Genomic DNA, 130,220 nt, shown 5'->3' with positions numbered 1-130,220 from the left:
GTGTGTGTGTGTGTGTGTGTGTGTGTGTGTGTGTGTGTTTCTAGACAGGGTTTCTTTAAGGTTTTGGAGCCTGTCCTGGAACTAGCTCTTGTAGACCAGGCTGCCCTCGAACTCACAGAAATCCGCCTGCCTCTGCCTCCCGAGTGCTGGATTAAAGGCGTGCGCCACCACCGTCCAGTTGCCAGCTGTCTGTAGTATATCAAAGGCTGCAAGAAATCCCTAAAAGAAAAATATTAGTATCTGGAGAGATGGTTCAGCAGCAAGGGCTCATTCCACTATCATGGAGACTGGGTTTTAGATCCCAGAACTTGTGTAGCAAGTCAGGGAGCACTACAAACCCCTGTAATCTCAGCCCTGCCAGAGGTGGAGACAGGAAGATGGCTGGGGTTTGCTGGCTTCCAGCCTAGCAGAGAAAATGCAAGCTCCATGATTCAAGGAGAGACCCTGACACAAAGAAACAGGTGGAGAGAGATAACGAACAAACACATCAGTTTAAAAAAATGTTATTTCCCCAGGACAGACTGTCCCTCCATTGCTGTGATAAAAACACCATGGCCAAAAACTGACTTGGGGAGGAAAGGGTTTATTTCCTTGCGGTCCACTACTGAGGGAAGCTAGCTAAGGTGGGAACTCCAGACAGGAGCTGATGCCAAAGAGGCCATTGAGGATGCTGCTTGCTGGCCTGCTTCCCCTGGCTTGCTCAGCTGGTTTCTTTTTTTTTTTTTTTTTTTTTTTTTTTTTTTTAAGATTTATTTATTTATTATGTATACAACATTCTGCCTCAATGTATGCCTGCACGCCAGAGGAGGGCACCAGATCTCAGTATAGATGGTTATGAGCCACCATGTGGTTGCTGGGAATTGAACTCAGGACCTCTGGAAGAGCAGCCAGTGCTCTTAACCTCTGAGCCATCTCTCCAGCCCCTCAGCTGGTTTCTTTTATATGACCCAGGACCACCTGCCCAGGGGTGGACCTGCCGCCCACATCAATCATTAATCAAGGAAATGCCCCACAGACATGCCCTACAAGCCCAGAGGCCAAGCGGGTGGAGGCATTTTTCTCAGTGGAGGCTCCCTCTCCCCAGGTGACTCTGGTTTGTGGAACCAACCAGCGCGGCAGGAAAAGACACATCAGTAGATCTGCCTTAGCCTGGTTGGTGTCGGTAGCTTGTTTCATCTCAGAAAGCAAAGAAAGAGCAGCGATCTCTCTCTGTCTCCTTTCTCTCTCTCCTCTCTCTCCCTTCTCTCCTCTCTCTCTCTCTCTCTCTTTCTTTCTCTCTCTCTCTTCTCTCTCTCTCCCCCACTACCCTCCTGCTGCCAACTTTCTGCCAACCTATGCAGATTTTGCAGGACCCGAATCTGAGGCCCTGAAAGAATGGGGCACTACAGTCTGATGCTGTAGACAGCCTCACTCAGTTTCAGGGTACTTTATACACAAATACAGCAAAGAAAGCAGTGATCCAAGGGAGGTTGTTTGAGTTCAGAAAAACATGATCAGAAATACATGACCAGAAAAACATGTAAATAAACGTCAGGAAGCACATGCTGAATCAACAGAGCTGCCTTTTCCCAGAACTCACTCAGGACAGACCAATTTAAACACAATTGCCTGGCACGTACTATAGAGTATATCTGGGAAAGGACGAAAGCAAGGCAGAAGGCCATATCCAGATTCAGGGCACACTGACCAGATGGGGTTCTATAGCTATGTTCTATCGACATCCAACAAGAACAAACATGTCTTATAAATTGAATGCAAATGGTTAACACAGGAGGCATAAAATCACACCCAAGAAAAATCCAGGGAAGCAAATGCACCTGGGTAAAAGGCCCTCTGCCTTTTTTCCTGGAGCCTCTCTACAGTCTCCCAAGGTAAACAATACCTTGGGCCATTCTTCTAACCATGTTCTTAGCAGCTCCCTCTCTCCGTCCCTCCCTCCCTCCCTCTTTCTTTCTGAGATAGTCCCACTTTGGAGCCCTGACTGGAACTAGCTATGTGAAACAGGCTGGCCTCGAACTCACAGAGATCTGCCTGCCTCTGCCTCCCTAGTGCTGGGATTAAAGGCTTGCGCCACGACCACCAGCCTCAACTAAACTTTTTAGAAGCCATAGTCTGACTCAGCGACCAAGGGACAAGCACCACCTGCATCCCACCAGCGGATGCTCAGTCTACACATTCAGATGTCAGTTTGCGGCTAGGAATGAGGGGGCCTTGTTCAGACTGCTCTGATGATGAGCAAACACCAGGACAGGAAGCACATTTTACAGGATGCTAGGCAAGGACCCTGTATCCGCTCGGAAGTCCAGAAGGACCACACGAGATCAGGCATAGAGCCCGGACTGAAAGAGATAAAGGACAATCAGTGCAACACGGGCCTCCAGATTGACGCTTGGGTTTAGAAAAGAAAAAAAACTGCAGCTGGGTGATGGTGGTACACGACTTTGATCCCAAAACAATAAAAAGAGAATAAATAAACAAAGAGGTGTGGCCTTATGGGAGGGGTGTGCCACTGGGGATGGGCTTGAGGTTTCAAAAGCCCATGCCATTCCAATGTCTCTGCCTCAAGCTTGTGAATCACGAGGTGAGCTCTTAGCTGCTGCCCCAGAGCATCCTGCCTGCCCACCTGTTGCCAAGCTCCCTGCCATGATGGTCGTGGACTCTAATCCTCTGGAACTGTGAACTCCAAATGGATTGGTTTCTTTTTCTTCTTCTCTTTTATTGTTTTTTCAAGACAAGGGTTTCTCTGTGTAACAGCCCTAGCTGTCCTGGAACTCACTATGTAGACCAGGCTGGCCTCGAACTCACAGAGATTCACCTATCTCTGCCTCTTGAGTGCTGGAATTAAAGGTGTGCACCAACACTGCCCGGAAAATGGTTTTTTAAAAAATTATCTTGGCCTGGATGTTTTGTCACGGCATTAGAGATAGATGTATCTAAGACAGTCATGGTGTCTGCAACCATGCCTCTCAGCGACCTGAATTCAGAGATGTCCATGGCTGAGTACATAGATCCAATCACCTGCCACTCAAATATTCAGAGAAAAGTTCTTTCAGAGAAAAGACTGTGGCAGGGAGAGGGGGCGTAGTCGATGAGACAAAAATGCTTGATATGCAAATCTACAGCCAGTCTTTGTTCCTCAGAACCCTTGGTGGAAGGAAAGAAAACCAACTCCTAAAAGTTGCCTTCTGACCTCCAACTGATGCCCTGGGACATCTGTGCCTGCATTCTCGTTCACACACACACACACACACACACACACACACATCAGCAGTAAATACATAATTAAACAAAAAAAGGTGAAAGGGCCAGGGGTGTGGCTCAGTGGTGGAGTACCCAACATTACCAAGGTCCTGGGTTCCATCCCCAGTTTTTATCTGCGCTGAACAAGCCCAGGCCTTTCCAGGTTGGGTCTGAGACAGTGTAGCAGCTATGCATACAGTATTTACATTGTATCAGCGACTGGCTAGAGTTCGTACAGAGATGACTGAGGGTGTTCTGAAGGCTGTGCACAGTTAATTGGCAAAATCACGTCATTGTGTATGGGGGCTCGGCATTCCTGACGGTGATTCCTTGAGGGATGTTCTGTCCCCAAGGATTCTGAGGGCCAGTGGCACATGTGGACGTAGGCGTGTCCGCAGAGAGCACAGAGAAAGTGGTAAGATGGCAGAACCCTGGAGGCTGGTGACCCCAGGTACCAGATAGATATTATGCCATCCACTCATGCAGCTCTTCTATAGTTCTGAGAGTTCACAGGGTCAGTTAGAGGAAAAGTGTACAACGCTGAGTGAATCTGATAGCCAGGCTCACTCGGGCCCACGACAGGACCGCTCGGGTCCTTACCAGCTCAAAAAGGCTATCCCAAGTCCGGCCCTAAATGCCACTATCCCTGCTCCTGCTCTCCCCTATCCTGAGAACAGCACCTCTTGAACCTCTGGACTGGGAACTTCTGCAGACCATTCTCTTGGAGCTCTTAATCCATTTTTTTTAGTACTTATTTTTTTATTGATTTTATTGAGCTCTACATTTTTTTCTGCTCCCCTCCATTTGCCTGCTAATTTCAAGATGTCATTACTTTTTTCTGCTGTGTAGTGCTCCATTGTATAAATGTACCACATTTTTCTTATCCATCCTTTGGTTGAGGAGCATTTAGGTTGCTCGAGCTTCTTTACAAACGTCCAGGGCACTTTCCCTGCTGGCCTTGAAGGCACCAGAATGAACCTGAGGGTGTAACACAGGGCCATGGAAGGCACTCTGTATTTGCTGTGAGGTCTGAGGCAGTTGACTCAACCTCTCTGGGCCCACCTGCTCTCCCGTATATAGTCTGGGGGTAGGGATGGACTTCCTGTGCAAAGTCACGCTGTTTCCAGTCAAATCTCAGCCCCGATAGTTTGAGCTAGGGAGGTGTTAGCCACTTTCTGGGCCTCAGTTTCTCCTCCTTGGAATTAATCATTATGGATATTGATGGGACCTTACAGATACAGTTTTTATGAGGTCTAAGTGTATTTGGGTTTTAAAATAGAAATATACACCAGGTGTGGTGGCGCAGGCCTTTAATCCCAGCACTTGGGAGGCAGAGGCAGGTGGATCTCTGTGATTCCAAGTCCGGCCCTAGTCTACAGAGCAAGTTCCAGGACAGCCAAAGAAACACAGAGAAACGCTGTCTTGAAACAAAACAAAATATATATATATATATATATATATATATATATATATATTCCAATAAGGGGTCCAGAGCACATATCCTGGATGACTTGAGACAGAAGAGGAGTAGGGCTTTTTTTTTTTTTAATGGTCTTCACTGCTGGCGTTTCTGACTCCTGGACAGGGACTGTGTTTACCTGATAGGCAACCAGACCCTGCACTGCCACCCTCAGTACTTTACAGGTACTGTCTCAGGTATGCCACACCCCTGTACAGATGGCATGCTGTGCCCTGCTAGAGGCAGCAGAGCCAATCCCAGAGAGGTGAGACTTTTTACCTGGGGTCAGCAGGGCAGCCGAAGGCGCCCTGGAGGTATGGTCATGGCCACATATGAGCAGGTGAGCATAGGACGGGGCAGGTATAGGCAGGATGTCGCTACCACCCTGTTCCTGGGATGTGGGCAGGGGTGTATCCAGCAAGGGTCTCCCAGCACCTCACTCGCGACTTGTTACCCTTCTTGTAGGCACTTCTTGAGTCTCCTCTCTTCAGCTCTGGTTTGTCTGTGAAGAGACTGGACGTCACTGTTGCCAGGCAGCCTGCCCTGGTTCTTCTGGGTGAGTGGGTGCCACCATCAGCTCTCCAGTTCTTATCTTGTTATTTTATCTTGTTATCATCTCTCCTTTCACCCCTGCGGGGTGAGGGCAGGGTACAGGACACATCTCTTCACAGCTGTGTCATCCTGATTCTGGAGCAGTCTTGAGAGGGACATTAGAGCAGGCCTATGTACCACAACCCACCCCTCTCTTACAAATAAATATTTAAAAATCTGAGAAATAGGGGCTGGAGAGATGGCTCAGAGGTTAAGAGCATTGCCTGCTCTTCCAAAGGTCCTGAGTTCAATTCCCAGCAACCACATGGTGGCTCACAACCATCTGTAATGAGGTCTGGTGCCCTCTTCTGGCCTGCAGACATACACACAGACAGAATATTGTATACATAATAAATAAATAAATATAAAAAAAATCTGAGAAATATGTGATAGGCACACACACACACATACACACGGCTGGCGCTGCCATGATGTATGTGGTGACGCCACACTGCCAGGGCCAGCAGTAACATGGCACCTGGTGCCCCCTCATGCTCTTCTAGAGGACCCCAACCTTCCTAGCCCTTTGACAGGAAACGCACCTTGGGAAGCAAGAAGTACCCCAAACCTCCCCCATGTGCTCCTCCCAAGTGGGGGGATCCAAGGCTCCTGGTCTCCAATGAAAAACCCTTGGTCAGTCCTGGAGATCGGCTGGACTGTGAGACGGACAGGTCTGTGACCAGGTGAGTCTCTGTCCTTTCTGAGTCCTGGCCCCTCCCCTGCCAACGGGGCGAGTGTGCCCCTCACTCACAGGCTTGCTAGGGGTCAGAGTGTCTGATGGCTGTGAATTGCTTCTTACAGGGCCTGCCTCTGTCCATGACCAGCTCCAGGAGTTGTCTAAGCAGGACAGGATCTGGGAGCTGTGGTGGCTGAGGTGTGAGTTACTGTGCCCCTCATTGTCCTCAGGTGAGTCATGGCTGTTCTCTGATCACAGTTCCTCCTCTGTAAAATGAGAGCTCAGGCACAGAAGGCGTATGGCGAGCGTTAGGAGAGAAGCTGCCTGTGAAGTCTGCTTGGGGCGGATGCCCATCAAAGTGAACCCCTCCCTCCCAGGGCCTCTGAACCCACCAGCCCTTGTTAGGCCCAGATGGGAAGCCAGGATGGCTGAAATGAGTCACAGTTACAGCTGGGCCCTTTTATGTCCAGAAACTGTGATTAGCCCACAGCCCTTCAGGTTAGCTTCTGGGATTCCCAGGGTTGGGGTTTGGGGTATGGGGACAAACAGTCTCCTGCTGCTTGGCATGAGGCTGAAGCTATGCCTGTGATCTGCTTATAGGGTGCTTGGCTCTCGATCATTCATTTCCAGTCAATCTGTCAGTCAATCAACAAATGCCCAGCTGAGACCTCAGGTGCTGGTGAATTAGCAAAGAGAATGGATCTGGCTCCCTGGCCAGGGGCTTGCTGCCTGGGAGGGGCACACGGAAGGAACATACCACACGGAGGGACAGTGGGGACCAGAGTGTCGGGGTCCAGCCTCGACGGTTCACATGTTCCAGGGTAGGGGCGTGTGGATTAGAAATTCCAGGCAGAAGAAACAGAGATATGAAAGGAAAAGACACAGAATAGAATCAGGAGGGCAAGCCAGTGAATACTGAATCTGCCCATCTTTCTTTTTCTTTCTTTCTTTCTTTTTTTTTTTTTTTTTTGATTTTTCGAGACAGGGTTTCTCCGTAGCTTTTTGGTTCCTGTCCTGGAACTAGCTCTTGTAGACCAGGCTGGCCTCGAACTCACAGAAATCCGCCTGCCTCTGCCTCCCGAGTGCTGGGTGTAAAGGCACGCGCCACCACCACCCGGCTGCAAAAGACTTTTTTTTTTTTTTTTTTTTTTTGGTTTTTCGAGACAGGGTTTCTCTGTGGCTTTGGAGCCTGTCCTGGAACTAGCTCTGTAGACCAGGCTGGTCTTGAACTCACAGAGATCCACCTGCCTCTGCCTCCTGAGTGCTGGGATTAAAGGCGTGCACCACCATCGCCCGGCTCTTTTTTTTTTTTTTTTTTTTTAACCACAGTGCAAGGAACAATAAAGTGATTACCTTCTTAATACCAAAAACACCAAGAAACCACACCCTAGGTCAAGATATCCTATTAGTAGCCACACCTTAAGTCAAACCTCTTATCAATGACCTTGAAGGAGCAATAGGCCTGAACTCTCTGACCTTTCATCAAGGTGGAAGGGATCCTCTTCTGTGGGCTCCCACGTCACAGCATAACTCTGGGACCTCTGCATCTGGGAGGGGCTCCTAGAGATGGCAGGTGGTAGGTAGCTGGGCCTAAAGGTTGCACGAAGAGGATCTACCATTGGAGAGGACGTGGGATAGGGAGGGGAGGGGAGGGCAGGGCAGTAGGAACAGGCAGGGCTGCTCCCCGTGAGAACTGCACGCAACTGCCTGTTGTGGTCAAGGGCTGGAAGGGAGTGAAGGCAGGCAAGGGATTCCTGTGCCAAGAGTCAGCCAAAGGCAATGGAGGGCAGAGCAGGGCTTCGTGAGAAGAAACAGCGCGGACATCATTGCTTTGAAAATCCAGCGTGCCCAAGCCTGACACCTGAGTGCAGTTCCAGAACCCACAGCAGGAGGAGAGAACCAACTGCATAAACTTGTTCTCTAACCTACACACATGCCATGCACGCACGCACGCACGCCATGGCATGCATGCACCAGTACATACAAACTCGCCCCACTTCCCTGTCAGGGCGCCCTCATGACCCGAGGCTGACTGAGGACTGTGCTTTCCTATGCAGACAGCGCCGGTCGCAATCATCCTGCCCGGACAGAGATCTGAAGTCACAGCTTTACCACTGAGCATGAGCCACGTCAGCATTGTAAACTCGAAGCACCCCAAGTTCAGTCATCACAATTAGGGACCATTTGGCTTTGTGCCTAATGTGCCTTTGTGCAGTTGTTGGTACCAACGTTAGTGGAGCCCCAGGAATCCCTGAAGAGTGATTCATGGGCATCTGCCCAGATGGAAGGGCGGGTCTGGAGTTTCAGAGGCCGCTTGGCTTTAAAGCTGACCTGGGGCTGACTCGTGAGCCACAGCCCCTACTGGTGTGATGAGCCACAGCTACCTCAGTCACAACAACTCATGTTTGCCTTGTGTTTTATGAGGCACCAGGCACTCTCCTCAGCAGGTCCTGCCTGTCATTAGCTGTCTTCACCTTCACAACACTTAGCAAGGTGGCCACTAGCGTACAGTTGAGGAAACAGGCTCGGAGAAGCTGTATATAACCTGCCCAGGGTTGCAGAGCTGGGAACAAGATGGAGGGCTACTTGTTTCTCAGACCTCCCACAGCATCTGTGCTGGGTGAGGGGAGAGATTGAAGGGTAGTAAGTATGCCCAGGAGGAGTGGAACCTGCTTCCTGAGGGAATATTGCTATTGAACTTGGGGGTCACAGCCTTTGCCCTAGGCCAGGTTCAGACCCCCATCTTCAATAAGACAATTAAAAGAGCCAAATGAATAGTGGAAAACAGAACAAAATTTGTTTAATGTGGCCTCGACGGGAAGAGGCACAGACCCATTTTCTGGGTACTGAAGTGAGATAAGTTGACAGAGAGGGCCAAGGATTTGCATCTTTAGGCAGTCCTGGGGTGGCCCCTCCACACTGACACATAGCTGCCTGACCTCCCTTCTGTCAGTGGCTCTGGCAAGACGTTAGAGTTGAAATACCCCTGGCTGTGCCTTCTTCCTCCTAGCATGCGATTCCTGGGGAAGTCCCCATTTCTCTGGGGTCTGTGGTTTCAGCAGTCTGAGAGTCGGATTAGAAGACACAAGTGTCTCTTTAGAACATCTTCATTTTGTGAGTTTGAGGCCAGCCTGGTCTACAGAGCTAGTTCCAGGACAGCTAAGGGTGTTACACAGAGAAACTGTCTTGAAAAAAGAAAAAACAAAAACGAAACACCAGGCTTCATTTCTGCCAGGCCAAGTGCAACATTCTTCCTACCCTGCAGGTCCCCAGAGCCAAGAGTGGGGTCACGGAGTCTCCTTGGTAGGGAAGAGGACTTGAGTGCTCCCGTGAAACATGGAGAGGGACAGGCCAGCCTCTGGTAATAGGAAGTGTCACTACAAGGAGCGGCTGGAGCTTGACAAGAACCTCCAGGAATCAATGAGAGTGTGGGGAACCAGGGACATTGAGGGACAGGCGGGATCAGAGTAGTACTACTAGGTCATCAACCTTCCTTCCCCACCTCACAGGCCCTGGGAAGTTCAGCATCCTCTGTGGCCTTTTGGTCCCAGCACTGCTGGCCACCTGTTCCCCACTGCAGGGCGCCCATGTGTCCCACTTCCTTGTGCCCTTGACTGCCCCTGGGATCTACTGTACCTGGCACCTCTCTCGGCCCGCCTCCTTGGCTAGGCTCTTAAGTAGCTTATCAGTGCACCAGGCTCCGCCTGAGCCGGGATGTTTTTGCACCCCAGAAGCTCCCCAAATCCTAGAGCCCCTTCAGGACCCAGGCCCCACTCTCCCTGCTGCAGTCTGCTGACCCTCCCCTCTGCAGAATGAGCTCCAGGCTGTAGCAGCAGCACATTCCTGGAATGAGAATCTCTCTAGACTCAAACACCATGCTCAGAGACAGACCCATTTCCAAGCCCTGGCCTGGCTAATGCCTGCTTAGCTCCAGCACCTCTTCCTCCAGGAGGCCTCCCCTGATCTCCCCGTCTGGGTCTGTGCTGATTGTGGCTTCTTGGAAGAGCTGCCTGCCTCCAACTTCCCAACCTCCTCCATAGGCCAAGGCAGCCCCAGAATGGGGGGCTGGTTCCTCGGGCCTCATCCAGAAGCTGCACCCAGGTCCGGGAGGAGCTACTAAGGCACAGATTAGATGGAAGATCCATTCCGTGTCGATCTTGGGATGGAGGTTCCCCAGCTGAGTTTCTGAGAACAGGCTGGATGTTGAGAAGCCAAGGACAAGTGGCCAAGATCAGCACAAACACAGAGGAGCTGAGGGCAGACCCCAAAGAGGACCCTACAGAGGATCCCATCTCAGGAACAGGAGGCTGGGAAGAGAGCTGGCCTGAAGAGCCACCTCTGCTGACCAGGCCCTGCTACTACCCTTGCGCCTGGGCTGGCCCTGATTTGTTTTTGACCAACAAGAAGTGACGTCATAGCATTTCCAAACGCTGCTCATATGCAGCTTGGATTCCACAGCCCTTTCTAAAGGAGTCAGCCATCCACTGTCCCGAGACCACCATGCATCCAGGAAGTAGAGGGAGAGCCACAGCGAAGCAGGCATCCCGCTAAGGTAGAGCACCTAGAAGGGAGAGGCTATGACGGACACCTACGGGGAACCTCGTGGCTTGCACTCTGACCACCTGATGTAGCTGAGGAAGGACACAAGAGACTGGCCCAGGCCTCCTGTAAGTCCCGGAGAGTGATCAGAACATTGCCATTCTCAGCTGTCAAGTTACAAAGGCACAGACACCTGAAGGTTAGTAGTTTAACACCCACACCCTCCTGGGATGAGCATTATTGCCCCATTTAACAGGTGAAGAAACTAAGCCCAGAAGCCGAGATGACTTCAGGAGGCAGTAGTGAAGTATGAGTCAGTGAGGCTGGTCTAGGTTGTTTCTAGAAAGCTTGATGCCTGAGGTCATAACCAGACTGAACAGCCAGACGTCTGTTTCAGGCTAAATTGTCCAGTGACGGAAAGGGCTGAGCTCTTCTCCCACGTGGCCTGGCTAACCTGATACCTGCTGGAAACCTAGTTTGTTCCTTTAAAAGCCAGTTTACTGGGCTGGAGACATTGCTCAGAGCATCGGCTGCTCTCCCTAGGTTTGACTGCCAGCATCCACATGGCAGCAAACCACTGTCTGTTACTCCAGTTCCAGGGGATCCGATTCCCTCTTCTGTGAGGACCAGGCACTGCATGGTGCACAGACATACATGCAGGCAAAACACGCATACACGTAAAATTAAAAAATATTTTTTAAAAGCTAACCAACTAAGAAGATCAGAAGTTCAAAGTCACCCTCAGCTATATTGCAAGCTCCAGGACAACCTGGACTACATGTGACCCAATTTCCCATCCCCCCAAAAGAACAATTGTGGTCTATTTGTACATGCTGATATAGTGTGGCATAACACCTGCCACCCCACAGAACCCTGTGCCTACTGTTGGGCAGTATCTCTTCTTCCCCCATTCAGGGCCCCACTGTTTTGCTACTTTTGAACTTCATGTGATCTTCACGGCTTCTGCTTAACCATTAAGTCTGGAAGATTCACCCATGTTTTTTGTATGTAGCAGTTATGGTTTCTTGCCACACTATATCAGCATGTACAAATAGACCACAATTGTTCTTTTGGGGGGATGGGAAATTGGGTCACATGTAGTCCATGTTGTCCTGGAGCTTGCAATATAGCTGAGGGTGACTTTGAACTTCTGATTTTCCTGCCTCCATAACCCAAGTGCTGGTATTAATAGGTGTGTACCACCACCACCCCAGCTTACGCAGAGCTATGGACTGAACCCAGGGCTTCACTTTGCTGGGATGGCACTCTACCAACTAAGCCACATTCCCAGCCATTTACGCTACCATGGAGGGGCAGCTGAGGTTTGAACGACCTTGAACGCCACTGTCTAGTGGTGCAGGGGGCTGGCCCTTGATGCTCCTAGTGCCTATATAGGGAGGGAAGCGCTGAATCGGAGGGGAGAAGAAAGTTTATCCCAGGAAGAAACTGCCCCAAAGCTGCCACGGTGTGCCAAGTATGCTCCTGATAGCAGAGCGTGACAATCCTTGGTATCCCAGTCTTGGCCACCTGACACTTGGTAATGTTGGGTCTTTTGAGCTATTCTAGAGCTGGGGAGTGAAGACTTTGTTTGCCACAACTACTCTGCCTGGTGACTTGTGACCCTAACCACAGGAGCAAGAGCTTTCAAGGAAGGCGGTGAGGGATGATGAGAGAGTGGGCTTGGGCTCTCAACCCTGTGTGTGGATGCCGGGAGCTGCTAGCCACAGACGGCCATCATCTCTAGGAAACCCTGGGAGAATAGGAATAAAGGAAGCCCGTGCAGAATCACACCTCACAGACCTCCCTTGCATCTCATCAGTGGAACTGCCTGTCATCCGTGGATTCTGAACCAATCACAGGGAAGGTTAGAGACAGACACAGAGATACTCTTTAACAATGGTTCTCAACCTTCCTAATGCTGTGACCCTTTACTACAGTTCCTTACGTTGTGGTGACCCCCAACCATAAAGTTATTTTTATTGCTACTGTTATGAATCATAATGTAAATATCCAATATGCAGGATGTTTAATGTGCAACCCCTGTTGAGGGTTGTTTGACGAACTCCACCCAGAAGGTTGTGTGACCCACAGGTTGAGAATCATCGCCCTATGAGGGTCCCTAGTGGCTGTGTCCTTTCCAAAATACACCAGGGATGTTCAAAGAACAATTCTTCCTGCTGACGGCTCTTCTTGGAATACCCTTCTTGAATTTTCCATTTGGGAAAACTGATCCTGAAGCTGTTCTTGAACCAGCATTAGATCAAGCCAGTGTCTCCTGTGGGATCCCAGGCTCCTGGGACTCAACCCAATGTGGTTTCCAGATCTTGGTGACCGTGGGTACAGACTACCATGAGGGTCACATTCACTGTTCCCACTCCACCTCTGTCCAGGGCGGGGGAACCTCTGGGTAGAACCCCCAGCCCAGTGTAGGGAATGACAGAAAACACCCATTTTTCTGGAGCAGCAAACTGAGCCTCGGAAGAGGATGTTACAGTGTGTGGGTCAGCACAATCTCGGCACCTGCCCTCTTTTTGCAACTCCACAGATTCTCAAATAATGAGTTGATAAGTAAGCCTGAAATGAGCCGTTGGTGATCCACCAGCAAGCCAGGCTACCACCAGCAAGCCAGGCTAGAGAGCAACTTCTGTTGTTGTCAGGGTAGAGACTGGTCCCACTACCACTGCTGGCTTACTGCCCCTCAAACCACTCAAATGTCCAAGGCCCAGGGGATGAACTGGACTCAGCTCTATCCTCAGAAACCCACAGACCCCTGCTTCAGGTAAGGTGGAATGCAGAAGCCATTCAGAACCTGGTTGTTACTTCCTACCCTGCCCAGCCATCCACAAAGCCAGAGTTGCTGGAAGGTTTTATTAAGTTAGGGTGACTCATGGAACAGGAGAGAAACGTCTTCATGGGTAGCGCTAGTAGGCCACACCCAGCGCCCCTCAGAGGAGTGGAGCTATGGAGACAGCTACGGGCTCCTCTCTCTGTCCACTCGTTCCCCAGTCCAGAGGCCATGGTGTGGACCTGGCCAGGGCAGAAGTAGTTAGCAGAGGTAGGGCAGGAAGAGAGGGCTGCTCCCGGTCTTTTCCCTCTGGGCAACTCACCCTGGCCCTGCTTGGGCCTTTGCAAGATGCCCAGGGTAGGAAGGAGGCCCAAGCAGGGGACTGGAAGGGACAGGAGCCAGTGCTAGAGGCACACGCCACCAAGAGATATGCCTTTTAAAAAAGTTTAAAGTGTTTTAGGAAAAAAAAAAAGGGCAAAGTTCTATATAAAAATCTCTTCACATATAAAATCCTGAAGAAGGTGCAAGGTAAGACCCAGTGCGAGGGACGAGCTCAGATCCGCAGTGTGTGTGTGTGTGTGTGTGTACATGTGTGTGTATGTGCATGTGTGTGTGTGCATGCGTGTGTATGTGCACGTGTGTGTACATGTGTGTGTGCATGTGTGTGTGCATGTGTGTGTACATGTGTGTGTGTGGCAGGTGATGCACATGTGACTCAGGGTGGGGAGAAAGCTTGGCTTCTGACTTCTGTAGAGGAGGAGGGTGGCTGGTCCCCTGGGGCCGGAGGGTTCTCAGCTGAGCTGAACCACAGGGACCTGGAAGGCAAGAGCGATTCCTGAGCACTGGGAAGGCGGACCTCAGGCTCTGGCCTGCCAGCGTGGGCCAAACCGAAGTACAGGCAAAACTGCCCATGGTTGCTGGCCCTGAAGCTGCTCTGCACATGGCTTGGGGTGGCCTGACTGATGAGCCTTAGGAAGTCTAGTCTGGTCAGGATGAAGAGACAGACAGGCCATGTCATGTCACATCATATCACACATCATATATAATATCATATCCTATAATATCTATCACATGGCAGCATTTCAAGCCCCCTAGAGGAGGGCATCTCTAGGGCCCTATGGTCAGTGCTGGCTGTAGTGCGGAGCACGGAATGCACCCAGGGTCCCCACTAGCCCATGGAAAGGCAGACTGAGGGCGGTGAACATGACAGTGGCTAAGATGCAGGGCTGTGGGGTCCTGACCCAGCCATGTGTCATCACCTGGGGACGAACATGCACAGGTTGACATAACAGACTCTGAACTGTCGTAGGGCCACAACAACCCTTTGTAGCCAGTACCACAATGTGCCACTTTCAGCATTTCCTTTCCCTGGCCCGTTAAGCTGCATGGAAGTGACCACGCATTTAACTGCAGGTCCCTACTCACCTCTACTCAGCCAAGCTGTTTCTCACAGCCTCCTTCTCCTGCAGGGCAGCCATGGCCAGGCGCAGGTGCTCCTTCAGCTGCTCGATCTCGCGCTCTGAGCGCGTCTTGATGTGGTTCAGCTCCACGTACACATCCTGGTACTTCCCCGTGAAGCGCTTGTCCTAGGGCCACCAAGCAAGCACCGAGGGTTGGAGCTGCAGGTCCTGAGCCCTGCTACACACCCACCTTGCCCCCTGCTGGTAGCACAGAAGGCCAGGTTCCCCCAGTGATGGGGACTTCATTGTCCTTCCTTGTCCCATTAGAGGAGTAGCAGTTAGGGCCCTGAGAGGTGTAGCCTTTGCCCACGGTCACAATGAGTGGCAGGATGAGCCCTAGAAGGGCGTGGCCAGGGGTTCTGGTCTTTCAATGACTTTTCTCTGCCGATTCTCCAAGCACAGCCAGGGTACTGCTGGCTCATACATACATCCATGACTCGATGAGGGCAGGAATGAGCCAATGGCTGTACAGAACTGGATGAGCATCCCAATTTCTAGCAACACTTGGGGTGAACCCACAGGCAGGCTGGGGTAGTGACCTGCTTATTCCTGGCACCCAGCAGGTGTTCAATAATAATAAAGTCAAACAACCCTGAACGCCCAAAAGCGTGTGACCTTGGGTGAGTCACACCCTTCTCCCTTCTCCTGCTAGTCTGTAATGGGATGGTGAGACCTATGTGGCAGGCCCAAGGGGAGGAAAAGGCCCAGAGTGGACGGTGCGGGCAGGCACCTGGAGCACCCCCAGCCCCCACTCCCGCCGCTGCCTACCTTGTGCATCACCTGGAGCTCATCCCGGAGGCACTGCACCTCCTTTTTCAGGTACTGGAGTTCATTCTCCTTGACTCGCAGTAGCACCTAGGGACACATGTGCCAGGCTGAGCCAGGGACCTCGGCCAAGGCGACCAGATCCACACTGCCCTGCAGCCTGGCACCTCGGTGACTCAAGGTTCCCTGTGCAGCCTGCACCCTCACTGAGAGCCCCTGCATCCTACAGCCTACTGCCCCAGAAGGTCCTGTGCCTCTGCTGTCCTTTTCCTCACTCTTAACCCATGTATAATGTGAGTGGGACTCTCCCTGCAACTCAGCGGCAGCTGGACACAGTGCTGGGCTTGGGTGCTAGGGTCGAGGGGGTGGACAGGAGACTGTGGCCCAGCTACAAACTGTAGCCATATATCTACCACAGGAGCACCCCCACTGAACTCTGAGGGGCCGTGCTATTGACATGTGGGGTACATAAGCTCAGCGGGGCAGGAAAGCCTTAAACGTCAGACTGGTGATCTACTGCCTGGCTCCAGACCCAGCTTTCACACCAATAGCCGTGTGACCTTCAGGAAGGTCATTAATTCCTGTTCCTCCATCAATTTAATGCAGATAGTAACAGGGCTTGACTAATGAGCTTGACAGAAGGGAACACTCAAAGGGCTTAGACCTTCTAGGCACAGAGACAAACCTCATAGCATTGGCTCTCAACCTGTGGGTCACGACCCCTTTGAGGGTTGAATGACCCTATCACGGGGCCGCCTAAGACTGTCCTACATAGCAGATATTTGCATTACAATTCCTAACAGTAGCAAAATTATAGTTATGAAGTAGCAACGAAAATAATTTTATGGTTAAGGGGTCCCCACAACATTAGGTACTGTTCTGGGTTTTGTTTCGTTTTTTTTTTTTTTCAAGACATTGTTTCTCTGACTTCTCTGGAACTCGATTAACCACCAAGCCCAGCATGAGGAGCTGTGTTAAAGGGTCGCAGCAGTAGGAAGGCTGGGAACCACTGCCTTACATGTTTGCTAAGAAATGAAACGAAAAGCTGGGTGATCCTGGGATCCCTCACTTTTTCCTTTCAACTCCCCCTATAAGCAGAGTGCTGCCCTTGCCACCTTAGATTTTTTTTTTTAAATTTTCTAATTTATTTTTGGTCTTTTGAGACAGAGTTCCTCTGTGTATCCCTGGCTGTCCTGAAATTATCTTTGTAGACCATGCTGGCCTTGAACTCACAGAGACCTGCCTGTCTCTGCTCCTGGAGTCCTGGGATTACAGGTGTGCACCACTATGCCCAACATGTTCACTGTTTTATATTTAAGTCACTGGGACTCACAAAAGCAGGGTGAGCATGGTCACATAGCAGGTAGATGACAGGATCAGATCAGAGTCTAGAATTCTGACTTAGCCTGGAAGACCCAGGAATTTTGAGTGATACCTGCAGGTGACACCCAGCCTGCTAGGGAGCTTCCACACAGGTCCCAGAGCCAGGGTTGCCTGGCACAAGGCAAAAGAAGGGAGGGGAGGACGTCTACCTCCAGCTCACAGGAGCTCCTGGCATTGCTGCGTCCACAGCTGTTGCCCGTGCCCTGTGAAGCGATGAAGCTGCGCAGACGGTCGATCTCCTCTGACAGGTGGGCGTGTAGTTCCTGAGAGAACGGAATGGTCAGGGGGGGTACCAGCCCCTCACTGCCTACTCATGGCCTCCCAGGGGCCAGCCTACCTGGTTGTGGCGCAGCAGCTCCTGGCCCTCTTGCTGGCAGCGCCTCAGGGTGTGCTCGCGCTCCTCCGCCTGCTGTGTCAGGGCCCCGATCTCTAGGCACTTCTGGGAGTACCTCTCAGACAGCACCTGCAGCTCCTGCTTCAGTGCCTCCATGTCCAACCTAGCCAGCATAGGATGGGACAGAGATGGACCTTGCGGGCTCCCTTGCCGCTGCTTGGCCTGGAATCATGTCTCAGCATTGTTGGTTCTAGGTACCTTGTGGTTTTGAACTCAGCCCACTGTGGCTGTGGGCTAGTAACATTTCCCTCCTCTCTCTGTGAGAGGGTGAGTTCTGGAGACTACCTCTCACACCACCATAGCCCAGGCACCTGGACTGTGCTGAGGCAGGGAGGCACCCTAGCGGCCAAGGGCAACACTGCAACCCAGCTCTAGGAGACACACTAAAGGGGCACAGAGGCCAGGACCTGGGCACCAACAACCCACGCACCCTCTGCCCAGGGCCCTGAGCAAATCCCCAGTCACATTTATCAGGGCGAGTGGTGCTCCTGGTGCAGAGGCAGACCCACCCCAGACCCTGCTGCCGTCTTACTGGTGTTGCTTCCGAAGGCCATCTGGACCCTGCTGGAGACTCCGTGTTTTGCTCAGCTCCCGACTCAGCTCTTCTTGATATGCCTTCTTCATGGCTTCAATGGCTAGGAGCAGAACAGACAGGCAAAGGAAAGGTTGGAAGGGGATCCATACAATTCCATTTGTACTGGTGCAGACAGGGCCGAAGCTGTGTCCTGAACCCAGTGGCTTTGGGTGAGTGGGTCAACCCTCTGGGTCCTGCTTGAACTAATCCTGTGGGAGGGGCTCCCCTGGGGTGACATGTCGGTATCTAACCACTGACACCTTCTACCAGCATTCTCTGGCTAGCCTTGCACAGTGCTTCGCACCACCCCCATAGGCTGGAGGCCATCCTTCAAGGCCTATCTGCCCTGCCTGGCCGGTGGTCACTACAAAGCTGTGTAACTCTGACTCAATCCTCTGCCTCAGGACCCTTTCTGGAAGGTGCTTAACCATGGTTTTTCCTTCTCTAGAGGTGACTAGAGCAAGGCCAGCCAAGGAGAGTAAGGCCCAAGTGCTGGCTCCTGCTGGCTGCTTCTAACGGGGAGCTGCCGAGAACCCAGCATTTTCCCATACTGCACAGGGTGGGGTAAGGAGTATGCAAGCCTCCAGCCTTAAGTTTATCCACAATTCCAAAATGCAACACCTGTGAACATTGGGAGGATCTCATTCCTCCTCAATGGCAGTCCCTGCTGTGCAGGGACACAAGGCTGGTGGTCTGCTATTCAACACAGCATCACTTGCATCAAGTTCAAGTTCACTGTGGAAACTTTGGGGCTGGATCACTGGGCAATGCCTGCATCCTGGTGGGGAGGGGTGGCTACTCTAGGCTGCCTGCCCTAAAACATGAACATGGCCCAAGGCTTGCAGAAATGACCATGTAGACTTGACTGCAGGAAACACTTGGCCAGTATCGGCAGGATGCAAGCTCCAGGTCACATGACCTCACTCATGACTCTACAAAGTCAGAGGGGCTGCCCAGGATATGCCATGCACACACAGCAGGTGTGCAGTAGACAGAGGAGGGGATGGAATTTGTCCATCTCTGGTGTTTCCTGTTTTTGGTTTGGGAGGAGTGAGGCTGTTTAGAGCCCAGCTTTGCAATCAGAGTCGCTACTCTAGGCTCAAAGCACTGCCCTGTCATTTCCAAGCTGGGCCATCTGGACAAGTCACTAACCTCTCTGAGGTCCAGCTTCCCTACTCCCTGGATACCATAAACACGCAGGGTGCTCCCGTGAGGAATGTGTGGGCATAGAGAGGTACACACTGCCAGTACAGCAAAGGTCACGACCATTCTTTGAACATCCCAGGGTCTGACCCAAGTACCTAGGCAGGTGACACTGCCAGAACTGACTGTAGCGGATCAGTGTCGATCCCCTACATGGAAGTAGTATGTGGCTTGAGGTACCCCTCAATGTCTATAGAACTCAAGGAAGCAAAGTCCCAACCCATGGGAGAGGAGGTCTTTTATTGCCTCACTTTCCCCGGTTCAAGCTGGACCACAGATCACTCCTGGGGCTTCCAACCCCTACTGACTTCTTATCCCAAATCCTTCCTCAAGGGGCTTCCCAGCTCAATGTGGAAGCACAGGCCCTGCCCATGGTGCATCCTTGGTCCTCACCTGAGGCTGTGGCCGCCGTCTCCTCGGCTAGTAGCCACTCCTTCTCTTGCTGCAGCCGCTGCAGCTCTCTCTCATGGTGCCGCTGCAGCTGCTCCATCACCTGCTGGTGTGAGGACTCCATCTCTGCCAGGCTGCGCTCACAGGCTTCCTATGGGCCAGAGGCCAGGGAGGTCACGAGGCTGTCCCCAGTACCTGGGTTAGAAGTCCTTCCAGGCTCCAAGCCTCAGTGCACGCCTGCCCAGGGCCAGGCTCATGACCCTGCTCTGGAATGCAGCACTACGTGTCCACACGGTTCCCACTGCCATCCACCCCTCTGGGATGCAGCACCACGTGTCCACACGGTTCCCACTGCCATCCACCCCTCTGGGATGCAGCACCACGTGTCCACACGGTTCCCACTGCCATCCACCCCTCTGGGATGCAGCACCAAGTGTCCACACGGTTCCCACTGCCATCCACCCCTCTGGGATCAGCACCACGTGTCCACACGGTTCCCACTGCCATCCACCCCTCTGGGATGATGCCCTATGCATCCACACCGTTCCCACTGCCATCCACTCCTCACCCACAGACTTCACTCACCCCCTTTCTGCTTCGAGTCTTGCAATGATTCCCCAGCTGCAAGACAAAGTCTGGTTTCCCTGGCTCCATCTCTGTCCAGCCCACAGCTAAGCAACCTCACAGCTATAAAACCAGTTCTTGGGAGGGTGAAAAGGCTCTGTGGGCAAAGGCACTTGCTGGGTAAGTCTGAGAATGCAAGGAGAACTGACTCCATGAAGTTGTGTTCTGATTTCCACATGCCGTGGCATGCATGTGTCCACCCCCCTGCAATAATAACAACTTAGAAAAAGCAACGCTGTCTGCCTGCAGTGGGAATTGCTCTCCTTCCTGGATATCTCATATTCCCCACAGCCATCTTTTTTTTTTTTTTTTTGGTTTCTGATACAGGGTTTCTCTGTAGCTTTGGAGCCTGTCCTGGAACTAGCTCTGTAGACCAGACTGGCCTTGAACAAACAGAGATACAGAGAGATCTGCCTGCTGGGACTAAAGGTGCATGCCACCACCACCTGGCTCCCCACAGCCTATCTTAAACATCTTTACTAGTTCTGCCTCTGGGCAGCCTCTCCCCTGCCTCCCAAGGTCCTGCTTCTCCAAGAACATAATAGTCTGGTGACAAGGAACACCTGACCTAGCTTAGGCCTGGGGTGCAGGCCAGGGTAAGTCACATGGCAGGGGCTGAGTAAGTGAGCTGGAACTGTTGATGCCATAAAAAATGGCTTTGTAGACAAGATGTAGGTAGACCCATGTGTACTGCTGGAGTACCCACTGCGGCCGGCTGATGGGTATGGGCAGATTGCTGTCATCACTGTCCTTCTGAGAGAAGGTCTGGCTACATAGCCAGGCTGGCCTTGAACTCACAACATTCCTGCCTCAGCCCCTTAAGTGCTTAGGATTACAGGCATCCTTGCGTTTTTTTTTTTTTTTTTTTTGCAACTCTAGCCCTTGCCTGGGCAGGTCCACTCCTAGGGACACGCCACAGGAAGTTACCTGCATACAAAGACCAGGGGACAGCGGTGGGGTCTAAACCTGCAAAGGGCAATCGGCAGCTGCTGGAAGATGCCATGCGGACTGCTGTGGAATGAAAGCTGACTCCGGACAAAATTCACGGGTGCAGAACAGGCCACGGCCTGCCCTAGTCCAGGTATGTGAAAACAGAAAATGCTGAAAGGATATTATGGCAGGCTAAATAACAGCTCTCCAAGGATATCCATATATGACCTGGGACTGCCTTGGTCCGTGAGGAAAGGAACTAAGGCCTCTAGCCAGCTGACCCTAGAAGCAGAAGACTGTCCTAGACAATCTGGTGGCCCGAGGAACAGACGACGGATGGGGGCAGGGAATGCACAGAAGATAAGCATCTAGAGACCAGGAGAGGACACAGGCTGTGAGTGAAAAGTTTTGAAATGAAGGAAGGGAACACAGGCAAGGCTGCAGAGCCCACGTCCCACCTGCAGCCTAGGAGAGGAGCATGATCCAGGCCCCCACCCCCACTCCACTTAGCCTGCGTTGGGCTTTAGCAAGAGAACTAGCAAGTCTGTGTCCCTGACCCAGCTGTCGGTGGGGTTTGTCGCCTTGGCCACAGGAAGCTGATCTAGACACGTACAATGGTGGACAGAGGTACACATGGGGCTGGGGGCAGCTTCAAGGTCCATTTCTTCTTACATTTTTTTTAGGGGTGGGGTCCCGAATGCCACAGTATACTGGTGGTCAAAGATTCTTTCCTTCCTTCTATTGTGTGGGTGCCTGGGATGGAACTCAGGTCTTCAGACTTGGAGGCAAGTATCTTTACCCAGAGTCATCTTGACGGCCCTTGAGGGCTCATTTCTAACCTTTTAATTTATATAAATTTTGCAGTGAAACCCAAACCCTTGAGCGTGCTAGCTCTACCACTGAGCTACAGTCCCAGACCTTCACTTGATTTTTTATTTTATTTTATTTTATTTTATTTATTTTATTTATTTTTTTTTGGCTTTTCGAGACAGGGTTTCTCTGTAGCTTTGGAGCCTGTCTTGGGACTCCCTTTGTAGACCAGGCTGGCCTCGAACTCACAGAGATCCACCTGCCTCTGCCTCCCGAGTGCTGGGATTACAGGCCTGCGCCACCACCGCCCGGCTGATTTTTTTTTTTTTTAAAGACAAAGTCTTGGTCTAAGACTGTAGCCTCCAGTTAAGGCTGGCCTTGTGTTTACTATCTGGCCCTAGCTTCCCAAATGCTGGGATTCTGCACCATCAATGCCTGGCATCTGCATTACTTTAAAAAATGTAAATGTGGTTCTTGTATAATTTATTTTTAATTATTTTTTGTTTTGTTTTGTTGAGACAGGGTTTCTCTGTATATCTCTGGCTGTTCTGGAACTTAATCTGTAGACCAGGTTGGCCTTGAACTCATGGAGATCCACTTGCCTCTACCTCCTGAGTGCTTGGGATTAAAAGCGCGCACCACCACCACCAGGCAAATTTTTGGTTTTCTGAATCAGGGTCTCACTATGTAGCTCTGGCTACCCTGAAACTCACTATGTAGACCAGGCTGTCTTTGAACTCATAGAGATCCGCCTGCTTCTGCCTGAGTGCTCGGATTAAAGGTGCACACCATCATGCTAGGCTATGCTTCACGTATAATTACAAAAATGCCTGGGAGGTGAAGAGATAGCTGGATGGGCAAGCTACTTTCTGTGCGTAAGAACCTGAGTTCAGAGCCTAGCACCCACATAAAAACACACTCGTAACCCCAGTGCTGGCTGAGAAACAGACAGATCCCCAGCCATACAGCCAGCTCTAGCTTCAGTGAGAGACTCTGTCTGAAAAACATAAGTCAGGCATGGTGGCACACACTTTTTATCCCAATACTTGGGAGACAGAAGCAAGCAAATCTCTGAGAATCTGAGGTTTAGTCTGTCTACATACCAAGTTGCAGGCCAGACAAGGCTATGTAGTGAAACTTGGGTCTCAAAAAGGAAGAGGAGGGAATGTCTAGAGAGATGGATCAGTGGTTAATATTTCCTGCTCTTCCAGGGGACCCAGGTCAGGTGGCCCAGTCCCCCGGAACTTCAGCTCCAGGGGTTCTGAAACTCTTTTCTGACCTTGAATCCACACATACAAAACACACACAAAATCAAAAAAAAAAAAAGTAAAGAGACAAGGCAGGTGTAGTGCTGCATGCTTTTAATCCTAGCACTCAGGAGGTAAGGCAGGTAGATCTCTGTGAGTTCCAGGACAGCCAGGGCTACATAGAGACCCTGTCTCAAAAATAAAAACTAAAACAATGCAACAGCAGCAGCAGTTCACTTCCATTCTCCACATTTCCACATTAGCATGGCGCCACATGCAGAAACACAAAGGAAAATAAACACATTTAAGATCACTAAAAAGGGCTGGGACAGGGAAGAAACCAAGGCATAGAAAGCCACATGAAGGAATATAGTTTTTCCCCCACCCATGTCTTCTGCAGCTACTCCTGGGACCACAGTAGGTTTACAGCAGAGAGAGGCTGAATTCAGATATTCTGAGTATGTGTGTGTGTGTGTGGTGGCAGGGGATACCTGTCCTGCTGAGCCTTTGCTCCTGTCCTCTGACTGCCCCTTACAGACCAGACCACCTCGGGAGTAGAGATGAGCCAACTATACTCCATGCTTCACCTGTGAGCCTCAGGCTCCATCATAGAAGACTCACAAGGGCCTCCTGTGAAGAGCACTCCAAATTTGTGGAGAACTCAGCAGCACGGGGCTGAGAGTCAGCCAGGTGCCAACTGTGACCTACCTTCCTTAGTGCCCAAGACACTGGCCTGTCTCTGCCATGACATCACGGTAGAGAAGTGCTGGTGACCCCATTGCATTAGCTAGAGTGTCCTACAGCTACTGCATGCTGCAGCAGGCTCACTGCTGAAGTCCCACCCCTGCCCAGCTGTTTGCAGTGGGTCCCCATTGCTTAGCTAGAGTGTCCTACAGCTACTGCATGCTGCAGCAGGCACACTGCCGAAGTCCCACCCCTGCCCAGCTGTTTGCAGTGGGTCCCCATTGCTTAGCTAGAGTGTCCTACACCTACTGCATGCTGCAGCAGGCACACTGCCGAAGTCCCAGCCCTGCCCAGCTGTTTGCAGTGGGTCCCCATTGCTTAGCTAGAGTGTCCTACAGCTACTGCATGCTGCAGCAGGCACACTGCCGAAGTCCCACCCCTGCCCAGCTGTTTGCAGTGGGTCCCCATTGCTTAGCTAGAGTGTCCTACAGCTACTGCATGCTGCAGCAGGCTCGCTGCTGCAGTCCCATCCCTGCCCAGCTGTTTGCAGTGGTGAGCCCATCCCCAGCCCTTTGAGAGGGGCATCCACTCAGCCTGAGAGAACAGACCGTGGGATCACTCCTGGAAGTCACCTCTCCAGGATCAGCTAAGCTTCTAACCACCTCCTCCTGCACTCCTGCACCTGGGAGGGATGAGTGACTCCGCCCTTCTTTTCTCCAGCGGCTGCCATTCCAGCCACCACTGTTTCCTGAGCGTTTCTGTCTCACCTCTTACCACCTCAGCTCTACTGCCCTACGCCATGCCCTGACTTACTGAGATGGAGTGCTGGCAGCGCCAATGGGGCAGGAGAAAACCAGAAAGCAAGGGCTCCAGGCCTGCCTACAGTTCAAAGGTCACACCACACTTCTGAGCCCCAGTTTTCTCACTGAGATGCTTAGGCGCCACAGCTGCGCTTTGAAGTTTTCAGCTGAGTAAAGCAAGCTTGTTCTCAGGTGAAATCTGCAGCTCACTTTCACTGCAAACAGCGCACACAGCTGCTCTGATCCCAGCGAGTGGACCCTCCCAGAGAGGAGTCCCCAGTTCCACTCAGTAACCCCAGATTGTAGTACTGACTCAGCCTGCATGCCAGGCCCCACCCAGGGCAGGACCTGACAACACTGGGCTGGGCCACTTCCACCCTCCCTTAGCCCAGGTAGCCCAGGATAGCCTCCTCAACAGTTTCCCAAACCTTGGCTTCTTCAGCTGATCTCCCCACTCACAAACCAGTGGTAGCCAGCCCCCACTAGTGTGGTGGTCCAGCCTGGGACCCCAAGGGTGCCCTCCCAGACCCTAGGCACCAGGGCCCCAGATCTTCCTTCAGACCTCTGCCAGCACTGTCCTGGTCCTTTAGGCTTGGGCCTTGTCCTCTCCTTATCCGCAGCACCCCAAGATCACCCATGTGTCACTGTAGAACTCTTGGCCTCTGCAGGGAACCGGCTCTTCAGCTTGCCCTTGGGGCTCTACTGTAGGCACCAACTGGCCTTCTACCCTCACCACAGCCAATATCCCCACCCACTCACCACTAGAGCTCTGATCGGTTGTGACCCTCAGGGTACTTTCCAAGAACCTCCTCGCGTCTCACACACACACACACACACACACACACACACATACACACACACACACCCGGGACCCCAGCGTTCTCTTCTCCACCTGGCAGCGGTATGTATGGTATAGACTACAGACAGCTGACTGCCAAATTATTCAGATTCTGTGACTCGGCGTTTAAGCAAAAGTACTTTTAAAGAATTAAACACATATGCTTACAATGAATTACACACACACACACACACACAAAAGGAGGTTGTGAAGGTTGGTGTTAATTATTAACTAGACGAATCTAGAGTCACCTAGGCAACAAGCCTCCAGACACACAGAGGGATTATTTACGGCTAGCCTCTGGCCGTGCCTGTGCAAAACTGTCTCGAATTCACCTGAGGTGGAGAGGCCACTGTAAAGGAGACCCGTCATGGGCTGGGGGCCCAGGCTGCACAAAACGTAGAACAGTGTCTGAGCACAAGCACTCATCTCTCCTGGCTATGGAGGCGATGGGACGGCTACCTCAGACTCCTGCTGCCCCGGCTTCCTGCTGACGGACCCTTTCTCCCTCAGGTCACTTTGGCCAGGATATTTTATCGCAGAAATAGAAAGCAACAAGACAGAAAATGCCATGGCTGGTACCCAACATGTGTCCACCCCCCTGCTACCATACGTTTATGTTGTGTGTGCACCCTGACCCTCACCTGACAGCTGCGGAGTGCTCAGGGCCTACTCAGGGGGAGGCGCAGTGTGGACACTGCTCAAGGCCACACACTGGGACTCAGTTTATTGTTTCTACACTGTCAGGAGCTAAGCCAGCGCTGAGAAAATGCTAGGAATGCAGATTCATCTAAAATTACATTTATACAGGCGGAAAAGGTGAACTCTTCTGACTAGAATATTCTCAGTTTCCACATAAAGCAGTCAATGCAGTTCAGCAAAGAATATGCTTACAACACTGATCTTGAGAAGTTCTGACGTCTTTTCATCTTACTCATTAGTATAAAACATCAATCAAGACACAGAGAACCACCCGTGTTTGTTAATCAACTGTGGCCACAAGGATAAGGAGAAATCATTAAAGCAGCCTGAGAAATACCCATCTCTATATGGAATTCACAATAACAAGGATTGTACACTTTATTTGCACATTACATACATTATATACTAAACAACCTTTTATAATTTATAATAAATATATGCACACACACAGTTTATTTCTGCTGAACTAGCTGTCCAGTTGTGAGAACCAAAATCATTCCCAGACAGAGACAAATGTCCCCAGGGGACAAAGCCATTTCCCAGGGAGGACAAAGTTGCCCTAGAGGGAGAAAGTCACCCTCCCTTGTTGAGAACTGCTGTCCCAAGCAAACTCCAGAGGACACAAAAGAGGCTCCCAAGTCCCACAGACCTCCTTGTAGGCAGGGAAAGCTCCTCCCTGCACGTAGAGAGTGACACCCAGGGCCACTGGCTCCCCGCTTCCCCAGTGGGGCGGGAAGAGATCCAAGTGCAGTGTTGCACGGGAACTCACACACAGGCTCTGCAGTCAGCCGGACCCATGCTCAAATCCCACCTCTGACACCTGCAGGCTGGGGGACCTCGGGCAGGTCACATACCCTCTCAGAGCTCAGTGGCCTTGTCTGTAAAATGGGCACAGTGATCATGCCCACCAGCTGTGGGGAGATTAAATGACACGCTGTGTAGCAAATGGCTGGCACGATTCTCACACACAGAGAGGGTTCCCCAAACACAGCTGCTCTCTGACAACACAGCAGCCAGAAACCTGCCCCCACCCCACAGAGTACCTCCTCAGCTTACCTGTGAGATGTAGCCTGGAGGGACATGGCTGTCGTCCTGGGGTCTGGGGGCATTCTGAGGCGCTTCTCCTCGGAGACGCCATGCCTCCAGCTGGGCACGGAGAGACTGGACCTGAACACAGGAAGACTAGGTCAACAGGCATCCTAAAATGGGGAAGGGTGCTGGTGGGAGGCAGGGAGCCCAGTTTCCCCGGTGTGCTTAGTAACAGCTCTGGTTTGCAGAAGGGGCAGCAGCCCCAGCAAACGGTGCAGACAAAGGGACTTCGTGGCTGGGTCCAGGATGGCTAGGTCAATGACCCGGGTGAGCTTTGACCCAGACAAGGCTGGGAACAGCACACAATCATGGATGTAGCTATCACCCATGATTGTAATGGGGGGACATCCCTGTGCCTCACTTTCCATGTGTGAGAAAGGAGTGGGGCCTAGCAGGACAGATGTCACGGAGGGCAAAGAGGCACCTCGCAAAGCAAAGGGCCTGTTCTTTGCCTCTCCTCTGGTGTCTTCCCCGTAGTTAAGGACAGAACAAAGACAAAGCCATACAAAACAAAGTCAGCTCTAAGGGCTGGGGGAAATAGCGCCTGTGAGGTGCCTAAGATGTCAGTTGGCAGGTCAGATATGGGGTGAGATCCTAGACACTGTAGGGCTGCAAGGCCAATATCAGGTCATGCACACTGGTACCAGAGGAGTCCTGATGGGGAGGGAGGCCTACCTCCTTTTCCAGGGCTTCATGGCTGTCACTTGGGGACCCCCGTCGCTCGCTGTGTCCTTGGTTGAGCAGGGCAGTGAGTGGCACTCTCTTGTTCTCCCGCAGGGGCAGCTTTTCCAATTCCTGCCACTTCTTTTCAATCTCTTCACTGAGGCGGCTCTGCTGGTCATCAGTCAGGGGGGCTCCCAGGCCCCTCCGAGGCCCATCACCACTGGGCGTCTCTGGGGTCCTGCTGTCCGTGGACTCAAACCACTTGCGTCTTTCCTCAGAACGTTGAGCCAGGTCCCGCTCCAGATCCTCATGTTTGGTCGGGCGCTCAGGAGTAGAGCGGGACAGAGTGCGCACGCGCTGTGGGGAGCTTGGCGTTAATGGAGAGAGCTCCACGTAGTCCAGCGACTGTCGTGGTCCATCCACTTTGCGAGGGCCACCGCGGCCGAAAACTTCAGAGCCTGTCCGCTGCTCGCCTATCTTCAGGGAGCCCTTCTGGGTGCCATAGCCACGCAGCGTGTTTTCCTTATTGCAATCTGAGAGCCTAGGACATCAGTGGAGCTGCATCAGGGGGCAATCTTTGCCCACTCCAGCTCATAGAGCACTTTGAGAGGGGTCCAGGCCAGGGACTGGGCAGGGACTCCAGGGAGCAGGCAGTTCTGACTAGAGGTGGAGACCTTCCGCCTCATTATCAGACCCTGGGAGGACCCTAGCAAGAGCATCTGCCAGCAGATTCCCTCTCATAGTCTCATCGACCGTATCTGGGACACGGGGCAGCAAGCCCTCACACGGCACAGGTGTGGGGGCTCAGTGTGCAAAGTAAACGGGAGAGTCTTTACAAGTGCCAACGCCTGTGTTATTACAGGCATAAAACAGTAACACGGCTTCACGAGGAGCTGAGGAGATGGCTCCGCAGTTAAGAGGTTTGGTTCCTGGAGTTCACATGGTGGTTCACAACCCAGGGGACCTGACACCTGCTTCTGACCTCCAAGGGCCCTGCACGACATGATGCATATACAGGCAACACACACACACAAAGTGCATAAGGCTAGGCCCTGGGTTTCGGGTCAGGCTCAGGGTAGGGGATGCTGATGAGGGGAGACACTGACACCTGAGTGAACAGAGCACAGGCGGCTGAGACACCGGGTGACAGCTGCAGCTCAGTCCAGCAGTGTTCATTGCCATTCAGCTTCAAACTATACTTTCCAGCATCCTCTGCAGCACTGTAATCATGTGACCACATTCTGGCGTGGGGTAAAAGCGACTCCCTCTAAAGGGCCTCCTCAGCACTTCAGCTGTGCCCTCTGACCTGACGACCAAGCAGTAAGCTAGGGGGGGCTGAGCTGTGCACTGGGTTTGTACTAAACATCTGAGCCAGTCCTGCAGAGCACTCCAGCCTGCACACTAAACAGTCCAACAGCACGCTTCTGCAGAATTCACCAAGGCCCCAGGATACATGCCTACACGGATGCAGACCAGATACCTAACGTGCCAGGTGAGGAAGCTGAAGTGCAGATGGGAAAGCCTCTGGCCTAGGGCTGAAAAACCACGGTGCAGCCAGGCTTGGGGACTCAAACGGCCTACCTTCTGTCCTGCAGCCACCTCAGCTCCTCACACACTGTAACAGACAGACCCCTGCCCTCTACCACAGCAGCCAGAGGGGGCCATGTGCAGAAGCCACAGTACCTAGCACACAGAAGAGCCCACTTTGCCTCCTGAGCCTCCTCTCTAAATCACCAAAACCTTCTCCAGCTTTTAGAATGTAAGGGGACCTAATGAGACAGGGCATCACACCTAAGTTCTCAATGGATTCCGGATGGCCAAGAGCATGTGCTGCTCTTTCACAGTTAGTTGCTGGAGGAACTGAGCCCCAGAAGGTAGAGCCACAGGGCCCTTAGGTGAGTATGCAAAGCCCCACACAGGAACACGGCATCATCCCTCCCCCAGGGCCCAGCCCAACACATACTTGGTGACATCTGGGGCTGAAGTTGGGCGCACAGTCTTCCTGAGAGCCTCAATCCAGTTCCTCCGGATGCCCGAGGTCATGGCCGACAAGGTATAAATGGCGTCTTTGGTCTGCAAGGGCATTCTACATGTAGTTTGCCACATGGCCAGCCCCGTGTCCCCTCCCCTTGTGGAGGTGGTCCTTCTTTCCCAGGAGGGTGTATGAGGTCAGGTAGGTAGAAGGTACAAAACCCTCTGCCAGCCTTGCTCCAAGTCTCCCTAAATATGCTAAATACGGGCATCAGCACTGCTGACCGGCGGAGGAAGGTCTGACGGGAAATGAGCGAGTGAGTCAGACTGACACCTGCCCAGGCCTGGGTTACACACTCCACCTCCCGGATCTGCATGCGGCCTTACATGGATCTGGAAGCCATAGTTGCGCTGTACCGCATACTCCGTGACGTCTGTGCAGGAGCGCAGGTCGATCTCACCATCCAGTTCATCCGCCTAAAGCAAGAGGATCCACCGCGGTCTACATGGGCCCTGTGGAGCCACACTCCACAGACCCTAACCATGAGGACCCACCCACCCAGGCACCTCACCTCCTCGGCGGTGGAGTCCCTGTAATATTTGAGGCTTGAATCCGTCAGCACAAACCAATGCTTTTTCCACTGTGAAGGAGGAGATGGTGAGGGAAAGGCAGGGGCAAGGAAGACTGCGTGCACTTGTCCCATCCCTTACTCCCATCCTTACAGCTGAGGGGTGTGACGGGAGTCACAGCTTAGAAAGGCAGATCTGAACAAGCAGACAGTGGCTGTGAACCGGCCCGTCTCGGTAACTATGTCTTCTGTGGCCTCAGTGAACAGCCTTTCTTTGGCCTGCTCACCCCCATGTTACTGTTTTTTGAGACAGGGTCCCATGTAGCTCAGGCTGGCTTTCAGTCTTTGATGTAGCCAGCATGACTAGGATGTGTATGGATACATGTACACAGTGTGTGTGTGTGTATCAGAAGACAACCGTGGAGAGGCTTCCCTTTCCTTTACCGCTACCCGTCCTGGATTCTAGAAATCAACTTAGGTCACTAGGCTTGCCGTGGCAAGTGCTTTACCAGCTAAACTGTCTTGTTGGCCTGACCCTGAACTTATCATCCAGCCTTCACCTCCCGAGTCCTAGAATTACAGGCATGAGCCGTCATGCCTGGACTGTGTGAGGCTGGGGATTGAATCCAACGATCATGCCTGGTAGGCAACCATTCTGCCAACTGAAGGATTCTCAGGCCACTCCAGACCCCTCAGAAGACATCAAAGCTCAGCATGTGCCTTCCTCCAGCCAGACGAGGGAAGGGGCAGGGCTCTGAGAGGTTAAATGCTTAGCAAGTCAGTGACTAAGTTGGGCCAGACCTCTGCCAGTCTTTTTCCACATGCCCACTGGATTGACACAGGGTCAAGAACAAAGATCTCTTAGACAGGACTAGAAAGAGGCCTGGGGCAAGCAACTAAGTTCTGCTTCCCCATCTGTGCTGTGGGCCGATTATGCACAGATTCCACTGTGAGAGCGCATTGGTGAACCCTAACATTTGTGAGCTGCAGTTTGAGTGTCCCTGCTCTGCCTCTTAGGAGGCCAAGGTTAGGCCACCAAGTGAGGCGGGCAAGGGACAGGCATACAAACCTGGCATTCCACGCGCCAACCTCAGCCTCCCTCTGGGCTCTTGCCACTTTATTGGAATGTCAGTTGGGATCAGCCCACTGCCAGGATGGGTGTTTCCCTGTCCAGCCCTCCTGGGGCTCCCGACACCCCATCCCTGTTGGTGCTGTTTCTTGCTTTTGTTCCCTAAAGACAGGATACGGTTTCTAGCATTTGAGGGTGAGTCTTTCTATTTCTTTCTATGTGCTCTCCCCGGAGAAATAGGATTTAGCACCAAAAACCCAGAGTATGAGTGTTGCCTTGCTGTGTGCCCATCAGTCAGTGTTCCACTTCCCCAGTCTTTAGTGTTCCGATGTACAGTGGGGATGATAAGAAGTCCCCAGGCTTTGAGTCAGGTTGGAGGCATCCATCCCTCATGTGTCTCTCATGGCATGTGGTACTTGATCTTGGGAACAGTTCAAAGAGGTCAGCCTCTTAGAACAATCTTGCCCCTGGAGTGGACTCAGGTAACACTTGGGACCGCAACTGTCTCTGCAAAGTAGGTGGGTTCTGTGGAAAATGGTGTCTCGGCCCTCTAGGCCTACTCTGTCACTGTTTGCAATAGAAGCTGGATGGAGCTCTGAGGACCTAAGGTTCCAAGGTCTAGGCTTGGGCTGCCCAAGACATCACTTTGCCCGAAAGAGGTCTCACTCTTGGGGGCCTGATTCCCATCTGTGCACAAGGAGCCGGGCTGGCCACACTCCCAAAGCCCTTCCAGTTTGGACATTCCAAAATCCTATGAACGAGCATGAGTAACAGCCAGTTCTGGGTGGGGCCCTTAATCCCTCTGCCCTCCAGGGACCTTGGGTAAGGAGGCCAGGAAGGGGTCACTGGCAGGGTGCCAGGGCTTGTGTGAGCCTGGAGAGCAGCCACTAAGGGACGTTGAGCAGGCAGCAGGGACAGAAGGCTGCTGGCTGCGGGGAATAAAGCGCGTGGGCAGGAAACACAATGCGATTCCCCTTGGCTCGGAGCCCTGCCCGGCATGCGGCCGCACGCAGATCTGAGCCACAGGCACATGCAGGCGGAGTAGGCAGGGGGCCAGCTTAGCTCCCAGCCTCCAGCCTGCCTGGCAGCTGACAGAGCAGAGCAAGTGACCAGTGCTGCTCCAGACACTTCCAAGGACAGATACATTAGACTAGATAGATGGAGGGTGATAAGTTGAGCTCCCAGCAGGCAGTAGAGGCTTCTGGCCCCTCACACAGCAACCTCTGTGACTCTGTTCTCCACTTTGTCCGTCATTTGCACGTCATAGACCTCATGACTGAGGCTGTGATTTCACCAACAGAGCCCCAGATTTGAGAGTGCCCCACTCTATACCCCAGTGTCTGGCAATCTGTAAAACTCAGGCTTCTGTGACGCCTCCGCCCAAGACCCTCGGATTCCTAGCTGATGTTGTCACAAGGAAGGAGAGCCAAGATGCTCCTGGTGAGAACTGGGGCTAGCACCCGGAGTGTGCATAGCAGGGAGGCTCCACCCTGCAACTTGTGTGTTAAAACTGATGAGGAAGCTCATAGCTGGCCTCCCTTTCCCTGGACCAGAAGTTCGACTCCTTTAGGGTTTTCACCTGGCCCTCACCTTGGACCCCCATGCCTACTCCAAGGGCCTTTCCACAGAAGCCCTGCATCAGTCAGCCAACCTCTCCCCTCCAGCCCAGACTCCTACCTCTCCAGGCTCATCCAAGATCGACATCCATCCCTTCTTGAAGTTGAGCAGGTCGGGCTGCAGGGAGATGGAAAGGCAAATGGTCAGACTCAGGAGGAAAGCCAAGCAGGCTGCTAGGAGGGACTATGACAGTCATCTTGCCCTGGTCCTGTGACACTGAGGTCCTGAGAGACCAATGAAGAGGGCAAGGGACTCAGGGAACTTTCCCCCAAACCAAGCAGAACCAAGCAGGCTCCCAGCCACAGAGACAGCCTTGGCTCTTTTCCTCAGCATTCTCTGAGAGCCAAGAGGTTGGGCTGAGTGGCTAAGACACACACCCCAGATGTCCAAGCTCCCTGGCCCCACCCAAGATGGAGAGAGAGGAGACAGAAGAAGTTTGCCTATGAAGAGAGCTCTAGGAAGTCCAGAGCGTAACCTTGAGAAACAGCCTAGCAGAAGTCCATGACCTCTTCAACAGGATCCAGGCAGACCATGCAGAACACAACCCAATGCTCTACCCAAGCCTCTGTTCATCCTCCCACCAAGCCTGCGACCCTAAGGGTCAAGCCAGGCCCAGGCTGAGGACCAGATGGCCTCTTTCCCCTAGGTCTCCTTGGACAGGCCATGGCACCTCAATCCTGGCAAGCCTTACCTGGCAGGTCCTACCCAGGGAGGCAGAGCCCTGGAGTTGGGGGCTCCCAGCTGCAGCATGTCCCAGAGGGAGGCTGTGAGCTAGCTCTCTCTGCCCAGGCCTACATGAAGCTGCTCTTCCTGAACTGCCCATCTGGAGAGCATCATCCCCCAGACCCTCCCTGACCACTGGTGCCCTCACCAATCTAGGTCCCTGTCCTTCAGTAGCCTCAGCTCCTGCCCACTGGCAGGGAAGAGAACTGGGCTGGCCAAACAGGCTGGCAGGGAGGAGGTGGCCACCTGTTGCCATGGCTCTGAGCCCACCTATCAGAGTCTACAGCAAGTGAGCCTCACCGGGCCAAGGTGTCTGGTTGCATGAAGGGAGTCAGTGACATAGTGCAGAAGGGTGGCAGCAGCTGGGAACCAGAGCCACCTGACCTGGCCATCTCTGTGGGCTTGCTCTCTGCTAGAGAACCCCATTTTCCTCAGGTAGAGTAAGCGTGATGAGAAAGCCCCAGGCCAGCAGTCTGAACACCTAGAACCATCCACAGCCGAGGTTGGGGCTCCCTCACTCTGCATACCTGTCTGAGGGAGGAGGCGGGCTATGCTCCAAACCCGGAAACCCTGGGGCTGTGCTCGCCCTGTTTGTTCCCTATTCTGTCAGTCTCCCATCTGTGACAAGGCAACCCAGGATGACCCCCAACTAAGACTGAAGACAGTGACCAACCGTAGCTGGCTCCACTTCCCTTCAGCATGGTCCGCCCACCCCCACAGCCCCAGGACCTGGAAGAGAGGCCTAGTCACAACAGGTCTCAGGAGAAACAGTGTATAAATATCGTCCACCTTCCTGTCATAAATTCCTGTGCTTTGGGGTAGATCCCGACCCCAAACTGGCCCCAAGGAGTCAAAAGTCAGGGCTCGGTCTATAGAGCTGGCACTCTCAGTGAGGCTGACCCAAAAAGGAAGGCCCCCAGGCACAGTGACAGACAGGGACCCAGAGTGCTGCATTAGAAGCAAAGCGGCGGTGACCACCACCTCCCCTCGCCACGTGCGCAGCCCCCTCCAGGCTCTGGCTCATATGTGTGGCAGTGACTAGGGGTTCTGAACATACTGTAGTCAGAACAGCTCCCAGATGACTCCCAAGACCAGTACCAACAGAGGCACGGCAGGTCTGGTGTGACCTAGCATGGCAACTTCAAGGAGCCAAGAGCAGCAGAGTGAGCGTTTAATCCTGGGAGGGGGACCTTGCTGACAAGAGCAAGGAAGGCTCAGTCAGAGAAGTATGTGCCACACAAACATGAGGACCTGAGGCTAGACCCCAGCACCCACATAAAAGCCTGGGTGCGATGGTACATGCCTATAATCCTAGTTCGGGAAGGTGGAGGAGGAGCTCTGGGGTTTGCTGTCAGCCAATCTAGCTAAACTAGAAAGTTCCAGATTCACTGAGAGATCCTGTCTGAAAAATAAAGTGGAATGAAACATACCCAAAGTCACCCTTTAGCTTCTGCCAGAGTTAGGTGTGTGCACACACGCATGCATGTGTGCACATACACGTACGCACACACAAATAAAACTGAATCTGACAAGCTGCATCTAGAAAGCCGCCATCTCCCCAGCTCCTCAGGCTCAGCTGCCCATTCTCTACCAGCAAGGCAGGAACACCCAGAGGCTCTCATGCCCTCCTCCCCAACCAGTACCACAAGTCATTCCTGCCCATCACCTCAGCCACAGCTGCAGCCCCTTCAAAGTACACACCTTCAAGGGGTCATCTAATGCCTTAATCTCCCATGCCAGCCTGGTCTGCCCCCACATATTTATCCCAACGATTCCACCAGTGAGCACAGATCCCAACACACGGCGACAATCCCCCAAGTCCTTTACATACGCTATGTCCTCAACCTGAAATACTAAATGTCCTTCTCCACTGACCAAACCTTCAGACCTGCCTAACTGCGTCATCTGAGGCCTCTTTCTTAGGGCTTAATCCATGCCACCCACCTGCTGCCCACAGCCACCTCCCATAACCCCAAGAGGCCTCTGCTGCATTAAGATTACTGTAAGCACTTTGGTTTTCCCTCCAGGTGGGCTGGTTAAGATGGGAGGGGGGGAGCAGCAGTGCACACACCTTTAATCCCAGCACTCAGGAGGCAGAGACAGGTGGATCTCTGTGAACTTGAGGCCATCCTAGTCTACAGAGCGAGTTCCAGGACAGCCAGGGCTACACAGAAAAACCCTGTCTCAAAAAACCAAAACCAAAACCAAACCAACCAAACAAAAAGCACAACAAAACTCTTTCAAAGGCACCAGGTACTGTTCTAGGGCAAGCTATCAGCTGTGAACAGGAGCCATGGTCCCTGCCCTGGCGGGGAGTTTAGGAGACAGACTGTAAACACGCAGAACAAGTATATAATTTGATGCCCAGCGGTGACTGCAGACTGAGGCTCCTTCATAAAGCTTCCCCGGCGAAGGAGAAATGAGAAAGAGCTCTGGAGTCCAGGTCAGCCCGGATCTACCAGCTCCCTGAAGCCTTCCTTGGTCACTTGCTCTGTACAGAACACTCAGCTGGTAGCAAGGTGTGTATGTCAGGGGGATGGGCTCCATGAACAAGGAGGCTCAAGTCTGAATGGTGCCCAGGACGAGCCCGGGGAGCACTGTGGACGGTGACCACAAGCCTGTTCCTGGCTCCAAACCACTCGTGTCTCCCCACTGCTCCTGGCTCAAGCTAGGGCCCTTTCTCAGATCCCTTCCCTAAGTTTCCAGCATCCCTGAGATGGTCATTAGCCACGCCCCTTTATTGGCACGCCCCTTTATCGACACGCCCCTTCCTCCACAGTCCATCGCCATCTGACAGAGTCACATAATCAGAGAACAACTCCTGCAGGAAGCCCTGACCTCCCACCAGCAGGGATGCGTTTCCCTGCCCCCTGGCATCCCTCTTTCAGGATACAGGCACACATGTGGCGCTTAGCAGACTCACCCTGCTTAGCACGTGCTTCCTGGGAGTGGCAACTGTGTACATTTCTTATCTCTCCCCAGAAAGCAAACTGAGACAGACCAGGGTATAAATTTTGGTCCAGTAAAAGGCCAAACTGCATCACCAGGGCTATACTTCTCTGGTGCACCTCAGTTTCCCTAACTAAATGACGGAGATGCTATCATCAACCTTGAGAGGATCAATCTGGTACTATCAAAGTATCTGGCAGGCACCCAGTGGGCCAGGCAACCACCTCCCCCTAACCCAGGACACTGACTCAACTCCTCCCCCAACATCCCTCCGTTCAGTAACAGGGAAGGGGAGGCTGCTGACGCCAGGAAAGGCCAGTAGGGAGGTGGCAGGATGTGCGGAGGCCGAGGAAATCCAGGCAACAGAGCCAGGTCATCACACACACACACACACACACACACACACACACACACACACACACACGGCAGGGACCCCACAGGCCACACCCCCAGCAGCACAGCCCACCCCTCACCAGGCCTACCCTTGCGCATGTGCATACACACCCTGTTCATCCTCCTCCCAACCCCAGGAGGGCCAGTCTGGGTCACCAGGCAGAAATCAAAAGCAGCCCCACCCCTCCTTTCCAGAACACCATGGCCAGGTGGTCAAACCGTCCTGAAAACAGGCTGTTTCTTCTTTTACACCTCACCAGCGCCCCTCCCCAAGTCTCAACTCACTTGGCTGTGAAATGGGGAGAACAGCGCTCTCAGCTGTGAAATTCGATAGAATTATCAGAGCATAGCCATTGATTGACAAATCTTGGTAGAGCCCACCTCCAAGAGAAACTGAAACTTCTGACCCCGCCCAAGGTCCCCAGCGCCCAACGCCTAGAGGACTCAAGTTTCAGCCGCCCCAGGAGGGGGCTCCCAACCGTGGGAGTGGGAGGGGCCGGACCCCCCAAACTCTGGCTAGAGCCCACATGGGCTGGACATATCACACGACGCATCAAGGCCAGGAGCACCTCTTCCCAGGCCCAAGCCAAGCAGCCTGGGGGAGTGGTACTTCCACCAGGGGGCTGGCAGGCGGGGCAAGTGTCTCCCTGAGTCTGTCAGTGACTAGTACCCTCCACCGCACGGGCTCCACGGCGGGGAGAAGGGCAGGGGACCAGGGAGAAAAGTCTGGATCGAGCTGCCCCACACTCAGCTCCCGGCCTCGCCGGGTCCGGGCTGGGGCCACTCACCGTCATGGCGGCGCCCCGGGACGCTGCTCCGGACTCTCGGGCCGGGCTCCGCGGCGCACCCAGCCCGCCGCCCCTCTCGGCCGCCGGCCGCCTCAGCTCCAGCCCTTCCCTTCCCCGGAGCTGCCCCGGCCCCTTCCATCCGCCCATAAAACTTTTTTTTTTTTCAAACTTCCTGGGAGGACCCGGGTGGTCCAATGGGAGGCGTGGAAGCCGCGGCAAACAGCGGCGGGGGCGATGAGAGAACCAATGGGGGTGAGGGCCGGGCCGGGGGGCGGGGCCTGCGCGACGGGGCGGGCGGATGGGGCGGCGGGCAGGGAGGGCCGGGCTCCGGCTGGCGGCCTGCAGGAAGGAAGGGCCAACACGCAGGTGACTGCCGGCGACGGCGCAGGGGCGGGGCAGTTTGGTCTCCACGGCTGGGGCGAGAGTCAGAGTCCCCCAACCCCGTCCGAATGATGGATGCACCCGGCCCTGGCGCCTGGGTCGCAAGACGGAGTACAACACCCGATACTAACGACTCAGCGAGCTCCACTCATTATCTACGGAGTCGGCATTCGTGCTTCCCACGGACCTGGGGCTCATTTGTTTGTGTTTTACCCACGAGAACGCAGTGGTTCAAAGATGGATCTACTTGCCCGAGTTCTCACGGGGTGGGGGTGAGAGAAATGGGGCAGAGAGGATCCTAACAAGTAAATTGCGCACAAAACGAGCGCAGCTTATTTATCAGAAGTTGGAAGATAGAAAGCTTTCTCGAAATCTCCCAAGTGGGACTTTCCATTAAGAAGTGCGGGGTTACCGGGTGTGGGTGTGCACCTGTTGCCCGTGTTCCCAGCTCCCTTGTCAATATGTTGTGTTCTCTTTGCCTATGGAAGGAAGCTCATCGTGGTCCTTTAGGTGAGGAGGGACGTCGGTGGAATTTGTTGCTGATTGCACCGGAAGTTTGTGTGACAGTAGCCATTTAACCCTGTTAGCTTAAGCAAGCAAGGTACTGGAGTGCTCTAAGCCTCAATCTCACCCTGGGTAAATGAGTTGATGCAATGACCCATGGGTGTTAACCAAGTCAAGCAACTAAAATAACTTCTCCATCTCTAGTTAGCCACCCTTAGGTGTGGGCCAGGGAGCCTGGGTTACTTGCAGTTTAGGATACTCTGCCAACTTGATTTGGAGCTCAAAAGCATTGCTCTTGCTGGGCATACTGGTATAGGCTGAGGAAGAGGGTGAGACAGGGAGCTCAAGAGTTCCAATCCAGCCTGAGCAAAGTATGTAATTCTAGGCTAACCTGAGCCTGCGCTAAATAGGAAGACCCCAAACAAAGAAAGAAACAAACATGGGAGTATACCGCTATAATCCCAGCACTTGGAGACAGAGGCAGGAGGATCACCACAAGAAGTGAGTTGAAGGCTACATATCAAACCCTGTCTCAAAAATAAAGAAATACATAAAAGTGTATTGTATACTGCAATTACTATGGCGCTCTGATTCTCTGCCCATTTTACAGATAAGGAGCCGGAGGTCCAGGGAGTGAGTTTTTTCCTAGCGTCTCTGTTGAAGTCTCCTTGCAACAACACACATGTTAAGTTTACTTCCTCTAGACGCTAGTCTTTTGATGCCCATCTGCTTCCCACCCTCCCTCTGCACTCCTTAAAGGTTGTCAGCCCTTGGAAAGTGAGTAAGAAGAGAAACCGCCTCCCACCGGGTGCCTGGGAACAGAAAGCACCAGCTTCCTGGCTCTTGGCCCTGAGAGTCAGTCGCCTACTGGTAAGTTCAACCCAAGGACCAGAGTGACGGTGACCAACTCAGTACACTGGATTCTGCACAGTCAGCTTCCTTTATAACCTGCCTGGGACTGCACTAAATTTTCTACATGCCTCTTCCATATGACGGACACAATGCGGAACTCCCAGAGCCCTGTGGAAGGGCAGACCTTTGGACTCTAGACTGCTGCCTTCTGTATGCATGTGTGTGTGTGTGCGCGCGCACACACACACACACACACACACAGAGAGAGAGAGAGAGAGAGAGAGAGAGAGTTTCCTTTCCTACTACCTCACAAAAAGATGCATGGAAAATTCCCTTCACCCTTGGAGTCCCAGTATAACAGAGCCACATACCCCAGCCAGACATAGCCCTCACTGCTTAGTGCTCCTATTCCTCCCCTAGCGCTCCTTTCATCCAAGCACCTTTCCCAGCAGGGCCAGAGGCATAGCTACATGATATAGCCTGGCACCCACAAAGTTCTGGGTTCCATCTCCAACACTGGGGGGAAATGTTTTGCCTTGTACTCCCTGCATCTGGCCCCGCATCCTGTGTCCCTGAATCTGATTCCTTGCCCATATCTCCTATGCCCGTTGCTTTGCCTAATACTCCCTATTTCTGTCTCCCTTTTTCCTTGTCTTCCTCTTGCTCCTCACTCGGTGCTCCCAATATGTTGCTCCATGCCCCATGCTCCCTGTATCTGACCCCTTGTTAATGTTCCCGACTTCTGCCTGTCCCTCTGCTACAGTGTCACTGACCCAGGAGCCTGTCGTGGTATTCGCCTCTATGTGCTCTCTTGTGGGCAATAATGGAGCATGTCTTTCTCTATCTTGGAGGCCAGCCCAGGGCCTTAGCCTACGGTATACCCTAAGTAAACACTGGCTAACTGAATGAGTACACAAAGGAAAGGATCACAGATCACCCTAGCACAAGAGAGATGCGGGACCTCAGAGGCCCGGAAGTGACTTATGCTGGCAAAGACTGGAGCGACCAGACTTCAGCAATATTCAGCGTGGAGCCACATCTCTCCTGAGGACTCTAAGGTATGACTCAGGGAAGGGGAGTGGACCAGAGCACACAGCCCGGTATGGACAGAGATAGAATTCCTGCTAGTTTTCTGGCTCTTCAGCAATCCTCAGAGAGACCCCAGACAGTTCCATCTCTGGTACTTTACAATTCTAGTCCCCAGAGAAAAAGATTATTACCCCGACTCACCAAGCCTTGGCTGCCACACGGCCGGTAGGGAACAGGATGGTAACTAAGAGCTGCCAGGCGGCTCTGGGAGGCCAGCAACGCAGGGGTGGGTTTGTAAGTATTCAATGCTCAGATCGGCCAGAGCAGGGTTTGCATTTCAGATGCACCCATGTGTGACATGGAACAAGAGACTTCACTTCCTCCTTAGTATGTGGACAACATGAATCTAATCATCCTTAAGAAGAGGACCAAACATAGTCAGGCACGTCCTGCATGGGCTATGGAACCGGGGGATATAGTAGACAGTAACGGCTGGTAGTGTAGACACTGCGCACAGATGTGGGAGTCTAGACTACAACGATCTGTCCTTCCAGGGGGTTCCAGAAGTCCAGAAGCAAATCTATTATCATAATCCCCACTTCTCTTATCCTCTCTCCACCAAGGCCTTCCCTGCAGCTCCTCCCAGCCCTGCTGTGTGTTGGTGACCTTTAGTTAGTTTGATAAGGCAAATCCTGCCCAAGGCTTGAAGGACCACTGCACCCAGAGAGCCAAGTTTGCTTGACTGCCTTGGGTGCCCCTGCCTGTAGGGAATGGCAGGGAGGAACCATAACACAGACAGGAAGCAGTACTAGGGCAGCCCTGGTCCCCAAGCCTCTAGGCATTCTAAGCTTCTGGGACCTTCCCCTTAGCCCTGGGCAGCTCAGCAGTTACCCTAGTCATGTGATAGGCATGACATTCAGTGCTCTGACTTTCTCTGAAACACTCTCTCTTGGGACTGTGCAAAATCCAGCCCTGTGATATCCTGGCTGTCGGCTCAAGTCTGTGCCCACCCTCTGTAAAATAGACATGCGCCACCAAGGGCCCTGCAGTGTCAGGGCTCAGCACCAACAGGAAAGTCTAAGAGTCACCCAGTCGCCAACAGTTAACCCCCAAAGTCAGCCCTTGGTTGTTTCTTGCTTGCTGTGAAGGGGCAGAAGGGGTCAAGTCGTAGCTACCTCTTCGCCCCGCCCTGGAGGAAGCCCCAACCAGAGGCCCCAGTGTTTACAGGCCTCTCTGGGCAGGGGATGGGTTACGTAAGGCCAGATGTTTGTGAAACTGGCCCAGGCCCAAGTCTGAGACACTCTGTAATCCAGAACCCCTTCTGGCCCTCCTCCTCCTTCCCTCCCACCACCTGGCTCCCTGGCTCAGGCCAACAGTTGCTGATTGGATAGTACCCAAACATCCTTCATCTTAAAAGCTTTCAGGATCTGTGTCCTGCACCGGAGGCAGAAAAGCCCACTGTCCAGAGCCTGACAGAGCTTTGTAGCGTCCTCTCCTTCCATGAGGTTCTCCCACTCCTCCCTTTCAGCTCCCATTTTTTCTTGGCTAGGACCAGCCTCCTCCCCGCTTCCCTTGTCTATCCACCCTCTCCCCTCCAACCCCTCAGGAGCCAGCCTACCCTTTGCCACCTGAGGACCCCCAGAGACAGCAGGTATGGATTGAACAGCGCGGGCCGGTCCCCGGGCATCCGCCATGAAGTCACCAGTCGGCCCTTGAGTGGGCTCTCAGCCTTGCCCTCTGCTGGCCTCTTGGCTGCCTGTCAAACAGGGTCCAGTGTTGGCTGTAGGTCCCTGATGGGATGGAGTATCCCTGGTCACAGCCTCCCCTGACCATTCTGGTACTGCAAAGGCCCAGGGCTCCCACCTACCTCCCCCGTTCAGAGCTACAAAGGAAAAAAAACTGGTTATCTCGCTCGCACTGCATAGTGTTTGACCAACAGGGTCTCTAGGACTCCATGCATCCTTGGGACTTGTGTCCAAAAGCCTAGGTCAAACTGCAGGCTGCAAAGGAGAAAATTACAGATCACGTATGTTTAGCTCACATGGCATGCATCCATCATCTTGCATTTGTTTCTAACATTAATAACCAAGAAGTCTGGGCCAGGTGTGGTGGTGCACACTTGTAATCCCAGCACTTCAGAGGTGGAGGCAGGAGGATCAGGAGTTCAGCTTCAGCAACAGAGAAAGCTTGAGGCCTGCCTAAGCTACATGAAGCCCAAATTAAAACCATATTTTAAAAAATTAAAAAAAAGAAAAGGGGGACAGTAGTGTCCCACGCCTTTAATCCCAGCACTCGAGAGGAAGAGGCAGGCAGATCTCTGAGTTCAAAGCCAGCCTGGTCTACAGAGAGTTCCAGGGCAGCCAGAGCATTACAGAGACAGTGTGTCTCAAAAAACAAAACAAAACAAAAAATCTGATTTCTCTTGAAATGTGGGAAAAATGTGGAGACTCTAGGTCCATTGTATCTCAGCAGCAACCACCTGGAGACAAGGGGTCATGCATGTGACCCCAGCTCCTGTTCCTATCAGCTTGGTTACCTGCCTGGCCTTCGGGGCATTAACATGAAGGAATGGACACAGACTTACACAAATGCCTGTCTCAGAGCCCTAGTGCTTCCATTTTGAAGTCACCTTTGTTGGGGCAAATGAGTCACTAGCAAAGCAGAGGCCCTAAGCCACACTGCAGGCTCCAGGCTGAGAAAGGGGACAGAACCTCCTGTCCTCTGGCTGGAATCTGCAAGCTCTGGAAGCGGAGTCTGAAACCCAGGAACCTGAGAGAACCGAGGAAAGGAGAGCGTCCCAAGATCACAACCCATCACAGCCCACAGCCCTGACCACCACACGGCCCCACTGTGGCTCACCTCAACTCATACCACCACACAGAAGGTGTTCACTAAGTGCTGTGAGTGGGAATGAATGAATGAATGGATGAATGAGTAGTTAATACTCTGTCCAGTAGAGGTGGCAGGGGTGTGTGTCGGGAGAGGCTTTCCACATTGCTAATTTCCTCTTTGCTCACAAAGCCCAGGCTTCAGGAAGCATGAAGAAATCAGCCCGAAAGAGGAAGAGTGAAGTTGTCAGTGCCCTGTTAGCAATGGGAGACCTCTGTCCCCTCCCCACTTCACAGGAGGGAAGACCAGCCACCAAGTAGATTGAGGCGCATAGATGGGACAGAGCCAGGAAGTAGCGTGGACAAGGGTGGGAATGGGGAGCCCAGGGATGCTTGTTGCAGAACGTTGTTTTAACTAGGCAAAGATGTGTTACATTTGTCTATGCTGCAGACTACTATGCTACAGAATATATAAAGGTGAGCTACTTTTGTTTATGCTGAATGTGTCTAATGATGTAAAGATGTGCTGCTTTTTTTTTTTTTTTTTTTACCTTGACTGCCTAAGGCGCCTGATTGGTCTAATAAAGAGCTGAACAGACAATGGCTAGGCAGAGGAGGGACAGGTGAGGCTGGCGGGCAGAGAGAATAAATAGGAGAAGAAATCCAGGCTCTAGAGAGGAACGAACAAGAGAAGAAGGAGGAGAGAACGAGGCACACACCTGGGGCAAGAAGTCAGACAGCCACCATCCAGTCAGACATAGAGAAGCAGGGGAAGTAAGATCTACAGAAGTAAGAAGGGTAATAAGCCCAGAGGCAAGCAGTAGATAAAGAGAAACAGGTTAATTTAAGCTAAAAGAGCTAGCCAGAAAAATACCTAAACTAGGTGGAGCATTGAAAGCTAATAATAAGTCTCTGTGTCATGATTTGGGAGCTGGTTGGTGGCCCAACAGAAAAATCCTGGTACAGAGCCAGGTAGGGGGACCAGAGTCTTGGGTTCTATTTGGGTCCAACCACACATTGGCTGTTTCCTTGTCTGTACAAATGGGTTGGACAGCATACGGCTGTGTACGACTCTGACCAGTGGCAGGGCCAGACTCAGGAGGCAGCACAGGGGAAGAGAAAAACATAGCCAGAGTCTCCGGCTCATGCTGTCTGCCACCTGCCACCTGCTGTCTGCCTCTGCCTTCACCCCTCCAGAGGCTTCTGGTGAGAAAGCTCTGTTTGCAAGTTGCAGAGAGGATCAGGGCACAGCCATGCTGTTACAGCCGGGCCCCAGGCAGCCTCCCTGGTCCACCCCGTGCATAAAGCTCCAGCCTCCAGGGCCCTCCAGGTTGCTGCAGCACCTCCTTTAGCCCACTTTACCGCTCCTGACCCCTGCTCCAGGAAGCATGGCCCAGCCCCACCCAGGAAGCCTGGCCCAGCCCTCTAAACCCAAAAGAACATTGCCCTCAGGAACTATTGGGGCCAAGCTGCCACTTGCTCAGGGAAAGACAGTGTGCCAGTAAGTGGGAAGCTGTGCCCTGGGCTTCTGACTCCAGGACCATCCCCCACCAAGTCCCCACGCGATGGGTAACACTACTGACCACCTCCCCCAAAGTTTCTCTTCTTAAGGCCTCAGCAGAGCCAGCCTGGGTCTGGATGGCTTCAGGACTCTTTGGAGGAGCTCATCCCACCTCCAGCCTGATTTCCCGTCCTTTTCCCTCCCCATGTGTCCAAGCCTAGGACCCAACTACCGAGTCAGCCTGCTTCTGGTCAGTCAGTGAGTCTTCACCTCTGCTTGGTTCTGATGCCTCAGGCTCCTCTGCCTGGAACCGAAGAAAAGAAAGAACACAGTTTAGCCTGTATCCCTCACGATTTACCCATCCATCTACCTTCTAAATTGTCCGTTTATTTTCTGTACATCCAATGTCACTAAATCCATGTTGCCAACCCAGCCATCCCTCCTCTGTCCTCCATACCCTCCTGGCACCCTGCACATCCATCACCCAGTCTGCACCCTGCCTTTGTTTAGGCACCATCTAGCTGTCCATTGACCGTCATGTGTCCACTTATCCATCCACCCATCCCTCCATCCTCCCAGCAGTCACTCACTGTTATTGACTGACCATGTATTCATCCCTGCTACATCCACCCATCATATTCCACCTAATAACCATATACTCAGCCATCACGGAACAACCACCGCTATCCATCACCCCACCATCTACCTAACACCACCATCTGACCATCCTCCACTCACTCCCCACCTGCCACCTAACTACTGTCCCACCCAATCTCCCTCTTGTGTGCAATGGAGCAGCTGTGGATTCTACTGGTCTGCCATCCACTGAGATGAATTCCTCTTGTCTATCAGGCCTTGGGCTGTGAGGCAGAGGTCCTCGCCCCCATGGAACTCATGTTTGCTTGTTTGATGATGCTGGAGGTTGAACCCAGGGCTTTGGGCAATGCTGTGCAAGTGCTCTACCACTGAGCTGTATGCCTAGCCTGTGCCCATGGTTCTAAGAGGAAGTGGGTATCCGATGTGACGGATGGAAGCAAAACCGTGAGGCCCACGAGGGGACCGTCACCAGCCCCAGGATGGGGTTAGTATTGGAGGACAGGACATTAGACAATGAGCAGACATTTGGCAGGTGACAAGGGAAGGTAGCGTCATCCTCGGCAACAGGAATAGCGTGTACAAAACCGCATGCAGAGTCCTCCAGCCAGCACAGTGAGAGGGAGATATGGAGAGGAGGGAAGAGGAAGGGGCTTTGAATGACACACAAGGATCACTAGAGAAGTACCCGGAACCCCAGCAGGACCTGGGGAACTCTCTGCTTTGCCATCCAGGAGATGTCCCTCATGCCGGATTGACACACGTACAACGCATGTGGTGTTTCTATAGAGCTAGAGCCTGAGGGCAGCCCCGCCCTGCCCCCATCTATGCTCTGGGATTGGAGGCATCACCAGGTACAGCACCGGACCCATCCTGGCTACTAGGCTTACTTACCCAGTGAGCACTCTGCAGCCTCTTCTCCCCGCCCAAGCTACTGAAGTGGCCAGAGGTTCTCCATCCTTCATGTCACCATCCCCTAGTCTCCAAGGGATGCTGAGCCTCAAGTAGAGGAACCCCAATCTTTGTGACCTCCCACCTCCCCTTTGACAGCGGCCACTGGGCCACAGCACTGCACACACATACTCTCCTCTGAGCATCAGGCGATGGCCCTGCCTCCACATTGCCTGATGGCAACTTGAGGGTAGGGCTGTGTCATCTGACCCTGCACCCCTGGTGTCTTAGTGCTGAATTAGATCGTTAACTGAGAACAGCCACAAGGTGGTGGGAGACAGAGTCTCCTAGTGCTGTAAGCACAGGCTTCGAAGTGGGTACTTTAATATCACTTATCAAAACTCCGGCAGGTATGGCCCCTAAGAAATTCTACTGAGTACGGGTCTTAGTTTTATCATCTATAGGCTGAGAACAGTGGCAGCTGCCTCTTCACTGCGCATGGCACCTATGACCTAACACAATGCCTGTGAGCTGGTGACACCACTGCCAGATACTGTCGGGGAACAGGGTGCACACAGTTTGGAACAGCACCTTTGCTGGACCCCCTCCCGATGTGGGACAGACTTACCGCCAGGTTAGGTGGGCTGTGGCTCTCTAGGTGATCTGTTTGCTCCAGAGCAGCCAGAGTTGAAGTTTCTGGTCCACTTGTCACTTTGGTTGTTGGCCACTGGGTGGAGGTACAGGCAGAGCTGGGTAGCTGTGCTGGGCTCTCCAACTGCTGCCCAGGGCTATGTCCATTGGCTTGGGCGACCTTGGCCCATCCATCAGGCTGGGTCGGTGGCTCTGTCTTCAGGGTGTCCTCTGTTCCCAGGGAACCCAACTCTGGTCCTGAAGCCCTGGCTGAGTCCTTTTGGGGCAGCCGAGCCTGCAAGAGCTCCAACAGGCCTTCCCAGTCCAGACTTGGGAGCCGGGTCCAGGCTCCATCCTCAGGTGCCCGGAGAAGGCCCAGCAGGTCCCTCCAGTCTAGGTCGGGTGGCTTCTCAGGGCTATACTGATGTGGGGATGCTCCCTCAGCCCGCCAGCCTGTGGCGGTGGTGGCCTCAGGCTGCCGGGCACACAAGCATTCTGCTGGGCCTGCCCAGGAGCTGTCTGTGGGGGTTGTAGGCTGGTGAGGCCTGGACAACTCCTGAAGGCTACCTTGGCCCCTTGAGGAACCCCTCTGTCGCCCATTACTGGGAGGTTGCTCCCAGGCCTCTGACTGCCCCCACCTTTCCCTGTGCTCCTGGGCAGGACCCCTCCATATCCCCTCCAGGCTGGGACTCTCAAGTTCTGGCCAGCCCCCCAGGCCTGGACCCTCCTGGCTGCCCCAGATCTTCTCTGGGTGTCTGTTAGGACTCTGGGGTCTTGACAGCTCCTCCTGACTCTGCCACCCTCCCAGAGGCTGCCTTAGGCCAGTGCAACCACTCTCTAGATGTCTCTCTGTCTGAGCCTTCCTCTCAGGGGACTGGGCTGATGTCCTGGCAGGTGCTGAGGACCTCTGGAGTCGCCGGTCTACCTCAGGTCGCTTCTCAGGGCTCTTAGGATGTGGGGACTCTGTTCGGCTCCGCCGGGCTGGCTCTGCCTGCTTGGCAGAGGGCTTGATCACCTGTGGATGAGGTGAAGGGGTGGGTGAGGCTCCGGACTGCACGGGATAGTCGCTGTCTGTCTTAGCAAAGCCCCAGAAGAAAGGGGGACTGTGAGGTGAGGCTGGATCTTCCTAGAAGCCTAGACCAAAGCAGGTGGAGAGCTGCGGCTTCTCTCTTCTCACCCAATTTTCTCGGTTCCAGAAAGAGAACAGCTCACTTTCTGGGCTCCCCCTCCGTAAGATAGTCTTTCCGAGCTAAGCTATCAGGTGCCAAATTTCCACCATGGGTAACTGTGCCCTTGGGGTGTGCATCACACTCTGAGTCTCATTTGAGATCCAATCCCTATGCTGGACAAGGCAGCCCCTGAGGCCCCTGAGGCCCCTGAGGCCCCTGAGACTCCCTGAGCTCTCAAGATAGTAGACACCTCCATGGGGACAGCTCTGAGGGGCTGTCTTCATGGGTTTGTATGGAGTCCTTCACACCTTGCCAAGAGCTTCCTGCCCTTGGAGAAAGTGGAGTCTGATCCCATGCTGTGGCCCTGGCTTTCCCACAGAGGACCTCCCTGCCCAGGACACCCGCCAGGAACCGAGGGTGTAGAGAGAGGCAGTATGACCACTCATGAGGGCTGGTGGTGGCTGGTAGTGCTCACCTGCCTGCTGGGGGTGGGGCTGGACTGTCTTCGAAGTTGGCTCTGACCTTGGCCGGGCCGCTGTGACCGTCCCTCATCCCGAGCCTGGAAGGCCCCTGGTGCTTCCGACTTCCTAAGAGCAAATGCACCTGTTCCAGAGGGCCTTTGGGACTTCATGCCAGCACCCAGCATTCCCATCCCACCCCAGAAAAGAGACTCATTGAAAGTCTAAAGTGAGGATAACCCTCTCGGGGCCTCAGTTTCCTCTTCTGGAAAATGGGGACAGTCAGCACCATCTAATCTGACTCATAAGGCCATAAAGATGGCACAGGAGAATGAATGGAGAGGGCAGCTCTTGGCCATGGCTCCCTGCCGCCTCATTTGGCACTTCCTATTACTCACCAGCCATCAGCCAGCCACCCCTGACAAAGGTTAGACTGGTCCTTGTAGGAATTCAGATTTATTGAGCATCTATTGTGTACCAGGCACTGAGCCAAAAAATAATGACAATCTTTAAGAAAGCATTTATTGAGCGCTTCCTATGTTCTGGATGACAAGTATCTGTGTGCTGAGTCCCACAGCCTTGCACAACCTACTTCAGGGACAAGAGCGGTGGCTGTTAGGTGCCTCGTTTTCCCATTCTTTCTCCCCTTCTCCATCCATCTGCAAACTGAGGATTTCTCAAGCCTCTGGGAGCTAACGGAACCCCGGCACTCAGCTTTGAAAACCCTGGCCCTTCTAGCCATGGGCAAAAGAGCTCCTAGCCAGGTGACTGTGAAGAGACACTCTCTCGATCTTGACAGTCACAGAAAGGTCACCAGCAAAGGTCACCATACCCAACAGAGATCACCTTTAGCCTGTGCCAAAATCCTCGCTTCCAGATATGTGTGTGGGTTAACAATGAGTGGCTATGGTTATATTCAACATAGCATCACCGTTACTGAGCTAACAGACTCTGGGCACAGTCTGCCCCTTCTCCTAGTAAGAGACAAAAGACTCAGCCTCCGTGAGCAGGTACCTCCTGTGGGGTCTGACTATCGGACTTCATCTCAACTGGCCATGGAGAGAGGCTTGTGGAAGACCCTAAGGTCCATCCCCTGCACAGCAAAAATAAGCCAAACTCACGAATCAGTGGGGCCATGACCGCTGGCTGAGCAGAACCAGGAAGGAGAGATGCTTTCAGGCAGCCCAGGGTGAGTCCCCAAAGGAGACAAGAGGGAGGCTGTGCAGGTGTCTGTGAGGACTGTCTTTCTAAAGTTTGCCCACAGTTGAAGAACCACGCAGAACACTGTAGAGGTTTGCAGAAGGAATGGACCTTGGGTGGTGATGACCCCTGTGATCCCAGTGCTCGGGAGGTAGGGCAGGGAAGCCGGGTGTTCGGGGGCATCACTGGCTATGCGGAGAGTGGGAGACCAGCCTCTCAAACTGAAGCGTGATATCGGGCTTTGTTGTCCTGTGGTCTTTGCTGATGTTCTTAGAATTCGAACTGGAAGCTGTTGGGTTCCTCAGAAGCCGTAAGGTCCCTGGATTTTAAGCTTGAGGACTCCCTGATGAGGCTCCAACCCCTCTCCAAGACAGGGTTTCTCTGTGTAGCTCTGGCTGTCCTGGAACTTGCTCTGTGGACCACGGTGGCCTTGAATGCAGAGGTCTGCCTGCCTCTGCCTCCCGAGTCCTAGGTATGCACCACTACTGCTATTTTTAGTAGGCTCCATTTTTAGTCAAATTTGAGACCTTTGAACAAGTTTCCCCAGCATTGAGGTCTAGGAACTTCAATGAAAGTACCAAAATCCAAAGTCCCAAACATGATGGGGACCCAGTAGGGAAGTGCAAAATTTTTGGTCTCTTTCGAACGCCCATTTTCCAGCTTGTTCAGTGGTCATTCCTTCCAATAAGTCTTCCCTCACCCCTCATAAGCTTTGAAAGATAGGGCTAAAGAACCCTAGAAGATTCGGAGCCGCCCTCATGGGAACCCAGCTCTTTGGCAATAGGACCCACGCAGAGCCACCTGTTCCCAGAGGTTGATGTGACTGTATCGTGGATGACAAGGAAATGAATTTCCTCTGGATACTCAGATGGGTATATGGGCCTCCAAACAGTGTCAAAGAAGCAACAGGACAGATGGTGCACACTTTTAATCCCAGCACTGGGAAACAGAGGCAAGTGGATCTCTATGAGTTCCAGGCCAACCAGGGCTACATAGTGTGAGACCCTGCTTAAAAACAAAACAAAGACACTGTGTTCAGCAGATCCAAGGAAGACTCTTTCAAAATTCAGACATTTAAGGGAGTTGGGTGGGAGGAAGGGCTTAAACACCAGTCAAATGCCTAAGTCTTTGACATGATCCTTCTAGAAAAATGTTCCAGGCTTGGGCAAAGTAGATGCTCAATAAATGTACACATCAGAGGAGTAACTAGGAGATAATGAAAATACAGCCCTGCACAGCCCCATCCCCCAGTCTCATAAATTCTGCCTCTTATGCAAATGCACGCTGTCCTCAGAGGGCAAATGGAATTCCACCTGGGAAAGTACTAGATAGAGAAAATACCCTAACTGAGGTGGGAAGACAATGTACTAGGATGGGGAATGAAGTGGACAGAGGTAACTGTGTGAGCCCAGTGTGGTGCTGTATGCTCGTAATCCCAGCACTCAGGAACCTGGAGCAGAAGGACCTAGAGTCCAAGGCTAGTCTGGGCTACACTGCAAAATCCTATTTCAGTCGGGTGGTGGTGGCACACGCCTTTAATCTCAGCCCTCAGGAGGCAGAGGCAGGAGGGTATCTATGAGTTCAAGGCCAGCCTGGTCTACAAGAGCTAGTGTCAGGACAGGCTCCAAAGCAACACAGAGAAACCCTGTCTCGAAAAAAAAACAAAAACAAAACAAACAAACAAACAAACAAACAAAAAAGCCGGGCAATGGTGGCGTGCGCCTTTAATCCCAGCACTAGGGAGGCAGAGGCAGGCAGATCTCTGTGAGTTCGAGACCAGTCTGGTCTACAGAGCTAGTTCCAGGACAGGCTCCAAAGCCACAAGAAACCCTTTCTCGAAAAAAACAAAAAAAGAAAAAAGAAAAAAAAACAAAAACAAAGAAAAGAAAAAGAAAGAAACCAATGTGCTTTTAGTCTTCCCCATTTGACAGATGAAGAAACCAAGGCCCAAGTAGATTGAATTGCTTTAAGCAGATATCACAGGATACAGGGTAGCTTTGAACCCAGGTTTAAACCCAGTTTTGCTTGTTTGCTTGCTCGTTTGGTTTTGATTACATGGTTACACATAGTGTTACTTCAACCTCAGAAAAAATACCCTAATATACAGAAAGATACAGTGGCTTGCCCAAGACCACACAGCAGGGCTTGAACTCTTGCTTTGGAAACTTTCCAACTGTTCTCCTCCCCAGCCCACCTGACTGCCCCTGCCCTGGCTCACCTGCGCTCTTGCCCGAAGAGGCGCTCCACCTCTGCCCGGCCAGGGCTGCGGGTACGGCCCTCGTTGCTGCCCTGTGTCTGGGGCTCTGGCCCCCTCTGGGCCAGCCTCCTAGGTGGGGGCAGGTCAGCCAGCTTGGTGTACTCCTCCCTTTCCAGGTTGTGTCTGGTTTCCCCCGGAGGTGCTGAGCCCCGAGAACCTGAGCTACCTGGGGGAGGTGAGGGGGCCAGGAGACCTAAATCACTGGGCGGGTGACGGGGAGGAGAGGAAGCTCTGGGTGCATCCCGATAACCGATGCATACTTGGGGGGGCAGCAGCGGGGAACCATGCAGAGAGTCAATAGAAGGGGCAAGGCTCTCCATACTGGTCCCAGGAGGATCCTGGAAAAAGAGGGAAGGCTCAGGGGCCTGGCGTGGTGGGGAGGAAAAGGAGGGGGCATCTCTGTGTCCAATACATACAGGAGTGGGGATGTGGGGAGGCTCATGCAGAGAGTCTGTGGAAGGGACTAGGCTCTCTGTGCTGGCCCTGGGGAGATCCTGGAAGAAGGAGGGCTCTGGGAACTGGCGTGGTGGGGAAGAGGCCCGGGGGGCATCACGGTACCCAATACACACTGGTGGGGGAAATTGTGGGGGATCATGCTGAGGGGACTCGTTCTCAGCATCTGACGTGTCTGGGAGGAAGGGGAAGGGATCGAACTGGGCATGACGAGGTGGTGAAGTGGCCCAGGGGGCATCACGGTGCCCAATACACACTGCAGGTGGCATGTAGGGGGGTTCGTGGTGGGGCAATTCGCTCTCAGAGGAGCGGGGATCTGGAAAAAAGGGGAAAGGGTCATACTGAAAATAGCGAGGGGGCGAAGAGGCGCGAGGTGCATCCCTGTGCCCAATGCACACAGCACACGACGGCTGGAAGGGCTCTGAAGCGGTTTGGGGAGCCCCTCGTGCTGGGTGCAGAGGTGATGAAGTCCGAGAGGCACTGGGATGGCCTGGGTTATGAGAGGAGGAGGCTAAGGATGGGGAATAGTGTTGGGGAGGGTTGTGGTCGGCTAGTTTGGTAGGAGCTGAAGTCTGAGACCTGTCCACTTGGGTTGGTCGGAGAGAAATGGATGCCCAAGGCACCTGATTTTGTTTGGTGCGAGGTGGAGATGAGGTTCGAGGACCACCACTCTGGGTCGGCCGAAGGGGAAAGGAGGCCCAAGGGATATCTTTGTTGGTACGGTGGGGAGAAGGGTTCCTGGAGCTATTGCCCTGAGTGGCACGGCGGGGAGATGATGGTCCTGGGTTGTCCTTTTGGGTACAGGCACTTCGGAGATGTTCCCATCTACTGCAGGAGGCTGTAGTCTTGTCTCCTTGGGTAGAAGGGGTCCTGGGGGTGTTCTGTGGTATGTAGGAAGTCCTGGGGTTGTCCCACTGGGTAGTTCTGTTGGGAGAAGAGCTTCTGGGGTTGTCCCTCTGGGCACAGGGAGTCCTGGGGTTGTCCCGCTGGGTGATTCTGTTGGGAGAAGAGCTTCTGAGATTGTCCCTCTGGGCACAGGGAGTCCTGGGGTTGTCCCGCTGGGTGATTCTGTTGGGAGAAGAGGTTCTGGGTTTGTCCCTCTGGGCACAGGGAGTCCTGGGGTTGTCCCGCTGGGTGGTTCTGTTGGGAGAAGAGCTTCTGGGATTGTCCCTCTGTGCACAGGTAGTCCTGGGGTTGTCCCGCTGGGTGATTCTGTTGGGAGAAGAGCTTCTGGGGTTGTCCCTCTGGGCACAGGGAGTCCTGGGGTTGTCCCGCTGGGTGGTTCTGTTGGGAGAAGAGCTTCTGGGGTTGTCCCTCTGGGCACAGGGAGTCCTGGGGTTGTCCCGCTGGGTGGTTCTATTGGGAGAGGAGGTTCTGGAGTTGTCCCTCTGGGCACAGGTAGTCCTGGGGTTGTCCCACTGGGTGGTTCTGTTGGGAGAGGAGGTTCTGGGGTTGTCCCTCTGGACACAGGGAGTCCTGGGGTTGTCCCACTGGGTGGTTCTGTTGGGAGAAGAGCTTCTGGGGTTGTCCCTCTGGGCACAGGGAGTCCTGAGGTTGTCTCGTTGGGTGGTTCTGTTGGGAGAGGAGGTTCTGGGGTTGTCCCGCTGGGCACAGGGAGTCCTGGGGTTGTCCCGTTGGGTGGTTCTGTTAACAGAGGAGGCTTGGGCACAAGGAGATGATGCGATGTGGGGGCCATCTTTGGGTGTAGAGGTCTTGAGGCTCTCTGAAGTGGCTCTGAGAGCAGAGGAAAGTGGAGTGCTGCTTTGCTGGGTGGACATGGTTCTATGAATGTCCCTTTGGGAAACTCTTGAAGGAGAGGATGTTCCGGGGCTATTCCGCTGTGTGACTAAGCTCCTAGGGGTGTCTCTTTGGGTGTTACGGGATAGAGAGGGAACTTGGGAGGTTTCTGGTGCAGAAACATCCTGGAAGACATCCCTTTGAGCAGAAGCAGCCTGGGTGGTGGTCCGAGGCCCACTCAGTGGTGTCCCAGAAGAGGCCTGGGTTTGCCCTGCACGACGTCGCTCCAAGGAGAAGTAGCCGCTTTCTGCCCGCAGCTTTGCCCAGTGCTGGCCAGCACCCTGTCCCCCACTGCCGGAATCTGGAGAGAAATTAGGAAGTTTAAGGTGAGGAGAGGGATCCAGGAAGGAAAGAAAAATCAAGGCAGCCCCCAATCTGATTCTAATAGGTATCAGTGTCTGGTCTAAGAGACACACCCTTGCCATTCAGGCTGAGACCGACCAAGCTTAGACACCAGTCTGCTGCCAGGCCAGGAATTCACAATCACTCATGGAAAGGTACCAGGGCAAGAAGGTCATGGATATGTCAAAGGAGACCAAAACTATGGAGAGCAACAACCCCAGAGAGGGAGAGGTAGACCAGGAGCACTTGTCTGATGACCTTGACTCCTGGCTTCTACTTCCCAGATGGGATGCCCACAAATCACCCCAACTTCTTATTTTTTTTTTTTTTTGGTTTTTCGAGACAGGGTTTCTCTGTGGTTTTGGAGCCTGTCCTGGAACTAGCTCTTGTAGACCAGGCTGGTCTCGAACTCACAGAGATCCGCCTGCCTCTGCCTCCCGAGTGCTGGGATTAAAGGTGTGCGCCACCACGGCCCGGCCTCACCCCAACTTCTAAGGAACCCCTTTTTTGGGTACCAGAGCATAGGGCCCATGCCTATACCTACACCTGAGGACTCTTGCTACCCCTCCTGCCCCAGAGGCTCATCCCAGACACTGGAAGTGTGCACAGCTAAGGCCGCCCTTGATGAATGGGCACCTGTGTGTCTGCAAAGAGCAGAATCGGTACCTGACAGAGCTATCACATGTGACAGTTAATATTGTCAGCAGGATGTACTCGCCCAGGAGACAAACCCCTGGGCATGTCCTTGAGAGAGTTTCTAGACTGGGTTAATTAAAGAAGGCCTGGCCGAAATATGGGGAGCATCCTCCCATGTGCTTGGGTCCCAGAGTGGATAAGAGGGAGAAAACCAGCGAGGGTCAGTGAGAGGGCTCAGCGGGTGAATGTGCTGTGTCTAAGCCTGATACTGTGAGTCCGACCCCAAGACCCACGTGGTGGGGAGAACTGACTCCAGGAGGCTCTCTCCTGATCCTCACGCAAGCTCCTCGGCACATGTGCACACGCATGTGTGTAAACTCACACCCACGCACGAATAAATGAATGAATCTTTGTTTGTTTTTGTTTTGTTTTTCGAGACAGGGTTTCTCTGTAGCTTTGGAGCCTGTCCTAGAGTTCACTCTGTAGACCAGGCTGGCCTCTAACTCACAGAGATCCACCTGCCTCTGCCTCCCGAGTGCTGGGGTTAAAGGCATGCGCCACCACTGTCCAGCAATACATTTTTAAAAAGAGAGGACACACAGGGGCAGGAGAGCCTGCACTGGGTGCCAGCATTCAGCTAGGCCAGTGGTTCTCAACCTATGGATCGTGACCCCTGGAAAGTTGAATGACCCTTTCACAGGGGTCACCTAAGGTTATAGGAAAACACAGATATTTACACTATGATTCATAACAGTAGCAGAATTACAGTTATGAAGTAGCAACAAAAATAATGTCATGGTTGGGGGTCACTGCATGAGGAAAGTTGAGAACCAATGCTCTAGAGGCCTCCTGACTGCAGATCCATGGTGACCAGCCGCCATGCCTCCCCTGCCATGCTGGACTGTAGCCTTGTCTTTATGTCTTTAAATTTCTTTTGCCAGGTATAAAGTAACTAACACTTTAGGCACCTCAAGGGCTTCACAGGGGTGCTGGCCTCAGGGGTGAATGTGCTGCCCTCAACAGTGACCATGTCACGGCTCCTGGCTGCCATAAACTGGGGGTCAACCACCACCCTTTCAATCCCTGAACCACCAGCTGTGCGTGCTCCTGTCCCTCTTCTTGAAGTAGCAAGCCATGAGTGCCTTCACCAGGACACACCTCCTTTTACATACCTCCCCTTCCTTTCAATCTTGCTACACTGGTAGCTGGTGTCCCTGAAGTCTGAACTCTCAACACTGGAGTGTCCCTGAGGCCCCCTAAGATGTCCCCTAAATCCACTTGCTTCTGTCATCTCCAGTCCACAGCCCCACACCCAAGGTCACTGTCATTTTTGCTCAGATAATCCCAGTAGCTCCCCCAAAGCATGAATGCCCTTTTCCCACAGTCATCGTCCCCCCAACAAAGCACGGTGAGTAAGTATGCCCTGCTCACAACCCTTGAGGGGCAGGCAGGTAAGGAACAGCCAGGAACCTCTCACAGGAGGAAGGACCAGAGGAGACCAGGTGACTAAATGCCGTGAGAGATCCAGCATGAAGTCCCAGGACAGAAGAGGATTTGGGACTGGTGGTGACCATAATCTTAGCACTAGCCTTGAGAGATGGAGAGTGCAGGAGGATTGATTGCTGCAAGGTTGAGGCTGCCTAGGGCTCCAGAGTTTGAAGCCAGCTAGGGCTGCATAACAAGATCTTGTAACAAAGAAACCCAAAGGGACCATAGAAGGAAAAGCGGTGGATCTGATTAGCCTGCAGTTTACAGTTGTCTTAATGTTCTTTATGAGTATGGGCCTAGGGTTTCACTGCTAGGCAAGTGCTGAGACACATCCCATGCTATGTATGTATGTATGCATGCATGCATGTATGTATGTATGTATGTATGTATGTATTTTTGAGACAGGGTTTCTCTGCATAATAGCCCTGGCTGTCTTAGAACTCACTCTGTAGACCAGGCTGGCCTCGAACTCACAGAGTGCTAGGATAATGTTTCTTATCTCCAGCCTCTGCATGCAATTGTTCATGAAGCTAACATCCAGGGACCTGGAAAAAGAGTCCAATAGTCACTATAGCTACCATCTTGGCAAATCTAAGATTATTTCAAAACGAAAAATAAGAAAATGCCCTCTAGGGGCTTCCTGCCGGATTTGGAATGAGACCCAGGCTGTGCAGGGGTTGCCTTCTTTCTCCATCCCATCCTCGCCCACCTGCCAGGGTCCAGCACTCACTCTTTGAGGTCCTCCAACACAACACAGGATCCTCACCATCAAGGGCCATTGCTCTTGCTGCTCCCTCTGTCTGGAGTGGACAGGGTTCCTCTAGTGCATCTGTTTCCTGGCCAAGGGCTGCCATCCATGGACCTTCCTTGTGCCTATCTCCTTGATAACCTGCGCTTCCCCTAGCAGTGCTGTGCGACAGGGCCTGGCGATCCCATAGTGCCTCTGGAACTTGCAGAGGTGAGCAGCACACAGTAGGTTTGCAGTTCACACGCACAGTATGTTTGCGGCACACAGTAGGTTTGCAGTTCACACAATCCCCCCCACCCCCCGTTTTGTTTCTCCCTCGCCTAAAGTGGGCCTAGTCTTTGTGCCATTTACTGGCTTAGCTGTCTCCTGCCACCCCACCCATCAGATGCCCCAGGAGCCTGTCTCACAGGATGAGGCCTTCATGCAAGACAGGTACACAGCTATGCTTGGGTAACCTGTGTCCTATGTCCCCCTCTTCCCCAGTGAGCAGTGCCAACCAGGATGTGCCTAGCAGAGGCTCAGTCCCTGACTGCAATGCTGCAAGTGGCCACCAGGTGGACAGTGGCCACCGAGTCTGGCTAAGTAGGTCACAGGGAGGACACCACCCACTGCCTAGGGACTTTCAAGAGCCAGGAAGCAAAACCTGGCTGTGTGGGGCCTGTCTGTAATCCCAGCACGGAGGAGGCAGACACAAGAGGGTCAGGAATTCCAGAGCAGCGGCAGCTACAGAAAAAAAGCTCATTTTTACCAGGATCACAGGCATGTACCCCCCACACCCAATCGGAGCATTTTAGCGTCAGGATTTGAAAGGGAAGGGATGAGGTGCTGTGTGCTATCCTGTCCCCTATCATCCAATGGGGACACTGAGTGGCCTCTTGGCTGCTGCAGCATCTGCAAAGCTCCCCAGCCTCAGAGAGCCTTTTCCCTGCAGGTCGAGTGTGGTCTGAGGGACACTGTGAGCATCCTCGATCATCCTGTTGGCATGGAACCTCTTGCCCTGGCATTCAGCATTGGCATTAGCCAGTGACAACTCCGGGCTGAACTGGGAATTACTAGGAGGCTCACCTGACTTCTCATCCTGCTCCAATGCATTCTGATTTTGCACTCAGAACCATCCCAAGCCATAGGTTTGATAACGTCACTCCTCACCCCCTGCCCTAACTGTGCTTAGAGAAAAGAACTCCAACTTCTTGGCAAGGCTGAGGAGGCCCAGCACAGCCTACTCCGGTGTGCACCCCATCCACATTTAAACTGCAGCTGCTGATGGGCCACATAGCCCTGCCTTCTTGCCCTGCTTTCCTGTGCCAACCCTGTACCCATCTGTGGTGGCACACATCTTTAATCCTAGCACTCAGGAGGCAGAGGCAGGTGGATCTCTGTGAGTTCAAGGCCAGCCTGCTCTACAGAGTAAGTTCCAGGACAGTCTGGGCTACACAGAGAAACCCTGACTCAAAAAGCAAAAACAAACCAAAACAAAAGATCTCTTTTTTCTTCCCCCATGCCTGTGTCTGTTCCTCCTCTGTTCTGGACCACTAGAGCTGGTCCCTGTCTGCCTGCTTTGCCAGATGCTGAGCTTTCTAGGGCAAGGGTCCATGCTAACTCAACCTGAGACCCCTAGCATCTTCACCCAAACATCACATGTATTGATAAGACTCCTGCGAGGACCATGGAAAGCCAGGACTGCCATCAGGGAAGGAGGTGGGGCTTCTGGCATTCTAGCTCCAACTCCTGGCCACACTGAAGTGAGATACCTGATCAGAATTAGGTGCCCACCATACTGAACTCACATCCCAGCAAGATGCTGGCCAAACTCTCCAACCTCCATGGACTTGGCATAACAGTAGTCCCCTCCCCCATCTCTCTCTGTCTCTCTCTTTCTCTTTCTCAGTACAGCACTCTGACTACCTCTGGGGACCCTCCCCTCCTCCTAGCTCAGACTATGGGGTTTGCATAGGAGGCCAAACTGGGTGATGAAGATGACCCCCAGTGGTCCCCATGAGAACCTTCCTGAGGCTGTAGTCACAGGAAAGATGTGCCCTTCTTCTGTGGGACACAGGAGGGCCCCTCTGGTGGTCAGCATGCTATTTCTAGAGAAGTGTCTGACTAAGAATGGGGCCACGCCGGGCAGTGGTGGCGAACGCCTTTAATCCCAGCACTGGAGAGGCAGAGGCAGGTGAAGCTCTGGGAGTTCCAGGACAGCCAGGGCTACACAGTGAAACACTGACTCAAAACACAACAAACAAACAAACAAGAATGGAGCCACTTCAGCAGAAGTTCAGAATGGAGAGGAGATTTGGGCACTGTCTGAACACCTGGCCCAGCCACACCTGAAGTCCCTTTCCATTCTATTAATGCGGGCACCCCACTTGTGGTCAGCCAGCTTCAGTCTCTTAGAATTTAGAGGCCCTAATCTTTCAACTGAGGGAAATCATCCTTAAGCTAGGCAGCATGGCACATGAAATAAGAACTTCTATTATTAAGATTTGGACCCTCAGGGCTAAAAAGACGACTCAGTGATTTGAGCACTGGCTGCTCTTCCAGAGGACATGGGTTCAATTCCCATCACCTCCACGGCAGCTCACAACTGTCTGTAGCTCCGTTTCCAGGGGATCTGACACTCTCACATAGACATACATGCAGCTAAAACACCAATGAACATAAAATACAAATAAATAAATTCAAAAAGAGAGAGATCCTGCCCCTTGAAGGAAGCCGAGCCAGTGAGATGGCTGTGTAGGGGCCCCAGGCCATCACCACGTTGTGGTCGTTGAGACTCACCTTCCTTTCTCTGGCCCACTGTGTCCCCTCTGGCAGGGGACTTGGTGACCCTCCGAGCACTGTCAGCTCTCAACCCCTCCTGAGGCCTCCTCGGAATCATCACGTTGAGTCTGTACGCGTTGGAGACCACCCCTGGCCTCTCAACAGTATCCCAATCCTGCTGGGGGAGGAAAGAGCTTGCTGGGGAGGAGAAGAGGGCCCTAGGCCTGCATCCCAGCACGAAGGGTAGAAAAACGGGTTCTTAAGGACACCTGCCACCTAAGTGGGGCTCTCAGTGGACCCTCTGTCAGCTTTGAGAAAGAGGTACGGCCATTGAAACCAAAATCTGGGCCAAAGTCACAAAAATGGAAGAAATGGGTTCAAATCCTAGGTCCACGGCTTCCTGGCTGTGTGGTCTCAAGTGAGTGACTTCCCTGCTCTTGGCCTCAGCCCCTAGCAGGGGCACAGTGGTCTGTAGCATAGAGGGTGCTGGAGAGCCTTGCTTGAGCTCAGACCCATTGAGACCTTTGCACGGCCCTCACACATGCGTGAACAGGCAAGGCTGTTTATGCGGAGCCCATTCTTGTCGTTTCCTTTTGTGGGGTGGGGGTATGATCTAATGGGACAGGTCTGAAAGCATGAAGGCGAAGGGGCAGCCTCTTGGCTTCTCTCTCCTGCCAGCTCCCAAGCCTGTTCCCTTCCCTCTGCCTTTGGACCTTAACATCAGGACCAGCTATGGGCTCATTCTCAGCAGCATGTGGCCAGGGCAGAGCTGGGTCAGCCTCACGCTTGCTCTGGACACCATGCCTAATTCCCAGTCCTGAGACCTGAGCCAGCTGGTGAGTCATCCCAAGTCCCCATTGAACTGGAAAGCCTCCCTCCACCTGCCCACACTGCCACTGCCCAGCAGGAGCCCCACCCTCCCATCAGGGAAGGCAATGGCCAAGCCTGGCCCAGAGTTCTCTGTAAGAAGGAAGCTCAGCCCTCTGGAGTTTAGAGCTCTTATCTCCAGGACTGAGGACACTGGCTGATCCTGTTCTTGCTCCCAGATCCTGGCCCTCAGCTCACCACAGAGGAAGAATTACTGGTCTCATGAGGGGTACTGCTGTACTGGCTGGAGCTGGTGTCAGAGTTGGCACCCTCGTTGTCACAGCTACTATAGGCCAGGCCCTCCAGATAGGGTAATGCCTCAGGGTCCTGGTGCCTGTTCCTTGGGGCCGTTGCAGGGCCCTCCGCAGGGAGAGTTTCTGTTGGGGACCAGCCCCTGGGAGAAGAGAGAAACCAGTTATTTTCCCCTAAGGGGTAACAGAGTCAGGGACTGAGTCCCACCTGCCCGCTGCCCTCCCCTGTACATGTGGGCCTACTCACATGGTGCAGGGGTCTGCAGCTACGGATCAAGAAGCCAGTGCCAAGGGCATTTGGTCTGGGCACTCTGTGGGTCACCAAGAGCTCTAGCTGCCTCCCAAGGGAGAGGGTTCCACCACATAGATGAAGAAACCCAGGATCTGAGGGGTCAAGAGCCTGGCCAAGGCCGCAGCCCTGGGAAACGGCTTGAGTGAGGAGGTGTGGGTTCACTGAGCCTGGCTGGCAGATGAGGGCTGTTTAGCGGTGTGAGGGGAAGTGAATTCCAAGGGCAGGAGCTACAGAAATAGGGTACTTTACAGATGCAATCCCTGCGGCCCCCGCTCCAGAGGCTTACAGCTCACGGCATTCTCAGAGTGGCCCACCACAGGCCTATAAACCAGCAAGACGTGACAACGCTAGAAAAGGGATCTCTAGCTAAGGAACTGCAGAACATCTGCACATGTCCCAACCTTCACGCCTAAAGCCTAAACCCTGCAGTGCAGGTTAGCAAATCAAATGCTCTGTCCAGTTCTGCAGGAAAGAGTCCTCATAATTTTTCCTAGATGTCTGAAACGCATTGGCTGTCAGAGCCCCCTTTTCTTTGTTCTTTTTCGCTTAAACGCGCACCTGATGGGAACACAAGCCCTCAAACAAGGGCTTGGTCCAGCCTCTCTTTTTCAAATGTATTTCTGCAGTATTGGAAGTCAAACCCAGGATCTTAGGCACGCTGCCTGCCACAGAGCTACTCTCTCGGCCCTTGTTCTGCAGACAGGAAAAGTGAGACATAAAAGATGGCCTAGCAGGTCAAAGGCCCCACAGCCCATCACAGCAGATGGGAAACTGGGACCCAGCTCTCTGGACCCTCAAGCCGTGGCCTCCTAAGGTCTCATGACCCAAGCAGGGAACTTTGGGTCTGTTCAGGCCTGGACTGGAGGGAATCTCAAGCAGGGGTAACATCAGGTGCCCTGGCTGAGAGGCCCATTCAATCTTTTGGGGGACTGGAGGACAGAGTCTAGCTATGTAACCCATCGAGTTTTGAGCTCCAAATCCTCTTGTCTCCACTTCCTGGGTGCTGGTATTACATCCATCTGCCACCACACCCAGCTCCTCCAATCCCTTAAAACCGTACACAGGAACCAGAAGTACATAACTGTCCCCTACCCCATGGAATTATGGGATGGTCAGGGCTATCAGGAAAGATACCCAGGGTCAGGATCAGAGACTCAGATAAAACAAGGACAGATCAATGTGAGCTTTTCAGGGTTTCCCTGTCAGAGCCCTCTCTGCCCACTTTGTGCGCTGACCACGTGACCCATGCCAGCTGTTGTAGATGGACACTTCCACCATGAAGAGTTGCATGTAGGGAAGGTATGGGCATTCTTCCCCAAGGGAGCCGGTCCCTGGAGCCTGGGGCTTTACCCACCTCTGAGGGCCCTGCCTGAGGTCAAGGCCTTCCACAGAGTGGCCAGCACAGGTGGTGGTTCCAAGTGGGTCCTGAGGGGCCGGCGGGCAGCAGGGCAGGTCGCAGTAAGGTGCCTCGGCACTGGAAGGACTGTGAAGCTCCTGGGCCCGCATCGGAGAGAGGAGACAGCTCAGGCCCACGTGGGACTCCCCTTCCCCCTCCCCCAGACAGCCCCTCCCAGCTCAGACTGGTGGGTGTCTCCAGAAGTCATCTCCTGGGAATCTCCCTGCTCAAGGAGACCAGCCATTCCATCAGCTGGACTACCCTGGGGACTCTGGTCAGAGGCAGCAGGGTGCCTGGAGGGCATATGCACACGTGTACATGCATGAGTCTGGCGACAGGTACATATGCATGTGTGTGTGTATAAACACCTGTGGTTTGGGGCACCCATGTGTATATTATTGTTGAGGGATATGTGCCCAATTGCATGTGTACAGGCCTGTCAGCTACACCAATGCATATGTGTGTGCAGGATCATGCAAACACAAATGTACGTGTGCACTCCCGAGAATGGGAACTGCACCGAAGGCCCCAGAGCACCCTTGCATCCAGAAAGCAAGAGGGAAGGAGAGGCTTGGCCTGGTCTGGAAGAAGGGGTCTGAAGGTGGAGGGACGAGCATGATCTTCTAGCAAGATCTAGAAGAAACAAAGGGCCCTGTTCCACTACACGAAAGGCCCCCAAGTAGAGGGTCACAGCCCCAAACTAGAGGTGCGCCCTTGGCACTGCCCACAGCAAGGCCACCCCTGGAAAGACTGATATTGGGCTCAGCCAGAAGGAACGGCTGCTCCCCTCAAAGAAGGCTCCCCCCCTATTCCCTCCACCTCCCAGAATGGCAGGGCCCTCCTCTGGTGGTGGGAGACAGGGCCATGGCACCTTGTGCCCCGCCTCCTCTCGGGTTACCTGGGCAGCGGGCTCCGGCAGTGGCAGCTGGCGGCTGTCAGCACCCTCGTTACCGGGGGGCTCCGGCTCAGGCCCCCACACTGCCGCCCTCCCAGGCCCTGACTCTGGGCCGTGGTGGCTGCAGTACTCCAGGCTGCCGAAACCTTAGAGGGGCCAGCCTCGGGAGCAGGGCCCCTCATTACTGTTTCATAAGCCGGGGCCCAGCCAAGAACAATGCAGGACATAAAACCGGAGGAACCCGATCCTGGCGGCTCACCTGAGAGCAGGCCTGGTGGGAGTCTCCCTGGGGACCCTGGAGCCCGGCGCTTGGGACAGTGGCTGTAGCCCCGGCAGCGCCCTGGGTGGGCAGAAGTGCTCTAGAATTCAAGAAAGCCACCATGAGTAAGGCCAGGCTGTGTGAAGGAAGACCTAGGGGTCTGCAGTCACATCCAGGCCAAAAAGGGCGAATTAGGATTCAGTTTCACACCTGCCCCATAGCCAGATTCTGATCAAAGCCAGGCAGCCCGAGGTGTCAGATCCACAGCCGGGCTTGGCGCCGTGGCTACCCAGGGGACAGCATGGCATGAAGGAGGGAGCCGACTCTCAACCCAACCCCGGCACTTCCAAAGGCCCCACCCAGCATGAACCCCAGGCTGACATGGCACCCGATTCTTGCTTTCACCCTTAGCCCCATCCCCTCCCCCTGTTCACATGACCGCGTCCTGTGGTCAGTCTCCGGCTCTGATTTCCTGCCTAGTCAGTGTCGTAGTCTCTGCCTATGACAGACCTGAGTCCCACCCCAGCTGGATGACCTCACTCAGTGGCTTCACCCCGCTCTGGGCCTAACTATCTATGAAAAGGAGGTGTGTGACCAAGACCTTGGCTAGGTGACTTGGCCTCAATTGCCTTACCTATCAAACGGTCATGATAACCACATCCGCCCCCTAGGGGACATGAGGAGAATTACATGACGTGACATAAGGTCAAAAAAAAAAAAAAACCCCCGAGAGAACATTAAGTAGAATCTTATAAATGTTAAATTAGTAGAATAATATTAAATACAATTAAGAATAAATAAATTATCCAGAACTAGTGATGTACACTTGCAATTGGCAGCACGAAGATGGGAGGATTGTGAGTTCAAGGACAGCCTGGGCTATGTAGAGAGACTCTGTCTGAAGAGGGTGGGGGAGTGCTGACGATAGCAAATAAATTATAAAGATCTGTGTGGCCCTCCCACCCAAACTATCCCCCCCTCTCCAAACCTGGCCATAGCCTGCTCAATACCACGTGACTTCAAGGGCTCCACTTCCACCAGCCTCCGAGCCTGTGGACTCAGGTGTGTCTGGAGCCCAGGGGGTTCAGAAGCTGGGGATGCCCAAGAAACTAATCATTTCCACTTTGTGACCAGAGCCATTTTTACATATCCTAGAACAGCTGAAGGCATGAGCCGGGAAGCCTAGGCCATCTCCTGTGGCAGATGTGGCAGGGACCTAGCTAGGGGTGGCACTACCCCACTTCGGCCGGTGAGGCTTTTAAATATAGACCTCTTTGTGCTCCATGTGTCTGGATTGAAAGGTAGAAGCAAATGGGGCCAAGATTTCAGAGTCCTTTGGGGCAAGGTGGCTGCCTCTGGTTCCTTGGAGATGCGCCATAATAACGATCTGGAGAGATAGCAGGCAGTATAGACAGAGCGAGCTGGGGATAGCGGGCACCCCACAGCCGCACTTGGGCAGATGCTGGCTCCCTGGGAAGCAGTAGAGATTCTCCATCCTCAGAGCGTCACGGAATGGAGTTCAGGGAGGCAGTCAGAAAGGTCCAGAAGAGGTGATTGATAAGGGTCAGATAAAAACCTGGCTTGTTAGCAGAGCGGAGTGGCACACGCCTTGAACCCAGCACTCGGGAGGCAGAGGCAGATCTCTGAGTTCGAGGTCAGCCTGGTCTATAGAATGAGTTCCAGAACAGCCTGGGCTCCACAGAGAAACCATGTCTCAAACAAACAAACAAGCAAACAAAACCCAACAACAACAAAATCCCAATAAAAAACAAAACCTTGACTTGCTTTATGTAACATTGGGAACGCAAGTCATGGACTCAATCGTTTATGTTAGGAAAGTATCCTACTTCTGAGTTACACTCCTACACTAAGGTCAGGTGTGCATGCGTGTGTGCGTGCGTGTGCATGTGTTAGGTACACATGAACATATGTGTATATGGAGACTGGGAATTGACACCGCACAGGTGTCCTTCCTCTATCACTTTTCACCTTTTATTTATTTATTGAAGCAAAGTCTCTGTAGCCTTGGCTGGCTTGAAACTCACTCTGTAGCCCAGGCTGGACTTGAAACTTACTCACTCTGTAGCCCAGGCTGGACTTGAATTCTTCAAAAAGATCCACCTGCTTCTGCCTCCCAGGTTCTGAGATTTAAAGGTGTGCACCACCACAGCTTTAAAACTTATTTTATGTCTGTGTGTGTGGTTGCTGTGTACACGTATGTCCGTGCATGTGGTGTGCACAGAGGTCAGAAAAGGTGTTGGATCCTCTGAAACTTGGGTCACAGCTTGTTCTGAGCCTCCATGTGGGTCCTGGGAACTGAGTCCTCTGCAAAGCGCATCAAAACGCTCTTATACATTGAGCCTCAGCTGCAGTTCCCACCTCTCTATTCCTTTTTCAGGGGGCGGGGGATCAAGGGTTTCTCTGAGTAGCCCTGGCTGTTGTGGCACTAGCACTCGCTCTTGTAGACCAGGCTGGTCTCAAACTCACAGAGATCCTCCCGCCTCTGCCTCCCGAGTGCTAGGAATAAAGGTGCCTGACACCACCACCCAGCTACACCCAGCTTTTTTTTTTTTAGATTTATTTATTTATATGCATACATTGTTCCTCCTGCATGTACATCTGCATGCCAGAAGAGGGCAGCAGATCTCATTACAGATGGTTGTGAGCCACCATGTAGTAGTTGCTGGGTATTGAACTCAGGATCTGGGGAAGAGCAGCCACTGCTTTTTTTTTTTTAATATTTATTTATTTATTACATATACAGCATTCCTTCCATGTATGCCTGCAGGCCAGAAGAGGGCACCAGACCCCATTACAAATGGTTGTGAGCCACCATATGGTTGCTAGGAATTGAACTCAGGACCTTTGGAAGAACAGTCAGTGCTCTTAACCTCTGAGCCATCTCTCCAGCCCAGCCACTGCTTTTTATGTAGGTGCTTGGAATAGAACTTAGGTCCTCATGCTTGCTGGTGAAATAGGAGTTGATAAGCCTGGGGATGGAGAGGTGAAGCCTGTGGCTAACTCCTAAGGGATGAGGTTGCTCAGGCACAGTGAGTGTGAGCATCCAGAGGACACAGCGGAGATGATCCAGAGCTGCAGCTCAGTGGCTGGACCACAGCAGGAACAGGGGCTTGGGGCTCTGGCAGCACGAAGTAGCCTGCGTTCACAGAGCACTGCAGAGTGAGAAAAGGCCCTTGATGGAGGCTGGAATCACTGTGCCTTTGGGTGCTGCTGGCAAAGGAGTTTTTGTGTTTTTGTTTTTGTTTTTAATTTTCAAAACAGGATATCTCTGTGCAGCTCTGACTGTACTTGCACTGTAGACCAGGTTAGCCTCAGACTCACAGAGATCCACCTGCCTCTGCTTCCTGAGCGTTGGGATTAAAGGCATGCGCCACCTCTGCCTGGCTTGGGGCTGGATCTCAGAGCATCACGTTCTAGGCCAAGGGATCTTCACTGAGCCAGCTCTTTGACAGCACCGGCAGCTGTCCAACTCTCAGTCAGCCTTTAAAATACTTACAATGTTCTACACATGGGTGTGTGCACCTGAGTGTATATATGTACACTGCCCTACGCAGGTGCCCATGGAGGTCAGAAGAGGGCATTAGATTCCCTGGAATAGAGGTCCAGGTAGTTGTAAGCTGCCTGACCTGTGGCTGGAGAACCAAACCTCAACTGCAAGGGCAGCAAGCGCTCTTAATGGCTGACTCATTTCTCAGCACCTGCTTCTTCTTTGTTTTTGTTTTTGATTTTCAAGACAGGGTTTCTCTGTGTAGTCCTGGCTGTCCTGGAACTTGCTCTGTAGACCAGGTTAGCTTCAAACTCATAGAGATGCATTTGCCTGGCTTTGTCTCCTGAGTGCTGGGGATTAAAGGCTTGTGCCTGCCACCAACACCTGGCTCCCAGCTTCTTTAAATGTGTGTGTGTGTGTGTGTGTGTGTGTGTGCGCGCGCGTGCATGCATGCATACATGCATGTATGTATCTAAGACAGGGTCAGCTCTCACCTCTTACCACGTGGGCCCAGGGACTGAACTCAGACCATCAGAACTGGCAGAACCCCTTACTTATTGAGTTACTTTGCTGGCCACGAGTTTTTAATTTCAAGTAACAGGAGGCAGAGGTGGCCCGGAAGATGGAGGTGAGCAGCCGGAGGGCTGGAGACACGTTCCCCTGTGGCCCTCCTTCCCAGGAGGTTAGGGGGATTCTTCACTGGAGTCAGACCCCATTGGCTTCAGTGGCAACCCAGCTAACCTCAGTGATAACTGCTCAGCTCTGAAGGTACAGGAAGGTCACTGAGGAAGCTCTTGCACCCAACTTCAGGAAGGACACAAGCTTCTGTGCATGGGACATGGTAGTAAAAACTGACTCTGACTCTGGGGGCTGGACAGTCCTTTGTCCTCGTCCCAAGGCTACTATCATCTCTGGAGGAAGCAGTTCCACCCCTGTCCCCGCTCCCTTCTCTCCCGCCACCCCACACTTTGCCAGCATCATAGCAACAGAGAGAATGAAGACTGGATCACCTTAGTCTCTTCTTTAAATCAAAACAACTGAAATGCAATCTAAGTTCCTCAGAGTGTCCACAGAACCAAAGCACACAGGCTGGAGAGACGGCTCAGACATTAAGAGCACTGACTGCTCTTCCTGAGGACCTTAGTTCAATTCCCAGCAACCACATGGTGGCTCACAACCATCTGTAGTGAGATCGGATGCCCTCTTCTGTGTACAGATGCACAAGTAGGTAGCGTACTCGTATACATAAAATAAATAAATCTTAAAAGAAGTAAAACAAACAAACAAAGCCAGAGGAAGCCAGGCCCCAACTGGTTATCCATCCTGTATCTGTGTGACTCTCCCTCTCAATGACCAGTCCTCAGCCCTCTGATGCGCTTCATCCTTTCTGTCTTAAAACCTTTTACATGCCATACCGTTCCTTTCCCTTTCCTTTTCTCCCTAGCGCCAGTGGCAAGCCTTCATCCTTCACCAAGCCGCTGAAAGTCCTCCCCAAGGCCTAACAACCCCTGTTCCTTCAGAGCATGGATCACAGGCATGGTGAAACAGCCATTTCTGTGGTTCCTTTCCTCCTGCCCATGGTTTTGATTAGACCACCAGTCTCCTGGAGCAGGGATGTGACAGCCTTGTTTAACATCACTGCCATAGCAACCAGTGCAACCCTGGCTCAGGTCAAGCAACTGTTCATTCCAAACGACTGCACAAGCTGACCCGAAATCTTGGCTGGCAAATGGTGGGACCGAGTCTGTATGTCAGATCTGACTGAGTCCACCATCCGCTGGTCCATGCTTCCATCTCCCCTTCAGCTGGGAGAAGATCATTTGCATAACGGCCCTGCTCAGGTAGAAAGGACTCAATCATTTGTGTAAGAGTTCAAAGTTACCGAAAGCAGATTCAACACAATGCCCATCAAAATCCCAGCACAATTCTTCAAAGACCTTGAAAGAACGGTACTTAACATCATATGGAAAAGCAAAAAAACAAAAACAAACAAACAAACAAAAACCAGGATAGCCAAAACAATCCTGTGTAATAAAAGAACTTCTGGAGGCATCACAATCCCTGACTTCAAACTCTACTACAGAGCTACAGTACTGAAAACGGCCTGGTATTGGCATAAGAACAGACAGGAGGACCAATGGAACCGAATAGAAGACCCGGATATCGACGGGCGATGGTGGCGCACGCCTTTAATCCCAGCACTTGGGAGGCAGAGGCAGGCGGATCTCTGTGAGTTCGAGACCAGCCTGGCCTACAGAGCTAGTTCCAGGACAGGCTCCAAAGCCACAGAGAAACCCTGTCTCCAAAAAAAAAACAAAAAAAACAAAAAACAAAAAACAAACAAACAAACAAAAACCCAACATTTTTAGGCTGGGCGATGGTGGCGCACGCCTTTAATCCCAGCACTCGGGAGGCAGAGGAAGGCGGATCTCTGTGAGTTCGAGACCAGCCTGGTCTACAGAGCTAGTTCCAGGACAGGCTCCAAAGCCACAGATAAACCCTGTCTCGAAAAACCACACAAAAAAAAAAAATAGACCCGGATATCAATCCACACATCTTCGAACACCTGATTTTTGACAAGGAAGCAAAAAATATCAAATGGAAAAAAATAGAGCATATTTAACAAGTGGTGATGGCATAACTGGATATCAACATGTAGAAGAATGAAAATAGACCCATATCTATCACCATGCACAAAACTCAAGTCCAAATGGATCAAAAACCTCAACATAAAGCCAGCTACACTAAGCCTTATAGAAGAGAAAGTGGGAAGTACACTCGAACGTACTGGCACAGGGAACCACTTCCTAAATATAACCCCAGCAGCACAGACACTGAGAGAAACAATTAATAAATGGGACCTCCTGAAACTGAAAAGCTTCTGTAAAGCAAAGAACACGGTCAACAAGACAAAACAACAGCCTACAGAAGGGGAAAAGATATTCACTAACCCCACATCAGACAGAGGTCTGATCTCCAAAATATACAAAAAAACTCAAGAAATTGGACACCAAAAGATCACATAATCCAATAAAAAAATGGAGTACAGACCTAAACAGAGAACTCTCAACAGAAGAATCTAAAATGGCTGAAAGACACTTATGGAAATGTTCAACATCCTTAGTCATCAAAGAAATGCAAATCAAAACAACTCCGAGATTTCATCTTACACCTGTAAGAATGGCCAAAATCAAAAACACTGATGACAACTTATGCTGGAGAGGTTGTGGGGAAAAGGGAACACTTCTGCATTGCTGGTGGGAATGCAAGCTGGTATAACCCCTTTGAATGTCAGTGTGGCAATTCCTCAGAAAATTAGGAAACAACCTTCCTCAAGACCCAGTAATAACACTTTTGGGTATATATCCAAAGGATGCTCAATCATGCCACAAGGACATGTGCTCAACTATGTTCATAGCAGCTTTGTTTGTCATAGCCAGAACCTGGAAACAACCTAAATGCCCCTCGATCGAAGAATGAATAAGGAAAATATGGTATATTTACACAATGGAAAGATCTCCTGAGTAAATTGGGAGCATGGGGACCTTAGGAGAAGGTTGAAGGGGAGAGGTAGGGAGGGGAACAGAGAAAAAAATGTAGAGCTCAATAAAATTCTTTTAAAAATTGAGACCAGCTTGGTCTACAAAGCAAGTTCCAGGACACCTGGGGCTATACACACACACACACACACACACACACACACACACACACACACAGATACACATACAAAACCAACCAACCAAACAAGCAAAAAAACCCTGTCTTTTTTTTTTTTTTAATAAGTCAGACATGGTGGTGCATGCCTTTAATCCCAGTATTCAGGGGTCTGAGATCTGAGTTAAAGGATACCCTAGTCTCCATGGTGAATTCCAGGGCAGTCAAGGTTACACAGTAAGACCTTGTCTCAAAAAAATAAATAAATAAATAAATAAATAAAATAAAATAAAGGGGACTGAAGAGATGACTCAGAAGTTAAGAGCACTGCCTGCTTTTCCAGGGGTCCTAAGTTCAATTCCCAGCAATTACACGGTGGCTCACAACCATCTGTAATGGGATCTGATGACCTCCTTTGTCTGATGCTCTCTGCTGTCATGCAGGCATACAGGCAAATAGAGCGCTCATATACATAAAAACAAACAAATACATAAATATAAGACCTCTGGAAAGTGGACAAAGTGTAGGCAACATCCTCCTTCAGATGCAAGTTTGTGGTCCAACCCGTCACTGACCCCACATTCCAAACCGCCCTACAACGGAAAGCCCGCCTACCTGCTGTCTTGCTCCATGAACCTTCTCAGGGTGGCAGCAGCTCAGACAGCGGTTCTTAGGAGATATGCTGGCTTCAAAATGTACACTGGGGACATTTATAGCCACTTCCTCCATAGCAGGGGAGTCACACCAGGCAGCTCCTGCGATCCAGTGGCTGGCTCTCTAGGTGGGGCCTGGGAAGGATTTGGGAACAAACACCTAATAACTGGTGGCCACTGTGTAGACCCTATGTCTCATTTGTCCAAGCCAGACAAAGCTGTCGTCCATTTTTCTGTTCGTGTGTTCATTGACAGTCACTAAGTTTCCAAACATACTGTCAAGCACTTACATATGATTTCTAATCCTATATATATATATATATATATATATATATATATATATATATATTGTTGGTCAAGGTTCCAAGGATCCTGAATTGCACTCTACTGTACTGCTCATAAAAATACAAGTTTCAGCCGGGCAATGGTGGTGCACCTCTTTAATCCCAGCACTCGGGAGGCAGAGGCAGGCGGATCTCTGTGAGTTCGAGACCAGCCTGGTCTACACAGCTAGTTCCAGGACAGGCTCCAAAGCCACAGAGAAACCCTGTCTCGAAAAACCAAAAAAAAAAAAAAAAAAAAAAAAAAAAAAAAAAAAAAAAAAAGCAAGTTTCCTCGAGGGGGGAAAAAACAGTTTGACAAAGTCGGGCAGTGGTGGCACACACCCCTCCGATCCCAGCACTCGAGAGGCAGGGGCAGTCGGATATCTGTGAGTTCAAAGCCAGCCTGGTCTACAAATCAAGTTCCAGTACAGCCAAGGCTACACAGAGAAACTCTGTCTGGAAAAACAGACAAACCAAACCAAATCAACAACAAAGGCAAGTTTCCGGCCATATGTGGTGATGTGCACCCCGATCCCAGCTACGCAGAACAGCGAGGCAGGAGGATCCTGGGAGTGCAAGTTTGGGGTCAGTGTAGACAACGTATACAGTCTCCATCTCTTGAAAAAGCAAACCCAAAGAGCTGCAACAAGGTGAGGATCTGCATCTGAACACCCAGAACCCAAGTACGATGTTATTACATTAGGGAGGTGCGGGGGCTGCGGGGGGGGGGGGGAGTTCCTCATGCTCACTGGCAAGCTGGTCTAGCTGAATCATTCAGCTCCAGGCTTGGTAAGACCTCATCTCCAAAAATTAGGAGAGAGTGACTGAAAAAGAAACCTAGCATCACCCACCAGCCAGTGGTGGCATGCGTGTTTAATCCCAGCAAGTGGGTCTCTGAGTTGGAGGCCACCCTCGTCTATAGCACAAGTTCAACAACATCTAGGGCTACACGGAGAAACCCTGTATTGAAAAACAAAAGAAGCTGGAGAGATGGCTCAGAGATTAAGAGCACTGGCTGCTCTTCCAGTGGTCCAGAGGTCTTGAGTTTAAATCCCAGCAACCACATAACCATCTGTGATGAGACCTCATGCCCTCTTCTGGCCTGTGGTCATACAAGCAGGCCAAACACTGTATACATGATAAATAAACAAATCTCAAAAAAAAAAAGGAAAGAAAAGAAAAAAGAAACCCCAGCATTATCCTCTTCCCTCCACATGTCTCACACACATATGCACACGCATATGTACACATACGCAAACATGTAGACACCTGTACACCCACCAAATAAAGAAGCCAACAGCCACAGAACCCCCATAAGTCTGTTTTCTCTGCTGCGCTATCCAGTCAGAATCTCCAGTGCTGAGTCCCGGGGTACACCATAAAAGAGAATCCCTAACTCATCCCAAATCTCTAGCTTTGTAAACTGAGAGTTCCCCTCTTACCCAGCTAAAGTTAACGCCAGTTTCAGAGGTGCAATCAAGGCTCTGAGAGGTTCCCTGACACCCAAGTGGCGCTGGTCCAGCTGGAGGCCCTGGTCTGTCTCCAAAAGCTCAGAGGTGACCGTGAGGGTGCTGAACCACATTGCCAAGTCCCCCAGGTCCCTTGGCAAACAGAGTGATGCAAAGGGCTGGCCAGGTATTTTCAGACTTGAGGACAAATCTTAGACAAAAGTGAACAGCCACCTAAGGTCACAAAGCACATATGTGACTGCACTTAGCCGAAAAGGAACCACTGGTATCTCCCCACACACACCTCCCCCCACCCCAGATCTGAAGATCAAACCCAAGCCCTGGCAGGTGTTAGACAACTGCTCTACCACTGAGCCACACCTCCATCCTAGCTGGTGGTCTTAAACCAAGTCCAGTCCTTTCTGTTCTAGAGGCCACAATGTCCACACCCTGGAAGTGACTCTGGGTCAGGAGACTGATACAGCCTGGAAGGGTATTGGAAGAGAGGGTATCCAGCATCCCCCAAAGCACAAGTACCTCTGGGCACCACAGGGGTCACCTCATACCTGACCTACTTGGTGAAGACAAAGTTCCCAGGAGATCAAACCTTTGTTGCCAATCTCAGCTGAGTTGAGGAATTTTGGGTCCTCCCCTGGGGCTCCAGGTCCTTCCTTTGGAGAGTGGAACTCCCACAGGAAGATCCACAGGGCTTAGTTTCCTCCTTGGGCGACCATCTATCTGCCCTACTTAGTCCCTGTTCTGTATGGTGGATGGATAGATATGCCCCACCAACCTGGGCTGTTCTTTCCTGGTTCAGCCACCAAGTGGAGCATCGTCTTGGAAGGAGAACGAGGCTCCTTTTCCAGGGGTCTAGATAAGGGCTCTTCATGTGCTCTTTGTGACTCCAGTGTCCTCTACGAATCTTCCCTAAAATGCACATTAAATGGTAAGGATGTAACCACAAAAAACTGTCACGCATTCTGCACACATGGCCCGGAGAATGGACCCTTAGTTCCCTCTTCCAGCAGCCGGTCCGGCAGCTCTTCAGGGTCCCTCATCCTCCCTCCCCTGATTTCCCCCTTCGGCTCTGGCCCTCTAGGTTTCGCTAGCGGCGGGTTTCTGACCTGGGCTCGGATTTCCACTTACCGGGCGGTGGAGGTGCTAGTGCCAGGGTCACAGCCTCTATTTTAACAATGAATCAAAACGTTGCCCGGGAGGTGCGCATAAGACCACACCCTTGCCGCGCTCCAATAGGCTCGCCCTCAGAGCCTTATTTGCATGATCAGTGTGGGATTGGACACAGCGAGGACTGGGGGCAGGGCAGAGGAGGGCGGTGCCCAGGCGCCTCGGAGCGCGGGATGCAAGGCACGTTTTGCCTGCGCTACCCAACCTCGTCCAGTCGGGTTCCCCTGGGACCTGAGTGCTGTTGCTGGCCCAGTGGCCTCTTGTCTCTTTCCCATTGGCTCGTTCTGGCTAAGGTCTTCAAAAGGGCACTAATGCATACGTGGAAAGTAGAAAGTGTGGCTAGCTGGGGGTGGTGCCACAAACTAAACTTGTCACCTAACTCTTGAAAAATCTTAAGCAAGAGGATGGATGCCCAGAGTTCGATCGGCATGGCTGCAAGAGCGAGACACTTCCAGAAAGCAAAACCAGAGGTTGGTGATCTACATCTGAAAGTCCTGCAATCGGGAGGTGGAGACAGTAGAGCAGTGATCTGGTAGTGAAGGCAAGAAGATCAGGAGGTGGGTCGGGAGGTGATGGCGCATGCCTTTAATCCCAGCACTGGGGAGGCAGAGGCAGGCGGATCTCTGTGAGTTAGCGGCCAGCCTGGTCTACAGAGTGAGTTCCAGGACAGGCTCCAAAGCTACAGAGAAACCCTGTCTTGAAAAAAGAAAGGAAGGGAGGGAGGGAGGGAGGGAGGGAGGGAGAAAGGGGGGAGGGAAGGAAGGAGGGAGGGAGAAGAAAAGATCAGATTTGGCTACAGAATCAGTTGGAGGCCCTGTCAAACAAAAGCAAAAATACCAAAAACTGAAACCAGCTAACAGAGTGGAATGTACAGCCCTACCCCAGCTTACTCGAACTCACAGAGATCCATCTCCCTTTGCCTCCCGAGTGCTGGGATTAAAGGCATACGCCACCACCGCCCAGCCCTGCCCCAGCTTTTAAAGTTAAGCTCTATTGTGCACTGGTTACACACCAGCTCCTAAGCCAGTCCTTTACACATAGCAACAAAGATCAGAGATGTCAGCTGACTTGCCAGGGTCACAAGGCTAATAAAGAGCAGAATCAGGACAAAAATCTTGGGATGTCTGACTCTGCAGACCACTGTGGGGCATCCTCATTCTCTCATTCGCCTGTGTCTGGTGAAGCGCTCAGAAAGGAAAGCATGAATAAACGGTGGCTTCTTCCCAAGTGAGGGCAGAAGTGAGGCCCGGAACAAACCATCCTGGCCCAGGACGGAGCTGGCTGACAAGCACAGTGGGCTTCCTCCGTGGCCTGGCTAGCTGTAAGACAGGCTAGTGAGACCTGGGTTCAGGGTCAGCCTTTTAGCGCTTCTTGGCTGGGTGATCTTGAGACAGTTACAGTTACTTGACCTCTCTGAGCCTGGGGTGGAATGGGTATTTCTGAGTTGGAACTGAGCAAGGTCCCAGCCCTCTGGCCTTCCCAGGCAATGCAACCTAGAGCCGACTGAGGCGGATGAGCCTGACAATTCAGCCATGAAACATTTATGGAGCCCTTTGTCAGTCAAGATTGCTGAGGGTTCATCAAAGAACAAGAGACCCGTGCGCTGCTTTTGTGTGTCTGTATGGTGGAGGAAAACCGACCCAGGCAAGAGAAACAAGCAAAGCATGACTGGGCTGACTGGTGCTCAGGAGAAAAGAGAGCAGAGCAGAGAGAGGCACGCGAGGCCTGGCCTGGCCAGCGTGTTTCCAAAGAGGTCGTCAGGAGGTCTTAGAGTAGTGGCTCGTGCACCTCAGCAAAGACCCAGAGGGAATGATTCTGAACAGGTCACAGGCTGAGGGTGGCAGGACCTGGAGTGGAAAGCAGGTGGGGGGAGCAGGTGGGCACCATGAATAAGTACTCACCTTAGCTTTGGAGTGTTTGCCCAAGAGGATGGCAGAAGGCAGGGAGCAAAGGGAACTGTGGGAAGAGGTCCCTCTTGTAGGGGTGGGTGAAGAGGATGGCGGAGCCCAAGAGTCCAGGAAATGGCAGCCAGGAGAGGAAGTCACCCCTACACGGAGATGTTTGTGCCCCCCCCCCATGCTGTCTGGAGCACAGAGACCATACAGACCTCCTCGACCTCATCCTGTCAGGGGGAAGCCAAACTCTAGCAAGCTGCACTGTGGCCCCATGAGGACGTCCCACACGACATCCCCGGCCTCTGTGAGCTGTTCAGAGGGTTCCACTAAGGGCACCATGTCACTACTCATCCTCCTGTCCCCTGCTTGAGCTCTGGACTCGCTGGCTTCATACCGATTTGATTATTTTATTGTATGACATGTGAAGGGCACGTTCGTGGAATTCAAAAGACAACTTTGTTAATCCCAGTACTCGGGAGGCAGAGGCAGGTGGATCTCTGTGAGTTCGAGACCAGCCTGGTCTACACAGCTAGTTCCAGGACAGGCTCCAAAGCCACAGAGAAACCCTGTCTCGAAAACCAAAAAAAAAAAAAAGACAACTTTGCAGAATGGTGGTTGCTAAAATTCCTTCCCAGAGGAAGGTGTAAGCAGTGTCTACCCATCTAAGGGCCCAATAACAACCTCTGCTCCCGCTGGGGAACCAATGAGTTCATTGGTCTTCCTTACAGAGCATAAGTGAGGGGTTACTTACAGAAATGTTGGTGCTCCCCCACAAAGGCTGCACTGGGAAGTCTCTACCGAGCAGGGATTATGATTTATGGCTTACCCTGAGTTGCATAGACGGAGACCCCTAGTTCCTCACCTGTAGCCTGAGGCCACAAGCTATTAGTGCAGAATTGCATATTACTGATAGGGAGGGCTGGCATGCTCAGGTGAGGGTCCCAGGATCCTCTCTGTCCCCCCCCCCACGAGGGAAGATAACAGTCAACAGGCCCTGTTGTAGTGATCTTTTATGATCTCCTATGGGCAGAGAAATGACAACAGTGAAGAGCACTTGTGCTCTTGTTTGCTTGTTTTTTGAGACAGGGTTTCTCTGTGTAGCTTTGGAACCTGTCCTGGAACTAGCTCTTGTAGACCAGGCTGGCCTCGAACTCACAGAGATCCGCCTGCCTCTGCCTCCCAAGTGCTAGGATTAAAGGCGTGCGCCACCACCACCCAACTAACACTCACATGTTTTAAAAATAATTTAAACTGGGTGGTAGTGGTACATGCCTTTAATCCCAGCACTCTGGAGCCAGAGGTAGGTGGATCTCTGTAAGTTCAAGACCAATCTGGTCTACAAATATTTCAGGACAGCCAGGGCTACTGAGAAATATTGTCTTGAGAAAATATAATAAAATAATAATAATGATGACGATAATTTTAAAGATAGCAGGAATTTGACTCAGAGGATAGTTTTGTACAACCATTGGTTCTTTCCTTCCACTGTCACATTGGTTCTGGGGATCAAACTTAGGTCTTCAGACTTGAGAGATGATGGTTAGCTTCAATTATCAATTTTTCACAATCTGCAGTCATGTTTGCAATCATGTCTCAGTGAAGAACTGCCCAGATGGGGATGGCCTGTGGATGTGTCCGGGGGTTGATTACTGAAAAGCTGAGCACAAAGAAGCATCCATGTGTTTGTTCTCTCTGCTCTTGACTGGGTGTGTTGACTGTGACTAGCTCTCCAAGTCCCTGCCTTGATGTCCCTGCTATGGTGAATTGTGACCTGAAATAAACCCTTTCTCCCATAAGTGGCTTTTTGTCAGTTTTTTTCTTTTAAGCCTCTCCAAAGTATGCAGGCTTCCTGGGTTGAGATGCTAGTAACCTAATCACTTAGGGTATCATTTTTAAGATTATTTATTTATTCTTCTTTTATGTGCATTGGTGTTTTGCCTGCATGTGTCCATGTGAGGCTGTCAGTTCCCCTGGAACTGGAGTTACACACAGCTGTGAGCTGCCATGTGGGTGCTGGGAATTGAACCTGGGTCCTCTGGAAGAGTAGACAGTGCTCTTAACTGCCGAGCCATCTCTTCAGTCCCTTGTTAGGGTATTTTATCACAGCAACAGATGACACTAAGCCACACTCTACCTGGCTTGTCACTTCATTGGGCCTTTGCTTGGCTCACGGCCCTAGCTGAGACCCCTCAGAGCTGAAGAGTGTCGTGACTTCTGTTCTAGCCCAGAACCTGTCTTCACCCGGCCAGGGGAAGGAGCACCCAGCCCTCTTCCTCCCATGGGCAATGGAGGGCCAGAGCCTGGGTGGGCAAGGTAGAGGCCTGACAGAGGGGAGCAGGATGGATGACTGCCCTGGGGTCATCAGAGCTGCAGTCAGGGCTGTTCTTGAGGACTACACACAGCCAGGCTTGTTTTCACCTGTTTACTTGCCTAGGAATACAGAGTTAAAATTAAACACTCATTGTGGCTCACAGGTACAGTCCAAGGCATGGTGGCAAAATCAGACTGTGGCGATGGAAGCTCGCTTCTATCCAAGGGAATGCAAGTGTTGCTATGACGTCAAGTTGGCTTTCTACACTGTGACTAAGGCCACTCTAAGCTGGAGGCCTCTCCTGTGCCGTATCTGAAATGGTGAACCACAGCATATTTTCACTGCCTTGTGAGGGCTCAAGTTCCCTCCAGGAAAGTCGGCTGTCTCCCCCACTAGGAGCAAGAAAGCTCAACTGAGACCCTGGGCAGGGCTGTCTTTCACCTCAGCAACCCCTGAATGGCCCCCTCTGGAGGCAAGGCCCTGAACCCTACTGCCAGCCAGCTTTGTGACTTGGTCTTTGCCACTGATGTTGGAGTTACCATCTCTCCTGGGTGCCCTCCTTGGAGTGCCCACCGCAGGTTCATGGCACTTGAGCTGCCTGGCTCGCGGCTTATCTGCAGTGTCCTGAACCTGGCTAGCAGCCTGAAAATCCTTGGAGAGTTTAGGCCTGCAGGGGGAGGCCCTCCCTTCTCTCCCGGTTCATCCAGGGTTTGTTTCAGATCTGTCTGCATACACCCTCACTGCCACCAGGGGGCCTCGCTAACATACAAAGCCCGGACTCTGATTCCATTCAGCCTGGGTGAGGGCTTCGTCCTCCCCTGACCCACAACCCCTTGCTCTCCAGGGACCTTGAACTACACAACCTTCTCTCCTGTTGCCCAGTTCTGGAAGAGCCTCTCCAAATGCGTTAATGGACTTCTCTGATCAGATGCCCGTGTCCTGTTCTGGATGCCTCAGCCGGTTGCCTCCCTGGACTGAGTCACTGCCCATTGTTGTCCCACTCTGTGCTGCTGGACAGCCTCCCGACTCTTCCTGTGTCCCAATCCTTCTTCCCTCTGCTAGCAGACCAACCCCTAGTCCTGTGGGCACTTGCCTTCCTAAAGCAGCCAGGGCTGAAGTTCCTTCCAGCAGGGAGTGCCCTCCTCCCCACCCCACGCCCCTGGCCTTTGCCTTATTTAGCCGGCAGAACACAACAAGTGTGTAGGCCATTTAAAAGGATAATTAGGTCCTTCTTCATCGCTTTCTCTTCCCTGCTAGCTGAAATGCATCTATCTTGGGCTGTGAGGCAAAGTTATTAAAAAAAGAAAGAAAAAGAAATAAAAGGATGATCTAAAAGCCTGCCACCCCAGCTTCTAGCCTTCCCAGCTCCAGGCTGGTAACTTTCTTCTTGTCAGCCTGAGAGTCCTTACTACATGATGATCCAGCTGTGAGCTTTTGATGTGTGGAGCTGAACTTCACTGTCCTAAGACATGCTATGTAGCCCAAGCTGGCCTAGAACTTGGGGTCTCCCACCTAGGCCTCTTGAGCTGCAGGAATTGCAAACGTGGCCTCATAACGTCATCATTCCTTTTCTTGTGTTTGACAAGATAGAGACACGCTGTGAGCCGTGAGGGGTGAGCCGGTGTGATGTAGAGAATCCTGTACTCCTCACACTCCAGCCTCAGGGAGGCCTGAAGGAGGTTCACACAGGGAAACACACCCAGCAGGACAGCACTGCTTGAGGCTCACATGGGGAGCAAATCCCTGCATCTCCTGGCTTGTTCTGCTCAGTGGTCTAGAGGATGAGGCCCAGGCCTACGGTAAAGTCACCACCCTCAAAGCAGAGAGGGCAGGGAAGGAGGGAAGGGGCTGAGTCCCAGGAAAGGCACTGCCGGAGCTGAGCTTTCCATCCCTGAATGTGGCCTCTGACTCAAGTCCTCAGTCTTCAGATACCACCTGGTAGCCAGCCCAAGATGGCACAGAAATCTCCATGTAGCTGAAGATGACTGTGGATTGAGTCTCCTGCCTCAGCCTCCTTGGTGCGGTATTACAGTACACAACCACAGCTGGCCACACCTCTGGAGTCTACATGGAACACACTGGTCTCCAGCTATGACTAGGGGACCCACATATGACAGGATCTTGTAATACCCTCAAGAAAATCTCGAGGTGGAAGGTGGACCCCTGGCCATTCCCACCGCCCCAGAAGGCAAAGCCAGGACAAACCACAAGCACACACATGAGGAGTTTCAAGGACTGCTGAGGCCCAGGTGATGTACATTGGTGAGGAGGCCCGGACAGTGCTCTGCAGGCTCCAGGACCTGGGCTCTAGGAAGTCCATTCCTTCTGGGCTCAACCCCGGGATGGTCCCCAAGCAGGGACAGCCCCAGGCTGGAGAAGTCCTGCTTTCCAGGCTTAGGCTGTAGTTCCTCCTCAACACAGCTGGCTTACAGGGACAGCCAGGGACTTCGGCTGGGGACCCGCAGGCTTCTCGAGCGCTCACTCCCCGCTGTGCCTGGCTTTTCCAGTCATCCTGCGGCGCTGGGTCTTGCTGGTACGAGTGGCACTAGGAGGTTTCTTGGTGGAGTCCTGGGCCCGCCGAGGGTGTTTCCTTTTGACCTTTTTCCGGCCGTGCGCATGCAGCGTAGCTGTGAGGGAGGAGATGCTACGGGGGAAGTGGAGCTGACTCAGCTAAGTAGAATGGGAGAGAAGCTGGGACAAGCTCTGCATGGTCTGGCTCCACAGAGCCGGGCAGACCCCCGCCCCTGCCCCCACAGCCCCTCTGGCTAGGGTAGTTCCACACATCTAGCCACTAGTGCAGACAGGAATGGGACCAGGAACTACAAGCCAGAGCTCACCGCTGGGATAGCAGGGGATCTTTGGACTTCTTGGGCAAGGCTTTAGTTGGCTTCTCCGTGGATGGCGCCTCCTCCTGGTCCCCTTGCTAGAGAAACAAAGGACAGACTGTTATAGGGAGTGGACCGGCGCATCGAGCAGTCCTGACTTCAGAAGGCTCTGGGTAGACTGTGGACGGCTCAACTGTCAAATGACACACCCTAAAGTCATCTGGGAGACCATCAATTGAGAAACTGCCTACATCAAGTTGGTCTATGAACAAGCCCAAGCCTACACAGGGTGGTATCATTCCTTAGGCAGGTGGTCCTGGGCTGTATAGAAAAGCTAGCTAAGTTGAGCTAGTGAGCGAGTCTGAGCGAGCAAGCAGGATTCCTCCACAGTTTCTACCTCAGGTTCCTGTGTTGAGTTTCTGACCTCACTTCCTTCTATGATGGCCTGTGACGTGGAAGTACAAGATGAAGAAACCCTTCCCTCCCTTAAGTTGTCTTGGTTATGGTGTTTGTCACACTGGCAGAAAAGAAACTAGGACACTATCTGAGAACCAGAATGACAAAGGACAGCCTGTACCCAAGCATTCACCAACAGCGACATCCGCGCAATGACAATGAGACTCTGGGTCAGGCTTTAAAGGACATGCATAAAGCAGGCAGTGGAAGTCAGTCAGGCCGCGGCTTTCCAGGATGGAGACCCTTCAACTCAGAGAATGAACTTCTCTTTGAGACAGGCCCCAGCTGGGCTCGAACTAATGATCCTCCTGCCTTCACCCTCCTTGTGTGCTTGCACGTCTGGGCCTCAGCAATGGGTGGGATTTTGCTCTGTTGTTTTTGTGATCCTGGTGACTAGACCTAGGGTCTCACATTCTGGGCAGGCTGCATCCTCAGCCCAGAAATGCACTTTATACTGAGCTCTCTGGGAAGCTGGAGTTGACCAGCTGCACAATGAAAAGAAATAAAACATCTGGAAGGAAACACAGTGTCTGTGCTGAGACCAGATTTCTTGTCTTTTTTTCTTTTTAAGTGTTTTAAATCCATTTATGTGTATAAATATATTTCTCGCACGTATATCTGTACAGCATAGGCACACCTGGTGCTTGCAGAGGTCAGAAGGTGTCACATCCCTTGGAACTGGAGTAATAGATAGTTGAGAGCCACCATGTGGGTACTAGGAATTGAAGCTGGGGCTTCTGCAAGAGCAGAAAGTGTTCTTAGCCACCGAGCCTCATCTCCAGGACCCAGACTCTCGCTATCCTTTGAACACTGCACTGTAATAACTCAGCCAGGACCTTCAGGGTATTCGGATTTTGTTCTTGTATTATTTAGTGTGTGTGTGTTGGGATGGGGGTGTGACGTGCACACCCCAGGGTGTGTGTAGGAGGTGAGAGGTGAACATGTAGGAGCCAGCTCTCTACTTCCACTATGTGGAGTTCCAGAGCTCCGGGGACTGAACTCAGACCATGGAACTCTGGTGGTGGAAGCACCTTTACTCTAAGCTATCTCGCTGGCCGGGTATTTTCTAAGTAATGAGAGGACAATTTAAAGGACAAAGGAGGACCTGTGTAGGTTCTATGTAAATAGAATAGCATTTTATTCAAAAGACTTGAACATTTGCAGAACTGAAGGACCCTGATTATAGAAATTCCTATACAAGCCACAGGCGCAGTTTTAAGTGGAGCGGAGGAATGTTTTCCTTACTGGGATGCTGTTGTTTTCCATTACTGAACAAGTCATGGAGGATGCACGACCCACATTACCAACTCACTGCCCCTGCATATATGTGCCACAGTATGTTGCTTATCACGCAAGGGTTGTAGTCTGCTGAGCACTTACCATAGCTGAACTCAGTACCAAGGACCTCACAAGGCCTCACCCCTGCATCCTCATGGTTACTCGCCCCCATATCCTGGGAGGTCTACCATGGCAACACTCAACTGACTGATGAACTGAGCTTTCAGGGGCACACTTCCTGCAGGATACCCTTGACATGGGCAGGCACTGAGCAGCCACCACAGACCAATCTACTCCTTCCTCCTCAGGGCTGTCCTGGGACCTACCTCAGGCAGGGGCAGACCTAGCAGCCGGGCCCCGGAGAGGTCCAGGTCACTGATGGTGGTCACGGTGACTGTGTGGTTGGGGTGGTCATACTGCACCGACTCCGTCTTTGCTGTCACTAGCCGCTCCAGCTCATCTGCCTCCTCTGCAAGATGGACACAGACCAGTCTTCAGCCCTGGCTCAGCCACCACACCTCTGCAGCATCCCTCTGAGCCCCAGAGGGATGAGGACTGGCATGCAGTGTGTTTTTCTAGAGCCCTGCCCACCCTTTGTTCCTGCACCTCCAGAGTGGTCCAGAGTCCCACCCACAGGTAAGTGCTGGAAATGACCCTCTCTTCCCTTTGTGCTCCAGCTTGTCCTTGCCCTGGAGAAACTGAGTGACAGCAAGAGCTGTTCCATCTCTAGGCTCTCTGTTCAGTCTCAATTTACCATGTGGTCTGGGTCTCCTGGTTTCTGATCCACGTGCACGTAGACCACCCCCCCTTGGCCCCTACGTCACCACCAAGATCTCTATGGCTAAGAAAATCACCCTCTATCCAGCTTTCTCCCCATTCTTCCTTATCCCCACCCAGGGACACACAAGCCCAGGCTCACTAGATGCTCTCCACAGAAGACCTTGGTGGGGGCTTACCTAGAGCCTCCTCTCTTTCTGCCAGCATCTTCAGGTATTCCTGGTGGCGCTGAAGTCAGACAGGAGGATGTGATGGTGTTAACTGTTAAGCTGACAGAATCTAGGAAGGCCCGGGAGATGGGCCTCTGAGCATACCTATGGGATAGTATCTTGAGGTGGGAAGACCTGCACCCTGTGGGTGGTGCTAGTCCCTGGCTGAGAAAGAGCTGAACACCAGCATGTGTTCATCACTCTGCTTCCTGACTGGGGATGTGACGGGACCAGCCAGTTCAAGCTCCTGCCACCTTCCCTTGACTGCCTTGATGGACTGTCCCCTTGACCCCAGAGCTAGAACAAGTCCTTTCTACCATAAGCTGCTTCTGTCAAGAGTATCTCATCACAGCCACAGAAAAAGACACTAAGATAGAAATGAACACAGTGAGAATGGCCTTTCAGCACATCGGGGCAACAGCCCTGCTCACTTCCACAGTGTGAGACCACAGTTCATAGGGTAAGCTCAAGAGGAGACTCACCCTTCACACACACACACACACACACACACACACACACACACACACCAGGGTCTCTACTCCTGTGACAGCTCCAGCCACGCTCACACACCATCTGCTCTGCTGCCCCTCCCCTGGTAGATGGGCCGCCACCCCTTCAACTTTCCATCCTCCTCACTGCACCTCTTCCCGGAGCTTTTTCTGCTCCTGCTTCAGCCTCTGCTTTATCTCCTCAATGGCCGCCTTCTTCCGCTCCACCTTTCGCTTGTGGAAGCCTGTCAGGTACTCCCTGCAGGAAGGAAGCAGGGGAGTGAGCAGAGTCGGGAGGAGACACGAGGAAAGAAGGGCTCTGGAGAAACCCTCCAGTGCCATAGGGCCAGGCTCTAACCTACCCACTAACCCCCTCTACCCTCTCAACAGCCTGTCCTTATTTTACAGATAAGGACACTGAGGGGAGACAAGAGTACTTATCCAGTGTCACAGAGAATGTAGTTATGGGTCATTCAATAACAAGGGTACCTTAAAAGAAATGAGTTGCTAGTCCTGCTGGACCATCACAGAGTACTTTTGTAATCCTAGGTGGTGTAACCTACCACACACCTTTGCTGGAAGCGACAGTCTTACTACACTCTATCACTGAACACATCACCACAAAATGTGTGACAGAGAATGCTGCCTCTTCCCAGGCTTCTTTCTCCTGAGTACCTACTTCACCTGCGTTTCTTGCCCCTTGGTTGGTGGGTACACACAACGCCAGGTCGTTGAGAAGAGACACAGAGCAGGTGGACGCTGCGTCCACACCGGTAGGAGTCGTCCCTAGTGGGGCTTTCCAAGAACGCCTTCACCCAGACCCCAAAACTCTTTCATTGAACCAACACCCAGTCCTCAACGACATCTGAGCCCTGAATCCACCAGTGGGATGGGACCTAGGGGTGCCCCCCACCTTCCCGACTCTTGCTTCCTCCTAGCTGGTATCTGCTGCTCCTGATTTTGTGGTTGTACTGGAGAGTTAAACCTAAACTAATTACTTTATATTGATATGGGGACAGGGGCTCTACACATCGCCCAAACGCCCAGACTGGTCTTGAACTCTCTTTGTAGCCCTTAACTTTGCAATTCTCCTGCCTCAGCATCCCGGGTGGCTTGGATTATAGGTCTTCACCACCAGGCCTGGCAACTGAGGTTTCGTTTGGTGCTCTGCACTAGGGTTTTCGCAGACCCACTACAACGTGCCATTTATCCACGGTGACACCGAAGCACAGAGGTTCAGCCTCCGGGACCCAAGCTTGGTTGGAACACAGTACGACGAGAGAATAAATGAACATAAACCTCTCTCATCCAATTCTCTCGTCGTTCGTCCACGGCAGCCGGCTGTGTGCCGCGACCATGGACCGGGCTGGACTCGAGAGGTCCAGGGCACTGCTCTACGCAGACTGGGACCTGCGAGGGTAGAGCGGGAGTCTGCATCCCGCTACGTGGGGAAAGCGGAACGAGGTCTTCAGGAACGTCCAGGGGCGGAGCCGGAAGAGCCCTCTGCGTGAACGTGCGCACCCAGGGCTTAGCTAGGCTTCTCCCGGCAGCCCGACGGGAATCGGGTTCGACCCAGCCACTCACCGCCGCTTCTCTTCATCAAAGCTGAGGACGAGCCGGGGCCGCCGGTCATCTCCATCTCGCTTCTTCTTCTTGTTGCGGCCCATTATAGCGAAGCTTCCGGCAGCCTGGCTGCCGCTAGCCTAAAACACTTCCGTGTGTAGCAGTTTCAGATTTCCGGAGAGCGCGCTTAGTGGCCTTTTTCTATAGTTCCGCCGATTTGTCTCCGCCTTTTAAAGGAGCCTCCATCCTGTCTCTCACAGTTTAGATTCAGGTCTGAGCGATTTTCCTAAAATGGCTTCAGTGAGAACTAGGCTCCCCGATTCCATCACCTAGCCTGGCCCTAACAGGCGCTTAATATAGAGTTATTCATGAATGGCTAAAAACTACTGATCTTAGATGGGCGGCGGCGGTGGTGTACACTTTTAATCCCAGCACTCGGGAGGCAGAGGCAGACGGATCTCTGTAAATAAGAGGGCAGCCTGGTCAACAGAGCAAGCTCCAGAATAGCCAAGGTTACCTGTCTCGAAAAAAACAAAAGGGGGGAGGAGGACAGATCCTAATTGAGTTCTGATGTCAATTCTTTAGTGATTTCCATAAGGAAACTACGTGGATTCAAACACTGGTACTCATCTACCAGCTGTGTGGCCCTAGAGCAATTGCCTTTTTGCTTTTAAAAGATTAAAATAGCCGGGCAGTGGTGGCACACATCCTTGATCCCAGCACCTGGCAGGCAGAGGCAGGCGGATGTCATGAGTTCAAAGCCAGCCTCGTCTCTACATAGTAAGTTCTTGAACAGCCAGAACAGAACTACGTAATAGAGAGACCCTGCCTCAAAAACAAACAAATAAATAAGATTTTTAAAAAAGAAGAAAAATGACCTGCCTGAGTGAGTTTATGTGTACCACAGGAGTAGAGCGCCTGCAAGCCCTGAAGAAGCTATCAGACCCCTGCCACTAGAGTCACTCACAGATGTTGTGAGTCATCACGTGGGTGCTGGGAATCAAGTCCGGGTCCTCTGCAAGAGAAGAGCTGCTAAGCCCTGAGCCATCTCTCCAGGGTCATCTCCCCATTGTCTTCTTTTTTGTGCCTTATTGACCCATCTATAAAGTACAGATAATTGTAGCGACTTTGTGGGGTTATTGGAAAGAAGGGGTTCTAGAACTTGGGCATGCACTAGATGTCCTAGAAGGCTTGATGAAATTTAGATCCAGAGTTTGTGGTTCAGCACATATGGACAGAATATCCATTTCTAGCACATTCTTGGATGGCCCGAACACTACTCCTGCTCGCAGCAAAGTTTGAGAGCCACGGCAGTAGCGGCACAAGTGAGCTGCATCAGGAATGTGTAACACAGTGCTCTGCCATGCTCAGGTTTGGTGCACAAACCACATCCAGCTATGTGCCTCAGTTTCCCCAACTATGGAAAGGGAGTTTACCAACACACCTTCTACTATCTACCACACGCGTTTGAATGTGGGGCACTGGGTAAAATAACAGTAGACAGGGCTTTTAGCGACTCCGTTGTGCAGTTGACTTCCCCCATTCCAAGACTATGTGCATTTGGTCCTGTCAAGTCCTGTGCTGGGTGCTGAAGACATGGCTGATGCTCTTGACTCTGTGAGGCCTGTGGCCAAGTAGGTGATCGTGATAGTGCAGGGGAGGAGGCCTCTGCAGCAAGAAGCTGAGGAGGCTGCAGGAGGTCAGGATTGCCTCCAGCAACGTGGAGGGCAGCAAGGAGTCCAGAGCAGGTGATGATACACAGGGTAACAGGCAAAACCCAGACTCTTAGGATCCAGTCCTCTTCCAGATGGAAGCCCAGAGAGCCAGTAAGCCACACATATTGAAAGCCTCCAGAATGCCAGGCACACATGTCAGTTAAGAAAGGACTGTGCTTGCAGGGTATTGGTGGTGCTCACCTTTTATCCCAGCACTCAGGAGGCAGAGGCAGGTGGAGCTCTATGAGTTCTAGGTCAGCCTGGTCTGCAGACTGAGTTCTAGGACAGCCAGAGTGAGCCAGACCGCCTGTCTTTGGTCTCCCTTCCCAGCTCCCTGGCCACTCCCACAGAAGCTGATTTGTCTGCGTTTGGAAGGCAGGATGCAGACTGTGAGGGTGGTTTTCAGAAGGAGCCTCACCTACAGGAGGCATGACACCCCATAGATGTCGGGTTCCTCCCACAAGGGTCCTCTATTTGGAGACTCCATGTTAGATGCTGAGAAGTTATCTTCAAAGTAGGGGTCCCCAAACTGGGCTGTAGTTCTAGGAAGTGGAGATATGAGGATCGGGAGTTCAAGGTCATTCTCCAATATCTAGAAAATTGAAGCCCAGCCTGGGCTACTTGAGACTTCATCTAAAGAACAAGGTTTTTTAGAACAGGGTGCTAGACAAACATGCTTCTGAGTGGTCACTTCTGCTCCCTGAGGGTCAAGCCCTCCTGCCACCCTTGGAATCTCCCCTCTGGGAAGAGGCATCGGCCAGCCACACTGTACCTCATGGAGAAGCCTTGAACTGCCTTCTGCTGTAGGGCTCCCACCTGCTGCTCCCTCGTCTCCTGTGGCTGCTGACTAAACAGACATTCTGTGTGGCCTGACTTGGTAAATCCGCTTCTCCTGAGAGCCCCTTCTCAGACTCCTCCCTCAGACTCCTCCCGATCTGTATCATTCACTTGATGCCTTCTGGGTGGAGGCTGTGGCCTGTGCTGCTCTTTTTTTCCTCTTTCTTTCTTTCTTTCTTTCTTTCTTTCTTTCTTTCTTATGTATACAACATTCTGTCTGTATATGTGCCCACATGCCAGAAGAGGACACCAGATATCATTACAGATGGTTGTGAGCCACCATATGGTTGCTGGGAATTGAACTCAGGACCTCTGGAGAGCAGCCAGTGCTCTTAACCACTGAGCCATCTCTCCAGGGTCTCTCTTTATACCCCTGTCTGTCCTGGAACTCCCTATATAGACCAGGCTGGCCTTGAACTCACAGAGCTCTAGCTGCTGAGTGAGGATTAAAGGTGTGTACCATCTAGCTGGTAGTCTGTGCACTTTTATTATTGCTATTACTTGTAATTTATTGTACTTATGTGGGTGTTTTGCCTGAGGAGATCAAATGAAAGTGTTGGGTCCTCTGTAACTGGAGTTACAGATAGTTGTAGATGGTGGTTAGCTGCCATGTAGGTGCTGGGGATTGACCCCTGGTTCTCTTAAGTGATCTTAATCACTAAGCCATCTCTCCAGCTGCAGCCCTGTGGCTATCCTTACAGGCCTTCCCGTCAGGCTAGAGCGGTTCTTATCCCTGCTGTACAGATGATAAGGCTTTTTTTTTTTTTTTTGGTTTTTCGAGACAGGGTTTCTCTGTGGTTTTGGAGCCTGTCCTGGAACTAGCTCTTGTAGACCAGGCTGGTCTCGAACTCACAGAGATCCGCCTGCCTCTGCCTCCCGAGTGCTGGGATTAAAGGCGTGCGCCACCACCGCCCGGCTCAGATGATAAGGCTTTAAGAGGAAAAGTGGCTGGATCGAAGCCACTCAGTAGGTGGTGGGACCAGAGCCCTGTGCACAGTGCGGCCCCACCCTCCCACGATTCTTGTGTGTTCCAGAGAGGGGAATGAGATGGCTGCTGGCTGGGGACCTCAGGAGAGAGCCCTGCAAGATTGCCCCTCCCTCAGTTCAGCTGTGAGTGCTGCAGGGCCTAGGGAGGCCATGGCAATTCCAAGATAGCTCCCCAGGGAGAGTGAAATGTGCTTCCCCGTGTCGGCTCTGCTGTCCCGCACTCTACTCGTACTGGCGAGATTTCTGCCTGCAATTCTTTTTACATTTACTGAGTATCTAATGAGTGCCAGAGGCAGCTGGGGATGCCACAAGGACAGGAGGAAGACAAGAGCCACGACTGTTTATTCAGCTATTTTTACATGGTGTCTGGAGGGCTGACCCCCATTCCACTGAGAAGACAGGCTCAGTCAGCTGCAGCCTGAGGCTACACAGCTGAGAGCTGGTCCAGTGGTCAGGAGGCTAAGGTAGGAGGCTCAGATGTTCAAGATCATCCTTGGCTCCTTCGGGAGCTTGAGGCCTGCTGGGCAGAGGGGTGGGTGTATGCGGAGGTAGCTGAATTTCTCTAGACTGGTTTGCTAGGCTCCTGGGAGACACTGAGCCTTAAAGGGAACCAGCATTTTCAGAGCCCCCACCAGGTGCCAGGCACCACACATCTCTGTACGTCACCTCGGGGAACCTCAGCAACCACTCTGAATATGAGCCACTATTAACTCTATTTGCCAGAAAAGGAAGCTGAGCCACAGCGATGCTGTGTAACGGGTTCAAGAATACACAGCGGTGGAGCTGGTGTTTGAACTCGGGTCTGTCTGATTTTATGCCCTGTGGTCTCTCTCTGCTCTGTGGTCATCTCTCCCACAAGGTTAGTGCTCAACTCCGATGGGGAGACTCCCGTGGTGAATTGTGAAGACGGGAAGACAGTCTAAGGGACATTTTCTTCGGAGCCCAGCAGAGGGCGCCTCTTCCACAGCCACACTTCAAAGCTTTCTCTCTAGGGGCCACTTAGGAGCCTCAGAGCAGTAGGGGAGCCCAAGGCACGTGCATTCCATTCTCTTTGAACTTTTCCTTTGGGTGACCCCCCCTTTCCTAAATCCCAGGGGACCCATCAACATGAGAACATCCTGTTATGGATGGGGAAACTGAGGATGGAAGATGCAAGAAACCCTGCCAGGTGGGTGCCAGATGTCCTCTTAGAGAGTAAGATCTGCTGCTCTTGTGTGTGCCTGCCCCAGCCGCAGGATGTTATACCCAGGATTTGAGAGTTTCAGAGAGCCTAATAAGGTTCACATTTGAAGTCTTCCAGAACCTTGGCTCATTTCCTTCAGCTGTTTCCTGAGTGAGTGAGTGTGTGTGTGTGTGTGTGTGTGTGTGTGTGTGAGGTGGACAATGGTGGCCCGCAGATCTACTGCAGTTACTTGTGCTGGTGTGGCAGGGCTCAGCTAGAGCAGCGCATCCCAAGGAAGCAGAACCTAGGCTAGTGCTGGGAAGACACCTGCCTCTGGAAGCCAAGAGGAGACCACAGTGGCAGGCATGCCTGTCAGTGAGCTATCTGCCCTCAGGAAGACCTGCTTGTGGGTCTTCCAGGCAGCCTCCTAATCCCAGTCTCTGAAGGGGCCAACCCAGAACCCCCAATCACATTAGGAGCTGACTTTAGCCAGCTCAGGTTCCCACAGTTAGGGAGGGGACCTTTCCAGGGTCACAGTGTCAACAGCTTTTAGCCTAGTTGTCTAGCTGCCTTTGGATTCCACAAGAGTGGCCATGTGGCTGAGGATCATGAAGCTAGGAAGCCTGCTTCCCTGTGTGCTCAGCTGTCGAGGAGTCGTTTTTCCCTCAGGGCCCACAGGACCCGTTTTCTCCCCTCTCATTGGTAGGAATATGAAGGCAATAAGGTGGCGCACGCCTTTAGTCCCAGCACTTGGAAAGCAGAGGCAGGCGGATCTCTGAGTTCGAGGCCAGCCTGGTCTACAAAGAGTTCCATGATATTCAGGCTTTTACATAGAGAAACCCTGTCTCAAAACCCCGCCCCCGAAAAGGTAGCATAAAAGACTACAAATTACAGGACATTGACCATGACTTGGCCTCCTCCTTAAAAATCTCATTTAACAGGGCTGGAGAGTTGGCAGCTCAGAGGTTAAAAGCACTGACTTGGTCTCCCAAGTAGTTAGTAGTATAGGGCTGCATACTAGTTCAGTCTGGTCTTTTATTAGCTCTTGTAGACAAGGCTGGCCTCGAACTTACAGAGATCTGCCTGCCTCTGCCTCCCAAGTGCTGGGATTAAAGGCATGTGCCAACACCACCCGGCCCCAGATTGGTCTTGAACACTTGGCGATCTCATAGGTTTCAAGGATGTGCCACCATGCCCAGTGGCTTTCTGGCCCTTGTGAAGGTAAATAGGGTCCCATTGTTCATTTTCCCTTCACCTTCCACTGTTCTGTCACCTTGGGACAGGTTCACACTAGGCCCCCTATGCTCTGGACTCTTCTTGAATATGGGGGAAGAAGAGAGACCACTGGGACAAAAAGGGACACATGGAGGAACGAATGGGAGTGAAGACTGATCAGGCCCAGGCAGGGCCCCTCACATAGACAGACACAAACACTTTTACATGAAGGTCTGGGTTGTGGGGAGCAGAGGCAGCTGCCTTTATTGATGGCCATGGGTTCGCTGGCTTCACTCAAAGGACACACACTTGATCTTGAAGTCGCCATCTGCTGCCATGTAGTTGATGGCCTCCATGTTGAGGCGGTTGGGGAACTTGAACTCATGCCCATCTGGCAGCTTGATGGTCAAGTCGGCCTGTTCAAAGGTGATGCACACCTGGTGGGTAGAGAAGACCAATGAGTGACACCCAGGAGCATCTCAGAGCCTGGATGACAGCCCCTATAGAGGTGAGTCCCTGTGCAGGTTCCGAATAGGATGACACCGGTAATCAGATAGTCAGGCAGGGCCAGCCTGTCTCTGAACACTAAAGCCAGCACTGCCCAGCAGCCCCCCCCCTCCCGCTCGGCTCCAGTCCTGCCCACCTCTACTATGCTTCCAGGCTGGAAGGGGAAGGCAGGCTCACGCTGCTCGGTCCCCCAAGCTCCGCCATCCTTGCTGTTGCACACGATAGTGTTGGCATCCCCATAGGCGTCGAAGCGGGGGTTGAAGTGCAGGCACAGGTTGTTGCTGTCTTTCCCCAGGTTCAGCACAAAGCTAGGGAGTGACAGGTAGGCTTGAGGCTGCGTTGGCTAGCTCTAGACCCAAAGCTCACTGAGAAAACATTAATGCACCTTGTTGAAACCCGGTCAACAGGAAGACCAGGAACCTGGACTCTAAGCCATCCAGAACCTTGGCTTGGTTCCTTCAGCTATTTCAAGAAAAGACAGAGCCCTGCAGGGCCCCCTCGTTGTGTGAGTTGAGCTAGACCCTGTCATTCCTCTCTGAGCCACAGTTTTTTCCTATCTGTACAATGGGGGGGCTTCCCTGAAGGAATCTCTCTCCCAGATATTGATTGGTGTCAGTCCCTTTGGTCAAGGGGGGTTGTGTGACTCTCTAGGTACAGTCCTGTCTGTCTTGTGTATCTGAGTCACTGCTCAGGACACACGCCACAGATGCTCCATCATTGTGGAGCAAAAGAGTATATAAACCGGGTGGTGGTGGTGCACACCTTTAATCCCAGTACTCGGGAGGCAGAGGCAGGTGGGTCTCTGTGAGTTCGAGGCCAGCCTGTTCTACAGAGTGAGTTCCAGGACTGCTAAGACGGCTACACAGAGAAACCTGTCTTGAAAAACCACCAAAAAAAAAAAAAAGTAAATAATAATATGGGATTTGATTTGTTGCATGGGGACTGGTAGCAGTACTTGCCACCAAGGTCTAGTTTCAGGAAGAAAGAGAAAAGAGGGCCAAGGGACTCACTACAAGCAGTGAGCCAGCTGCTTTGATAAATCTGGCCCGCGGCTTTCTCCACACCACAACTTGCCCTTTGGCTTTATTAGGAAACCCAGGCTCCTCCGGGTGTGGAGTGTGGCGGTGCACACTTTGAATCCCAGCGCTAGGGAAACAGAGGCGTGTGGGTCTCCGTGGAGGCTAGCCTGGTAAACATTGTAAGTTCCGTGCTAGCCAGGGCTACATAGTGAGACCCTGTCTCCTCAGAAAAAAAAGAAAAGCCGAGGCTTCCTGAGCTTGGGTGACTGGTCCAAGAACACATGGCTGCTGAGAAAATAGGCGGCGGAGCTGTACCCCTGAGAGAGCAGCATTGAAAGAAAAGACCGAGCCCCGGCGACCCCCCTCCCCGTCAGCAGGCACGTGGGTGACCCCTCCCTCATTGCCACGCCCCACATTACCCACCCCAAGCGGAAGGGGAGGGAGTAAGCCGAGGTAGCAGTTGAGGCAGCAGCTGGTTTAGTTTAACAAACTCCAACTCAGAGAGAGGGGCGGGAGGGAGAGGGAGACCACGGTGAGGTTGACCAGATCCAGCGAGGAAGTGACTCACCCAGAAAACGCAGCAACTGCAGCTGGCCATTAACCCCCTGCGGGCGGGCAGTGGAGAAGCGGCTCTGGCCGGCCACGCCCATCCGTAGCCTCGGGAGCCAAGGCCTGCGAACCGCGCCCCTGCCACCGCCACCCCATGCTGCTCCATTCTCACCTCTTGGCGTCGGGGGCCACCTCGCCCCGAACTCTGAGACACTCCCCAGGTTTGAGATTCAGATTGCTTGCGACCAGACCCTGTGTAGACCAGAACACCTAGCTGCATTTAGGGCCGAGTTAGGACATGGTCTGCACTACCTGCAATAGCCTGGGGTGTGGGCATGGGGTCACCCCACTCTCGGTGTCCTGACTAGCTGTAGGAGAAGTCTAAGGGTGGGGTGGGATGGACAGGACAAGGTGTAAGTTTTAGTCTTTTTTTGTCCCTGTGGTTAGGGACAGTCCCCATTCCCTAGGGTATGCTAGTTTGAAACTTATGGCTGTCCTATGGACAGCGTAGAAGATCCAGTCATCCTCCGCTTGGAGATTTTTTTTTTTTTTTTACTTAGAATGAAGGGGAAGATGGGGTGTCTCCGGGAGAGAGAAAGCAGCCTGGACCTTTCTAGTTCCCCTCGTTGGCCAGAGGCACACAGCCATGCCCGCGTGTTTAAGAAGCTGAGGCGCAGGGCCGCTGGGCAGGAGAGTGCAGCCAGCGGGCTAGAGAGCCCAGCAGATAAATCTGGTCATTGCTGGGCACCTGCCTGGGTGGGTAGACAGAAGTTAATTTGTCTGAGGGGTTTCTTTGGCATTTGAACCCTCTCCCTGAGGGCTTGTGGAGGATTCGGGCTTCAATCTATATCTGTCTGTTTGTGTAAATGCACTCCGCCATCTGACCAGCAACCAGGAACAGCCCCAGCCTGGCCTGCAACTTATCTAGGGCCCAGGAGGTTTTCTGGAGCAGAGGGTGATCTACTGGGCCCTGGCTCTGTGACTGGGGACAGCTGTGGGGTGTGTGTGTGTGTGTGTGTGTGTGTGTGTCAGAAGCCTCTAGAATAGAGGGAAGCAATGAGAAGTCTTGGCCAAAATGTCCCCCTTCCTTCCCCCTTCCCAGGTGGCCACACCCTTCCCACTCCCACTTCTCAGAAAACTGTAAAGTGGCAGTTTGGGACCTTGCAAGACATAAGTATGCAGCCGGAACTCAGAGAAATCCAGAATACTCTTTAGCCACAGAGGCTTAAGGTTTTAGGGGGAACTATGACACCCACCCCCATTTTACAGATGTAGCTACTGAGGGTCCTAAAAAACACCTGTCCAAGGCCGCACGGCTGGGACTAGAAGCAGCTCCCAAACTGGCCACTCTCCCATGCCCATCTGCGTCTGCTCAGTCCCCTAGACCTTGCAGTGGAGGGTCTCGCACTCACACAGGCCATGACTGAAGCGAAGATTCCGGCGATCTGCTACACCAGCTGTCTGAAGACTCCACCCGAGTGACCGGGCCCCAAGCCCTCGCCCGACCCTTTTAACTGGACCAGACCCAGTGAGTCCCGCCCGCCCCGTAGGTTAAGCCAATTGAATGTCAGGACAGGGATGGGGGGGCACCAGAGGTGGAGTCAATTGATTATAAAGCCAGTTTTAGAGCAGAGGTGACCAGTCAGAGAGGAGAGCGCCCTTTCCTTAGTCCCTCCCTCAGAGTCCAAGCGGCCGCCCCTTATTCTTCCCCCATCCCTCTCCTCCCACTAAAAAAAGATTTGTGCTGTGGCAGAGATTGGGGGGAGCCAGTGGAAAATAGTTTGAGGATGAGTTAGGCGCAAGAGTTGGCGGGAAGGGGCCTGGGGCCAGCAGGCAGAGAGCCCCTGGGGCCCAGCGCAGCGGGTGGGGGGTATGTGTGTCGAGGTCTGCAAAGAATTAGAGCAGTGCTAGAAGAAGCTGCCCCTTGGCACACCGGGGTGTGGCTTCAGCTGGGGCTCTGGCTTTGGACCTCTGTAGAGGGCTGAGAAGGACCACAAAGCCCAGGCCCCACCCGGGCTTTCCCCGGAAGAAGCAGACTGTGGCTACAGCTCAGCGCCGCGGCTCACTAGGGCTAAAGAAAGACTGGGCTGGACGCCAGGCCTGACGCTGGTGTCCTTGGCTCATACCTTGGACTTCAGCCCACTGCAGGGCCTGCAGAGAGTTCTGAGTGGCCTGACTCTGACATCCCTGGGCCTGAGAGGCAGCCTAGGGACTGCCGACTTTACACCCTTGGCCTCATTCTCCCTTTTGGATACCAGACATGGCCATCCATTTAGCGGGTATTTTCCTGAGCACCAGCTATGTGTCTAGCCCTGGGCTGGTCTCGCAGGATCCATAGGTGAGCCGCTCTCAGGCCCTGCTCTCAGAATCCTCGGTTTGGCTAGAATCTGACCGTAAGTCTAATTGAATAACGCTGCGCTGGCTCTGGGGAAGGCACAGACATGCAGTGTGGGGGGGATGGAGACCGTCGGATGTGAAGCAGGGTCTTGAAGGACCCAGCATTCCGAGTGGGCAAAGGCTTTGCTCCGTCTAGGGAGCAAGTCGATGAGCGTTAGGAGAGAGAGAGGATCAAGGATCAGGAAGGGCCTTGTGGGCCAGGTGAAGGGTTTCATTGTCATTTCGCCTGAGGGTCTTAGGGAGCTTCAGCTAGTGATGGAGTGAGGAGTGCCTTTGGGAGGCTTATGAGCAAAGTGCAGGGTTAAGTGGTAAAACAGGCACTTCGAAGCTGCTCTTGCTGGAAAGCCTGGACCCCAGAAGGCTACGGACAGGATGAGTCGTACCGTCTCCTTTACTTTGGCTCAGACTCCTGTTTGACTCAGCCTTCTTTACCTACCTCAGCCTCCTTCTAAGCTGAAGGCACAGAGACAAGTCGCTGTCCCAAATCTGCAGTCCCCTTGGATTCTGGAAAGAGCAAAGTCTTTCAGGACAGCCCCTCCCCCACGTGAGGGCAACACCCTGAAGCAGGAGTGGCCCTCTCCTGAGAACCTGCCTGTCCCCTTACACAATGGGACTTCTCTGAACCACCTTACAGGGCCCGTCTGCTCAAGTAGGCATATCTCCTGCTACCTGCCCCAGTTCTTCCAATATTTAAGGTTACAATGCATGATGGCTCATGTCTGTAATACCAGCACTTGGGAGGCTGAGGTAGTAGGATTAGGAATTCAAGGCAACCATTGGCTATAGGAGACTCTGGGGAAAAAATTAACTGGGTGGTGGTGACACATACCTTTAATTCAGCATTCAACAGGCAAATCTCTGTGAGCTCGAGGTCAGCTTGGTTTACAGAGCAAGTTCCAGGACAGTGGGACTACACAGAGAAACCCTGTCTCAAAAGAAAAAACAAAAATAAGTAAATAAAATATTAACAGATAATACAGCAGCAACAACTGACCCCCGCAAGAAACCAACACACATTAGCACCCTAAAAACAGATTTGGGGTTACTGGATTCCTGTAACTCTTCCCAGTGTGGCCACATTGAATAAATCTGTGTTTTTTACCCATTATCCTCTTAGCCTCTTTTGAGAGTCTCATGCAGTACAGCCTGGTCTCGAACTTGCTATGCCAAGGAGGACCTTAAATCTCTGATCCTCCTGCTCCTGCCTCCTAAGTACTGGGATTACAGGCCTGGAACATCATGCCTGGTCTATGTCTTGTTGGGGACTGAACCCAGGCCTTTGTATGTGTTAAGCAAGCAGTCTACCAACTACTTAACTCTTTAATTGATGTAGAGGCCAAGCCCTGCCTGGGGCTCCCAGAGCTCACTCTAGTACCCTAAAATCTCTCTAGTTAGTTAGAGGGGTTCTCAGTTCACACTGGGGAATAGGTGGGGAGAACATCAGGAGTACAGAGAGTCCATGTTGCCATTCCCCTTTTGAAGCTGCCATCTTGGAAGAGGGATGCAGATGTGGAACCCTGAGTCACGTCTGAAGGTCAGGCCAGCAATCCACCTTGCCTTCCCAGGCTCACCTATAGCTCCTTCTTCCAGGAGAGGGAAGCCCGAGAAACTGTTAGATCTGGTGAGGCTGGGCTGCCTCACCGGTCCCCAGCCCAACCCTCAGGCAGCTACCAGGGAAACTAACACAGAAGCTTCAATTTTTCCTCTGGGGCCTCCGTAGATGCCAGGCACAGAGAAGGACTGTCAGGGCCCCGCCCAGGTCCTCCATTCTTCCCAGTGTGTGCCCCTCTGCCACATCAAGAACAGGACACATCAGGCACAGTTCCAGGTAGAGGACCAGAGATGAGGCAGGCATCGCCAGGGCAACCCAGGTGCTGGGAGCTCAGGGCTCTGGGAGCTATCCCTGCCAGGTCATAGCCTGAAAGGAAGGACCCACACCAGAAAGTGTCTGAGTGGGGGGACCCTTCTCTGTAGGTGCTGTCTGCACAGGCTGACCATGAAGGAACATGATATGAGGGTTCCCATATCTGTCTGCTGACTGGGGACTGGAGACTCAGGTTCTGCTTCTAGTCCTGCTTGTTCAGGGTCTCCATTTGTGAAGCCCTGCTTTCCTGCCTGAGCGTAATGTAGGGCAGGACTCAGGCCATAGGTGACCTTTTTTTCAGTGGAGCCCATAGGGGTTTTGGGACAATCTCACTCAGTAGCCCAGGCTGGTCTGGAGTTTGAAGCAGTCCTGCCTGGGATAATGGGTGTGAGTCGCTATGCCTAGCTAAGTTTAATTTTTATTGTCCCCTCTTCCAAAGTTACCTTTCCTTGGGGTCTGGCAGAGCCTCACCCACCTGGGTTGTAGTGTGGGTTTGCCAGATGCTAAAATCTCTTGTAGCAGGTACTGTGGATTTTAAGGTAGGGTGGACAGAGATAAAGTCCCCTTTGTGCCCTTCCTGAAGTTCTCAGGGCTTCTTGGTAGTGGCACCCAGGGCACCCACTTATCTGTCAGGCTCAATGCCCGGCGCCTGGCTTTCATAGCCTATGTCATCTGAGCATATCTTCTCTGTAGTGTCTGCCCACCTGGCGAACGTCTGCCCAGGGAACAGCAGCTGTGCCCAGACCCCAAGCAGAGGCAGGAGAGCAGTGGAGAGCAAGGAGTGGGGGGCTGTAGCCCAGGACCTTGGCTACTCTCAATTATGTTCCGATCCTGGAATCAGGGATGCCGGCCATTCCTGCTGAGTTGAGGATTGCAGGTCTTGAGTTTCAGTGTTTTCTCCTCCTCCTCTCCCAAGGCCAAAGCCCAGCCCTGGGGATTCTCCCTCAGATCAAGTCCCGCGGCAGCCAGCCTAGCCCTCAGATCTGGGCTTAGCTTATCCTTACAGATCCTAGCCAGCAGGGCCCTTCCCTCCTCCTCAGCCCTGACACAGTCTGTACCTCCTTCAGTCAGCGCTGGCAGCAAGCCATGGAGCACACGGGTACCATCCACGGCACCCACCAAGCTGGCTCCCACATGGAGTCCTTGAAGACAGAGCGGGGAGGGACCCCAGAGATGCTGCACCTGACCTGCTCCCCCACATCTTATACTGCAGGTTAAGCATGTGGAAACTAGAGAGGGAGGACATTTGGCTCTGCTCTCACAGGGAGCTGGAGCTGAGAAAACAGCGTGGACCTGGGAACTTTGACTTTAAAAGCTGCTTCATGAAGGGTAGGAGGGTGTGTGTGGAGGGTGCCTCCAACTCTGCTAGCTTGTGCTGGTACCCCCTCCCCAATACACACACTGCACTTTCCTGCTACTGCCCACTGTTCCACCTTTCCAGGCTCTCATCCTTCTCATCCACCTTCTCATCCACGTAGTCACCTAGGGTCTCTGGGGTCCGTTCTCTCTGATCACGAGCTCCAACCTCCAGGGCTCAGGCCTAAGCCTTCTATATGCTTCAGCATATTGCTTTGAAATGACTGTATTCGTTACTTTTCTCATGGCTCTGACAAAGGCAACTTCAGGGAGGAGGGTCTGACTCATGGTTGAAGTCACCATCCATCATATGAAGAAAGGCATGGTGGGGCAGTGGAGGCAGCCAGTCCCATGGTGTCTGCACTCTGGGAGAGAGAGAGCGCTGATGTTCACCTCACTGTCTCCTTCCTTCCTAGCCCAGAGGATGGTGCGGGATGGGACTTGCTTCATCAGTTAAGACTTCTCTTGAAACGTCCTCACAGGTGTGCCCAGAGACGTGTCGCCTAGGTGCTTTTAAGTCCAGTCGACAGGGAAAATGAACCGGTGCAATCCATTTCTTGTCAACTTGATACTCAAATATGCTTGAATACACAATACTCCACCTCTGGCTCCAAAGTCTCTAATTTATCTCTTATCACAAAAAAAGCATTTAGTCCATCTCTAAAAGCCCAAACAGTTCTAACACTGTTTGAAAGCCCAAAGTCCAAAATCTCTCCTGAGACTCAAGGCAATCTTAGCCATGAACTCAGAAACACTGGAAAACAAGCGGCTTCCAGTATACAACACTAAACATTCTTATCCCCAAAGGGAAGAATGGGATCAGATACAAACAAGTCTGAAAGCCATCAGAGAAAATACCAGCCCTGGAGCTTCATGTCTGGCATCTGGTGCTCTCGGCGGTGTCACCTGGGCCCCACCCATTCCAATTCTGTGGCCTACAACACACGCGGAAACTCTTTTGGGTCCTACAGCCCCAGTTAATGGGAGCCTCACTTTCATAGCTTCCAGTGATCATGGCCTCTTAAGGCCTCGGACTCCAACCCTGTTGCACATTGCCTGGTAGTTTTATGGAGCCTCCATGACCTGGCAACCTGCAGTTTGTATGTTTGTAAAGCTGGCATGTGCAGATGCTCCGAGGTTCTGCTGACAGCCTGATACATGCTCTGGGCCCCTGGCTCACAGGTGTAGTGTGTTTTGTGTGCCCTGGTGGGTAGACCTAGAGAACCTTTCCCTAGGGGTGACGTTTGAGCAGGGGAGCCCTCCAGAAGTCTCTGTTAGGCTGCTTTCAAGGTCGTCGTCGTCCCCCCCCTCCAAGACAGGGCTTCTCTGTGTAGCCTTGGCTGTCCTGGAACTCCCTCTTAGACCAGGCTGGCCTCTGTGCCTCCTGGGTGCCGGGACTAAAAGCGTGGACACTACTACCAGGTTCAAGACTGCATTTTCACAAGTTGAGTCTCTTTCAGAGGTTATAGTCTTGCTATCAAGAGACGTTTCCTCTTGTAGCACACAGCTTCTCTGTCATGTTTTTTTAAATATTTTTTTAATAATATTTTTTTAAATATTTATTTACTTAGTATGTATACAATATTCTGTCTGTGTGTATGTCTGCAGGCCAGAAGAGGGCACCAGACCTCATTCCAGATGGTTGTGAGCCACCATGTGGTTGCCGGGAATTGAACTCAGGACCTTTGGAAGAGCAGGCAATGCTCTTAACCACTGAGCCATCTCTCCAGCCCCCGGCACTAATATTTTTTAACCATTATAACTGTTTTCTCCATACCCAACTTCTCTGCAACTTTCTGTGCTTTTGCTTTAGACCCAAGAACACTGAGCCACAACCATGCCACAGCTTGGATGTTGTGCTGTCTTGAAAATTCTAAACAGACTCATCCATTGCTTTTGAATACAGTCTCTTACAAGTTTTCAGGACCTATGGCTAAGTTCTTGGCTAGAATAGAACACGAATGGCCTTTAGCCCAGTTCCTGATGGAGTCCACATCCCCCTATAAACCCTATGAGCACGGTATTTACTATTCATCTTTTTCTTTGTATTTTGGTCTTCAAAGGACCAGAATGGCCCATTAAGCTGTTTACAGCATTTGAGCTTCTCTAGCCAGCAGCTCCAGACTCTTCCACATCCCCCCCCCCCCCATAAACCAGTTCCCACCTCCAACAGAGACTTTCCTGTGCCGATTCTAGCTGCTGTGACTACATGGTAAGTAACCAAGTGGAGGAAGGAAGGGTGTGCTTTGGCTCATGGTTGGGAGGGAAACGGTCCGGTCCATCATGGTGAAGAAGACATGGTGGGAGAAGTGTGAGGCAGTCGGTCACGTGTTTGCTCTCAGCAAGCAGAGAATGAATGCTGAGCTCAGCTCTCTTCTTCCTTTTCTTCAGTCTGGGTCTCCAGCCTGTGGAATGGTGCTGCCCACATTCAGGGTTGATTTTCCTTTTTTAGTTAAACGTCTGGACAGGCATACACATCCTCCAAGCTGTGTCTTCCTCCCAGCATCCACACAGTGGCTCTCAACTACCTGTAACTCCAGTTCCAGGGAGCCCGACACCTTTTTCTCACCTCTACGAGCACTAGGTACATCACACACAATATATACACTCATGCAAAATGCCTACAAACTTGTCTCCCCCTCACCCCCAGACAGGGTTTCTCTGTATAACAGCCTTGGCTGTCCTGGAACTTCCTCTGTAAACCTGCCTCTGCCTCTCAAGTGCTGGGGTTAAACACACGTAAAAAGCAAAATTACTGCACTGCTGAAATTGTTTGCTGTATTCAAACACAATGGAATATTACTGGACTAGTCTCAAACCTTCCATTACATTTGAAAGTGGCATTGCAGGTTAGGCTTTTCTTTCTCGGAATTTCCAAGTACTCCTAGGGTGAGTCAGCCCACTGGCTCCTGAGGGCCACGCTGTATCTTTTCCTTCACCCCTAAACAGCATGTAAACAAAAGTATAAAGGAGTTCTTAGTTCCCTCACATGCTGCGTCTTCACGTGTTCTACATCACTCTCCTGTTGGGCTCCATTTACCTTCAAGGATATTACCTTTTTTTTTTTTTTTTAATATGTTGTCTGTCGGAGGCCAGAACAGGGTGTTAGATCCTGTGCAGCTGGAGTTACAGGTGGCTTTGAGTTGTCAATATGAGTACAGGAACAGTCGGTGCTCTTAACTGTGCCATCTCTCCAGCTGTTTTGAGCCCCTCCACCCCCCTAAGGTCCTGCACTTTGCCTGAAAAGTTGAAGAAAGCTCTAAATCCCTGCACAGAGCTCTAGGAATGCTGGTGTCATGTGTGGTGCGTGAAATGTATCATTCATGGGAGATAGAGAAGCAAATGGATTGTGGACTCATAGCATCTGTTCTGATGAATTGCAGGGATAGAAGGGTTGAAGGCTGCAGAGCGGGGGAGAAGGAGTCAGGAATGAGTCATCCTTTCAAGAAATCGCAGTCTGACAGATTTTTAAGGAGTACATAATGCTAAACTATCTAAAAGCTAAGGAGGGGCATGGCGGGACAACCCAAGGGTGGTGATTTCATCCAGTGCCCTCTTGTTCCTACGCTCTCCAGAGGGTGCTGTGGCCTTCTGCACAAACATCAATCTAGTTCAAAGCCAACATCAGCTGTCCGCCCCAGTCTGGGTTCACATCACATTTCTTCTTTACGGTGCTGGATGGTGCTGGTACCCGAGGCACAGGAGGCCTTTGATTTCCCAGAGCCACATCCCCGCCCTCAGCATTGCATACCTGTTATTTCCCAAGAGCAATACAAGCACTGAGCTCTCTGTATGCATGTTCCTGTGTATGCACATGTGTGTGGAGGCCAGAGACCTTCCAGTATCACCCCTCCAGCAACATGCACTTTGCTTTTTGAGACAGGCTCTCACTATCCCATAGTAGTCTATAAGGGTTACGAGCTCAAGGATCCATCTGTTTCCACCTCCCATGTTGGGATTACAAGCACATGCCACCACTCCTGGCATTTTCAGTGGGTTCTGGGGAGCCAATTTTGGCCCTTGTGCTTGTAAAGTAAGCATTTTACCAACTGCATGAACCCCCCAGCCCAACACTGGGCTTTTAAAGGACTTAAATGGACACGTAAGGTCTCAGAGTTGTTAAAAGCTCAAGAGTCAAAGTACATCTGTGCTGAGAACACAAAAGTGGGAGGCGTCGGTACTTCAAGGAGGCAGGCTCAGGCTTGGGCAGGACTCCCCACTGCACAGACTGGGGTACAGACACTCCCACTTACACTTTATTAATTTCAAGGACTGTTTACAAGGGTGGAGGTGGTGGGAAGGTCCCACCCTGCCCCCATCTTCACTGGCACACAATAAATAAATAAATAAACAAACAAGTAGCTGGGAACGAGCAGCTGAAGAGGTGGCACAGCAAACACTGACTTCAAGGGGCGGGACACAAGGGCCCCTCCCAAGCTGTGGCAACCATCAATACTGGACGGTACTACAGTGCGAGCCTCTCCATCCCACCCAGGGTCACAGAGGGCCCACGGATCAGTCCTGGAGGAGGCTGACTTTCAAGTTGGTCTTTTTGAAATGAGGTCTTACTCTACAACCCAGGCCAGCAAACTCAGTAATCCTTCTGCCTCAGACTCCCAAGAGCTGTAAGTACAGGCATTCATCATCCTGTCTTGCTAGGACCTGGTCTCCTGGCTGATCCAGTCAGCCCAGGATTATCAAAAAGCCACTGTGTTGCGGACTTGCAGATTGTTCTGTTTGGGATCTAAGAGGCCAGTGGATCATTGTTGTCCTGATGGACATCCTGAGGTCAATCAATGTCCCTTAGCCTTCTGACTGGTGCTCTGGGGCTCCAGGATATGCAAGGTGATCTTTAAGCTCCTATTTGGTCCAGAGGGCCCACTGTGAGACACTACATACCAGTCACTACTGGTAGCTTTCCTTCCACAGGCCTGTGCAGGCCAGGAATAGCTGGAGTTCCCTAGGCTTGTTATTGGTCAACAAGGACCTAAGGACAGAGCATTACAGCTCCCAGGGAAGGGAAGGAGCTTAATTAAGTACTCAGGGTTGGAGAAAATTTTCATTTGGCTTTGGGGCCCATATATATATAGTTCAAGAAGGATAGGTGACAGGGCAGGAAATAAGGCTACCTGGTGGGGTCAGGCCAGGGTGAACCTTCAAGATGTGGAGGGACAGCTTCTGAACAGCAGAGTGTCCAGTCACTGCTGGGAGGGGTATGAGGGCCCACAAACCTTCCTGGATTCCAGCTTCCCTTCACTGGGGTAGACACCTGGGCCAGGCAGCTCATGTTGCCGAATGTGACTCATGGCCTGCAGCCTCCATCTATAGGAGTGGGGAATGGGGAAGGTGGGATCAGTCCTCCAGCCCCTCCATCAAGTCTGCAATGCTCTCCACGTAGTAGTGAGGCACAAGGTCATGCTGACCAGCTGCTAGGTAAGCCTGGGCTTCTTCGAGGCATGAGACCCCTGTGAGTGTGAGCACGGTGGTCATGCCACAGCGGTGGCCAAAGAGGATGTCGGTCTCCAGGCGGTCACCCACCATCAGTGTGCGGGTGGGGTCCACACTGAAGTCTTCAGTGATGCACTGGAACATGTAGGGGCTGGGTTTGCCCACCACCAGGGCCTGGCGTCCTGAGGCTGTCTCCACTGCTGCAGCCAGGCTTCCGGTACCTGTGGGGAGGGAACACTTGGTCAGCAGGAGGGAGGCAGCTGAGGCTGACCTAAAGGCTGGGTGCCACCTGTGCCAGACACCTGAATTCAGAATCCATCACCACTGCTCTGGGTACGCTGTGTGCATAGTCTCTCTGTCTAACATGAAGGTAGCAATGGCCGTCCCCTCCTGTGTATACTCTCAGCCTATGTGTGAACAGGCCTATCCCATCAGTTCTGCCTGACAGCTGTGTGTTTGGGGGCAAGCCCTTCAGTCTCCCTTGACTTTCTCTGAACTGTGGTAAGATGGGAATCAAGAAACACTTCCCCTGGAGGGATGCTGTGGGCTTCACAGGGAGGCACTTTGTAAACGGAAAAGCATTTAGAGAGCCATGGTGGTTACTGCTCTGAGAAGCCACGATCCTGGCGTGGAAAGTTGGCACAGCCCGCCTGGAATGCAGCAAGGCACAGAAACGTTCACACCTCTGACCCAGTCAACCCTGCAGGGGAAAATGATCCCCTAGAGAAAATTCCAGCTGTAGACAAAAAGCTACACGCTTGAAGATGTCTGCGACCAGTGACCATGGGAAGAAACCAAAGCTGGGGAAGGAGCCCAGGAGCCCGACAATGGGAGGTCTGTTTAGAAAAGCAGTCCTGGTACCCACACCCCCAGCACCATCCTGGTGGCACGAGCTTGCTATCCCTGCCCACAGGCATGTCCTCATGCCAGAACATCCTGCCTTTACACCAACAGCCATAATAAAGAGAAGCACCACCACTCACTCAGTGTACCCCTGAAAGCCCATTTCACGGACAAGAAAGTTGTGACATTAACCTGCCCTGAGGGCCGGGTGGTAGTGGCACACACCTTTAATCCCAGCACTTGGGAGGCAGAGGCAGAGGCAGGGGGATATCTGAGTTTGAGGCAAGCTTAGTCTACAGAATGAGCTCCAGGGCAGCAAGGGCTACACAGAGAAACCCTGTCTCAAACCCCTACCCCCACCCACTCCCAAAAAAAGGGAAAGAAAAGAACTGGCCAGAGCTGAGCTTCCTCAGTGTGGTGGTTTGGATGACATTACCCCTCAGTCTGGGTCACCTGAACTTCTCCTCAGCTGGGGGTGTCTGGACAATTTCAGAGGAGGGCTGGCTCTGCAGCCTCCCACCATCTCAGGGTGCGCTCTCAGTTTCCTGCTTGCAGTTTAAGATGTGAGCTTTCAACCTGCTGTCCTAGCCACCAAGCCTATCACCTCTGGAACTACAAGCCCAAGGAAACCTTTTCTCCTGTAAGTTGCCTTGGTCACGGTGTCTCACACAGTGACAAAAAAGGACCTAACATACTCGGGAGCAGCACAAAGACTTGTATTCTGGAGCCTGAGCAGGAGCTCAGTGAGAGGCCACGCTGGGCTATATACACAGCGAGACCCTGTCTCAAAAACAAAACAAATCAGATGAATTATTTACAAAAGAGTATCTTCTAAAAACCTGCGACCTCCACTAATTTTGTTGTGTTCTTGAGGTAACTCTGGCAATTGGCACATCAGCCAACAAGGGAGTGTTTCTTTTTTCTTTTTTTTGGTTTTTCGAGACAGGGTTTCTCTGTGGTTTTGGAGCCTGTCCTGGAACTAGCTCTTGTAGACCAAGCTGGTCTCGAACTCACAGAGATCCGCCTGCCTCTACCTCCCAAGTGCTGGGATTAAAGGTGTGAGCCACCACCGCCCAGCAAGGGAGTGTTTCTATCAGATATCATTCTGGGGATATAAATCAAGGCCCTCCCCGTGATTAAAATCTTTTATTTTACTTCAGCCTGACCCCAAACACTCAGGGCCTCCTCTCACTATTCTCACGGATACATCATGGCACTCCACCAGCCTCAGAGTGGGTAGGGACAGCAAGAGCCACAGCCCCACGGCCCTCAGACAAGGAGTTGCCCCAGCCATCAGATCAGGGAACAGGTAGAGAAAAGAATCAGGCACCTCCACCATCCCAGTCCCTGGTTAGAGGTTCCTTCTAGAATGGGAGACCTCTGTGAGTCACCTCAGATGTTTTTTTCCTCAATGCAACAGGCCCAAGCTGGTCACAGTGGCATATACTCATATTCCCACCAAACAGGAGGTTGAGGCAGGAGGATCAAGAGTTCAAAGCCAGTATGGGCAACCTTTAGATCCAGTCTTCCTGGGGGTGGTGGTTCAATACCTTTAATCCCAGCACTTGGCAGGCATGTCAAGGCTGAGACCCTGTCTCAAAAACACAAAAGTAAACAAAAAGATCGACCCCAGCTTTGTGAGTCTGTTCTTTTCCCAGCTCCCAGGACAGAGCTGGTTCCTGTTGGTCCTCATATCTCATGCCAGTCATTCAACTAAGCTTTACTGAGTCTCCCCGCAGTCACCATGATAGCCGGGCAAGCATCCCAGTAGGAAGCCCATGACGGTAACACCTCACTCAAGACTGCTGTGTACAATGGCATATTCCTGTATTTGTGGCCATTTCTACTTCCTAGCTCAAGTAAACTCGCACATAATTTCATTTGCCTGTATTGACGTTTTTGCTCTTTTTTTGATTTTTAGGGGGTGCCACCCAAATAAATCATACACGGAGGCTTATTCTTAGTTATGAATGCCCGACCTTAATTTGGCTTGTTTCTTGCCAGCTTTTCTTAAATTATCCCGACTACCTTTTGCTTCCGGGCTTTTTCCTTTTCTTATTTCTATATATATTATTTTCACTCTTTCTCTGTGGTTGGCTGGGTGGCTGACCCCTGACATCCTCCTCTCCTCGTTCTCTTGCTCCTACCCTCTTCCTTGTTTCTCCTCCTCTTTATTCTCCATGCCTGCCAACCCCATCTATCCCTCTCCTGCCTCGATGCTGGCCCTTCAGCTCTTTATTAGGACCATCAGGTGTTTTAGATAGGCAAGAATCACAGCTTCACAGAGCTAAACAAAGGCAGCACAACCAAAGTCATACACCTTACAATAATATTCTTCAAGAGGTCTGTGATGAGGGGGAGAACTGGGGTGCAGTTTCAATTATTACAAAATCTGATGCCTAATGGGGACAGTCATTCATTTTTCTGCTTGCATAGTGCCTCCTGCTCCTGGGTTACTAGCACACGACCAGCAAGGTTTTTGTTTTTCTTTTCTTTTCTTTTTTTTTTTTTTTTTGGTTTTTCGAGACAGGGTTTCTCTGTGGTTTTGGAGCCTGTCCTGGAACTAGCTCTGTAGACCAGGCTGGTCTCGAACTCACAGAGATCCACCTGCCTCTGCCTCCCAAGTGCTGGGATTAAAGGTGTACGCCACCATCGCCCGGCTTGTTTTTCTTTTCTTTCTTTCTTTTTTTTTTTTAAAGACAGGGTTTCTCTGTGTATCTCTGGCTATTCTGGAACTAGCTCTGTAGACCAGGCTGGCCTCAAACTCACAGAGATCCACCTGCCTCTGTCTCCCAAGTGCTGGGATTAAAGGCGTGTGCCATGACCAGCAGTTAAAACCCGTGATTTGGAGGCTGCATCACTCACAAGTGTGGTGGCGAATATGTGTTAATCTGTCTCCCCCTCCAGGCAGTAGGCGTGACCAGCAGGTTGGGTGAGCACAGCTAGGTAGGTATGGAGACATAAGTCAGGAAGGGTCCAGCAGAGGCTGGGGTATAGCTCCAGTCTCTCTCAGGCTCCTCACACCACTTTCTGAGACCCTGGAAAAGCCCTGTCCCACAGCCTCAACCCAAGCGGAGGGAAATCTGACTTGATGGTAGCGGGGTGGAGGAAGGAAGGCTGCAGCGGTGACCTCTCTCAGATTTATGGGAAGAAGGCGCATGTACTGGGTGGCAAGTAGGTCTCAGGGGGAGCCAGGAAAGGCCCTAGCATCCTTTTTCGGCTACACCATCCTAACAGGATGCCAATATCTCCTTGTGCACCGTCACCCTGCCCGGCAGCACAACTCCTCCAGGAAGGACCCCAGGTCCTCTCCACACACACCTGCCTCACTGCCCCATCACCAAGCTGTGCCTACCTCACTTTCTGCAATGCCACCCTGCAGAAGCCCACTGCCTCCCAGGATCTGGCATCAAGGACTATTTGGGCCAAAGGCCAGCAGAGTAGAGTGGCAGATATGCCCATGCCACATCCAGGAGTAACGAATCTGTCCTTACCCCATTCATCACTACCCAAGGGTCTCTGCTGCCTCACTCCAACCCTCACTGCTCCGGCCTAGGTGCAGGGCTGAGCATCCCCAGTAACAACAGCCAGGAATGCCCTTTGATGGACCGATGGGGAGGAGGGGCGTTCTGAGGGCCAAGTTCAGGTTCCCCTACTCTATGCTCAGTGTGTCTGCTCTGGAAGCTCACTTCCACTCTCTGAGCCTCGATATCTGTAACTGAGAAATGGGCCAACATTCTTATTTTTGGAGCAATCTGGAAAGGAAGAATTAAAAACAGCATTAAGAGGCTTCAGAAAGCGATCAAAGGGCTGGCAGGCTGGTTACATGAACCTCCAGTCAGGGGCCCTGGAATGACCGGCACGATGAGGAGCGCCCCTCGCACCCAGGCAGGGATGCTCTGAGGTTATGTAACTCCAGAGGGTTAACCGAGTGGGCTCAGAACTGGAAGTGAGGTCAAGCTCCACGACCCTCCAGGCTCCACATGGCCTCCATCCTGCCTTTGCACGCGAGGATCCAGCTCTCCACTCGGATCATCCTTCCAGAGCGGTTCTCCAAACCCACCTGCAAAGTGGGTGGGGCTAATGACAAACCGGCCCAGGAGGTCAGTTCCAGACTAGGATCCCACCTGCAATTCCCTAAGCCACAGTGAGCCTCGGCTGGCTCGTCTGTCAAACGGGTCCTCGGCCACTACCCTTCACGGGCGGCAGGTGCAGGAATTGTGAGACGCACGTCGGGCCCTGCACACACGTCCCCGCGCCCAGCCCCACGCTCACCGGGGGTCCGGCTTCCGTCGCTGAGCGGGTGCCAAGGGTCACGATCGGTGGCTACGAGCAGGCAGTCGGGGTCGCGCAGGTGCGCGCACGCCTCGCTCAGCCTGGAGAAGGAGAAGTGCTCGTCGTAGCCCACGAGCACGGCGCGCACGCGCGAGCCGTCGTCGCCGGGGTCCCCCGCCAGGCGCAGCCCCGCGGCACGCAGCTCGGCGCGCAGCCCCTCACCACCCAGCACGAATACGGTGCCGGGCGCGTCGGGCGGCCCGGGTAGACGCTGGCGCAGCAGACGCGCGGCACACAGCGCTGAGCTGAAGAGCTGCTCAGAGCGCAGCCCCGCGAAGCCCAGGCGGGCGAAGCGCAGCGCCAGCTCGGGCCGCGCGCGCCGGCTGTTGTTGCTCACGAAAAGCGTGGTCTTGCCCGCCCGCGCCAGCCGCTGCAGCAACTCGGGGGCGCCCGGAACGATGCGCTCGCCGTTCCACAGCACCCCGTCGCAGTCGAACAAGACGCCCTGCGCCTGGCCCAGCACGTCGCGCAGAGCCGCGCCGCGCAGCCGCTCGCAGCGCGCCATGCAGCTGGCTGGCCGCTCGCGCGCGCGCGCCGCGCTCCCTCCGCGGCCACGGGTCAGCTCTGCCAATTGGCGCACAGGAAGGGCCGAGGGCGGGGCTACGGCCGCACGCCTCAGCCAATGGGGACGAAAATCTAGTCGAGGGCCCGAGCCGATCCCGAAGGAGCTCGGAGAAAGGGGCGGGACATGGGGAGCCAGCCTTGGTCTGGAGCGAATCGCCGCGCGCTTCTCAGCCAATTAGAAGCATAGGCCAACTAGTTGCTAGGAGGAAAACAGGCGGAGAGAGAGACATTGCCCTCGGAACCATTGCCCCTGTGGTTCTAAGCAGAGTCCCGAGAAACGTGAGGCTGTGGTGGAGCCAGGCCACAGTACCCGTGTCTTCTTAGACTCTGGGCTCTTGGGCCAAGCCAGTGCTTCTTGGGGCCCTCTGGCTGTGCTGTAGAGTCCCCGGGGGAACTTGGTGTTTTATTTATGTGATTGTTTGTATAATTTTACATTCAGTAAGATGTGTAATCTTTAATGTACAGTTCGATGGCTTTAGATAAATGCTTTTCAAAACACGAATGCAGGGTCAGTGAGAGGGTCAGCAGGTTGACAGCTCCTCACGGTGGGAGAGAACATACTAGTGCAAGTTTTCTGGCCTCCACATGCGCATCCTCGTGTAGACACACTCAAATAAATGCTAAAGAATTGTAATACACGGCCCTAAGAAAGGAGCCCACAGGTCTGATTTTATGACTTGTCTATGTGGGACCTATCCTGGGCATTAGTTTGGTTGCCAAGGCGTTAGTTGTCTGTTCATATTGTTAATGGGGCGACCTGGCGGCCTCGATACCTATTTTGTAGATGAGACCTTTAAATCTGGTGAGCCTCTGAATTACCAGTAATTCAAAGTGTGGGACCGGGAATGACTTGGGACCTGTACTGTCACAACCTGTGGTTCTAAGCAGAGCTGTCCAACCTCCAGAGAAAACGAAGCTAAGCCCAGGGGAAATCCACCGAGTCTATCATCTCTGCCTGCCCTCTCCCAATGGTTCCTCAGGGGCAGAGCTGAATGGGCCGTTACCCAGGGTCTGGCACAGAGCGACTCAGGAAGGTCATGGGAAGGCAGATCCCTGCTCGTGGGAAAGCTGTTCGTGTGTGTGCCAACAAGTGCTTTGGTCTTCAGAACAGAGCGTGACACTTCTTGACTGTCTCAGAGGAGGAGCCCACAATCCTAAGAAGCTGAGCAAACTGTCCTGGGTGGGAGGAAGGAGTCCAGGCTTCAGAGCTAATCTCAAATATTTCATCTCAGGCCCAGGCTTTGCTAGCTGTCATCTGTGCAGTCTCTTCTCACTGGCCTCAGTAACTTCACCGGCAATGGTTCCATTACCTTGACGAGAAACTATTATATGGGAACCGTACCAGCTGCTCCAAGAAAGTGGCAAGCACATGGCCCGAGAAAGGAAGGAGGCAGAAACTATGACCCCACCCCTCCTTGTGGAAGCAGATTATTCATATATATATATATATATATATATATATATATATATATATATAATGTATACAATATTCCGTCTATGTGTATGCCTGCAGACCAGAAGAGGGCACCAGACCCCATTACAGATGGTTGTGAGCCACCATGTGGTTGCTGGGAATTGAATTCAGGACCTTTGGAAGAGCGGGCAATGCTCTTAACCTCTGAGCCATCTGAGCCCAGCAGATTATTCTTTTTCTCCAGGAGAGAAAGCTATTGCTCAGCCAGTTGCTCCAGTTTCGTTAAAAATAATTTATTTACGAGCCTTACAAAAATACATTGGCAAGAGAAAAATAAAAGTTGTGTAGGGAATGGGCAGGTCCGTCCTTCCTTTTGGTAGCTCCCTTGAGACTCCTGCCAGAGAGTGGGGAGTCAGGTGGGAGCCCCCAAGCTCAAAGTGGAAGAGGAAAAGGTCAGAAAGTAGAGGGCTGACCTGAGCCCTCTTAGCCATGGGGGCCAACCCAGCAGGCACCCAGGCACAGGGCAAGGGCTGTCCTGAGAGGACAAGGGAGGCAGGGAGAGGGAGAGAGAGAGGGAAGGAGGGCACACTGAGGCTATCTCAGGCAGGAAGGCCTGCTCAATCTGTCTCTGAGGTGAGGCCCCTGGGCCGGGGCTGGGGTGGCAGAACTGGGGGAGTGGGATGTCCACCTACAGTCTCAGGGCCTTCCCTGTCCTCTGTAGCCCCTCCCTGGTCCACCTGAGTAGGCATGTTTGAAATGACCAGACCAGGGGAAGCTGGGCTGGGGGAGCCTGGTAAACGCCGGCTCTGGCGCCGGGCAGGCTGTGGAGGAACAGGGGGTAATGGGGGAGGCACGGTGGGGGCCCGGAGGCTGGTGCCCACCAGACGGCGTGGCAGAGCTTGGGGAGTGCCAGGGCTGCCAGAGCCAGGGGGCAGGGATGGAGCTGGAGGAGATGAGCGTGCACTGGAGGGTTGGGGAGGTGGCATGGTAGGTCGCGCTGGTGCCGGGCGCTTGGCTGTGGAGGAAGGGAAATAGGAAAGTTAGGGGTTTGTGTGTCTGGGTGCATTCCTCCTGTGTGGTGGGGGTGGGGCCACTTTCCCCAGTGGGTTCTTGTCATTTATTAAGTGTCTCTTCACTCCTGTTGTCCTCAATGTCTCAGCTCACAGAAGATGCCCCAGCCCCCCACCATGGTAACGCTGTCACCATTCCCAGTTTCGCTGGTCTCTGAAACCATCTTGTCCATTTTCATCTTACTTGGCCCTTACTTGTGCCTCTCCTTCGAACATAGACCCAACATGGCCACTGGTTATCACAGTCTAGGTATCAAGCAAGCGTGGGAACACATTTGTTGAATAGATAAATGTCACCCGTCCCTGCTAACACACGGGTCCTGCGTGCCTCTCAGAAGCCTCAGGTCCTCGGGAAAGCTTCGACCTTGTGAGGCAGCTGGGGGGCTAAGTGGAGTCGAGATCAAATCTCTCCCTGGCTCTCTGCACTGGGCTGTCTGGGGTGACACATTTACTTCCTTGGGCACACTTCCTCACTGGTAAGAGGGGGTGAGAGCCCCAGTCTCCCACAGCTGCCAGGGCCAGGTCCGGTGACTCCAGCAATCCCTGTCTTCCAGGTCCCTGTGTGGTCTGCAGGCTCCTGCTGCTGTTCTCCTAGCTCTACTGAAGCAGCCAGCTCTAAACCCCCTCGTCCTCAGGGCCTGTGGTGGGGGCTCCCAGTGATCCAGCCCCCACAAGGATCCTTGTTCTCTTACCTCTCCATTCTGGACCAGGTTGACATATAAGTCAGGAGCCTCCAGGACTCCTTCCAAACCTCTCTTTCCTCTACCCTTAAATACAGTTTTGGCCCTATGCTTTGTAGTTCTTTGGGCTTCTGGAGGGCTGGAACACCCATCACGCTCACACTGGCTAGCTTTCTCTCGCCCTTTCTGTGTGCCGGAGTCTGGCACACTCCCTGAGCTCCCAGGCCATGCAATTCTTCAGGGTCAGGGCAATTACAGTTTCTACCACACCGCACAGGAGGGTGCTGAGGAAAAGCAACACCTGCCCAAGGGATAAGAGCTAGAATCTGGGTCCAGAGTGCCAGGCTGCAAACCCAGAGCATCTTACTCCACTACTGCTGGCCTTTCTGGTGGTCCAAAGACATGGGAGGACTAGGATTGCCAGCTCTCCGGCTCTTCTCTCCCACACCCAACTTACTCCTCCGAGTCATGTCCTCTGCTGAAGCAGCCGTTTCTGTGGTGCTCCTGCTGACCTTGGGGGAAGCTGGCTTGGGCAATTCAGACTCTGTCCTGTTAAGGGAAGGAGAGGGGCAACAGTCAAGCTTGGCCATCTCCTGGCAATCTTCTAGAGTCGGGCATGATTCCAAACTGGTGGGTAGAAGGACTTGCTCCCTACTGCCTATGGCCGTGTGGAGACTCTGTCCTACTCTCGGTCCCTTGGTAGACACTTCTGGGATTGGTAGGAGTCTGTGCCCTAACTTGACACAACCAAGAGTCACATGCAAAGGAGGAGTCTCTACTGAGGGACTGACCAAATCAGACGGGCCTGTGACCATGTCTGTGGGGAACTGGCTGAGTTGCTGAGTTGCTGGCTGAGGGGGAAGGCCCAGCTCACAGTGGGCTGTGCAATGCCTGGACCATTGATGGTCCTGAACTGTATAAGAAAGCTGGCTGATGGGAGGTGGCAGTGCAAGGCTTTAATCCCAGCATTCGGGAGGCAAAGGCAGGCAGAACTCTGTAAGTTCGAGGCCAGCCTGGACTATAGAGAAAGCTCCAAGACAGTCAAGGCTACACAGAGAACTAATGTCTTGAACCATGCCCCCCATAAAACAAAACAAAACAAACAAACAAAAAACCAGAAAACAAAACAGCTCCAAAGAGCAGGAGACTTTGACTTTTGGGGCTGGAGAGATGGCTCAGAAGTTAAGAGCACTGGCTGCTTTTCCAGAGGTTCTGAGTTCAATTCCCAGCAGTCACATGGTGGCTCACAACTATATAATAATAAAATATAATATAATAATAATAATATATAATATAATGAGATCTGGCGCCCTCTTCTGGCATGTGGCATACATGCAGGCAGAACACTGTATACATGATAAATAAATCTTTTTAAAAAGAAAAGAAAGGAAGGAAGGAAGGAAGGAAACAACCTGGCTGATAACCAGTCAGGGCATGCAAGACAGTGATCAGCATTCTCCTGACCCTGCTCCTGCTTGAGACCTGTCACAGACTGCTCCCTGGAGGTGCAAGCCCAATAAGCCCTGTTCTTCCCAAGTTGTTCGCCACGGCAGCAGAGAGCAAATAGGACAACACCACGACTGAGCTATAATCTGGTGGACAACCCACGGAGTGAGAGGTGGAATGCCAGGTGACCTCCCTGCCTTGGCGTCCCAGGTGGTCTTTTCCTCTTTTTGAGATTGCCTTGTGCAGCCCAGGCTGGCCTTGAACTTTCCACGTAGGAAAGATGATCCTGAGCTCCTGATCCTTCTGCCTGCACCTCTCCAGTGAGAGCTTATAGGTTAGCACCAAGTCCATGCTATGGAACGCTGGGGCTGGAACTGGGCAAGCACTCTACCAGGTAAGGTGCACCCCCAGACCTCCATGTGATCTTTAGGGGATGTTCTGCCAACAGAATTCAGAAAGCATGTGAGCTGAAGGAAATAATCCATGAGAGCCTGGATTCCAGGGCGCCCTTCCTTTCCTCCCTAACTGTTACAGCTCTTCACAGTACACATACACTGCCTCCTCCCACAGCAGAGCATGCATCCAGCCTGGCATCATCACAGGGCCACTCTCCCTGCCCCACCCATGTCAAGGGTTGAGGGTGGCATATGTCTGCCTCATCTGAGGGAGTACATGGCCATGGTGTGAGCCACTGAGGCCCTTGTCGGTACCACAAAACCCTTATAGACTTAGAGAATTGGATACAGGACAGTTATAGAGCCCAACCATCCCCTCCCAATTCCCTAAATTCCCAGGGCATGAACAATGCCTGGCACATAGTAGGTGATATAGAAATAGCCATGCTACGAGGAAGGGAACATGTTTAAGGCTAAGGGTAGGCTCCTTCCACCTACTCCAACCAGTGGGACCAGATCTGCAGAGCAAATACCGCCATTCCATCCCTAAGTCCTCAGAGACAGTGCCCCAGGCGAAAGTCCACGTGGCCAGGGAGAAGATAGCCATTCTACTTAGCCCTTACCTTTCTTTCACGGGCATCGAGGCTGGACCTGGGGTGGCAGCTGGCACAGGTACAGCAGGCGGCAATTCCTCAGAGGTCCGTTGGCTACTGACCTTTTCCTGGGGGGCCAGGGCTGAGAAGATGCCTGATACACTGAAGTTGATATCTAGAGGCAGAATGAACAGGTGTCAAGTTCAGAGATTTCGCCAGCCTGACCCAAGGCTACTCGCTTTCCCTGAAATGACGGGCTTGCTCTTGGCCTTCTCAGTCCCATGGGCCAGGCAGGACTGTTCCCATTTCACAGATGAGAAACTGAGGCCCAGTGTGAAAAAGCAGCTTCTTCTAAGCCACAAGGAGGGTTTGTGGGGGAAACAGGACTGAGACTGGGTCGGAGTCCAGGAATGGGGTGTGGGGGTGCCTAGAGATGATATGAAGAAAGGACGTCACCTCCAGGGAAGAGGGTGTCTGAACTCTGTATCAGCGCCTCGACCACACCCACCACCTGAATTGAGGACACCGAGGCTGCATCTAGCTGGGCCTGGTCCCTGGCACAAAAGAGAAGCAAGAGTTTTAGCGACCCTAGCATCGTGTGACTCCGCTGGGCACGGCTGACGGCACACGTACAGCTCCCGTTCCCCATCTCCCACTCCGTCACCTATGACAGACATCACTCATCAATTCTGGGCTCTTTCTCCACAGTTCTTGAACTGATTGCCCCCACTGAGCAACCACAGTTCAGCACACGGGATGACACCTTGTCATCTGTCTGTGGCCTGGAGCGCAATGATGATGCTCCTGAGTCACCACACCTTACAGTGTGTAAAGCATTGCCCATCTAATTCCCACAGCAACTCCCTTAGAATGCATAGAAGCTCTCCAAGGCCCATGTCTGGAGGGCTGGGAGTAAGGTTTCCATCATCCTCCATGGTTTCCAGAATCCACACCAGGTCACCACGTAGGTGCCCCATCACTACCAGGCTGGTGACTAGCTAGGGACAGGCTCCTGTGCTCATGGCCCTCACCCTTCTTTCTCAGGAGGCCACAGCAGGTTGGGCCCCAAGACAATGGCGATGTTGCTGGGTGTCATCTTGTTCACTTCTTGCTCTTCTGCCAGCAGTGCCAGAAACTTCATCAGGTACCTGGGTTGGTAGGTGGCAGAGGGTCAGAAATGCTTACCAATGCCCTTAAAGGCCTGAGAACTTCATACCCTTGAGTTTCCAGAGGGGAACAGATAACACACGGTATGGTTACGTTTTTACCAGCTAAGTTCCCTGATCTATTTTTTTGAGGGTCAACTGTACGTGAGAGGAGAAGCTAAGCTGAGAATCTTCTGGCTGCCAAAGGCAGTCGGGACTGTCTCCAGTGCTGACACCAGACTGAATGCCCAGGGTCCGAGAGTGGCAGGGGTGGGGTCTGAAGCCAGGCAACACAGCTTCACAAGTGTAAGAGGTTTGGCTTCTTTGTTTGTCTTTTAAGACAAGGTCTCCTAGCCCAGTTTGGCCTCGAACTCTCTACAGCCAAAGATGACCCTGAAGTTCTGATCCTTACGCTTTCTCTAACTGCAGGCATGCAGTTATATAGCGTGCTGAGGAGTAAACCCAGGGCTTCGTACACTGTAGGTATACTAGGTAAGCACTCCACCAACAACTACATCCCCAGCCGAATTATCTTTGCTTAAGACAGGGTCTCACTCCGTAGCCCAGGCTGGCCTCAAACTCAGCCTCCCTTGTGCCGGCATCTATAGGCACAAGCTGGCTACATTTGTGTCTTCTGGGATACAGTCTAATATAAAACAAAGGACCAGGACATCACAGGTGAGGTTCTGTGCTCAGGCACAACACAGGGTTAGAGTCGAAACCAGAGCTTTTCGGGGCTGGGTGTGCAGGGGTGGGCCAGGGCTCACCTGAGGTTGTTGAAGTTCTCTTGGGGCAGGCGGCTGCAAACACCATGAAGGGCCTCCAGGCGAGCCCCAGGCTCCTTTAGGCTGGAAAAGGGAGACTCACCAGTGAGCCAGCTCAGGGCCACATTCTTAGCGCTTTCACCTCCCCATACCCCTCAATCCCACCTCCTCACCTGGCTGCTCTCATCCACTCATCATAGAGGTCAGAGGTCATCAGGGGCTCTGGCAGCTCCCGGAGATAGGACTTGAGAGCACCTGAAACAAGGCCAGGGGAAGGTGTAAGGCAGAACCCCCAACTCCCCTTCTGTGTGCCCGAGGACCCAGCGCTCTCCACTTGGAAAGAACCTCTAGCTGTATTCTCACTAACTATTAACGTGTCTAAGTCTGATAGTTTCTGTGGGTCACAGGCCCTTTTAGCATAGTAATTAAAAGCTTGTCCTAAAAATAAATGCACATACATTTCAAGGGTTCATCACAGATCTGCATCGCGAACTCCTACGTGCCCCAAGGTGTCTCTTTGGTAGTGTATCAGACCTAAAGCCAAACTCTGATAGTGTTACCTTAGGCAGCTCTGCCCAGTCCCACCTTCTGCCTAGAGTTCCCAGTGGATCAGGTACCTGCCACAGCATGGGGGTCCGAGCAGAACTCCTCTAGGCTGTGGGGATCTGAGGCCATTGTTTGCTTGAGGCGCTTCAGCACAGAGGCCCCAGCAGCCAGACGGAAGAGGCCCTGGGGCACAAGAAGGGACATACAGTGTGTCACAGAGAGGGGGGCAGGAGCAGGCTGCTGGCCTTCAGTGTCCCACACCCCTGGTGGTCAGAGATGGCATTGTGGTGTCTATGCCACCCTCCCAATGTCAAGGCCTGGAATTCTGAGCACAAGGCAGGACTGGGAAATGGCTGTGTGTGTGTGTGTGTGTGAGAGAGAGAGAGAGAGTGTGTGTATGTGTGAGAGTGAGTGTGTGTGTGTGTATGTGTGTGTGTGCGTGAGAGTGAGTGTGTGTGTATGTGTATGTGTGTGAGTGTGTGTGTGTGTGTGAGAAGCGGGGGCTGGGAGAACAGCAAGGAACAGAAGTCTCATGGGGGGGAGAGAAGTCTCAGTATGATTGGTGGGGAGCCTGAAATCTACTTCTTGTTGGGTGGTTTTTCACCCAGCAGTCTATCTTCAGGAAAGGGCCAGCATCTAACAAGGACTGGACTGGGGACCCCTGGTTCCTCATGTGACTCTGAGCACATTTACTTTTTGCCAAACACAGCCAATGAGAAGCCCCACTCACACCCAGGGCCACTGGGATTAGTAAGTGGAGCAAGGACACCTCAGTTACCTGTGGCACGGCGCCAGGCCCCTGAAATGCCAATCAGTGAGTCAGAGTCAGTTTGGCAATGGGAGGTTACGCCTCCCCCTGAGAGGGGGAACTATGGATAGCAGTGTGGGGGAGGCACACGGCCCTGCCAAACCCCATGCCTCAGCTCTCACCTCCTCCTGCATGCCCTCTGATAGCAGCATTAGAACACAGGCTTCAATGGGCAGGGCAATGTCACGACCCAGCTCTTGCAGGTGGGTTCTCAGGGATACCCCATATACCCTGGAGATGGGGGTAGCCGTCATCAAAGGGGAGAGATCTGTGGAAATGAAACACATCAGAAGCCTGGTTCTGGCCGGGCGATGGTGGCGCACGCCTTTAATCCCAGCACTCGGGAGGCAGAGGCAGGCGGATCTCTGTGAGTTCGAGACCAGCCTGGTCTACAGAGCTAGTTCCAGGACAGGCTCCAAAGCCACAGAGAAACCCTGTCTCGAAAAAAAAAAAAAAGAAGCCTGGTTCTTCCTGCCCCAGGCAGTAGGGCCAGGGCAGACCGGGCACCTCTAGGAACCTGCCTTCCAACCTACTTCAGTGGCACACACAGCCATCTAGTCTACCTCCTGAGTCTGCCCACTTCCACTGCCCTCCCTTGTTCAGATTCCAACCTTCTAGAAGGTCTCCTGGCTCCTGTCCTCTTCCTTCCCCACAGCAGCAGAAGTGCACCTACGAAGACTGGATCCGGTCCTCTCCCAACTCCCACCTCACCCATGGCTCCCTTCTGCCCTTCTGGGTAAGGAGCAAACTATTTTTGTTTGTTTTTCCAGACAGGGTTGTCCAGGGACTCTCTGTGTAAACTAGGCTGGCTTTGAACTCAGAGATCCACCTGCCTCCACCTCCCGAGTACCAGTACTAAAGGTGTTAGCGACCATGCCTGGCTAAGGAGCAAACTTTTATAGAGCCCTAAGAATTCTATGGTAGGAGGTGTGAGGCTGGCTTACTCATGTCCCCACCTGATTGGCTGTGGTTGTCCCTCAGCTCTGCTAGGGCCGTGTCCAGTGAGGTCAGTGACCTGCGATGGTAATCAGCCTGAATTTCCAGGAGCTGTGGGGACAAAAGACGTCCCCCGGAGAAATGAGGGAAGTGGAGAATTCCCCAGGGTTCTTGGTGGGGGGGTCCCAGAAGTCCTTCCCTGTGGCATTCACCCTGATTTCAAGTAGCTGGAGCTGGGTCATGGGCTCACATGAATGAAGTAGTTGGCGTATGAGTCCTCCTTGGTGGCAAAGTGGTACAGGTCGGCCAAGTACTCATCCTTAGAGACAGAGGGGAGAGGGCAGGTGAGGCTGGGGGCTGGCAGGGAAGCTACTGGAAGATTAGCTGCCCAGAGCTGAACAGCTGCACATGGAAGGTCCCAGTCAGCTTTCTCGCTCGGCCAGGGTCTACACTTTGTTCTTTACGATTTTCAGTTCTTTACATTGGGTCCTCAGATCCTTAGCACAATCTGTTCGTATTCACCATGCAATCATTCCTTCACCCACCCACCCACCCATTCATTCATTCATTCATTCATCCACTTGGCAAGCACCACTCGCTTCGTTCACTTATCCAGCAAACGCTAACTCTCTCTAACAATCACTCATCGTACAAATGCTCTTCATTCGTTCGGCAAACACATTCATTCATTCATTCACCCGCTAGACACAGAGTCCCAACAACCACATCCCAGCTGCTAACGCACTTGATAAGGATGGCAGGGGCTCTGGGTCGTGCTCCACTACGTAGATGCTGACCCCTAACTGCCTGGAACTAAAACTCAGGGCTGCCGAGGCCAGCTTTGTCCCTTCTCTGAGTTTAATTCTCCCACCTGTCAAATGCACAGGCTACCCGCACCTGTCCCCTGTGTGGCGATCCCAAGTGACCTCACCTTGCACTGTTCCACCTTTCTCTTTAGCTCCTCCTCTTCTTCCTTCAGTGTCTCCACCTTGTTGGCAGTGGCGGTGTGGCTGTGACTGCTTGGGCCGCCACCCAGGCCTTGGCTGCTCCCTGAGTTCTTGGCTGCCTGGCTGAGCCTGGGGAAGATCCCAAGGTGGGTGGTCACTGGCCCCATTGCATGGTCAGAGCTAAGTGTCCCCTCCATACACGTAATCACACAGGACTCTAGGGTTTATAGAGGCAAAATAGAAATTCCTTGGGCCTCTGCCCAGACTAGGCCAAAGTGCTGTAGGGCTCCCTCTGGTGGTGTTCCTGGTGATCACAGCAATCCAGCTCCAGAATGCAGAATAGGAGCCCTACAACCATATAAGGATCTTGGAAACGAGTGGCTTTCTTAGTTTTGGGGTCACCTAAAGGGAGCACATGCACACCCTCACATATATATGTCTTTCCCACATGTGTTCCCAAGGACCAGCATGGCCACAAGTACCCAACGGGCCCGGCAGAGCCCTACTATGTCTTGGCCTAGGTTTAGGTACTCACCTGCTCTTGATTGTGTTCCAGTCGGACACCAGCTTCTGCAGGCTTTTCTTGTGTTTGAGGATGGCAGGCAGCTCCTCCTGAGGGTAGGCACAGGGAGGGTTCAGGGGCCTGGGTGGGTGAGACAGGGTGAGCAGGAGGTTAGGGAGGCTGGGGCTGCCCGGCAGGGTCACCTCGCTCAGCCTGTTGAGAGGCTGCAGGACATCTCTCTCCAGGGTCATCTCGAACTCAGCCAAGATTCGGGCCAGCTGGTTCTGGATGGCGCAGCTCATCTCCAAGGCCTTCCTGTGTGCAGAGAACACAATAGGTCAAGGCTTCCCTGGCCCCTCACTTTCACCTAGAAATACGTGAAGTTCCCTGTCGCTCCATTTCCTGCTTTCTCAGGTCTTACTGACCTGGACAGTGCTCCCAGCTTGGTCAGCCTTTTGAGGCAGACACTGTGGCTGATATGGTCCCCTCATTGTTTGCTGGCATCTAGTGAAGGCCAGGTCCCCATTCATGCTCACCCCATGCTAGAATCGGGACCCACAGACCCCTGTCCATGCTGACCCCATGCTAGAATCGGGACCCACAGACCCCCGTCCATGCTCACCCCATGCTAGAATCGGGGTCCAGTTCTTTGAAGCTTTCCGCCATCGTGGTGGAAAGAGCCATGAGAGGAAGCTTCTTCTGCAGGGAGGGCAGGGTGAGCCGGCTGAGTTTACCAGTCTCCTCCACCCAACCTGAGCCCAGAGCACCCGGCCACACCCACACTCCAGCAGAGGGAGGAGCCAACCAATCAAGTCCACAGTCACAGGTAAAGCGTGGAAACGGGATGGCGCGCGTGTGTTTGTGTGTGTTTGTGAAGATCTCCGGCCTACTTGGGGTCCCCCTCTCCCTTCCTCTCTCCCTTCCTCCCTCTCCAGTTACTTGACTAGGCAAGAAGGAATGATCAATCCCAGGAAAAGGGAGCTGGAAGCTGTTCCAAGGTCACACCACAGCAAAGAGAGCTGGCCTGGTGGCTGGGAGGAGGGTGGCCTGAACTCATTCCCTGCCTTGGGTTGTAGGTGGTTTAATCCGGTCACCATCTAGTTCAAGCTCTCCAAGGCTGCCTATTGCCTTACAGCCAGGCCCAAGAATGACTGATGCCTTCAGGGCATTGGACAGGTTTGTCAGAATCCCTGAGATTGGGACTAGATAGTTGGGAGAACCCAACCCAGGTCTCTTCAAGAGCGAGTGCTTTTCCTCAGCCAAGCCTCCAGCTCTAGTCACATGAATCTCTAATCATCCCCATACTTCCACCTGGAGTTATGGAGAACACGCCAGAGGGACCACAGGGTCGGTTTTGCCACTTGTTAGCTATGTGATCTCGGGTTAGTAAATTTAGGTCCTGTTCTCCCATTAAACACGAGCGACTTGTACAAGGGACTCTTGCCAGGGCTCTTGGGAGACAATGCACTGGCAGTCTTAGCAACAGTCTGGCAGGAGTCAATAAACGCAGCCTGTTGAGTAACAACAGTGAGCATCCTCCATCCAGCTCACATGGCGCTCCGCCCACCTACAACGCCTGGGGGTGTGCTGGTTTGGAGCAAACTGGAGAATCTGCAGCTGAACCAGAGGGCCTCATTGCTACCCCATCCCTCATCGCTCAGGCCCCTCCCTCCTCCTGGCGACCCCCACTTACCACCCGCTTGTCCATGTCAGCCCCGCTTTGGCCCTGTAGACAGGCCTGTAGCCGTTTGTGAACATTGTGGGCTGCTCGCTTAGCAGGTTCCAGGCGCTGCTCCACCTGGGAGGTAGAGGGGAGGGCGGAGGGGGGGACACTGTAGATTGTAAGGGGTGACTGCTCTGTTGTCTCCCCCAGAGCAAGAATCACTTTTCTCTTCCCTCCTGGAGCGCCCCTGGCCAGCAGGGAATGACTCAACCAGGCCCTCCTCTGCTGTCCCCACCTGTCAGCCTCTATACTGACAGCCTGCACGGACCTGCCTCCCAGTCCAGCCCGCCCAGGCACGTACCTGCAGCAGGTCCTCACCCAAGAACTCGGCAGTCTCTGGGGTGCTGTGGGGGAAAGAGGGCCTTCTGCTGAGTCAGTCTGGGTTAGGAAACCCACCACCTCCCTCGGTTCCCAGCATATGGCACCTGGGCCCCAGTTCCTTCCAGGACCCACCAAGCCTGGGTGGCCTGTCCCCACCGCAGTTGGAGCACATTCCGTAGGTTTTAGAGGATGCATGCCTGCTTCCTTCTCCACCCAGGGCTGTGCCCTGGGAGAGGGTGGAACCGTGACACCGAAAGGGCAGGAGGGAGCTACCCAGGGCTCAGTTTTGGGACACAGAGGAAAAGTTTCTCTTCTTCCCATCCCCCAAATCGTTTGCCTGCCCCGGAAAGAGGAGGCCTAAGCTGGCCCCCAGAACGGGAAGTGTGGAAGCTAGCCTCCGGGGTGGTCAGGCCCACAGGCACACGACATTGGACTGCAGCTGTGGGCAGGTCCCGAGACCCTGGCCAGGGACACATAGGGACATGGGTTCAGAGCATAGTGGCCTGGCTTCGTAGGTGCACACAGGTGTCTATGTCACCGGAGGACAGGATCAAGTTTCTGGATACTCCCTCCCAAGGCCCAAAGAATGGAGAACTCCCAGGCTGGGGAAGAGGAGCAGAGAGAAAAGCTCCGAGAAACTCCCCAAACTTCCGCTCCCCTAGTTCTCGGAGCTGGGGACCGAGGAGAACGGGGGTGCCTTTACCTGAGCCTGCGAAAAGCAGAAGCAAGACTTTGCTGCAGGAGGCCCCTGGGCTGGGGGAGGGGACGGACACCCAGCTCAGAGCAGGCCCCTCCTCCCCAGGCTAGAACACTGCCAGTCCCTTCCCCCAGGGTCTGGGGCCCCCAATTGGCTCTGTTCCTCCCCAACCCAGCAGTTAGAAGTGGTTAATTGTTCCCATTGTCCAGAGAGGACAAATGAGGCTCCGGGCCGCGTTCCGGCTCAGGGCGCATTCTGCTCTCAGCAGCCTTTCCAACCGAGAATGGAGGTGCCTTTTACCCCCTCAAAGGCCAGCAGTGCCTGTGCGACCACTGTGGCTTCAGACGCCAGGAAGCGAGGTAGGGGCTCTGGCATGCTAGAGGACCGCTGCCCAGATGTCCCCGACCTCTCTGACCGGTTCCCGACTCTCCTGCGCCCGCTCAAGTCCTGCGGGGAGACAGCAGAGCTAGAAGGGGGTGACACTCACCGTCCCAAGCTGCCCGTGTGGGCCAGCTGCCGCATGCGGTGCAGCTGCCTTTTCATCATCTTGGGTACGGACTGGGGGCCGAGGGGTCACCGTGGGGGGTCGAGGCTGGCAACCCCCGGCCCAGCCTGCTTCTCCGCGCGCTTCGCCCCGGATGGGTGGGCGGCGCTCTGGCTTCCTGGGCCGCCGCGCTCCTCTGGCTGGCGCTGGCGCTGGCGCTCTCCTCCCCCGCTCACGACTCCGCCCCCGGCCCCCAGGTCACTCCTCTCTCCAAGTTTGGAGTCTCGCTTTCTCGCGGCTTCCGGGCCCCAACGACCCCCGGCTGGTCGCCTGGCGAGTGTCTGTCGGTCTGTCTCTCTGCAGTATGCACGTTGAGTGCGGGATCCTTCTTCCCGCACCCTGCCCCGCTGAGGCGACGGGTGGCGGGAAGCAGGTAAGCCGCTCCTGCCACCGCCGCCCTGGGCATAAACAACCTTTGCTCTCTTAAAGGGAAAAGAAGGCTCTGTGCCTTGAAGAGACAGGCGGGGGACAAGCCTTAGGAACCTGTGCAGGCCAGTAACCAGGGAATGCTCCTTGGAGATTTCTTACTCCATACCATCCCGTGGCCATCCCTCAGGCCTGCTAGACTATGACTGGGAAACCTGGGCTACTTGGGGCCACCAGAGACTAATGTCCTTGGACCGGTCCCCAAAAGTTCTCATTCACTGTGTATAGTGGTCTGATGGGGCAATGCCCTGGATCAGCCCATACCACAGGGTAAACAAGATACCCCGATCTGCTTCTTGGCCTTAGAGGTCCTCCACTTTAAGGGTCCTCAGTTTGGACAGTTTCCTCTATTTGTAAAGCTTTCTCGTCCCTCTTGGAAAATGTTCCTGCTCCTTAACCTTCCTTCTTGTCAGGCACTGGTATGGGTGCCTGCTCTGAACCCCCAAACCCGATAGAAGTTTTCCCTTTGGAACGTGCCGCTGGGCATACAGTAGGTGTCCATAACTGGTAGTTACTACACGGTAAGAGAGCCTGTGGGCAACAGCAAGCTGTCTCCCGTGTGAACCCTTCAGCCATGGGGAGGCGGGAGGGAGGCTACAGGAAGCCCTAAGCACCACACCACACTTTGCTCCGTTAGTTTCAGTTCAGAACCAGATGGCTTGTGCACCTACTGTGTGGGGCGTACACAGCCGCTGAGCTTCTCAAAGACAGCCGCCTCTGCATACCCTACTCCCAGCACAGGCCTGGCGCCCGGTAGGCACTCGGGCACTCGCTGGGAGCAGGCAGCCCCTTTATTCATTCAGGAAGTCCTATTGAAGCTGGGAGGAGCCCCAGGGGTCCCAGCAGCTAGTGCTGCTAGGGCCAGAGCAGATGGCTAGAACAGCGCCCCTCCCTGGAATCCTGGCTCTGCGTGACAGGAGATGGCAGGCCAGGTTCCTTCCCGACCTCTTTTTTTCCAGTTGGAAGGCTGCTGACCAGTGTTTGGAAAAGAAATGGCAGAAGACCCCTTGAGAGGGGCCCAACCTTGGGGTACACTGATGGAGACACCAGAGTGGCATAGACCTGGGCTCCTGATGTGAGACTTGGAATGTTTAGCTACTGATCTCGGCCCCTTTTCTTTCCCACCATCCAGGTCCTACCCAGAACATTCTTTTTTTTTTTTTTTTTAATTTAATTTTTTTGAGACAGCGTTTCTCCGAGTAACTTTGGAGTCTGTCGTGGAACTCACTCTGTTGACCAGACTGGCCTCGAACTCACAAAGATCTGCTTGCCTCTGCCTCCTGAGTGCTAGAATTAAAGGCATGCACCACCACTGTCCAGCTCCAGAACATTCTTGTGATTCAGTTTTCTCTGACTTGGCAATGGGCACACTCCCGCTAGGTCAGTGAGCACTTGGCTCCAGGTGCCATCTTCTTGCCTCTAGGGAGGTTTCTGAACTCCATGGTCCTTCTGCCTTCGTGTTCAGGGCTGGTCAGGCTATCAGGTGGCTTGACTGGTCTGGAAGTTCCCGAGGGCAGGCCTGGCTTATACCCTGTGCTTCCTAGGTTTGTCCCGGCCTAGTCCTAACTCTAGCCTGGGGACAGGACAGCTCCCTGGGCTGGAAAGCAGGTTGTTTTGTTTTAAAGAGATGACCAGAGTCTCTAACCACTCAAACTCTTGCCCAGCCCCCAGTCCCCAGCTCTAACTTCCCTGCAGCCAGACCCAGGGCCCTTCTGGGTCCAGCCAGATGTGCTGTTGTGCTTCTTGGCTGGGTCACCTTGTAATGAAGCCCTCCTGTGTCACACCTGTTGAATCATAGACGATTGGAAGCCCCAGAGGTTGGACCATAGGCTATTCCTTCAAAGGGTGTTGTAATCAGAAAGTTTTGATTAGTAAATGCCAAGATCATGGGCACCAGGGTGGCTTCTCTTTCATGGGGGTGGGTATTTTGGTTTTTGTGGTTTTTATTTTTTCTAGAAAAGATTTCTTTTCTTTTTCTTTTTTTTTAAGATTTTCTTTTTTTATATATATATTTATTGATTTATTATATATGCAATATTCTGTCTGTATATATGCCTGAAGGCCAGAAGAGGGCACCAAACCTCATTACAGATGGTTATGAGCCACCATGTGGTTGCTGGGAATTGAACTCAGGACCTTTGGAAGAGCAGTCAATGCTCTTAACCGCTGAGCCATCTCTCCAGCCCTCTAGAAAAGATTTCTCTGTGTAGATTTGGAGCCTGTCCTGGAACTTGCTCTGTAGACACTGGCCTCGAACTCAGAGATTCACCTGCCTCTGTCTCCCGAGTGCTGGAATTAAAGGCATGTCCTATCACCCCCTGGCTCAGTGTTTTGGTTTTGTGGTTTTTGTACTAGGGATCAAACCCAAGGCTTTGTGCTGCTTGGCAAGGGCTCTATCACCAAGTCCCAGCCTCAGATCTCTTTTTACTTAAAAGATTTTTTTAAAATTTATTTTTGTTTTGTTTTTCAAGTCAGGGTTTCTCTTTTATAGCCCCGGCTGTTCCAGAACTCTTCTGTAGACCAGGTTCCAGAACTCTTCTGTAGATCAGGTTGACCTCAAACGATCAGAGATACACCTGCCTCTACCTCCTGAGTGCTGGGGTTAAAGGCATGTGCCACCACTGCCCAGCAAATTAAAAAAAAAAAATAAATTTCATTTTATGTGTATAGGTGTTTTTCCTGCATGTATGTCTATGTATTGTGAGTGTGCAGTCCCTTTGGAGGCCAGAAAAGGGTGTTGGATCCCCTGGAACTGGAATTACAGATCATTGTGAGCCACCATGTGGATGCTGGGAATCGAACCTGGTTCTCTGGAAGAACCTCAGCTCCCTTAACCACATTTTTTAATTTAGTGTCTGCATGTGTGCACATGTGCATACATTACTCTCATGGGGAGGTCAGAGGTCACTTCTCTTCTTCCACCATGTTGGTGCTAGGGGTCGAGCTTGGGTCCTCATGCTTCATGGCGGGTACCTTTACCCACGGAGTCACTTTGCCAGCCCTTCTTTTTATTTTGGGAGAAAGTCTTGCTAAGCTGCCCAGTTGGTCTTGAACTTGCAATGCTCTTATCTCCCCATTAGCAGGTATTACAGGTATAGGCTGACAGGAGCCACTGAAAAGGACCACAGACTTCAGAATGGTACAGAAGTACCTCCGAGGTCACCAGCTAACTCATCCCTAAACTATAGGCCTGTTGATTCAAGTGGAGAGCCATCCAGCGTGGTCTTGTCCAGCTCACGGCTGAGCCCTCTGGGGCTCAGTAGCTCAGCAGTATGGTGTCATGACTGACTTGGAGCATACCAGATCAGTGATTCCCTGCATCCCCAAAGAACAGCCATGGGACTGGGGGGGGGGGGATGTCTCTCAGCAGCACACTAACTGAATGGATAAGACATCTCACCCCTCAGCCACAAACAGCACAAGCTTAATAGGATTACAAGAATTAAGCATGTAAAATTCTCAGAAAAGTGCCTGGCACTACCTGCTGTT

The 130,220-nt window shown here is 52.6% G+C and overlaps 5 protein-coding genes across 11 annotated transcripts; all 5 read right to left on the bottom strand.

The window, feature by feature from the left end:
* Window positions 1–13,247: 13,247 nt before the first annotated feature.
* LOC121461338 (TRIO and F-actin binding protein) lies at window positions 13,248–72,197 on the bottom strand. 4 transcript variants are annotated; one of them, XM_041672361.1, is made up of 24 exons: window positions 72,181–72,197; window positions 64,404–64,503; window positions 63,208–63,347; window positions 61,509–61,704; window positions 60,462–60,618; window positions 53,850–54,770; window positions 52,181–53,561; window positions 48,780–48,891; window positions 47,141–48,150; window positions 45,253–45,337; window positions 42,310–42,447; window positions 33,133–33,189; window positions 30,390–30,458; window positions 30,205–30,294; window positions 29,810–29,919; window positions 27,859–28,387; window positions 27,151–27,261; window positions 19,463–19,610; window positions 17,825–17,927; window positions 17,236–17,395; window positions 17,048–17,161; window positions 15,519–15,605; window positions 14,716–14,876; window positions 13,248–14,105 (listed from the first exon to the last, which is right to left on the bottom strand). In XM_041672361.1, the coding sequence occupies exons 1-23, from the start codon at window positions 72,195–72,197 to the stop codon at window positions 14,718–14,720; spliced, it is 5,994 nt and encodes a 1,997-aa protein (XP_041528295.1). In that variant the 3' UTR covers window positions 13,248–14,105; window positions 14,716–14,717. The 4 variants fall into 4 exon arrangements, with proteins under 4 accessions (XP_041528295.1, XP_041528298.1, XP_041528297.1 ...); XM_041672364.1 differs by lacking the exons at window positions 42,310–42,447; window positions 45,253–45,337; window positions 47,141–48,150; ... (6 more) ...; window positions 64,404–64,503; window positions 72,181–72,197 and adding an exon at window positions 33,764–33,934 and having other exon boundaries at window positions 13,275–14,105; XM_041672363.1 differs by lacking the exons at window positions 42,310–42,447; window positions 45,253–45,337; window positions 47,141–48,150; ... (6 more) ...; window positions 64,404–64,503; window positions 72,181–72,197 and adding an exon at window positions 37,926–38,072 and having other exon boundaries at window positions 13,280–14,105.
* A 9,406-nt stretch (window positions 72,198–81,603) lies between these two features.
* On the bottom strand, window positions 81,604–87,139 carry Nol12 (nucleolar protein 12). Its single transcript, XM_041672274.1, has 6 exons — window positions 86,998–87,139; window positions 85,567–85,672; window positions 84,896–84,944; window positions 84,266–84,408; window positions 82,218–82,303; window positions 81,604–82,024 (listed from the first exon to the last, which is right to left on the bottom strand). The coding sequence occupies exons 1-6, from the start codon at window positions 87,078–87,080 to the stop codon at window positions 81,859–81,861; spliced, it is 633 nt and encodes a 210-aa protein (XP_041528208.1). The 5' UTR covers window positions 87,081–87,139; the 3' UTR covers window positions 81,604–81,858.
* A 5,985-nt stretch (window positions 87,140–93,124) lies between these two features.
* Window positions 93,125–96,487, bottom strand: Lgals1 (galectin 1). Its single transcript, XM_041672446.1, has 4 exons — window positions 96,380–96,487; window positions 95,140–95,219; window positions 93,536–93,707; window positions 93,125–93,329 (listed from the first exon to the last, which is right to left on the bottom strand). Exons 1-4 carry the CDS (start codon window positions 96,386–96,388, stop codon window positions 93,183–93,185), a joined length of 408 nt encoding a protein of 135 aa, XP_041528380.1. The 5' UTR covers window positions 96,389–96,487; the 3' UTR covers window positions 93,125–93,182.
* Window positions 96,488–104,735: 8,248 nt separating this feature from the next.
* On the bottom strand, window positions 104,736–111,744 carry LOC121461547 (pyridoxal phosphatase). Its single transcript, XM_041672654.1, has 2 exons — window positions 111,151–111,744; window positions 104,736–106,253 (listed from the first exon to the last, which is right to left on the bottom strand). The coding sequence occupies exons 1-2, from the start codon at window positions 111,713–111,715 to the stop codon at window positions 105,937–105,939; spliced, it is 882 nt and encodes a 293-aa protein (XP_041528588.1). The 5' UTR covers window positions 111,716–111,744; the 3' UTR covers window positions 104,736–105,936.
* Window positions 111,745–113,470: 1,726 nt separating this feature from the next.
* On the bottom strand, window positions 113,471–126,628 carry Sh3bp1 (SH3 domain binding protein 1). Of its 4 annotated transcripts, none has more exons than XM_041672233.1 (18): window positions 126,249–126,628; window positions 125,045–125,105; window positions 124,714–124,818; window positions 123,643–123,719; window positions 123,224–123,335; window positions 123,054–123,130; window positions 122,503–122,647; window positions 121,822–121,890; window positions 121,592–121,682; window positions 120,758–120,903; window positions 119,899–120,010; window positions 119,455–119,536; window positions 119,285–119,365; window positions 118,404–118,520; window positions 117,829–117,926; window positions 117,403–117,547; window positions 115,396–115,487; window positions 113,471–114,203 (listed from the first exon to the last, which is right to left on the bottom strand). In XM_041672233.1, the coding sequence occupies exons 1-18, from the start codon at window positions 126,305–126,307 to the stop codon at window positions 113,806–113,808; spliced, it is 2,067 nt and encodes a 688-aa protein (XP_041528167.1). In that variant the 5' UTR covers window positions 126,308–126,628; the 3' UTR covers window positions 113,471–113,805. The 4 variants fall into 4 exon arrangements, with proteins under 4 accessions (XP_041528167.1, XP_041528168.1, XP_041528169.1 ...); XM_041672234.1 differs by having other exon boundaries at window positions 125,045–125,087; XM_041672235.1 differs by lacking the exon at window positions 123,643–123,719 and having other exon boundaries at window positions 125,045–125,087.
* Window positions 126,629–130,220: the final 3,592 nt, after the last annotated feature.

The sequence above is a fragment of the Microtus oregoni genome, unplaced genomic scaffold (genome assembly GCF_018167655.1).
Source record: "Microtus oregoni isolate MIOR12 unplaced genomic scaffold, Mior012 000022F_ref0000154, whole genome shotgun sequence".
Lineage (NCBI taxonomy): Eukaryota > Metazoa > Chordata > Mammalia > Rodentia > Cricetidae > Microtus > Microtus oregoni.
This window is presented reverse-complemented; position numbering and strand designations above follow the sequence as displayed.

Excerpts from the sequence above, each read along its gene's own strand:
- LOC121461338 (XM_041672361.1), bottom strand. Across the intron at positions 30,459-33,132 it reads TCTTGGATGAGCCTGGAGAG|TGGAAAAAGCATTGGTTTGT; the intron begins GTAGGAGTCTGG and ends CCTCCTTCACAG. Across the intron at positions 17,162-17,235 it reads AGCTGCTGCGCCACAACCAG|GAACTACACGCCCACCTGTC; the intron begins GTAGGCTGGCCC and ends CCGTTCTCTCAG.
- Nol12 (XM_041672274.1), bottom strand. The coding sequence starts at position 87,080 with ATGGGCCGCAACAAGAAGAAGAAGCGAGATGGAGATGACCGGCGGCCC. Across the intron at positions 84,945-85,566 it reads AGAAAAAGCTCCGGGAAGAG|CGCCACCAGGAATACCTGAA; the intron begins GTGCAGTGAGGA and ends GTCTGACTTCAG. Across the intron at positions 82,304-84,265 it reads TAGGTCTGCCCCTGCCTGAG|CAAGGGGACCAGGAGGAGGC; the intron begins GTAGGTCCCAGG and ends TTGTTTCTCTAG.
- Lgals1 (XM_041672446.1), bottom strand. Across the intron at positions 93,708-95,139 it reads GTGGCCCCCGACGCCAAGAG|CTTTGTGCTGAACCTGGGGA; the intron begins GTGAGAATGGAG and ends GTCACTCCCTAG. Across the intron at positions 93,330-93,535 it reads AGCCTGGAAGCATAGTAGAG|GTGTGCATCACCTTTGAACA; the intron begins GTGGGCAGGACT and ends TCTACCCACCAG.
- LOC121461547 (XM_041672654.1), bottom strand. The coding sequence starts at position 111,715 with ATGGCGCGCTGCGAGCGGCTGCGCGGCGCGGCTCTGCGCGACGTGCTG. Across the intron at positions 106,254-111,150 it reads CGACGGAAGCCGGACCCCCG|GTACCGGAAGCCTGGCTGCA; the intron begins GTGAGCGTGGGG and ends CCCTCCCCACAG.
- Sh3bp1 (XM_041672233.1), bottom strand. The coding sequence starts at position 126,307 with ATGATGAAAAGGCAGCTGCACCGCATGCGGCAGCTGGCCCACACGGGC. Across the intron at positions 121,683-121,821 it reads ACGCCAACTACTTCATTCAT|CTCCTGGAAATTCAGGCTGA; the intron begins GTGAGCCCATGA and ends TTGTCCCCACAG. Across the intron at positions 120,011-120,757 it reads CAGAGGGCATGCAGGAGGAG|GGCCTCTTCCGTCTGGCTGC; the intron begins GTGAGAGCTGAG and ends CTTGTGCCCCAG.